Below are 129,068 nucleotides of genomic sequence, written 5' to 3'. Positions count from 1 at the left end.
CTGTCCCAATATAGGGCTGATGTAACAGCGTTGCAAGAGATGCGATGGACAGGGACCGGTTTCCTGGAGAAGAGCCACTACACCATATATTATAGCGGCCATCCAGTAAACCATGTGCTCGGAGTAGGTTTCTTAGTCAACCAAAAAATGAAACCTGCTGTTATCGGCTTTGAAAGTATAAGCGAACGGCTATGCACTCTGCGCTTGCGAGGCAAGTTTAGAAATATAAGCCTCATAAACGTTCACGCCCCTACAGAGGAGACTGCAGAGTCGGAGAAGGATACCTTCTACGAGGCAGTAGAAAGAACCCTCGAAGCCTGTCCCAGATATGATATCAAAATCATACTTGGGGATTTTAACAGCCAAGTAGGGAAGGAGCCCGTATTCAGGCGATACGTTGGCTCCCATAGCTAAAACGAAAAAACAAATGATAACGGACTGCGGACTATCCAATTAGCAGGGTCACACGAAATGGTTGTTGGAAGTACCTGGTTTGCGCGGAAAGCGGTCCACAAACATACGTGGGCCTCTCCAGATGGGACCACTTTCAACCAAATTGACCACGTGTTGATCGAACGCCGCCACCTCTCAGCCTTGATGAATGTCAGAACATATAGGGGGGCCAATATAGACTCGGATCACTATCTCGTTGGCATGGTGCTCCGAGCTCGAATAACAATACCACCTAGAATCCCCTCTGACAATCAGGTGAGAGTGAACACTGAAGCCATCCACAACACAACCCTCCGCGACACCTATAAAAGGGAAATGGATGCCGCAATAACCGCAGTCAATAGAGGACCTGGAGATGAAGCATCAACTAATGATTTTCACAACCACCTGAAGAACGTTATCATGGATACGGCCACAAATATACTTGGCCCCAGCCGCAAAAGGAGTCGGAACGACTGGTTTGACGATGAATGTAAGCTAGCAACGGAACGGAAGAATGCTGCATACCGAGTAATGTTGCATTCTCAAAGAACGCGGGCACGCGCAGAGACTTATCACGAACTCCGTCGAGCGGAGAAGCGACTTCACAGACGGAAAAAGGAAGCCTGGGAGAACCAACAAGTCCGTGAACTAGAAAAGTACAGGGAGCAACCGCACCAGGCGCGGAAGTTTTACCAACAAGTCAGCAGGATGAAGCCTTATACACCTCGATGCTCATCCTGCCGAGACAAAGAGGGAAATCTGATTTCCGACAGAATGGGCATATTAGAGCGATGGGTTGAGTACTTTGATGAGCTAATGAACAACCAGAACATCGGCGAGTTGGAGGTCCCGCCAACTGAAGACGACGGACAAATACTGCCACCACCAAGTTTAGGAGAAACAGTCCGTGCAATTCATCGGCTAAAAAATCATAAGTCGCCAGGAGCCGATGGAATTACAGCCGAATTGGTTAAATATGGAGGCGACCAGTTACACCAAGTGGTTCATCAACTTGTGCTCAAGGTATGGGACAGCGAATCAATGCCTGACGATTGGCAGCGAGGCATAATCTGTCTCATACATAAAAAGGGAGATATCACACAGTGCAGCAATTATAGAGGTATCACGTTGCTGAGTACCATCTATAAGATATTCTCCACTATCTTGCTAGGCCGGATAGCCCCATACGCCCAGAACATCATTGGCCCATACCAAAGAGGCTTCACTCCAGGCAAATCAGCGACAGATCAGATTTTCTCTCTGCGGCAGGCGATGGAAAAACTGTTGGAATATGGACAACAGTTGCACCATCTGTTCATCGACTTTAAAGCCGCCTATGATAGCATAGCCAGGGTAAAACTGTACACGGCCATGAGAGAATTCGGTATCCCGACGAAATTAATAAGACTGACTAGGCTGACCCTGACCAATGTGCGAGGCCAGATAAAAGCAGCAGGATCACTCTCAAGACCATTCGACATCAACAACGGTCTACGACAAGGGGATGCGCTATCATCCTCCTCTTTAACCTGGCCCTCGAGAAGGTGATCCGTGATGCTGAGGTGAATGCAAGAGGTACGATCCTCTTCAAGTCCACCCAACTACTAGCCTATGCTGACGATATCGACATCATGGGAAGAACCACCCGAGACGTTCAAACTGCCTTCATCCAGATCGAGCAGGCGGCGCGAGATCTTGGGCTGCACATCAATGAAGGCAAGACAAAATACATGGTGGCAACGTCAGCACCGAAGACGAATCAACCAACAACATCAAACCGCACTGGTCAAACACAAGCACGAACAAGAATAAGGATAGGGGAATACAACTTTGAGACCGTTGACAATTTCTCCTATCTAGGGTCGAAAATCACAACCGATAACAACTACGATGATGAAATCCGCGCACGGTTGTTGTCAGCCAACAGAGCCTACTTCAGCTTACAAAGACTGTTCCGCTCGAAACGTCTCACCATAGGGTCAAAGCTCTTACTGTACAAGACTATGATCTTGCCAGTCCTCATGTATTCCTCGGAAACTTGGGTTCTTAGCAAGAAAAATTGCGAACTCTTGGTCGCGTTCGAGAGAAGAATCCTCCGAAGAATTTTTGGCCCCCTATATGAGGATGGACGATTCCGTAGCCTACACAATGACGAAATCTATGAGCGATACCATGACCGTCCGGTTGTGGATAAAATCCGGCTCAATAGGTTACGGTGGGCGGGTCACTTAATCCGTATGGATGAAGATGATCCCACCCGGAAAGTCTATAAGGGCAATATCTATGGTAGGAAAAGAAGACGAGGCAGACCCTGCCTAAGATGGAGCAATGGCGTGGGCCAGGACGCCAGACAGCTTTTAGGGATATCGAATTGGTGGACCTCGGCGCAAAACCGGGATGTCTGGAGTTCCTTATTAAGGCAGGCCTAGACCGGATACCGGTTGTTGCGCCATTGATGATGATGATGATTTGCTAATAATATTAAACTCAGAGTGTGAAGCGTATGAGGTTGACCATTATCAATACAGGGCTTTCCATCAAATGATTTATTTAAATCGCTTTCTAGAAAAAAGAGGGCAATGGAATTTTTAGCTATATTACACGGAGCTGTCGTGCACTCGTCGCTCCTCACATCTTTTTCTTTTTCTTCAGCCTTCAGTTCACAAGCGGGGTCGGCTCGTCGTGATCGGTTTCGTCATTTTATTTTATCAAATGCCTGATCAGGATGTAATCGCGAGACCTTTAAATCCCCATCCAGCGTATCAAGCCACCATTGTTTTGGCCGGCTTTTTGGTTTCTTACCATTGCTTTCGATGTTCTGACCAATATTGGTTGTTGAATTCTCGTTAGCGTGAATTACGTGACCAGACCATCGAAAACGCCTCTCTTGCAGTTTTTCCACGATCGGTGCAAAACCCATATCGATCGCAGATATTCTCATTTCAGACGTAATCAAAACGTGTCACTCCACATGTGCAATGCAGGAGGAATGCCACTTCATCCAGGTTGCATTAATGCGTGAAACAATTTCATTACGCAGTTCTCCATTGGCTGATAGCATTGACTCGAGATATTTAAATCGCTGAGTTCTGGCAATGGCAGTAACGTGCCCTTCGAGATATTGAAATCGCTCAGTTCTGGCAATGGCAGTAACCTGCCCAGAACTGAGCGATTTCAATATCTCGGGTCAATGCTATAAGCCAATAGAGAACTACGTTATGCTCCTCACATAGGGAAACACAAAACCTTTTATATCTGAAACGTCAAGCTTCCGGTTTCCCGACTTGTTTTCGTTTTTTTTCCGGATTTGGTCGAGTAGTTTCTAAGAATGGGTCCGCTGAAAAAATAATCACTTTCGACAACCCGCACTCCCTGCCTTTCTAGCAAATCTCAAAACTAAGATCAGCATCGAAAAGTACTAATCGAGACCTTTCATTTGGATGTATGAAGACCCCCCCCCCCCCTTGAGTTCAACGGAGAGAGATGTAGGACACTTTGTTCTGGCTTGACATTTGTAAGATTGCTGTAAAAGTATCGGCGGACGGGAGATCTTGGGTGAAAAAACAGGTCGGGGCAGCCTAGAAAACCTTCCTCAAGGGAAGATCAAATGATTCATCGATTGCCGCGTCGAGTTTATATTATGTAAGAAGCCGATTCTTCTTCTTGCCAATAATTAAAAGGATTTAGCTGAAAGCCATTCAGGAACTTTGACATCGATACTTCACCCTTGAAACAAAATGCCTGAAGACATTAAATAACTCCGTACCAAGGCAATGCAGAACACTTACCAGCATTTAATTACTAATTGTTTTGTACTAATTGCTACAACTAAAATTAATTCTCTTAAGAAAACAGCTTTACCAGAGATTAGTGTAGCCACGCCTGTTCATCAATTTTTTTTCTCGTCCTGTTCCCAGTGCATATTAAATAAAACTTCTGTCCCTCATTTTCAAGTGTGTGGGAGCTCTTGAAACAAAATTCTCCTCCCCCCCTAAAAACGAATGTCTAAATACCTTAGTGGTTAGAGCGCCATGTTATCACAGCCAGCGGAAGGTGGTTCCAGTCGGATTGGTGGCAGAGGGTTTTTCTACCGTGACTGGATGTCAGATACCAGTCCACTCATAAGTACCTGAGTCAAATCAAAGTAATAATCATGCGCAATGTTTGCCACATTGCTTCCTAGTCTTGTAGTGCACCAGTACGGTCTTGAATGATGCGCTCTCACACGATTGAATTATTATTATTATATAAGAACGAATATCGAAATAGCTTGTTCACTACGAAGAAAATGTGTCTAAAGTCGCAAAGATTCAATTAATTTTGAATTTAAATTAATGGCTGGAGCCATGATTGTAAAGAGAAAATCCGGGAACGGGGTGAAAATTATGAGGAAAAACAGGGCCCGGAGTAGAAATTATACGGACCTTAGGTAAACATTTTGCGGGCCTCCTATTATCCTTTTTTTCATTGTAATTTATATTACGGGTCCCCACAAAATTGCAGGTCAGGGGGGGATTCCTCCATTCCACCCCCTCTCGTCTGTATACAGAAACTGAAATTCATCTAGAATTTACTCAAAACGAGATCAGCAAGTTTTCCACCTACACTGCAACTGAATGATGCAGTATCTAATTATTTATTTATTTATTTTTTTTATTTGTATGCCTCCTCGAAAAAGTTTCCCGCCAGCCCTTTCACTCACTTCTCCACCTACTTCTTTACTTCTTCATTCACTGAAAACTTTTTTTTGGGAAAAGATGATAATCTAAAGGCATTAAACCATCCCATCCAAACGAGTCCAGGAGCTGCCACGTTTTTTTTATGTCAACATTCTCCTTTTATTCTGAATAGCCATTTTAAAGGGGAGAAGTCAGTATACACAGGAATGTTGGAAACATTTCGGGAAAGTCGTAGTATACATTCTTTTCGGAAGTGAAAAAGAGGAAAAAAACTGAGCGCCCGAGTCACAATCCCTGGGAGACACATCAAATCCATTGCTGGGATTGAGAAGACAACCCAGATGAGCATTGCGCATGAGAGCATGAAAGAAGCTTAAGAAGAAAGCTGTCCACTCAAGACTACAAAGAAAGGCAAAACACCATGGTGGAACTCGGATTTGGCAAAACAGAGGAGAACGACAAGGATGCGCCTTAATCGTGCTCTGAAGTGTGACTCAGCCGCTGGCTGGAATCGCTATAAAGGGGTACAGAAAGCTCTACAGAAGACCATAAGATCATCATGGAGACTAACTCTTTTGAGGCAACCTCAAAGCTAAAGCGGATCCTTGTTAAAGAACGTAGCCAGAAGCTGGGTTATTTACGTTTTCAGAGTGGGAGGTACATAGAAAGTGATCAAGGAATGGTAAACCATTGCTTCAAGTGCACTTCCCAGGCAGCATCCAAAATCGCACCTCGGGGCCGACAGATGCATACAGCCCTCAACGGAGAGACTGGACTCTAACATCCAAAGTAGTATAACTGGAGCGAGTAAAATAGGCATTTAACTCGTTCCATAGATACAAGTCTGCAGGTCCAGATGGCATCATTCCTGCGCTAGTAATAAAGCGAATGGATGCCCTGGGTCTACATATTCGGAGTATATATCGTGCATGCGCATGGGCGTATATTCCAATTAACTGGCGTGACGTGAAGGTGATATTTATTCGTAAACAAAGGAAGCCCACCTACACGGACGCAAAAAGTTTCCGATCGATCATTCTAACATCCTTTCTACTAAAAGGACTAGAAAGACCAACAGATCGGTTCATAAGAAATTCACACATTCCTAAGCGGCTACTACACACGCCTACCAGAAAGGCAAATCCACGGAAACAGCAACTCACGGCAAAAATTGAAAAGGCGATATCCGAAAAAGAAAACGCCTTAGATGCATTCATGGACATCGGGGGTGCCTTCAGCATGGAATCGAACCGCTGCTAATGAGTTGGATTCTTCACATACTAGAGTGAAGAAAAAACCACATATTCGTCGGCCAGAAGTCTATTGAGGCAGGTTGTCTTAGGGGCTGCCCACAGAGAGGGGTTTTCTCCTCGCTGTTATGGCTCCTGGTCATGGATACCTTGCTACGGCTCCTGAAAGATAAAAAAGTCTTCGCGCAAGCATTGGCAACCAATCTAGCCGTAATAATTATTGGCAAGTTTGCGGAGACATTATGTGATCGTTTGAATGCAACTCTACATGAAATTCACAGTTGATGCTTTGGTGCTACGGTGAACACGAGGAACATAATTAATGTTCACTAGGAACGTCAGGTGGGGCCGTTATACGCTATCCACCTTAACAGGGGCGGAAATCCAACTGGCACAAACAGTCGAGTATGTGGGAGTACATTTCGATTCCAAGTTAACGTGGAAGCACCATATCCAGAGACAATATCAGAAATCCTACAGATTGCTTCGGTCCTATAGGACTACGATAGGTAAGACCTAGGGACTTTCACCAAAACGGATACATTGGATGTATGCCTCTATAATAAAACCCATATGTATGCAACGTCTGGTGGCCGAGACTGAACTTTGCTAAGAACAGAAAGCTGCTTACGCAGATTCAGAAGCTCGGTTGCCTAAGTATTACTGGAGCAATGAGTACTAGGCCAACTAAGGCACTTTTTTTTTTTTATGGATGGAGGTGGAAATCTTAGAAAGACGCTGCTGCGCCAGGTTGCAGCAGTGTGTGGGATTCACACCCACTAAAACCACCCCCACTCTTCCGCCCCTCCCCGCGGGACCACCGTGAAGTATTACTTCGCGGGGGAGGCTCTGGTTCGCTATACCAGCTCGTCCATGTTACGTCTCCGTCGCGCCGCCTTCCGAGCTCGATCCAACTCCAGGAGTTTTGTCTGCACCACGGCTACTGCCTCATTTACCGCCATCCAGTTTTCCTCCGACTTCAACATCTCTTCCACCAGGTTGCAGGGCTCGATGTCCGCCCCTAAGATGCTGTTCAACCTCCTTTTCTGCTGCAGAAATCTGGGACAATAGAACATAACGTGCTCCGGGTCCTCGAGTGTAGCACCGCATTCAGGACAGTTGGGAGACTCGTCCAACTCGAAGCGATGCAAGTACTTCCTATAGCCACCGTGTCCCGTAAGGAACTGTGTCAGGTGGTAATTCAATTCTCCGTGCTTTCGGTTGACCCATTTCTCGATGCACGGGATCAATGTATGGGTCCACCTGCCCTTGTCGGAGTTATCCCATCGTTGTTGCCATTTGCCACACAACTCTCTCCTGATGGCTTTTCGGAAATCCGCATTCACCTCTGCTGGATTTGCCTTCCGTTTTTCGTAGAGCCAGTGTGCCTCGCTCGCTAGAAGATCTACAGGGATCATTCCTGCGATAACACACACTGCCTCCGTCGACGCCGTCCTAAATGCGCTGCACACCCTTAGCGCAATTGGCCGGTATGCCGAACATATCTTCCTCCGGTTGACAGCGTGATTCAACGCTCCCGCCCAGACAGGGGCCGCGTATAGCAGGATCGACCTCACCACTCCCGCGATGAGTAGCCTGCGACTATACTTCGGCCCTCCCACGTTAGGCATCATCCTTGCAAGGGATGAGCTGGCATTTGCTGCCTTTTCTCGCGCATAATCCAAGTGTCCCTTGAAACTCAGCTTGGCATCGATCATCACCCCCAGGTATTTGACAACCGATTTTGAGACGACCTCACGATTACCAACCCGGATGGTAACCGTGTTGTTCTTCCTACGGTTGGTAATGAGGACCGCCTCCGTCTTTTCGTCCGCCAGGTCCAGCTTGACCATTCGTAACCATGACTTGATGGTATGAATGGCTTCATTTGCATAAAGCTCCACGTCCTCGGGATGCTTTGCAATTGCAACTACCGCCAAGTCGTCCGCAAAACCAATCAGCGTTGTCTCCTCCGGCACGCGAAGGCCAAGCACTCCGTCGTACATTATGTTCCACAGCAGCGGTCCCAATACAGAACCTTGAGGCACACCTGCTGTCACAATGTACTCCTTCGGCCCGTCGTCCGTCTCGTACCAGAGAAGTCTATCCGGAAAGTAACTTTCGATGAGCCGAGCCAAGTAGCTAGGAACACCCAGTTTGGCCAAAACGCCCTTAATCCAGCCCCAGTTGGCTGAGTTAAAAGCATTTTTGACGTCCAGCGTCACCAGAGCACAGCATTTGCCCATGGCCATCGCATTTCGAGCCAATTCCACGACCTTTGCTACTGCATCGACCGTAGAACGGGCTCGCCGAAACCCATATTGCCGCTCTGAAAGACCACCCGCAAGCTCGATGAACGGGAGCAGCCTGTTGTATATCACCCTCTCCAACATCTTCCCCATGGTGTCTAAGAGACAAATAGGGCGATATGAAGAGGGCACGCCGGGTGGTTTTCGAGGCTTCGGTAGCAAGACCAGTTTCTGCCTCTTCCACTGGGCGGGAAACACTCCTTCCGCCATGCACGATTCGAATGTGCTTGCGAACCACCTTGGTCTGGCCTTGACCGCCACCTTCAGAGCCCTGTTCGGAATTCCGTCCAATCCCGGAGCCTTGCTGTCCCCAATACGTCTGCAGATTTCCCAAAGTTCCTCTTCGGTAACATCAGGGATCGAGAAGACGTCCTGCTGAGCTGCCAGTTGGGGTTCTCTTTCGTCCTGCTCCTGCTGCGGGAAAAGAGTTGCAATTATTTGCAACAAGAGCCGTGGGCATGTCACCTGAGGTGATTTTCGCCCGCGGATCTTCTTCATTACAACTTGGTAGGCTGTACCCCACGGATTCGTATTAGCCTCCATGCAGAGCTTCTGGTAGCATTCCCGCTTGCTTCTCCGAATGACCTTCTTAAGGTTGCTTCGCATATCCCTGTATTCCTCCTCACGCTCCTGGTGCTCTGGCCTTCCTCTTGTCCTGTGGGAAAGTCTCCTCGCTCGGAGTCAAGAGGATCTCAGGGCAGCGATCTCCGTGTTCCACCTGTAGTTTGGCCTCTTGCCGTGGTGCAAACGTCGTCGTGGCATCGTAGCGTCGCATGCTTCGGTTACACGCTGAGACAGCTGTGTGACCCTTTCCACCGCTGTTCCATCCGGATCATGGGCTCCCTCCAATGCGGCCAGGAATGTCTCCTCGTCGAAAGCTCCGATAGACCAGCCAACCGCCTTAGCCTTTCCACCTCCAGAGCGGCGTTGACTGCTTCCCCGGTTCCCAATGTGGAGGAAGATGGCCTGGTGGTCACTGTGGGTGTAGTGCTCACTCACTTGCCAAGCCATCCCCCTCACCAGTGAAGTGCTAACAAATGTCAGGTCAATGATCGAACCCGACCCTCTTCCTCGAAAGGTGGGCACGCATCCAACGTTGGCCAGCACGATGTCCAGCTCCGCAAATGACTACAACAGAATTTGACCTCTGGTGTTCGTCGATCGGCTTCCCCACTCCAGGGCCCACGCGTTGAAATCGCCCGCAATGATTTTAGGGCTGCGGTCTCTAGCATCCAACACCAGACTGTCTAACATCTCCTCATATTGTGCTAAGGTTGCACTAGGAGGAGCGTAGCAGCTGTAAATATGGACACCGTTGACCTTCGTCCTTATAAAACCGGCTGCCGGGGGGCCATGACTTCCTGAATGGCCTGTCTTCCGCACGCCCAGATTGCCGCGTTACCAGACGCATCCACCGCCCAAGTCGCACCGCCATAGTTTCTGTACGGCTCGCAAATAACCGCGACATCGACATTCGACTCTCAAATGGTTTGCGAGAGCAGGTCCTGAGCTGCCTCACAGTGATTGAGATTGATTTGTATCAATCTCATTTTCCTGTGCGGTTCAGCTCCCTCCTATATACCGGACATCTGCTGCTTCCCGCAATATGCCGGCCGTCCACGCCCTCTTTCCCACTACATAACATACACCGTGGATCTCGGGTGCAATCTTTGATGAGATGGCCCTCTTCCCCACACTTCCTGCAACTCCTCGACCTATCATGCTGGCTAGTGCATGCCGCCGCAAAATGGCCAAAATCGAGGCATCTGAAGCATCTCTTTAGAGAGATTTGTTCCCTGAGCCTGCACACGACCCAACCTACTCTTACCTTGCCCGCGGTAATCAACTTAATAGCTGATTCCGCCGGCAAACCAATAATAGTGGTCTGTGTGCCACCATATGCCTTCTTCATCCTTTTTATGGCACTCTGGTCTATATCGCCAAGGTTGAACTGCTGCTTTAGCGCAGCACAGATGTCCTCCCGTGAGGTGACTTCATCTAGGTCCTTGCACTCAACCACTATCTCCTGTTTCCGAGCTCTTACCTCAGCTTCCTCTCCAAGTACACTTTCCACCTTCCCGCGGAAGTTATCGGCCGACTTGTCGGCGGATTTATTTAACTCCAGCATCAGATCCCCTTTCTGTGTTCGCCTAATACGGCTCACATTATCCCCCAAATCCTTCAATTGCGGGTCTGACTTCACCTTTCGGAGGATGTCGGCATAGGACATATTTTCCTTCTTGGAAATAATTATTATTTCCGGGCGGAGCTTCTTTTTGTCCCTTTGCCTCTTATTGCTCACCTTAGTCCATTGTTCGGGCCTCCGGGCGTTGGTTTTTTCCACTTTTGTAGGTGTTGTGGCTGCAATCCTGAGATTACCGACTTTCGCGGGTACTCTCGCCGGCTCCGCCTTCTTTGGTGAAGAGGCTTTTTTCTTCTTCGGGACTTGCTGTGGTCCAAGAGGCTCGCTGGTACCGTCTCTAGCCCGTTTTCCTGTCTTCCCGCCTGCTTTATCACGGGGAGGCGTCACCTGCGTTTCCCTTGTGACCTTGCCAACTGACGCTTGGGAATTCTTTTCTTCGAGTACCCTGATATAAGACAATTTAATGCCTCTTATCAAGGCTCGAATATTTTGGTGGATATTCCGCCTCTCCTTGATGAACTCGCACAGTTCATTTATTCTTTCCCCGAGTGTAACGAACGCCATTCCGGTATGTTCCCGTTTGCTTTCGCGCCTTGCGCCACAAGGAATGATCTCGATTAAGGGACTATTCGTATTTCTTTCAGAGTCCCGCGACGAATCTCGACTACCAAAAAGAACCATTGTTCTCGGTGGTGATCTCCCAAGCTTCGAACTCCTCCTAAAGGGATCCGGTGTGGACCTAATTTCCACTCCACCATTATCTCTTGTAGCATTAGATGCCACAGTAGCCAAGTTTCCCACTACTGAGGCATTGCGGTCGTTGGATATCGACGGCCGGGAGCCCGCTTGCTCACTCCCAAAAACCGCCGGCACTGGGTTTCCGAAGCCCTGCACCGTAAAAAACTACTTTTCTCCTCTTCCATATTTGGTTTAATTTCTGGGTGTCCTTCCCAACTATGGCACTTGAAACTCTCCTAAATCTACCTCCATTCACTTGGAGGTGAAATGAAAAGCAGCCAACGACGCATATAGACTCGATATCATTGGAGCGTGGAAAGCCGGCCAATCATACGGTCATGCATCTATCTGGAAATTGCTCGAGAAACAGATTCGTCGTTGAAAACACAGACACTGTTGTAATTACCAAAAGAGAAGAATGGTAGAATGGGTGATGCTCTCACTTGAGGCCAATGTCAACGTATATCTTGTTTCGTATGTTCAGAAGACAACTCCTAAATCTGTTGCACGCTGCAGTTCAGTTGAAACCCTATAGCCCTTATAGCAGACTCTCTGCTCAAACAATGTGCCGCCAATAACGAGGCGGTGCATTAGGTCACTCAGATAATCCTTTTTCTCCTCTACATCAGAAGATCCCGTTGGTGTTTAATACTGTTCTATTGGGATGTTCCTCATTCTAGACCAGTCAATATTCTGTCTTTTACTGGTTCCTATGACATAAGGGCGCGCTTAACGGGTGGGTTAAATATTAATCCGACACCGATTTCACGTTTACTTCTAGGGCTTGCCAGAGTACAATAGCACTTTGATCATTCGCACAGCTACTCGTGATTTGACCTGAACAGCATATTTACTTGAGGGAAGATGGTATCCTAATTGCTCCACGAAGATTTAACCATTTCAGCCATTGTATTGCCTAGCGCGATATGATAATGATTTGCACATTTTCTCATGGAAAGTGAAGCTCTCTATACAAAGAAGGAGCTGCCAAGCTAGTCGGTACCCTGTCCCAATATAGGGTTGATTTAACAGCGTTGGGCAGGGACTGGTTTTCTGGAGAAGAGCCACTACACCATATATTATAGTGGCCATCCAGTAAACCATGTGCTCGAAATAGGTTTCTAATTCAGCCAAAAAATGAAACCTGCTGTTATCGGCTTTGAAAATATAAGTGAACGACTATGCACTCTGCACTTGCAAGGCAAATTTAGAAATATAAACCTCATTAACGTTCACACCTCTACAAAGGAGAGTACAGAGTCGTAGAAGGAGACCTTCTAATAGGCAGTAGAAGGAACCTTCGAAGCTTGTCCCAAGTATGATATCTAAATCACTTCGGGATTTTAACAACCAAGTAGGGACGGAGTCCATACTGCGGATTATTCAATTAGCGGAAAGCGGTCCACAAACAAACGTGGACCTCTCCAGGCGGGACCCCTTCCAACCAAATTGACCAGGACACGATCGAACGCCGCCACATCTCAACCTTGATGAATGTCAGAAATATGGGGGGCCAATATAGATCCGTTCACTATCTCGTTCGCCACCTGACCACTCAAGTCATCAACAACAAAGCCCTCCATAATACCTATAAGTGGGAAATGGATGCCGCAATAACCACAGCCAACACTGGAGATATTCCCGGCCCCAAAGCGTGGAATCCATTCTCGATAGAGAGCCTCGGCGTAGTATTATGCAGTAATATCTTTCAGAAATATTGTCTAGGGCCACCACGTAAACTTATCGATGATTGTGAAACAATGCCTGAAACGGTCCGAGTCCCACAAAAGGCCAATGATGTCGAGACGGATTGTATGAAAACGCTTGGTGAACCGAGGGAATACTCTTACTTCTTTCCTCATATGCTTTGTAATTTGTTGTCCGGATGCCTGGGTGCGCCAGATCATGAATAGCATAAGATACTTCCTTTCGAAAATCAGCCGGAATCTACGACTAGGTCTCTTGCCTGAGGTCTCGCAATATATACTGGGTGTTGAGTCGAAGATAGGAAACTCCCTGTGTATTTGGAGTTGGTCTTCAAGCTTTGAAGAACTGTGTCGTTTTTCTGCGCCTCGGACATTGCCAGAAAATCAACGGCGGGGATCTTGACCTCTGCAATACGCGACGAAGCGTCAGCAACCACATTATCTTTTCCAGGTACGTGTTGAATGTCGGAAGTGAACTGGCTGATAAAGCTCAAGTGCCGAAGTTGGAGAAGAGACGCTTTGTCAAGCTTTCGTTTCAAAGCAAAAGTGAATGGTATATGATCCGTGAACAATGTAATCGGTCTGCCTTCAAAGAAATACCGGAAGTATTTAATTGCGAGGTACAGGTGCTGTACTTCCGTTGAGCAGGATTGAGCTATTTGAAGAAGAAACTCAGCGGCTGCCAGATTTGATTCACGTTGGAAACCACACAGTCAGACGGGAGTCTTTGGTTTTCGGCCCGGACAAGAAGACGTTAAGATCGATTGATGGTGGGCGACCTTGGGCAAGAAACGATGATAGAAGTTTAACATGCCCAAGTACCTTCTCAGATCGAATTGGCTTGCACGTTGACTATCCGGTTGGATGCTTTCAGAGGTAATCAGGTGGCCAAGAAATCTCACCTGCGATTGTAGAAATTTGCACTTTTCAACGTTAAGTACTAAACCGGCCTGAAGGGGATGTTGAAAAATGCACTCGAGGTGCTCTATATGCTCGAATTCAGAGGAAGACGCGACCAGAACATCATCCACATATACGAAACAGAAGTTAAGTTTTCGCAGCACAGAGTGGATGAAGAAGTGCGCGAGTACGTGCGTCGGCAACGTCTTCAAAAACGATGGAAAGAGAGTTGGACGAGCAGGATGAGATTTTTCCTGATGACCTAAGGGAAGTTGTGTGGTCAGGGACCTATTATGAATATCCACTAGCAAATCATAGGGGCACAGGAAATCCGCGCCTAAGATGGGTATATTGATGTCTGCGATTATGAAGCGCCAAGAAAACGTTCGTCGATATCCTAAACTCAAGTATTCCTGCCTTTAGCCATACCTGCGAATCGACGAAGAATTCATACCGCTAGTTTTAACGATCTGCAACCACAAAGGTGCCGACTGTGTCACCGTCCAACAGCTTCATTTCAAGCAGCAGTTGGCTTGGCGCACGGTCACCTAGCGTTAGCTCTGTCAGTATGCGGTTAAGTTTAGCCGTCTCACTCACTGACAGGCGTTTTATCAGCTTTAACAGCAGTCCTCGAAGACGTCGGAAACAAGGTCAATTGCCTCCTCGACCAGCCTGACCAGCGCGTAATTAAAACGAACGACATCCACTGTGGGCCGGCCAAAATGAATTGTTCCTCGAGTTGGAGGAACCATGCTGCCGGGCTCCTACGCCAAAACGGCGGCACTCAGATGGCCACGGTAGTTAATAAAGACATTGTTGGCGGAAGCGAACAACCCAAGAGAGAAACTGCGCAAGTGGAATTAGCGGAGTTCGAGAACCAAAGCAGTGCAAGAGCGGAGGAGAAGAAAACGGTCCTGCGCCGCCACTTGTGGCGTTCTATTTTTCTGTGATAAGATAAAGAGACAGTGCCTGACGTTTTTTACTTTACAAAAAGAATAATAATTTAACCTATTCAATATCACAACGGGGAAAAAAATGTAGGATGTTGCTGTTTGGCTTGAGGTTGCGCCGTGGTAGCTGGTGCTGCACTTCCAAATGCGAAAGACATTGTCGTGGTCGCTATCGGCACCGAATTTCCTGTCTTGATCTTAATAGTCCTTATGGCAACGTTGGTCCCGGTTGAAGTTATTCCAATTCAGAATGTTGTGCAAGTTTCGGTAGTACCCAATGAACTGGAACTAATTACCGTTGCGGCATTATTAAAGATTTTCAAATTATCCTAGTCTTCTAACTTCACAATTAAATGGTGTTATCGTACTGGAGAAGAAGCATCGACAAATGATCTTCACAAGCACCTGAAGAACGTTATCATTGATTCGGCAACAAAAAAAAATGGCTCCAGTCACAAAAAAAAGTCGGAACGGTTGGTTCGACGATGAATGTAAGCTAGCAACGGAATGAAAAAACGTCGCATACCGATTAATATAGTATTCTCAAAGAACGCGGGCATGCGTGGATACTTATCACGAACTCCGGCGAGCGGAGAAACCACTTCACAGACGGAAAAAGGTGTGTGAACTCGAAAAGTACAGGGAGCAACCACATCAGACGCGCAAGTTTTACCAACAAGTCAGCAGGATGAAGCCTTACACACCTCGATGTTCATCGTGCCGAGGCAAAGAGGAAAATCTGATTTCCGACAGAATGGGCTTATTGGAGCGATGGGTTGAGTACTCTGATGAACTACTGAACAACCAGAACTTTGGCGAATTGGAGGTCCTGCCAACTGAAGACGACGGACAAATACTGCCACCACCGCATGTAGAAGAAACAGTCCATGCACGACGGCTTAAAAATTATAAGTCGCCAGGAGCCGATGGAATTACAACCGAATTGGTTAAATATGAAGACGGCCAATTACACCAAGTTGTTCATCAACTGATGCTCACGGTGTGGGACAGTGAATCAATGCCTGACGACTCCCATACATAAAATGGGGGATATCACGCGTTGCAGCAATTATAGGGGTATCACATTACTAAGTACTAGCTATAAGGTATTTTACACTATCTTGTCAGGTCGGATAACCCCATACGCCAGAACATCATTGGCCCATACCAAAGAGGCTTCAATCCAGGCAAATCAGCAATTGATCAAATTTTCCCTTTAGTTGCACCATCTTTCATCGACTTTAAGGCCGTCTATGATAGCGTAGTCAGGGTAAAACTGTACACAGCCATGATAGGATCCGGTATTCCGATGAAATTGATAAAACTGACTAGGCTGACCCTGACGAATGTGCGAGGCCAGATAAAAGCAGCAGGATCATTCTCCAGACCATTCGACATCGACATCATAGGAAGAACGAACCGCGACGAATAAATTGCCTCTACCCAGATCGAACAGGCGGTGCGAGATCTTGGCCTGCACATCAATGAAGGCAAGAACGAAATATATGGTGACAATGTCAACAGCAAAAACCAATCAACAAACAACATCATATAGCGGTGGTCAAACGAGAACAATATAGATAGGAGACTACAACTTTGAGACCGTTGATAATTTCTCTTATCTGGGGCGAAAATCACAACCGGTAACAGTTGAGACGATGAAATCCGTGCACGGTTGTTGGCAGTCAACAGAGCCTATTTCAGCTTATAAAAACTATTTCGCTTGAAACGTCTCACCATAGGCTCTGACTGTACAAGACAATGATCTTGACAGTCCTCATGTAGGTATTCCTCGGAGAGTTAGGTTCTTAACAAGAAAAATTGCGAACTCTTGGCCGCGTTCGAGAAAAGAATCTTCCGAAGAATTCTTGGCCCCCTACATGAGGATGGACGATTCCGCAGCCTACATAACGACGAAAACCATTAGCGATACCATGACCGTCAAGTTGTGGATTAAATCCGACTCAACTGGTTGTGGTGGACGGGTCACCTAATCCGTATGGATGAGGATGATCCAGCCCGGAAAGTCTATAAGGGCAATATCTATAGTACAAAAAAAACGAGACAGACCCTTCTTGAGATGGAGGGCTGGCATAGGCCAGGACGCCAGACAGCTTTTAGGGATATCAAATTGGTGGACCTCGGCGCAAAACTAGGGTAATCGGAGTTCCTTACAAAGGCAGGCGTAGACCAGATACCAGTTGTTGCGCCGTTGAAGATGATGATGATGATGATGATAGATCAAATTTGCCATCAATGTCTTCAAGATGAAAAGAAACATTTAAAATTACTTTTTACAGTGTTTCAAGAACCACTTGTTCCTTTTTCTCAGCGAAGAAGAAAACGACTTATTTCCAAAAAGCACTGCACCTATTCTTCAAAGAAAGGAAATCGCTCCTCCTGACTTACACCCCAACTTAGGGCCGGTTTTTATAACCTTTTTGAATTTCATAGTACATATATACATACATATGTAAATGTGAATTTTTTCTAAAATCTAAATGAGATTCGAAGTATGTACATAACCAAAAATTACAAATGCTGAATGAATGAAAATCGATTGCAAGTATTTTCTTCGATATTGAAAAAGGTAGGATCATGTTTTGTAATTTTCTTATGAAGCAGAGCAGAATATGAAGCTTTATTTTCCGTGCCGTTATTTGGCAATCAAGTGAAGTTAGTTGCGATTTTGCCGTATCAAACCACCACCAGTTGGCGCTGTTGGTGTCGGATAATGAAGTATAAATACTCCTACATTTAATCAAGCAATCATTTCAGTTTTGACCATCGTTGTGATAACAGTGAATAAAAAGGAAAAAAAAGATGGAAAAGAGCCAAGAACGTATACTTTTTCTTTATGAGTTCAAACTCAATCATAAAGCAGCGGAGTCGACCAGGAACATTAACAGCGCATTTGGAGCTGATACGGTAAGCGAACGTACCACACGGCCGTGGTTCGAAAAATTCCGGTCAGGCGACGTAAACCTTCAAAGTGGGCCACGTGGACATCCAGGACCATCGATTGACAATGACGAGCTGCGTTTGCTAGTCGATCCGACACACGTCAGTCTGTGAGAGGCATTGCAGAGAAACTGAGCGTACACTATTCGACAGTTCCCCGACACTTTCAACAACTTGTAAAGATGAAAAAGCTCGACAAATGGGTTCCGCATACCCTTTCGGAGTAAAACATGGCGCTTCGAATGGAAATTTGCAGTTCTTTGCTCACCCCCAACAGAAGCGATCCCTTTTTGCACAGAATAGTGGCATGTGATGAAAAGTGAATATTATACGACAATTGTCGCCGATCTGCACAATGGCTAGATGCTGATGAGCCACCGAAGCATATGACCTCCATCCGAAGAAGGTAATGGTGACTGTTTGGTGGTCTACAGCTGGCGTTATCCACTATTCTTTTTTGGCACCTGGAGAAACGATAAATACACAGAAATGCTGTGCCCAACTCAAGGAAATGCACCAAAAATTGAGTATTCAACGGCCGAGGTTGGTTAAAAGAGATGGTGTGATACTCCTTCACGACAATGCATGACCTCATGTATTCAGCACAACGGTTCAAAAATTGAACGAATTGCAGGTGAGACTCTGCGTCATCCACCATATTCTCCGGACCTTTCGCCAACCGACTACTACTTTTTTAAGCATTTGGATCATTTTTTGGCGGAAAAACAATTTAGGAACGAAGAGGCTGTCAAAATTGCCTTCGACGAATTTATCAACACCCAATCAGTTGGACTCCTACGATACTGGCATACATGGTCTTGAATCTCGCTGGGAGAAGTGTTTTGAATCGACTGACACCTATTTTGATCGAATAAATAAATATTTGTAAGCTTTACAGTCGTTTCAAAATTTAGTACCAAAGCAGCTATTTCATTTGCAACAACCTAATAGCTTTGTTTATCCGAAAAAAAATCCGCTATTTTCTCTGTTACTAGCTTCATTTCAACGGAAAGAAAACCGGTAATGTTCAAAACGAAGTCACATAATGACATAAGGCTACGTAAGGTAATAGTACATAGTTAACGTTTCTGTGAGATTCATCCATTTAAAATTTGTAAACTTGTTTCATATTGTCAAAAAAAGTTCTCTGGTTCTATTGTAATCGATTTTAATTGAAATTCAATCGAGTTTTCCCCAAAACGTAATGAAATTCAAAAATTTGTGTCGAATATGTCTGAAACGCGGAAAAATGATGAGCTCTCTTAATGAACCTATAATTGACGGAAAAGAAAACCTTAGAGCAATGGAGTTTCTGAGTAATATCGCTAACGTAAAGGTAAGTGTAAAAGAAAAATTTTATTCTTAATTTAAACATGTTGTCCCATGATTGGATTTGGATCTCAACCGCTATTGTCACCACTAATACTTATCAATTAATAATAATTCTAATGAAAGAAATAATATTTATAATTGTTTAATGCATTCGTGAAAAATTTGTCTCTTAACCAATTTTTTCTCACTCCGCTAATGGCGATTTTACAGGTAGCTTTTGAGGAAGAAATGCCAGACCAGATATGCTACGGTTGCCTAAAGCAAATCCGGCGAATACATGCGTTCATCGCGAAATGTCAAAAAACTGATGTTGTACTGACTCGATTTAAGGAAACCCGAGACGATTTAACAAAGCTAAAGGAACTCGAAATATTCTCAATACATTCCGACTCATACCAGGATGGTACAGAAATTAAGGAAGTAGTCATTGATCAGCATCCAGTACTCGGCACAACCCCAAATGGGAAGTATATTGACGAAAGTCTTTCAGAATACCCTGAAACGATCCTTGTTACACCAGACTTCTACCCAGAACAACTGCCGGATGCTGTCATTAAAGGCGAAGGATTCATTTCCGAAATCACTTCCGTTGCAAGTCTGAACCATTCTCAATTAGATACATTCACCACATTGAAGAGGAAGAGGTCTGATATAGAGGAGCCGCTAATCTGTTCGATCTGCTCAGAAACTTTTAATTTCAAAAAACACCTAAAACAGCACATGAAAACCGCACATAGTACAATTGACCAAACAGTTGAATGTGATATTTGCCACAAAGTTTACAAAAATAAAATGTGCCTAAGGAAGCATAAACTGCTCCTACACACGGATGAGTTCATCGCTCGTTCTATTGATACGGCTGTACAGTGCCCGATCTGTTTCAAATTTTTCGACAATTTCACTTCCTTTACTTCCCACTACCAATCGCACAGGGAATTTGTATGTGAATATTGTTCAAAAACGTTTCGACGAGCCTCAGAGCTAGTCACTCATCAAGAGTCATCTCAGCGGGGGGAATTTAAGTGTGAACTTTGTTCGAAGGTATTGGAAAGGGAGTCCTGCCTGGAGGCCCATATGCAGAGCCACGAGGAAAAAGAGGAAGCAGAATGCAAAGTGTGCTTTAAGGGATGCGAAAACAAACTAGCCTTACAGATCCATATGCAGGTAATTCATGGAATAGATCCGTATCGATGTAAAATCTGCTTAAAGAAGTTTCGCACTAAAATGATGTTAACAGAACATATCCGTTGTATGCATTCTGAAAATGTTTATTATGTGGATGCCTTCGATTCACTATTCAACATTAATGCCAACCAACAATACTTAGATATGACCAGACTCGTTTTTTGAGTGTATTATTAAAGTGTTCAGTTATGTAAAGAATATTGTGACTAGAAAACTATTTTAGGATAAGAAAAAATTGTTGATAACTAAATATATTTAATATGAATTTTCCAAACAGGGAATTTTGTTTTTATCACACAAAAAGATAAGAACAAATATCGAAGCCGTTTGTTCATTGCGGAGAATGTGTTCCAAGTCGTGATCTAGATCTCTCAACTCCGTGGTGAAAGCTTTACTTTCTTAACTCATTCGCTAAACTGAAACTCCCCTGTATCAGCTGACAGAGGTACTACGGGATGCACTGTGCGCGTTTTTGGATATCGAAGGAACATTCGACAACACATCGCACACAGAGATACAGGGTGCCCTGAGCCGCAAAGGAGTGGCAAACACCCTGGCATTCTGGATGGGCAAAATGCTAGAAAGCAGGCAAATAGAAGTACCTGTGGTGCGCCAGAAATAAATTTCGAATGTCGCGAATACCAGCGGACAGATGACGTCACCGGCGCTCTCCACTCAGTTCAGACCTCGCTACAAGAGTGAAGAACAGAGTAGGTGACGAGAAACGTCAGATGAAAAAATGATAATATGATAATAAGAAAAAAGACAGGCAGTCATTGTGAAAAGAACGAGTTTTGTGCAGAAAGAAAATAGTTACAGACGGAAATCAGTTTAATTTCTAATATCTCGGAGTTATAATAAGAGTACTTTCTTGAAATTGTGTATTAAACTTTGTAAAATACGAAAAACATGTCAGAAACCTATTTCGAAGAATAGAAGCTCTTAAATTTGTCAAAAGGAAAAGAATACAAGCTCCTAAATACCGACAGGTACAAATTCTATTGTCATGAATACTCCTCAAAGTTGTCCACAGGGTGGGGTCCTATCGTCGCTTATGCAGAGTATGGTAGTGGACGAATTCCTGGACGTGCTAACAAACACGACATTGTTTTAATCTGTAGGGGGCAAATATGAGGATACTCTATATGATAGAATCCAAACTAGACTAAACGTTACTAGTGTCTGTTGCAGGAAGGCAGAGCTGAGCATTAATCCAGCCACCGTAGTACCATTCATTAGGAGATGTAAACTTGATCACTTGAGAGCCATAAGATTACATGACATGGAGATGAAACGAGAAACAGAGGTCAAATATTTGGGAATTACCCTAGACCAAAAATTACTCTGGAAGACACATGTTGGAAACACTTGTCGGAAAGCCACGAAGGCCCTGATGACTTGCAGATCCATAGCAGGAAAAAAATGGGGTTACAGCCCGAAGATACTACTTTGGATATTACTGCAATAGTAAGGCCAATGATTACCTATGGAGCGGTAATCTGGGCAGAAAGAACCGAACTCAGCACACAAGCCAGGGAATTACATAAGCTCCAAAGACTGGCTTCTGTGTGTATCAATGGGGCAATGATGACATGTCCAACGGCATCCCTGGAGGTCCTTCTGCGATTAACTCCTCTCTATCTGCACATACACATGCAGGCAAGGAGGGCAATACTCAGGATGGCCGGTAGTATGAGTGAGGCGGGGAGCTGCCTAAACCGAAGGAAGATTGATATTCTTTCTAGGCGGTATCCAGAATTACTGATACCAAGGGATAACATAACAACGAGGTTTCACTTCGATAAGAAGTTTGAAACACGTGGAGTAACAAGGCAAACTGTCAGAGCGTGGCTGCGACATACGGCTTAAACCAGCAACTGATTACTTGGTACACTGACGGATCCCTCACAGCAGAGGGAACGGGTGCCGGTGTCATTGGTCCAAGGAAAATGTACTTTGAGCCAAAGGGCAGGTACACTAGGATATTCCAGGCGGAAATATACGCCATAGACAAATGTGCCTCCTTTAATCTTCAAAGGAACTATAGGGGGCAGAACATCGCTATTCTCACCGATAGCCAAGCAGCGATAAAGGCATTTAGGTCTAACCAGGTGAACTCTAAACTGGTATGGGAATGCCTTGAGAGACTGAATACACTCGACTCGTCCAACAAGGTCTTTGGGTTCCAGGCCATGCTGGGTTGGAAGACAACGAGGCAGCGGACGAACTAGCCAAGAAGGGAGCAGGGACGCCTTTACACGGGCCAGAACCCTTTTGTGGAATCGCAAACGGTTTCATGGCTATGAATCTAAGAAATGAAGAGAAACGGTTGAGGGAACTATACTGGGCGGGCCTACCAGGGATGGAGCAGTCCAGGGTGCTTATTGGGGAATACGAACCCATACGCACAAAGGATTACTTAAACCTCACCAAAAGGAATCTCCGAATTATAGTGGGAATTCTCACTGGTGATTGTCGGCCAAACTAACTATAACTATACTACTAGGGAAGCTAGAGATATCTACGGACACTGCCTACAGGTTTTGTGAGGAGTATGACGAAACATCTATACACGTCCTGGGACAGTGTCCGGCACTTGTGCAAAGTAGGTCGAGGCATCTGGGAGAACACTTAATACCAGATGCAAAGCTGAAAGATCTGGAAGTAGGGAACATACTAAAGTTCCGAACGGTTATAGGCCTGCTTGAGATACTATGATCAATAGGTACACTATAACCAGTAAAAGGGGCACAATAGTGCTTCAAGGACGCGGTGCAACTTTCCCTCAACAGAATAATAATAACTCATTTAAATCATTTAAAATTTCAATAAAAAAATAGTTCGATATTTGAGGGTCGGAGAATTCGGTAATGGACTTGCAAAAAAAATCATTTTATTCATATCCGACTTCCTCAATGACGGATCGAATAAAATTGCGTTGAACTTTTTTAATCGCAGCGACGGAAAGTGAACCAGACCTTCTTTTGTTTCAGCCTTTGTCCCGTTCACAAGCGGGGTCGACTCGTCGTGATCGATCTCGCGATTTTGTTTTATCAAAAGCCTCATCTGGATGCAATCACGACGCTTGGAAATTTCCATCCAATGTATCAAGCCACCGTTGTTTCGGCCGGCCTTTTGGTCGCTCACCATCGACTTCGATGTTCAGACCATTCTTGTCAAGTGAATTCTCGTTAGCGCGAATTACGTGACCATACCATCGAAGACGCCTTTCTCGCAATTTTCCCTCGATCGCATTAACGCAAGACACCGTTCATTGTCTTTTATAGTCGGCAAACACGCGGAACCATAGAGGGCGACTGGGCGGACGACATTACGGTAAATTTTAGATTTGAGATGTTCGTTGATACGTCGATCACAAACAACGTCAGCTGTGGAACACCCTTCATCCAGGTTGCGCTAATGTGTGAACCAATTTTATAATGCAGTTCTCCATTAGCTGATAGCATTGACCCAAGATATTTCAATCGTTCAGTTCTGGGCAGGTTACTGCCGTTGACAGTGATTGTGTCTGTTTCATGGGGATCGAGTGTCAAAAATTCATTTTTATTCAGATTCAATTTGAGACCATGTTGCATGAGGCGATCATTCCATTTTTGGACAAGTTGCTTGAAATTAATTTTGCTATTCGACGCTAGGAAAACATCATCTGGTTAAAGCAACGTATAGGGTATTGGACGTTGGAGGTTTCGTGTAACAGTGTCCATAAAAAGAGCAAAAAGGAGTGGTGAGAGGGCGGTTATTTCATTACCACCAACAGAGAGACGGAGTGATTTTAATATACCCACCACACTTCCAACTTTTCTTTTCGGATCGTAGTAGAGCAGTTGGACCCAGCGGACGAGTTCTTCTGGCACTAAGTGTTGTCGTAAAGCTTACAAGATGAGTTCGTGTGGCACATGGTCAAACGCTTTCTCTAGATCCAGAAATCCAATATAAAGAGGGCGATGCTTCTCACTGTGTTTCTCCGTGAATAACTCCACAGCGTGTATTGCGTCAGTAGTTGCCCAGTTCTTGACAAATTCAGCTTGATTCACGGTTATTTGAACGATTTCACGAATACGATTGTCAAAAATGCGTTCAAAAATCTTCATGGTATAGGGAAGTAACCGGATCGGATTGTAATTGGAACATTCTCCAAATGCCTGAAATGCTTGTGAAAGTGAAAGATGAACAAGTTCTTCAGTTGAAATCTACTGGAAATAGTCTCGCCATCTATCCGTCGCGGCTCGACGATTGGTAAGCAAAGTGACAAGAACGATAGTCATTAACGCAACAGAAGTGTTCGATATTCTGTGTGCGTTGGTATCTGCTTTTGTCCAAGTCGATACAGATCTCTCTCGCCATCTTGAGTGTACAGTTTATCGTAAAGAACTTTGAAATGGACCGCTCGGGTGCCAGCGATCCCTTTCTTTGCTTCCCGGTTGGCATTCTTATAAATTTGCCAATTGGTGAGCGTTTATGATCGAGAAATTTGTGGTGAAGGCGTTTCTTTTCACGAAGCTTAATTTCAACATCGTCATTCCAAAGCCAAGTATCTCTGTTGATGAACCGCTTACCTGGCTTGGTGCCCCGAGGATTGCAGAGGGCGCGTTGTGAATCGTGTCTTTAATTTGGTTCCACGATTCTTCCACATTCGTAATGGTTGGTAATCGCGTAAGTAAGATCATTTCTTCTTTCTTCTTACGAAATGGCCACCATTGAATGCGCGGCGGGTTAGTGCGTTCCTCGCGCTCTTTTATCGGTAACTTGACATAAGGAACGGCTTTACAATCAGTGACGGTGGTAAAATGTCGGCATCTTATAAGAATATAGTTGATTTGCGTTTTGCTATTCCCACTAGAAAATGTAGGAATATGAGAGATGAACCATGCATTCATATGTACAAGGTCATAGGTGTCCGCAAAATCGACTATACGCTCTTCACACTTATTGCGCGTTCCAAACCCCTTTTCCCCATGACAACAGTTTAGGAGGGTTGGATAAAGTCAAAGTCAGAAAAGATGCGCAATATGAAGCCAGAGATTCCGGGAGCACGATTCGTGACGATAATGCAGAGTCTGTCTAAGCGGAGCTTATCGCCAAAAGTTATGCCCAAATCTGCCGGTTTTGGTGGTCGCAAAAAGATTATTAAATCAGAGTGGGAGTGGGCAACAGCAGTGTCTCCACGATCTCTGATTAATTATTAATTAATCATTATCTTGGTTGATCAGGTACTGAAGAAGGGCACAACTTGTGCCCGAAATGCGTTTATACTAATAAATAAGTTATCCCGTTTCAGGAAGAAAATCAATTTTATTTTATTTAGATTCTCTTAGGAAGCGTGGCTAGAAGCGACAAAATCGAAATTGATGGTAAGAGTCCGAGTCTATGTCGACATTTAATCAACTCTTGAAATACAAAAACAAAAAAAGGGAAGGTCTGAGTGAAGGCATTCGGTTCCTTCGCTTATGTTTGAGATACAAACTCATACCTCAATCGTATTGGGTAAATGTACATTTAGGGGTATTAAACTCGAAAAAGCAAAAATCTTCGATAATCAAATTTTTAGTGAAAAATTCCATCAAACATCTCCATGGGCAATTAGCTAAGATGAGTTTCAGGGCATACATTTTACATTTAAAACTCGCGGGTGAGATCAAGGGAAGAAAAGGATACTGTGGACAAGCTACAGGGCCTTCCAATGCGAAAAGGCATGGAAAAGACAATCTTAGGAAAAAAGCTAAACCATTTGATACAAGTGTGGAGCGAAAAGGTTAATCTGAATGAAACAGCGAACCGTACTTCGTGGTGAATAAATCCAAACAAATCTTCAACAAGACAAAGAGGAACTTTTGAATATGGGCTTATACTTTGCATTCCAACAACCAAGTCTTCCGAAGGAACAGATCGTCATCGACATTGAGGCAGGCATTCAATTTGAAAATAACGAATTAAAAGAAGCAACCGGTAATAATGTAGCTAGCACCCTTTCCTCACATAATAAACCTGCCCTCAAGGAACTACAGATAACGCAAAGACAAAGAAAAAAATTTATTTAAAAGCGGACAAAGGAAATGCGGTCGTAATAGTGGAGAAGATGGACTACGACGCGACTATGTTCGAAAACCTTTGCACGGGAGGATACTTTGAACTGAAGAAAGACCCTTTACCGGATTCCCTCAAACGGACAGAAATTAATACTTATTAAAGGAATGCTGCCACATTATTGAGAATCCAGCCCAACTTCGGATGCCCAATCCCGTACTGCCAAGAATAAAAACCTGGGAACGAATTCCGTGAAATCATAACAGCCATAAACTCGCCCACACAAAATATCGCCAAGTGGCTGTTTAATAGGTTTAAGGAACTAGGCGGACTGCCCGCTAGAATAGCCATCATGAATAGAGAAAACCTCATCAGGAAACTTAAAGTTGTGGAATTTACGACACCGGATGTAGAACTAGTGTCATACGACGTGTTTCCAAGCTTCCCAGTGAAGGAGCCGCTTTTATATCTGGAGGAATGACTACTGAGTAAAAATCCCACATCCTTGGCCTGGAAAAAATAGGCAGGGAGGCTCATGAAACTTGCGGGGGTATATATGTCGGATAGGTACCTGACGTTTAGAGGGAAGTTCTACAAAGGAACTAGAAGGATGGCAATGGAGGACCCCCATTCACCGTTTTTGAGTGACATATTCATGGGCTAGATTGAGAATGATGTACACTCCATAGACCTGCTCCCAAAGATCTGGTCGAAGTATGCAGATGACATTTTCACCATTGTCCATGAAGACAAAGTGGAGAAGATGCTGGAGGTCCAGAATAAGCTATATCGGAACCTTAGATTAACAATGGAAGTAGAAGTTAATGGAGAAATCCCGTTTCTTGATTTAAGGAGCATGAGAAAGAAAAAGAAGATCTCTTTTGACATCTGCAGGAAGTCTACGAACACACATCGAACGATACCACATAATTCGAACCACTCCCATTCACATAAATGGCCCATCGATTGTTCACCATCGATTGTTCACCGTGTCCCTCAGTGCTGAAAGATTTATGAAAGATCAACATCGGAGTGAAGAACGGTTTCTAACGGTCGATTATTGAAAGACTCATGTGGAAAAGGCAAAACGACAAGAAATAAGGACAATGACATCCCTCCCTGATAAAAACAATCAAAGGGCTAAACATCAACATGTTGTCATTGAGTAGAATTTACTAGCTCAAAAGCAGACTGAGATCCCCCAATCCCCAATCCCTGAATCTAGTGGGATATATAAAGTGCATATCCAGATTGTGAAAAGTGCTACACAGGATAAATTAAAAGACTAGTTTCAGTACGTCGGGGAGAGCACGAGAGAGAAGTGGAAATGGCCAGGAAAAAGAATAAGAACACAACGGTGAAATCGATCATAGCACGACACATAGCATTATATGGGACAACGTAGAAGTCATCAAGGAATGCACGAGCAGGAGGAAGTTGGACGTGCAAAAAAGCTTGGCGATCCTAATGGAACCAGAAGGGAGCAGATTGAACCACGACACGGGCAACATGCAATCGAAGCTTCTGAGAGAGGTGGCAAAGGTGACACCGGGCAACAGTAGTGTCTCCATGATCTCTGATTAAGGAATTAGGTAGTAATTATATGATCCCAATGTTAAATTTTAATATTTCTAGGGCATAATAGGAATCGTTAATTTAGTTTATCAGGTACTGAAGAAGAGAGGAATAAATACCATAATTTATCCCTTTCAAGGAGAAACCAATTGTATTTTATTTTATTTAGTTCAAATAAATGAAATTATTATTATTCCACAATGTGAATTATTTTGTATTAAGTTGAATATCAAGGCATAATGTCCACATCCCTTAAATAAAGTTTCTACTTATTGCAAAAACTTACTTGATATTGAAGAAAACGACTGAACGAACACGAAAAGCCCACTCTTCATCACGCATCTTTATCACACTATTTACTTAATAAAATTATAAATCTGATTTCCACATTTCTCACATTTTAACCATATTAGAAACGAACTGGAACTAATATTCCCAGGAAAAAACTGTTCAGTCTAATCATTCCAGGAGCATTCCCGCCAAATTGTATGCGTTCACATTTCTTCCAAATAACATCAGCGCCTCCGTTGAGAAATTTTTAGTGACAAACTTGATTACGAACTGTCAAAACCAACAGGTCATAATTTTGTAAACAAAGTTTCGTATCCGAGCGTATTCGCTTTTGGTTAGGCAATTTAACAATATTTTGACGGAGTTACGCTGCAATGGATCTGGCTGATGTTTGTAGGACATGTTTCAGCCCGGATAATCTTGAATATACTATATTCGATGTAATTCCACTGGAGAATCAACCATCGGAAATAATGGTTATTGACCTGCTGGGGCTCATTCCGAGGATAAGTGTAAGTTTCCCACGTTTAATTATTTACGACTGTAGAGTGCATATGATGGGTGCGATGGCGAATTTGCATAAATAACCATGTCAAACTTTAGTGCCGATGGAAACTGACACCTGAAGAGCAAAAAATCGCGACCTACGTTCATTTGGAGAATTGTAAAAAGTCTTACCTAATTTTCGCTTGGCGATACCCGAGTACAATCTGCCAGTAAATGTGCACCAATATGGAATGTTCCAAATTTATCCTGATCTGATTGTAGCCAAATGACTGGATTTTTTCCGTCGGCTATTTCCTGGGTGGCGTTCGAACCCCATAATTATTTTTCGCTGAGGAAGTTGAACAGCTCTCAGTAATCAACGAAGCGAATCTGATGAACAAAGTGCCACAATCAATTCATGATAGTAAATTACATGAATTGCAGGTTTTTTGCGGGTAATCATTCACTGTACAAAGATTAGAATTAAAATAAGTAAATTTCTCAGAAGAGCAGTCGCCTTTTATTTACGGTGGTTGTTTTTTGGATCGTTTATTTTCCGAGCGGTGAACATTAGACCCCCGGTCTCTGATGCATCTCCAGCCACCTCGGCCTAACGACCGGGTCGTCCAAATCGAAGGCCTTGAAGTGAGCTGGTTTCAATGTCAATCACATCTTTGCGTCATTTCCATGGCTTTCCTTGTGGTAGATTTCTTTGAATTTGCCTCGCAGTTTCACGGATTACAAATTGTTTTGTTTTTTCATTGTATGAAAAGCCACTACAGAAATTCATTCCATTGTAGGCGGCATTTCGTTTGTTTGCTTCCATATAGCATTTATCATTCCTTCCATCTTTCCCTTCCCCAATTTCTCAGTCCGAGCGACCATTGGACTGTAGCACTGTAATAAAAATTAATCTTACCCGAAACCTACCAACCTTGAGTACCCTCTTCTTTCTAAACTCCAATAATCCCTTTTTTCTAATAGCTAAAAACACAACATCATGTGCATAACCCTGACGTTGTGCAATTAGGTGCATTGTGACCATTGTGATGTAAGCAATCATTTGCTTATGTACTGGGACGAAACAACTGAAAATACGCTGTAGCCTGAGATTACTGTTATTGCAAACTGAACCCAAAGTTTTCAGTCTTCGTCCGAGAAGAAAAATATTGTTTCTTTGTAGCCTGGAAAGAGGTGTAGCGGGCTCTTAGGTTGAGGCGATGGTAGATCTTATGAGGAATTTTGCGATGCAAGTTGGGTGAAAAATAATAAAGAATAAGCCATGAAAAGCCTAAAACTGTTAAGAGTCAGTTATTTCTTCGCCGGCCCGTGTATTTTTTGTCACTTAATCGAAAAGAAACTGAAGAAAAAAATTTGGGAGGGTCGTAGGAAATCTACAAGGTTCGTACTACTTTTCTTATATCTTTCCGAACAGTAGCAACAATAAGGAGGATGCGAAACGCTAAAGTTGGCTAAACAAGGTCAAGCGCAGGAAGTTTCATCTACGTCGCCGCTAATGTTCGGCGTTACATTTTACACAAGCCTGTCGTTCTGTTAGTTGAGACGAGTTTCCCGGCGTATATTATTGATGTTGCTATCTATCAAAATAGCAAAATTGAGTGGAAATATGGGAAGAAGAAGATCAAATATGACCCATTGGGTCGGAAAATCAAAGAAAAAAAAATACTCGAATATAACGAACAAGTTGAGATTCAATATAAATGGACAACTACCAAGAGGGACTCCATTAGATCTTGACATGAATTTTGAAAAATTTGATCGTCGCTATGAATATCAATGCGAAAATTGATTACTAAATAATATAAGCACTGCCGTGAAGATTTGCGAAAAGTAATGTGAAAGTATTAGCTTAAGCGGTGTCAATATAATTCGCACAGATTTAATTCTTTCCCGAGAGATACGTTTTCAGCTTTACACGTCAAGGGGTTTGGACAGCAGAGCATCTTTCAGATCACCAACTCGAACAGGAGTTCCTCGCAGAATGACAGGGCACTTGTAGAAGTCTTCCTCGGTAATAGCTTGGATGTGGGGGGTCATCAATGCGGTACCGGATATGCGACTCGACTTTAGCTGATGGCTTGGATTTCACACTTATCCAAACCGAATTCCATCCGAATATTACGACTAAACATGTCTACTATTCGCAACAGACTTCTAAGGTGGTCGTCAGCACCAGCATACTTCTTGATGTCATCTAAGTACATCAAGTGTTTTAGCTCAGAATGAGCAGTAGCACATCAACATCATCAGGTGTGCGGAACGCTATCAAAAGCCTCGGCGTAATCGATATAGCAAGCAATTAAAGACAATTATTTGGCCTCTAGTTGCCTATCCTACAACATCTTAATCCAACTCGGCAGACTTCTTGCTCCTCGGAAAATACGTTCTTATTTCAAGAAGCACTTGATCATCATCATAAACGGCGCAACAACCGGTATGTGGTCTAAGCCTGCCTTAATAAAGAACTCCAAACATCTTGGTTTTGCGCCGAGGTCCACCAATTCGATATCCTAAAAAGCTGTCTGGCGTCCTGAGCTACGCCATCGCTCCATCTCAGGCAGGGTCTGCCTCGTCTTCTTTTTCTACCATAGATATTGCCCTTATAGACTTTCCGGGCTGGATCAACCTCATCCATACGGAGTAAGTGACCCACCTACCACAACCTATTGAGCCGGATTTTATCCATAACCTGACGGTGATGGTATCGCTCATAGATTTCGTCGTTATGTAGGCTACGGAATCGTCCATGCTTATGTAGGGGACCAAAAATTCATCGGAGGATTCTTCTCTCGAACGCGGCCAAGAGTTCGCAATTTTTCTTGCTAAGAACCCAAGTCTCCGAGGAATACATGAGGACTGGGAAGATCATTGTCTTGTACAGTAAGAGCTTTAACCCTATGGTAAGACGCTTCGAGCGGAATAGTTTTTGTAAGCTGAAATAGGCTGACCTAGATAGGAGAAATTATGAACGGTCTCAAAGTTGTAGTCTCCTATCTTTATTCTTCCCGTTTAACCAGTGCGGTTTGATGTTGGTTGGTTGATTTTCGGTGTTGACGTTGCCATCATGTATTTTGTCTTGCCTTTACTGTGCAGCCCAAGATCTCGCGCCGCCTGCTCGATCTGGATGAAGGCAGTTTGTACGTCTCGGGTCGTTCTTCCCATGATGTCGATATCGTCAGCATAGGCTAGTAGTTGGGTGGACTTAAAAAGGATCGTACCCCTTGCATTTACCTCAGCATCACGGATCACTTTCTCCAAGGACCAGGTTAAAGAAGACACATGATAGGGCATCCCCTTGCTGTAGACCGTTGTTGATGTCGAATGGTCTTGATTGTGATCCTGCTGCTTTTATCTGGCCTCGCACATTGGTCAGGGTCAGCCTAGTCAGTCTTATCAATTTCGTTGGAATACCGATTTCTCTCATGGCCGTATACAGTTTTACCCTGGCTATGCCATCATAGGCGGCTTTAAAGTCGATGAAAAGATGGTGCAACTGATGTCCGCATTCCAACATTTTCTCCATCGCTTGCCGCAGAAAGAAAATCTGATCTGTTGCTGATTTGCCTGGAATGAAGCCTCTTTGGTATGGGCCAATGATGTTTTGGGCGTATGAGGCTATCCGGCCTAGCAAGATAGCGGAGAATATCTTATAGATGGTACTCAGCAACGTGATATCTCTATAATTGCTGCACTGTGTGATTCTTCCCTTTTTACGTTTGAGAGAGATAATGCCTCTTTGCCAGTCGTCAGGCATGGATTCACTGCCACACAAGTTGATGAACCACTGGGTAATTGGTCGCCTCCTTATTGAACCGATTCAGCTGTAATTCCATCGGCTCCTAGCGACTTATAATTTTTAAGCCGATGAATTGCACGGACTGTTTCTTCTATACTTGATGGTGGCAGCATTTGTTCGTCGTCTTCAGTTGGTGGGACCTCCAACTCGCCGATGTTCTGGTTGTTTAGTAGTTCATCAAAATACTCAATCCATCGCTCCAATATGCCCTGTACTTTTCTAGTTCAGGTTGGTTCTCCCAGGCTTCCTTTTCCCGTCTGTGAAGTCACTTCTCCGCTCGACGGAGTTCTTGATAAGTCTCTGCGCGTGCCCGCGTTCTTTGAGAATGCAACATTACTCGGTATGCAGCATTCTTCCGTTCCGTTGCTAGCTTACATTCATCGTCAAACCAGCCGTTTTGACTTTTCTTGCGGCTAGAGTCAAGTATCTTTGTAGCCATATCAATGATAATGTTCTTCAGGTGATTGTGAAGGTCATTTGTTGATGCTTCATCTCAAGGATCTCTGTTGACTGCAGTTATTGCGGCATCCATTTCGACCTAATAGGTGTTGCGGAGGGCTGTGTTGTGAATGGCTTCAGTATTCACTCTCAACTAATTGTCAGAGGGGATTGTAGGTGGTGTCGTAATTCGAGCTCGGAGTACTATGCTAACGAGATAGTGGTCCGAGTCTATATTGGCCCCCTATATGTTCTGACATTCATCAAGGCTTAGAGGTGGCGACGTTCAATCAGCTGGTGGTCAATTTGGTTGAAAGTGGTCCCACCTGGAGAGGCCCATGTATGTTTGTGGACCGCAGGTACTTCCAACAACCATTCCGTGTCATACTTCTAACTGAATGGTTCGCAGTCCGTTATCATTGGTATCCCTATGTAAGCTATGGGAGCCGACATATCACCTGCTCCGTCCCTACTTTACTGTTGAAATCTCAAAGTATGATTGTGATATCATACTTGGGACAGGCTTCGAGGGTCCGCTCAACTGCCTCGTAGAAGGTATCCTTCTCCAACTCTGCAGTCTCCTATGTAGGAGCGTGAACGTCTATGAGGCTTATATTTCTAAACTTGCCTCGCAAAAGCAGAGTGCATAGCCTTTCGCTTATATTTTCAAAGCCGATAACAGCAGGTTTCATTTTTGGGCTGACTAAGAAACCTACTCCGAGCACATGGTTTACTGGATGGCCGCTATAATATACGGTGTAGTGGATCTTCTCCAGTCCCTGTCCATCGCATCTCTTGCAACGTTGTTAGATAACCCTTATAATTGGACAGGGTATCGGCTAGCTGCTCAGCAGCATTCTGTCTGTACAGGGAGCGCACGCTCCATGTGAAAATGCGCAAATCATTAATCCGTTGTCGTTGCCAGGTTCGTCGTTGTAAAATCCATCCTGTCCGAGGCTCCTTCCGTGTTTTCGTAACATCGGTTTTCCATGTAGGGTTGTCAGCCCTACCCAACCCCCAACCTGGAGGACCAGTTGGTACATTTTGTCCCGTTTTTAGGTGCGGGAGACTCGTCTTCATGAGGTGGAGATAGGGTTTGGTAGTAGAGGTGTTGTATTATTAAGTGTAAATTAGTTGGATTTTTTTCTTTTCCTTCTACTGGTATATTCCTAATCACAAAAATCAAATCATGCTAACTTTTCCTTTTTACTTTGCAGATAACGGACATATCTCCCCCATTACGAATATGCACGAAATGTATGGAATTTATGAAACTCATATATACCTTTATTTCCCAATGCGAAAAATCTGAAACATACATTAGGCAATTGCAAACGCAGATATTTAACGACCAAAGCAACCAAAATGTAGAGCAATCTTCAATGAGTTCTGCTCTGAGTCCAACTATTAACAATGGAACTAGTGGCGGTATTTCAATAAAACTTGAAAGAAGTCTGAGTACGGACCAATTTCTGGAAGAAAAACCACTAAATACTCAAGACGATTTTAAGGATTCCACTGAATATAAATTTCTGTCGTCAAAAGAAACAATACCCCCGGTTGCAATAAAACAAGAACCTGAACTTGAACTGTGGGAAGATATTGAACTTGTTCCTGAAGAAGAATCATATCAGCTACCGGCTATGGATCAAGTCAGTTCCTCTTCAAATCTGAATTCGAGCGATGAAAATGTACAAAAGGGTTTTCAATGTTCGTGTGGAGAACGGTTTTCTAGAAAATTAAGTTATAGCCGGCACGTGAAAAACTGTTTGCCCCTTTACGAGTGTGATATTTGCTCGATGGCATTTCAAGACAAAACCAGCGCATTTTCGCACTTTAAAACATCCCATCCTGGTGAAAAGCCAGCAATTACCGAAAACAATCAACGTAACTCTAAAAGCAACCGACTTACTAATAAAAATACGAGCATCTTACCTGAACGAGTTCAAGTGTTTGTTACCGAAGAAGCAACGAAATATTTCCCGTGCAAGTACTGTTCAAAACAACTAAAAACCGAAAAATCCCGTGCCATGCACATGCGGGTGCATAATTCAAAGCACAAGTGTGAAGAGTGTAACAAACATTTCAGAACCGGCACCCACCTTCGAGCTCATGAGATGCGTGTTCATCCCGGCAAATGGAATGCTATTCAATGTGGTATTTGTGAAAGATACTTTGCATGCAAATCAGACTATTTTCGACACCAACTGACGCACACAAAAGAAACACCGTTTGAATGTAACATGTGCCCACAAAAATATCGCTACAAGAAATTCCTTGAGAACCACATGAGGCAATCCCATGATATCAATGAGGAGGAATTACAGGAATTCTTGAAGGAAAAATACGGCAGAAAATCATGGCTCAGCGGCACCTTTACGTGTGATATATGCTCAATGGAAATGGTGAGGGCGGACGTTGCAGCACATCTAGAAAATCATATGCTGAATAGAGATGTAGAAAATAAGAAGAATAAGAGCGCATCTAACAATAAAAATCATTGAAATAAGCCCCGATTAAGTTTTTTTCAACAGGACATGTTCTTAGGAGGGCTAAGTAAGTGGTTGGAATTTAGAACAGAAAAGAGCTTTTCGATATGTTGTAAATGAGTAAATTTTCAATTCTATTTCATTTGCATTTATCTTAGATCTGTCTGTGCTTAAATTGAATGCTAAAACTGGAAGTGTATGTTTGATGTGTTTTTACTTAGAAATAAATGTTTGGCTGACATATTTTTTTAAAGAAATTAAAACTCTAAAAGTAGATATTTTGCATGAAAGGCTTGATGCAACTGTGTTACAAAATAGATTGGTTTGGTCATAATCCCGATTAATGTCAAATGTGTTTATCCTTTCTAGTGACAATATGACACTTTCGATTGTTATTTTGAAAGAAAGTAATGCATGGCCTTTCGACTTTCCTCTAATACTGACTAGCTAGGAAATATTCGTAAGAAAATTCTCTTTCCGTAACCCTCATCAGTTACCCTCGTTATAATTATGTTATTCCTTAATTTCTGCAGGTCTTATCTACCACTATCTACTTCAAATATGAATTCTTCAGGCTTAGCTTAATTGACTCCATTTCGATTTTTGTCTATTTATATTTATGTGGTGTACCCGATCTCCCTATTCTATTTTAGTTTTTTATAATTCCTTTGTACATCGAACATGCCTTCAGCCCCTTAACAATTTCCCAAGATTGCCCTCAGACTATAAGCAGACAAAAGTATGAAAGTAATTACAATGCTTATAGTTACCTGGGACTAATTTATAAACCAAATCTAACTTTCATTAATATTTACAATAACACATTACAATTTTTTGCGTTTAGCATATGTGCATCACTACCGAGCAAAGAGTGCCGAAAAAACAAGGGATACAAGTTTTTAAGTTAGAGTTGAGTTTGGAAAATGTGGGCAATGGGAGTTGTTTGGGGATTGTTCTCCGTTCTTTTGAAGAATCTTCCATGATGTTTACGTTAGTGCATTTTTAGTTCTCCAATTATCATAGGATTCTGCGTTCAAACGCCCCGGATGTTGCCATAGTTTTGGGTCTGGTCTGGGTGAAGTCAAGAGGCTCTTACATCACCATCTAACGAATTAAGCCATCGCTATTTCGGTCGGCTTTTGAGTTGTTTTCCATTGACTTGTAAGTTCATACATGTTAACACATATCGCATGGCCGTATTATCGAACATGCCTCTCGAAAATATCCTCATTTCAGGCATCATCATAGCCACTGATCTAACATAACATCTTTGTCTCTATTATTGCTAAGCGCTGTACATTATCTTTGATAGCCGGCCAGCACTCGGAACTGCAAGGAGCGACATGGCAAATGACTATGCGGTATATTTTCGAATTTAAGCAATTAAAACGAATGCCATTTGTTAAAACCACTTCATTCAATTTGCGCTGATTCGTGAACTTCACTGACACCGGGACCGATCGTCAAACGCTCTGTTCTATTGAGATAGTATCCATGGCAAATGATGGGTCTTATTAGAGCCTTTTTTGCTTGCATACGTCATTGATGACGAATTGAATGCGCAAGTTTAACTTTCGAAATTCATGCACCTTTATTCCTCAGTATCTAATCTAATCTAAAACCTGCCCACTGTAGTCTTTCCGACTTTGATTTGTAAGCATTTACCTTTCCTAAATCATCTAGAAGCCAGGGATATAATATCTTCCAAAAAGTATTGAGTTGGGTTCTAGTCACCCGCCCTCTTAGGGTGGCGGCTCGATGAAAATTAAGCACATCGTCGGGACATTGTATAAGTCAGGTACCGATCTCAGGCGACAAAATGTTTACTGTGAAGCTGTTGCAAAGCGTTAAACTTTAAATGGACTCCTGCAATTGTTTCGATGCTACTGAACGCATAAAGCATCACTCAAGGTAGTAATATACTATTATCACTATCCAGGAGGACAACTAACAGAAGTGGGAGGGACAGAATTGGCGATTTCAACACGAAAGTGTTATAAGGATGATTAGAACACTGCGAGAGCGGTAGCTACCAATGAAAAAGCGAGAGCTGCTATAATGTCCTTGCACCTTTTGATAAAAAGTTAAGGTAGTCTGCATGCAAGGGAAGAACTTCAGACTCAAGCGATAAACGTATGCGGTTAATGTGGTAGCTGTTGGTCGAAATTTCGAAACGCTGTTGTTTTGATTGACAGTTAGTGCCTCAGACATGGCCCTTTAGTTAATCCAAATAAAACTTGTGATTTTATATACAAAAAGGGGGAAACTGAATGGCTTTTACCCTTCAGAGCTGAGAGGCATAATCCTCCAAATCTCCGAAGAAGTGAAACATCTAGGAGTTATAATAATCGTAGGCGCAACTATCCAATTGAATCAGGGACTTGAAGTGTGTTGGAGCAGATGGTGTGGTCAGGATTGCGCTCGCTCGAGATTATTACCCTCATTTGACTCAGATACTCATTCACAGCGAGTCGGCTGGTATCCGACATCAACTCACGATACAAATCCCGCTGCCACCAGTGAGATTTGAACCGCGACCGAGGCAAAGAGTTTGTTTGGAACAAACATGCTGAGGTAAAGATGAAACGACCTCCGATACAACTCCAAATTCATTACTCAAGCTGTAACCCTTGAATTTGTATAGGTTGATTCGTGTCCAACTATCACGTCACTTTTATTCAGTATTCTTTGGCAAATCGTCGTGGGAAGACTAGCGCCGCGACAACGTCAACAAATTGTTCCACTAAACTATGAAAATCAGTGCTCAGTTAAAAGCGTTTCTTCTGTACTTAGAGGTATTTATGGTGCACATCATCGATGTATTTCTGATTCAAGCAATACGTTAGTGAAGAAAATTGCCTTATTTGAACTGAACCTGCAAAGTATCAAGAGGTACCATTACATCCACATAAAACAACGGTTGGATGTAGTTTATAAACCGGTGGAAACTTCAGTCCACATTCCTTCACAAATCAGGCTGCGCAGAATGTAATTGTCAATGGTGACTACTATGGACTCATGATAACGGATTGCTTACTATCTTGAATTGTAGCCCGTGATCTTAATAAGTTTTAATTTCAACAAGATGGCATTACTTGCCATACAGCGTGAGAAACGATAAACTTTTTAGGAAATCATTTAAGTAGGTGTTTGATTTCACAGTTTGGCTCGGTTCGGCTTCAATCGACGCGTTGGAAGTCAGCATTACCCGCGGATTATGTGAGGTACCAAATGCTATGTTGGATAGACCATTTAAGACAATAACAGCCATCACTTTGGTTTGTTCTCTCCAATTGTAATAAAATTTTCATCGTAAAGTTCGATTTCATGGCTTTCATTTGAATTTTAAAAAAGTCTAAACGAACATGAGAGCACTGCGATGATAGCCCCTCATAGACTAATATGTTTAGATCTATGGGGTATCAACGAGGGAGAGGGGACAGAGCATTGGGAGAAGAGAATGAATCCAGTCCAATGGTACTGTTTTTTATCTCAACAGAACAGAGTCCGGAAACAGAAGTCTACCTTTCGAATAGAAACGAGAAATGGGCTGTTTCTTCGGGAGAATATGCAACAGTCAGGCTAAAGTGTATGTCTTAAGGGGAGCAACCTGGGTCATTAAAAAATCATTAAAGGGCAGGCGCATCGCAATCTGCAGCGAAATCAAGCTGCATTGAGGGCATTGAGAAGATTGATCTCTATATCTAGATTTAATACCGTGGGTAGCTGGTCACTGTGGTGACTGTGGTAGAAAAAAATGAAGGCTCGGATGCCTCAGCAAAAGAGGATTCAATTTCTTTCCTTCCGAAACCCGAACCAGCAATTGCAGTGTCAGTAGCATTGGCTAATGCTGCTATTAATAACTGCAAGATTCCCAATAATGGCAGGTGGTAGGACCTTGCTGCTTGCTGTACACCAAAATTTTTTCCTGCCAGAACTACAATTTCAAAATAACATATGTATGTCTATCCTGGAACGAGTCAACGCATATGGAAGCTTCAGACATTAGATTGTTGGTGTTGATGTGCTCCAGTTGCAGCCGGTTGCATCCCATCCACTAGCGGGAATTTTACAATACATAATTGAATCCGGGATATTCCATTATACATGGGAATTGAGCACAATGGACCACTGGGGTCTAAGTACTCAGAGGTTTTGGTTCTCTCCGACCCCATACACGCTTAATGTGTTATTGTGAGCTTCATTTAAGCAAATATCGGAATAAAAAGAATTTTGGAGTCTGGAAGTCATACACAACACTGGCTCAGTAAGTTCTTCAATCGCGTTGTCGAGGAGGATAGCACACCAACTGAATGACGACAAAGCATAACCGTTTCAATTAGAATACAGAAAGCAGTTCGGTAGAATGTTCAAATTACCAACGGATTCGGTTGTTAGCTCTTAACATGAGGATTCTGGAGCACAATGATGGCAATTGCATTCGAAACATCGTTCAAATTACAGTGCACCAGGCCGAGGAGTCGAGAACTGCGAAGCTGTTGAGGCAATATACACTGCGAAATATCGTGAGAAGTTCCTATCTTTCGACATTACATTCTTGAACCTAGAGAGAGCATTACTTGCGCCACACACTCATGTGATATGTACTGCGACAACACCTACTATCAGAAGAGTTTATACGCTATGTTAAATTGCTCTACCGTGACCCGAAGAATCAAATTCGAAGTGTGGCAAGTATACTGAAATCACTCCGTGTCTCTGGCGGAGAAGGGGGAATCGCTCCCTCGCCACTCATCTTTGTTCTTGTCATAGACACTACCACCTCGGACATACAACATTCAGCACCCTGAACACTGCTCTGTGTAGATGAAGCTTTTCTAGCATCTCGCAACAAAGTTGGTCTCGAGCAACTTGCCCAAAGGTGGAATGATCGCCTCGTGTAATACAATGAAGTTTAGTTACTTATTATTGTTGATCATCCTTTTCCAATGTCCTACTAGCCCTACTGTATTTGGTTGGCATATGGATGTAATTTAGCTCGAATAATTTTCAGCAGGTTCTTGTAAAACGTGCCCAACAATAAATTGCCTCTGTAGTTTTCAACTGATGGAGAAAAATGAGAAGATAATTTCCGGGTCCCTATTAAATTTTTTTGTCATTTTGTCATGGCGCTGAATTGATTTAACCTCTTCAATCGAAGGAAAATGGATTAGTGTATCACTATTCAATACGTCCGAACTCATCGAAGTTTTCGTAAGGATTACTTAAGACGTTGCCTTGATCGTCCTTACGAAGACTTATAGTTTGTCCCAAATCTTTCATTGCTGTACCATATATTTCTCACTTTTTCTACACTTTTTCCTTGCTATTTTCCTAAGCTCGCCGAAAGTTTCTTGGACCTCCTTGTTTGTTGTTCGGTGTATTCCTGATACTCTTCGTTTTGTTAATAACATTCTTTGTATTCTTTCGTCGTAACAGGGATTACGAGGGCTTGAAACACAATTTCCGTATCTAACATACTGTTTTTCTCTTCGTTCGTAAGTATACTTGGTAATGATAATCCAATAATGTTGTGTGGAAATATGTTAACATTATTTCTCCACACCCAAAACTCGAAAAACTCTTGGAATGTCTTCAATAATTGAAATCCAAATGCACGAAAACGGTAGACCCTCCACAATGTAAGTCTCAAATCCTAATCCTCAATTTTGTACCATCGCTTATTATCATTACTATGGATGGTTACAAAAACGTTGTAGCTTTTTAATGTGACGCATCGTCAACACGGAAATGCATCCCTGACCGACTACGTTCTCTGCCTGCAATTCTGTGTCTTTGGATTGGATAGCTTCCTTGATTTTGACCATCTTAAGCAACGGTGGCGAACGCCCGAAGAAATCTTAATTAGCACTTGCACACATTCTAGTTTGGATGTATATTGCAAAATGGGCGATTAAGGGGTGAAAATGTGCAAACTTAAAGTGAGATAGAGCTTGTTTTCAGAAACAACCTAACCCAAAAGTCTGAAAAAATTCAGAGTAATGCGCTTGCATGAAATCTAGGTCTCAAAATAATCCCATTTCAATATCTATTCAAATGAACTTAAAAATAACATATTATACATTAATATTGGAAGAACACCATTGGGCAAATTTAAGTTTTCTGAAAGATTACGATAAATTAAGTGTCGGTGGTTGGAGGGGTGTGTTACGTTTCAACGCCTTAAACTTCGCGTCACTTTCAGCAGATGAGATCCATTATACTTGACAAGCTTTTGAAGGACATTACGTGGCTAAATACCAAGTTCCGACGATCAAACATTCAGGTGGATCTATGATGGTAGTTAAATACTGCAATTTATTGTCGGAAGTTATGCTGCCCTTATGCACACGACAAAATGACCAACGGATGCTTATGCATGATAATAATCTGGTCATTCACATCGAATCACGAATAGTTGGCTGGCGAACCGCCGTCTTCAACGTCTGCCAATGACATGTACAAAATCCTGGCATCTCTGAGGGAATCATTGACTAAAACATCACAGAACGTAATTTCATAAGAACAATCGACCTGTACGCCGCCCTTGAGAAACAGTGAGCCAGGCTTCGAATAAATCTAATTGTTTGGCTTGTCAACTCCATGCTCCACCCCAGCTGTGCGAGACTATCAAATCGGTAATTACCGAGGATTGCATAATGCCAGTCATGCTACAGAAACAACAGAAAAGGGTTGTGCCGTGGCTTATCGAAATTTACCGGAGCTGTATCTTTTTGGGATACGTACCACAGTGTTGGAGAAAGCGGACAGGTGCGGCCATGGGTCCGTGAAGGACTTTCGACCAACCAACCTCACCTCTTTCGAACTGAAGACCCTAGAGCACGTCCTGGCCATCCACTTAAGGGCGATTATGGAGAAAACGTCTTTCTCTAAGTCCCAGCATGCCTACCTCAAAGGTAAACCACAGAAACCACTCTCCTCGAGGTAATTGGCACGATTGAGCGATCACTGCAGTACAAGCAGTATACTCTAGCTGCCTTCTTGGATATAAAGGGAGCATTGACCAATATTGGATTGGCGGGGTATCTTACGCATTGGACAATATCCATGCTAACAACCAGGAATATCCAGTCGGCTCTGGGAGGCAACCATTTGACCAGAGCTGTGAACAGAGGCGCGCCCCAGGCTAGTACCATCCCTCCGGTGCTCTGGTTAATAATGATGAAATGATGGTGAAATTTTGCGAATATTGGACAGTAGCAGGGGGGAAGAGGTAGCGTATGCCAACGACTTGGTGATATTAGTGTCAGGGATGTTTCGCTCCATTATGACTAACATCATGGGAGGAGCGCCTGTGGACCGCAAGATGCGGATTCGGCATAAAAACAACTAAAACGGAACTGATGCTATTTACCATGAAGACAAGGGTACCTGAATTCCACCTGCCGCTGTTGAATGAACAAAGATTGGTTCTTTCCTCCAATGTAAAGTAAAGGTGTAATGCTGGATGCAAAGCTGGAGATTGAATATATTGAGAGTTAAGAAGACCTGTAAGAGACCCCTGCAAAGAAATGGGGTCTCCGGCCGACAAGGTTCTCTGGATGCACACAGCTGTGGTGCGCCCCATCCTAACGTGGCAAGCTTTAAGCGAAAAATACAATAGAACGAAGCTTAATAGGATTCAACCGCGTGTGTAGATGCTACCGGGGCTCTGCAGTCTTGCTCTTCAGATGCTCTCAATGAACTCCTACATCTCCTCCCCCTAGAACTCCACAATTAAATACGTTGTAGCGTGCAGTGCCGTTAGACTACGTGAGTCCGGATGCAGGACAGCGAAGCCTTACGGCCATTGTAACATGCTAGATGAAGTACCTTGGGAAATTTGGGCATTCCCCGGCACGGACTATGCCACACGCAAGCTAAACTTTACGAAAAATTTTGCTGTGGACTTTCCAACCAGGGCAGGGTGGAACACCGGCGAAGGCAAATGGACGGGCTGGCGGACCGGGTGGGGCTCTGCTCAGTCCTTCGGCGGGTGTCGGCGTTCCGCTGGCGACTATCAAGGGCAGAATCTATTCGCACTCGCGGACCTCAGATTGCGAAGGCTCACCACATATGCCAAGTCAAGCAGGATTTGGCCCGCATATAACAAAACCTGTTCACGAGAGCTCCTGTGCCAGACGCGTGCAAATGCATACAAGATTACGGCGGTCTGCATAGGGCACTGGCCCATGGAGGACCATCTGCCATGCTCGGCATACCCTGCAATTCGCATTGCCGAAGCTGCGGAGAAGATTGCTCAGCTCTAGCTAGAGTCAGGCTATGGACACTAGGTAAAGCATTCTTTGGGGACCTCAGAGAGATATTAGCTGCAAGGTGAGAGAACTGATTTCCTTCGTGAATGCTACGGGCTAATTCTGAAGATCTGAACCAGTTGGGACTCTGCCTCCTTGACGTCATAACAGCAGTCAGGGTCTTAGGAGTTTGTAGCATCAAAACGGCGCATCAACTCGCTAATTGGGCTCCTCAGAGTGCCCACTGATACCTACCTACCTACCTAACTCCATGCCACAAAACGGGTATGCAGTTATTGCCGCGAAAGAATATGCGACAAAATATTCAAGTTTCAATTCATTTACAAGCATTTTGTCTAAAGTCTTCGTTGAAAAAATCATATTTTAAACGAGTAACCACATTTTTTTTCACCAAAAAAAAAACAGAAAAAAATGAAAATGGTTACCTTGAGACAACTACTTTTCTTCAAAAAATTAAGCATCTTATTCTGTGTAAAAAGTGGTACATTGCATGAACGGAAGCCGTGTAATTTTCCAAATGTTACCACTTTTAGCACTCTAAACTGGAAATCTTGCCTTTCTTTAAACTGTTATACCAAAGCGACCATGCCTTTTATCGAGATCAGATTTTTACGAATAGGTTTCGGCATTAAAACTAATTTAAACCCAAGGAAAAAATAATAAAATATAATTGTCCTAGTTCAAAAGATTAAAAAAGTCTTTGAACATATTTTCAAATCAATATGCAACTAATTGTCTTTTAAGGCGAAGGATTTTTTCATTTTCCATAATTCACATAAAGTCGGTATGTTTCTTTCCAAAAAGTGAAAGCTACAAAAAGTATTGGCTTTGGTTGTTTCTGACAGTTGACATGTTGAGTTGAGGTATAAATACTCATAATAAAGAATAAATCCTCATAATTAATTTCAGGTCCTCTTGGGGCTTAGTATCGAGTGAAAATCGAAGGATTTATGAGGTATTCAACGTTTTCGATAGAAAACAGCGCCATCTATTACTCATCTTTATCTAACATTTCGACTGATCCTATAATTCAGAACGAACCCAATTCAATGTTTCGCAAACAAACTCATACTCATAGCCAACTTCATTCAAGTTTCTCCCTCTTTTAACCTTCCATCAAAATGGTAAGTTGTCGTTCGTCAACCGTGCTCTTGAAATCTTGAAATAACTTTGTCATCGGTAAGATTCCCTAAACCAAGTCTCAATTTAATTGTGGCATCTAACGAAATTAATCAAGTGCAGCAATTATTTCTTGCAATATTTGCTGATTATCCGTAAAACCGATGTAAACATTTTGCCGACCCAGCTGTCAAATTCAACTTTCGAGTCGCGATGTTCAATAATCATAATTCATGCTTTGAATAAGTGAAAATGTAACTAAAACGTGTTTCTTAAACGCATTCCAGTCGAATCAAAAAAGGAAGAAGACCAGGAAGTTGCGTGGTCATGTCAGTCATGGACATGGTCGTATCGGTAAGTTGGAACTTGTGAGACATTGTCTCGTGTTTATACTTATCATGGAACGTTACTTTCAGGCAAGCACCGCAAGCATCCTGGCGGTCGTGGTAACGCTGGTGGTATGCATCACCACAGAATCAACTTCGACAAATACCATCCTGGATACTTCGGTAAAGTTGGTATGAGGAACTTCCACTTGCGCCGCCAGCACAAGTTCTGCCCAACCATCAACTTGGACAAGTTGTGGTCGCTCGTCGGGGACAAGGTCCGCGATGAATGCGAGAAGGACCAAAAGAGTGGAAAAGCTCCAGTTGTCGATCTAGTGAAATTCGTAAGTATCCTGCCGACGAGCTCTCAGTCGATTTGTTCCGTTTTCAATGATGATACCCCTTAAGGCGTCGGGCGGTCTGAAAGCAACCGTACAATTGCATTTCCAGTGTTGCGAAAGCCTTTCTGATTCCGTTACTTATATGCCCCGCGTGGATTCAAGTGAGGACAGAAATTAATGAGGTTTCCATTTCCAGGGTTACTACAAATTGCTCGGACGAGGTCATCTGCCGAAATTGCCCATTATCGTGAGAGCCAAGTACTTCTCCAAGAAGGCCGAAAACAAAATCAAGAAGGCTGGCGGAGCTTGTCTGTTGAGGGCTTAAGATAATCTTAGGTAAGTCGGAGCGTAACTCGGCAGGACAGTTGGAAGTAAGCATTGGGGCAGGGGGGGGGGGGGGGGAAGTACATTCCAAGATGATTTGTGCAACAAGCGTCAGACTTCACGCTGAATGATTCTGCTTACTACCATAACTGAACTGAGAAGATGTATTTACTGCTTCCTACTCCTGCATTGCGGGTGAAGGTTAGTTCGCGACTAATCCAGTTTCTTTCCTTGCAGGTAATTACATATAAGGCGATGCAGTCCATCGATGCAAGGATGTACAATTTCCAACCATGTACTTGAGAAAAGATCTTTTTACAATAAAAGCTTTTACGTTAAAGTATGTTTCGTTTTTCTTTTTGGCTTAACTTCCTGAAAATGGAAATTTGTTTGATATACATAGTTCGCTTGTCACCCCTTTCTTATACACTATCATGTGTTCTATAGCCAGTGTGAGATTTTCGAGGTGCTTTGGTAGTGGGTAACAAACTGCACATTTTAAGTGGAAGTAAACACGTTGCATGATTTTTATGTATAAGCTTTTAGTCAGGATTTAATCTATCGAACAGTTTTTGCGGGTCGTCAACATGCGGTCCTGACTACAATTCTCGACCGGAGTTTTTGAGAAATTTATATTCGATCGGCTTTCATCGCGTAGTAATATTTCGAATCATCAATCGTCGATTTTGCTAGGAATTTGATATAATTCCAATGGTGTCTTACACCTGAGTATGGCCACTTATATTTGGCTTAGCTAGGGTAGTTACTTAAACTGTTTGGCATACCCGGCGTTCTCTGTGATTTGAAAGCAAAGATATACAGTGCCCGACAAAAAAATGTACGCACTGCGAGTGTGAGAGAAAATCCTGCTGGAGAATAAAGTTCTGCTTCATGTGATTGAATGTGAAGTTCTTATTATGTACACCAGTGGAAGTTCTATTCAAAGATTATGGTGGAAAGGTAAGTTGAAGTTTTTAGGAAAATGGTACGTTCATCGAAGATTTGTGTGTTAATAGTAGAGTAAAACAAGTCGGAATACCGGAAGCTCGCGCTTCGGGTATAAAGGTTTTGTGTTCATCTTATGTAAGAGACGCACATTTCTCTGTCCGTATATAGCTACAAATCCAACATAATCCTTCATATTTTTCCAAACTACGAGACATACGTACATATTAGAGCCATAGATATCACGCTCACCCTAAACAAACAAACTGCCTATTACCTGCTGTACACATATATGCACGTATCTAAATTTATCGTACCCATATTTCCGATTTACGTCTTATATCTATCTGAATTAGGCACTAGCCGCAAAGTTCATTAGCACGCATATATTATATACCTACATATACACATGTCTGGTTGACAAATAACTAAAAAACTAAAATAAAATAATTGTCTGCGACCCAATTCATAAGAATTCATTTCGTTGTGGAATTGACGAATTGATATGTGATGATGACGTCATGCGGGTTGTAAAGTGCACGAAATTCACAAAAAATTGTAAAGTTTCACCCCCTATAACTTTGTTAATAATAGTTGGATTTTCTTCAAACTTGACCAAACTGTGCATTATATTCTTCGTTACACTCATGCCAAATTTTGTATTTCTGGGATGAACATAAGGGGGGGTGCCGGGTAAATTTCTAAAATGTGGAAATATACTATTATTAACTTTATTTGTGCAGATATCGGAACCGGATATATTTTGAGGCCTAGATTTCGTAGAGATGCACCACTGTGATTTTTTCCAGATTTTTCGGTTGGATAGGTTCTGAGAACGAGACCTGTTACACTTTTTGTGGGTCATATTTTCAACCCTTACTCCCCTCTGTTTCATCTAATATCAAATATTGAACCAGATTCGAAAAGTACTAGTTGAGACCTTTCATTTGATACCCTACTTGGCTACATTCTGAGAAAAAAAAATTTGCACCCTCCATTCACATGTACGGAGAGCCCCCCTTAAACTTAACGTAAGATGGCGCCACTTACTGCATGTAAAGGGATCACCAGATTACATACTCTCACCAATTTTCGTGACAATCGGTCTAGTCGTTTCCGAATAAATCGGGTGTGACAGACAGACAGACAGACAGACAGACGGACAGACAGACACCGTCACCATTCTAATAAGGTTTTGTTTCACACAAAACCTTAAAAAAATAACGTCGAAAATAAACATATATACAAACAATTTTCTAAACGATTTTTTTTAATGAAAGTATCTATAAATGTCAAATTAGAAGAAGTTAATTTTCGCTTTTTTTTATTTTCGGCTTTTAGTATTTCGTATGACTGCCTTCCGCCCTACTCACCTCTGCAACTCGTGCGGGCATCGATTGGTATAAATTTTCAATAAAATCGTCCGGAATTTCATTAAGATATATCTTCTAAAGTTTTTTTCTAGATTCGCTTTGTTCCTTATCGATCTTTGTTGCAGTCGATGCTTCATGAACGCCCAACTGGGCTCTTTGCTGGCCATGGCAGCGACTATATGTCAAGCTACTCTTTCCAAGATGCTAATTGTAAATAAGAACCGTATCAAGGGTAAAACAGATAAAAAATTTCGTTTACTTTCAGTACGAGCTCCATGACACGGAGCCGAAACATTACTCATCAAAGTGCTCATGCAGTGCTTCTACCGTCTGAACAACGCAATCTTCGATAACTTTTTGTACTTCTTTGACAGCATCGCTTAAAAACGAAAAACTACCAATTTCTTTGGATGTTATGCATCCCCGCCTCATTATTGAGGGAGAATGACGCGCAGTTCGTACAACGCTGGGGATTAAATTCTCTCCTTTTCTTCTTCACACTAGGGCAAATTGAATTTAGACTCAGCAGCGAATACAACTCGCCTCCAATCGTCCACAGTCTAGTCACGTCGTTCTTATACCCAATTCAGCTTTTTCCGAACATAACCTTCGTTAAAATCGGCTTTTTGCTGGTCTTCGAGCTCTGAGTCCTAATTCATTCAACCGTCGCTGTACCGTTTTCACACTAATTGACACATTTTCCCTTTCCAGCAATTCAGTACGTAATTGAGGAGCAGTTGCAAATCCATCTCGCAAGGATGCTCGCTATATTGACCGCCTCGCCCAGGGAGTAATCACCTGCCTCCTCTCGCTCCCTTGTTTTCGTCCCAGACTGCCATCTATAGCATACTTTTTTAAAGAAAATTCTAATACTTGCCTCAGAGCTATTGATTTCTTTCCCTGTTTCCTTATTACTATCACCACGTCCTCGCAAAACCCCAATACGGGCCTTTTCCTTAACACTTAACCAGTCGAACGATAGCTTGAATTTGGCATGTCTGTGTTGCTCATGAGGATCTCAGCCATCAAACGGTATGACGCGCCGATACCGCTTACTATGGCACCTGAACAGGACGATACGCCGATTTTAGAGCTCGGCGCCTGGTTACCCCAGACTGCCACCAAGAAAACGCAATAAGTAAGTAAAAGTTTAATTTCAGCTTCTTGTATCTCCCGGAGCGTTCCTCCGAAAGTGACAAGGCCACTCTAGCGAAAAGTGTGCCCAAGAAACGGAAGTTCTTACACCATTTATGTTAATCTTTAAGTTTTGGGCATGTTTTCACCCAAAGCGGTCGCAATCCGCTGTGTTACACCGATTTTGGTCAAGTACGATCTGCTATGAGGGACTTCTACGTGGGGGCTTGAAACCAAGACTTAAGGAGTAATTTCCGAGGGAAAAACCGCAAAAGGCTTAACTGAGATGGTGATCGTATACTTTATGCGAGCTCATTTCATCAGGCGCACGGCCACAAGATAGAACACTTTTGATAGGATCCTTACTGATGAGGACATTTATGACATGAAGAGAGTCTGTGATGATTATATCTTATCAATAATTTTCCTCGGCTACACACCACCAAATGACGAGAAATTCTATTGATAGAACGGAAATATTTTTCAACATTGTGTTAAGATCAGTCTGACTCGAGAAAAGCGCATATACTTCTCCAGCTACAGCTTATGAGCCTCCTTACAGATTTCAGCAAGATCTGCCTTTTTGTAGGAATCCACATTTCCATAAGGTTTTCTTACTGAAAACTTTAAGATGATTTGTGAGAAGAACTTCCGTTAGACTATTCTGTGAAGATGATGCTGAATAGGTATTAGTGGGGAGGGTTGTTTGCTTTGCAGCAGGAGGGCAGGATGCTCATTAGTGAGTGCAAAGACAAGCTGATTAAGCACCTTCTCAGTACTCTACATATTTTTTTCTTAAGATACTTTGACGCAGCCATTGAAGACGATGCATAGTCGAGGAAAGTTTCAGTTTCTCTGGGGTGCATCCTGTGCTCTGAGGTAGCTTTGTAGATGGTCGAGCTGAAGAAATTATAATAGAACAACTTTTCGTAAAATCGTATTTCAATTTTCCAGGCTCAGTGGCAACTTTAGTCTTTCACATCTCCGTACGAACAAACATCGACAATTAATTAGCTATACTGTGAATGTTCCCTATTATCACCAGGAGCTAGAACGAGAAAGTTGCCTGCATATTGAAAGATTTCTATTTGTTGAGATTTTGCTTTGTAGGAATGATCTTTAAACGTTAACAAGTATTGAACTCAGTAAATATCCTTGTGGCAATTCCTCCTCCACAACAAAGTGGTCCTCATCATTTAAAATCACCTTGGGCTTTGTATTTCTTAAGAATAGGAACCAATTTTCTTTTTGACTACTTCTCAGGTGATCGTAGATGTAGCTAAATGCTTTTTAGCAATTCTAGAAGCATGTTTTTGCCCGTGGGATTTAACCGCCACCACCAATATCATCTGATTTGGGGGCAGCCTGTTTCTGTCTAAACAGAATACTAAGGCATTGTTTTATCAACATGGATTGAACGACGAACGGTGCATTGGAATATGTTTCACACCCATAGGTCGTTTTGCTCTTTTATGCATTGTAGAAAGAGTAGATGTTTCTTGTCGTCCCATTCTTCAACATGTTAGGTTTGCTGTGAAATTGCTTACATAATTGATTTGAACCCGGGTTGCCCCATGGTATTAGTTACGCCCATGCATTATCTCATGTCGCTTTTCGCGCACATTTGCCCGCTATGTTCCAATCTTCGCTGTCCCTGACAAAAGCTATGTAAGTATCACAAAAGAAAGTCGTCCTGAATATAAGCCGACCGTTTAGAAAAGCGATTTCAGATCCGTCGTCTACCATGATTTTTTACCCGCGTCTTTGGCATTGAATTTAAAGGTCGAAAGCGCTATTTGTTCACTTATTATAGGAGACGTTTGAATGTTTAATTTTGGATCTACTCTTTTGTTACCTTGCTGTTCTGCAATAAAATAGGGAGTTGGTGGCTATTGGAGATATAATATTAATAATCATAGTCTCTGGCACGACAATCTCATTGAATCTGGGCCTTGGATTGTGTTAGAGCACTTCATTCAAGCCCGTGACTGTACACCACGGGAGAGGTACAGTGTAGGAGGCATTGTGGTCAGCAATGCGCTCACTCGTGGTCTCACTGATTTGACTCTGATAGTGGCGGCAACATCCTGAGATTTGGACCGATGCTCCTACGGCAGCCTAGCGCTCTAATCACTGAACTATCCGGCTATTGGAGAAATCTTCCTCTACTGGTGTTCCATTTCTAGTTGAGGAGATTAGAGTTACAAAGAATAAGCCTGGCACGGAATCAGTGGGATTGGCGCCTGACAGGGACTTGAAAAAAGTGAGTATTTCATTATTTAGCAATTGAAAACTGTAATTTCCAGTTCTCTGATGCTGGAATCATTGAGGAAGAATGCACGAGCATTCTACATAGATTGGCTGTAACGGTCAGATGTTGCTTATTTTTAAGTAAATCAATTAACTTGATTAAGGGGGTTTACGAAATTTCAGAAACTACTACTACTATTAACTTTTTCATTCCTATAAACCCGCCCTACACGATCAGCATTTTATCAGTTTACTGTCAGTCAGAATAACAAAATTATGACAAACTGATCGTGGCGCAGTTGCCATTGTGTTCTTAATCGAAACATGACTTCCGAATGGTTCATGTCTTTAAATGCATGCAACAAAAATTGTTTTTTCGTCATCTTTTTTATACTAAACACGTCAGACCATCAGCAAAAATTCGGCTTGAATTAACAAAAATTCGCTGCGGGAAAAAATAAAAAAAATAGCACAATATTAGTCACTTTTTTGACTCAAGGAACGTCATCTCTAGAAAATTGGTTCCTCAATGGTAATCCCTTGAGTGAATATTTCATTCTAACAAGTGCTTGATCGCTTTGGCAAGATAACTGCGCATGTTACACCGGAGCTGTGGAAATATCGTTCCTTTTCTCTCTTGCAGCGTATACTACGACGACCAAAACTCAATTTTTCTCCCGAAAAAACCCTCACCTGGCTAGATTCCCCCTAAATTAAGACTTGAATGGGGACTATCTTGGGTCAAAAAGTCTTCAGAATGAAGATGCATGAAAGGCATGATCAGTTTGAAAATCATGTCAATATGTGTTTTACTTCTAACGGGCGGCAAAGACTAATTGGGTAAAGCTAAGGCATCACTAATATCCTTACCCCATTTCGTTTGCAGTCTTTATGCCGTTCACAAGCGAGGTCGGCTCGTCGTAATCGGTTTCGCCATTTGGTTCTATCATTAATACCGATGAATTCGATTAAAGATTAGTGAAAACCAACAGATTGGAATTGCAAACAATTTTATATAGATCCTACTTATAATTTACAATTTTCACTTCAAATATTGAAATTTTTCTTAAAAATATAAATTGTTTTCACTTTCAAACATTAAACTAAGTCATAGATGAAAATAAATTGATTTTACCGTAAAATTATATCAGTCAACATGCGTTTTATCCACGCTACTAGCAGTCTCTCCTTCAGGCGGATTTCGTTCTTTTCGATGAATAAGCGTGTTGGCCTCGTCTTGATTATTTAGATCCGTTTTTCTTAAAAATTCAGAAATCATTTGTATCCGCTCTTGAGAATCACTTGTACTGATATCACTATCTCCCTGCCCACTTGTATTCGGATTGTTCGACAATCCTAACCACCCAAAATTGTCCAACTGTTCACCGTTGTTATCCTCATCGCAAGAAGTATTTAAATCATGTTCAAACTCATCTAATTGTGCATCGTTCGGATCCGCGCCAGGCATTTCTTCAGTATGAATTGAAATAGGAGCTTCGGGCGCACCAGTTACGTCCAACAAACGAGCTCGAAGCCTTTCGGTTATCTCTTCGAGTTCTGTGAATTTGCGTTTTATTGCCCGACTCAACATGGAGTTATTCATGTCGAGAGCAGCAGACGGTTGCGCGGATTTGATCATGTTTTCAGAAATGTTCATCGGTTCAGCTGTTGGGGGTTTGGCTAGTGAGGGCGGCGGATCCTTAAATTTCAATATGTCCTCCAGCGGTCGAACGTTCACTTTTATTTGCCCATTTATTCGTCCGTTGAAGTCGACTATATTGAACCACCCGGCTATGCAAGGCATGCCAGCTAGGAGTACATTCAAATCAACAGCCGCAAATCCAATTATTGCGTCCTCCATAGGCGTCGGTAGAAGTCTACATTGTGCTAAATCAGTTACTCTTTTCCGCCAGATTTTCAGAATGAAACGTTTCTCGTCCTGAAATAAAGAACTTGATCACCCATCACCCATCGAACATTTTAAATTCAAAACTTACATTTTTCATTAGATCCGCGGGCACATAAATTTCAAAACGTCGATTCCAAATTGGGCTGCAACTCTTTTCCACAACATTCGTTGAATAAACCATGCCTTCGTGTGATTTTATCATTTGACCCGATCCTTCTTCCGCTTGAAAAGTTACATACGCACTAGGCTCCTCATCTACCGGCAAGCGAGACTGTTTACATTTGCCTGCATTATTGTTACGTTTAAAAACCTTTTTATTTCCAAACTTAGCTGGATTTCGAGGTAGATGCAAGGCATTCTCAATTTCTAAGAGAATTTTTACAAACTTCGGTTTTAAGTAATTCGAGTGCAGTAAGGAAGGCTGCGGTTTCAGTGTACTGGCGTTTGATGCTCCGTCGAAATTTGTTGGAGGAGTTACTAGAGCCTTTTGAAGAACATCTAACAATTCAGATGTTCTTCGTACTTGAGATCCTTGGGTTGATGAATTGGATTTGTCCTGATGGTCAAGGATAGGTGTTTCCATTGTTGGCGCCGCTTGGTTCGCTGGTAGCTTTTGCGCCAAGCTATCAATGAAGTTGCCTAACAAATCAGACAGACGCTCACGTCTCGCCGGGGTTCCTACATCTTCATGATTGTTGTCCGCAAAATTTGTTTGACTTTCTGCATCACAACTAGACGTTGATCGTTCAGTAGATTTTTGCGTAGGCACTATTTGTGGAACGGGAATTTTATTTTGTGATGTTTCTAATGTTTTATCACAAACACGATTGAGACACAGTCCACGACTAATTTTTAAGTACTCCAGTTGCTCTTCGGTGCCAATGGCTAGTAGAGCTTGCATTTGTCCGCAAGACTCAGCCGAAAGGGGGCTTGTAATTGTTACCCATCCATCAATAGATATTACAGGCAACTAGAGAAAATCGTTCTTAACACATGAAAATAAAAGAGGAAACAGCCGTACTTACCTTCGCCTGGCACAAATGATTAGTTATTACATTGTCACGGAAAGCAATAAAGAACTGATGTAGAGGTAATTTGACAACGCCCACTAATTGTTCATGTGCATCGGTAAATTTCTGCCATAATTCTAAATCGAGATGGTTATTCCGAGTCCGCTCTAGAAACGCATCATTGTTTATGACTGGGAACGTCTAAAAAATGGGACATTATTGATACAGCTAAATTCCTTAAAACCATCGGAAATACCTCCAAAAAGTTGAAATTGTAATTCTGACAAAAATCGGTCGACGTTGCGTCCTCCTTCCAGAAGGCTCGACATACTAAAAAGTAACCGCCGTTTTGCAATTCTCGAACATTGCGAATAGAACCTACATACAATAATCCTTGTAGAAGTCGATGATTGTTTGCACTATTGATGCTATCAGTTTTTACACTTTGTCGATTATCCTTCTCGCCAGTTGGCTTTGTGATGTTTGCGGAATTGTCATTCTCCGTTTGGTTGTTTTTAGAATGTGAGGATGTTTCCCTCGCACTATATGATCTTTCGGTTGTGTTAGAGCCCCGGGATGAGTTGGGAGTGCTAGGAATTTTATTAGTTTCATTATTGTTACACTTTTTACACGAAGATTCGAATTTGCCTAGGATTTCGGTTATGCTGTCTTTACGCAGTTTGCAATTTCTTGATCGTGAAGTGGGAAAATCTTCGTTGAAATTAGTGTCCTCCATAATTGCTAGAAAAAAGTGGAAAAGATAAGAATTGTTTAGCAAAATTTATTTGTTACTGAAAATATATAATATACGAAATAGAGGAAGTGGTAACCTTTCCTTGCAACTGATAAATATTATTTCCTGCTTGAATAGATTGAAGCAAAGAATCAAAACGAAATTGAATTTAATTGGGTGTTGGATAGCGTACAAATTCGAATATACTTGCTTTATTGTCGTTGGCATATTCTTGTCGTGTTCTCATTTGGTCTTTGGGGAGGTGGCTACCAGAATTTTGGATTTTATTTTAAAGATAAAATATAATAAAAATAAGAGAAATGTGCTCTTTAGAGCTAAACTAGGCAAGCGCTGATAATCCATTTTAAAAATTGAACAACTACAATCGTAAGTATAACAAATCTTCCGGTGTTATTTATTTGAGACCTTTCCCGCTGCACAATAAAAACGAAAGATAATTACAGGACAATTTTGCTTACAGTTAAAAGCATTTCAACAATTAGGAATGATCTTTTACTGATATTAGTATACCTATAAACTATAGTGTTCTTTAAATCTCTAACCGACAGAAACTTTATTAGGCTCCCTACTTCCAAGTGGTTCAACCTGGCATCTGATACTGCGGTCTAACAACTTAAGCCATCCAGACACTCCAAAGAAAATATTACAATCTATTCCGTGTCCGAACCTAAATTCTAGCAACATAACTGTGGTCAAACTGGAGCAGGCGGGAGTGGAGAACGTGTATATCTCCTTGGTTTACATGATTCACGACTAATCAGCTCCACCAGAGGAACTACATCTGACTTCCATCAGGACCTTCAGGAGGAAATTTGGTTAAATTATCAAGAACAAACTTTCCGGCACTCACAATGGTAAGACATACGGACTAGAGTCAAAGGTTGAGGCTCTGGAAAAGGCGTCTCACGTCCTGCAAAATACAACAAAAAGTCACATGGCTACCGTGTTAGAATGGAGATCTGCCCAATCTCAGGAAGCTGACCAGACAGTGTTTCGACATCTGTTACAGGCAGAAATAACGGCAATCAAGACTGTCGGGAAGTGGTCCTGGCTGGAGTATTGTCAGAACATTGAAAGCACCAGCACGTCTGCGAGACTCAGTAAGATCTTGGCCAAGCAACCTAGGAATCAATCCCTTCTTAAAAAATTGGAAGCATTTAATGAAACCTCATGCGTACTCCCCGCTAACGAAGAGAACTGTAAATGACTGAGGCGTAAAGCAAGCTCTAAGCATAACATAATCATTCTGACCAAGAGTCGATTGGACATTAAACTTTGCACTCACTGGTCACATCTTCTAGGCAATGGTGGGATGCGCTGACCAGACTTGGCAACTCGTTCAAATCGACTCTCCTTTTCCCAGTCAAAGGAATATAGGGGCGAATGAGCGGGCCGACGGACTCGCCAGGAGGGACTGTGCTCTTGACAGTCCCCACTGGACGACTCTCAAGGGTGGAATCTACTCATACTACTTAATAGCAGCTGAATTCAGGTGGCGAAGGATCATTGCCTGCACCAAGTCGAGAAGAATTTGGACCTCCTGTAGGAAGGCCCGATCGCGAGAATTTTTGGGTCATGGCGGTTTACATTGGCGCTAGTTTAAAGGGGACCATGCCGACGGCCACCCTTCAATTCGCATTGCAGAAGTTTCGGAGAGGAAGTGGAGCTCTGCGGCACTAGATAAACCATTCTTTGGGGACTCTAATTGCAGGATGAGGGAAATGCTATCTTCCCTAAATGCTAGAGACTGGCTCTGAAGATCTGAGTCGCCTTGATTCTGCTCCAATTGCATTTCACACAACAGACATGACCTAAGAAATTTGTGGCATCAAAACAATGCACCATAATGCCAATTAAGTTCCTCGTAGCGGGGACTGATACTTATCCTACCTAAAACAGCTGCGGCATTTAAATAAACGCTGAATCATAATAAGCACTTCACTCTAAAACATTAAAAATAAAATACGTTATGCTATTTGACGTCCCCATCTGAAGTCAATGATTGTTACGTAGTGCGTGTAGATTCCACCCTTCACAGCCGCCAGCGGAATGCCGACTTCGCCTATCGAGCAAAGCCCTGCATGATAAGTCTGTCGGGCTACTGATTGTTACTATGACAGGGAACCCAGAAGAGGGTGACTAACTGTCTGTTTAGCGGGTCATGCACTGCTTAACGAGCCTAAAGCGCTTGCCCGCTTAGTTGTCGGTCAGAATGACTATGCTACATCCACTCCTGCGCTAGCCATCGACAAACTTTTAGTATCACCAGGAACCTTGGAATGCACTGGCGAATCCCAGAAGACAGTAAGACTCGGCTACACTGTCCACCGAGTAAATTCCTGCACCGACACCAAAGATCATCTTGGATCAGCCGGTGAAGAACACTGCCATAACATTGCAACAAGTCGCCGGGCTTCCACTCTGTCCTATTCGGAAAGCCCACAATAAAATTCCTTTTGAAACTCGGTTTGCTTATGGTGTAATCGGTTGGCAATCCCCGGATTCCTCGAAGTACTTTCTCTAGGATGTTACTATAGCCGTGGGATTTCGTTGCCCAACATCCGGATTCATGTAGTCTGACAGCATTGCATGATATATAGTGTGTTTAATGTGTAGGTCTAGAAATACAGTGAAGGCATCTGTCGAGCAAGCGAGAAGTAATGTTCGCTTTTTGGATTAGGTAGATGATATGCCAGCCATCGTTGAAGCTAAACGGGACATTAGAAGAAATAAGCGGAATTTACAAAATCATAGCATTCACTATGGAAGCCGAACAAATGGGAGAAATGCCATCCAAATTCCTTTGGACGACAAAATCATCAAAAACGTAAAACGCCTAGAAATCGATATCAACAGGGAATCTACAGACGCACAAAGAACCATCCCCAGTAGTTTATTCCATTCGTACCATGGAGAATTCACAGAATAAATAAATCTAGATATAATAGAGAAATAGTATATATGAAAGACAGGACAAGAAAGAACAGATATAAACCGACATAATCTTTCAACAATTAGAAACAAGTCGGAAAACCGGAGACTAGACGCTTCGAAAATAAAAGGTTTTGTGCTTCCCTATGTGAAGACTGATGAGTGATAGACAGTTCCGTGAGTAAATAGTTAAAAATTCAATTCTATTTTTTTACCCAAATAATTTGATCTAGAAAGTTCTGTATTGACAGTAGTCAACCTCATACGCTTCACACTAGGAGTTCAATATTATTAACAAATGTGAAGAAGACAACCTACAAAAGATACAAACAAGTCGGGCTTTTGCACCCTATTACTAAAAATTATAGTAATATACTATTATTAAATTTATTTGAATAGATGTCGGTATGGAGGATATTCAGAGCCTAGGCACCATATAGTGGCATCCTCTTGATTTTTTTCATATTTTTGGGTTGGGTAGTTTTGAGAATGGGTCCGTTAAAGAAATGATCACTTTTTCCAAAGAAGCTCTGCAGCAAACTACAGCGTCTGAAGGAAGCGCATAAGATAAAGCCTTACAGATCGGGGAAAAGTTATGGCGAGCATGTCACGTCTCCATGACGAGGTGTGTTGTATCCCAGGAGCAAGTTCTGAACTTTTGGTGGAATTCTGAAATCGGAAAATGCCTCAAGGCCTGCCAAAAGGCGCAATAAGCAAAATAGAAACCGATCTAGATAGGAGCAGTTACATAAAGAATGTAAAAACGATTGTCTGTAATAAAAATTAAGAGTGAAAATTTTAAGTGACTGTGTAAGGGAGCTGCATATAAGGCAATAATATCGAAAGTCAAAGGCAAACACTCCTCACTAATTTTTTGCCCTACTTTGCTTAATGGAATAGTAACGGATCTTTTCCCACAGAATGTGAGTACCGCTTACTTTCCTACTGTCGAGATAGATACCAGCGAAGTTCCCATGGTAAATGAAAAGGAGGTCCCTGAAGTTGCGGAAAAAATAATTGGAAATAAAGCACCTGGCTTGGATAACACCGCCAATAAAGATCACAAGGCAGCAGTGAAAATCGCTCCAAATGTTTGTCGAGGCGTTCACCAGATGCCTTAAAGAAGGAATGGAAGAAGTAGAAATTAATATTAGTCCCCAATCCAAACAAACCTTTGGATGAAGCTTTATCCCACAGGCCGATGTGCCTTCCAAATAATATTGGCAAACTATTCGAATGAGTACTTTATAACAGATTACTACCAACTGCAGAAAATGACAGGCGGTCTCTCTGAGAATCAGTTCGGTTTTCGAAAAGAGAGGTCCGCAACGGATGCAGTTATCCTGGTGGCAACCATAGCTAACACCGCACTTGATGAGGAGAACGCCTTCAATTGCGCTAGATGGAGCAACTTAGACGAAATTATACCAAACGACATACGGAGTTCCACAGGGGTCCTTCCTAGCACCACTCTTTTAAATTATTATGTATAACGGAGTTCTCACGCTTGACCTTCCTACCGGTGTGCCCTCCATTGGTTTCGCGGACGATATTGGTGTCACGGTTGCTGCACGGAAGCTCGAAGAAGTTGGGCTTTATGCAAATGAAGCAGTCTATGAGATTAAATCCTGGTTAGAGAATGCTGGTCTAGAGCTCGCAGAATATAAGACGGAAGTAGTACTTATTACCAAGCGGAGAAAGTGCACGTCCATGGAAATCAAAGTTGGAACACAAACAATTCATTCTAAGCCCGCTTTTAAATACTTAGATGAAGTGATTGATCAGAGGCTAAACTTCAGATTGCATGTGGAGGGTGCAGCAACCAAGGCATATAACATCGGAGCGCTGATTGCGAGAATGGTAGGTGGCCCAAGGCCGAGCCGTCGACTAATTATTTCGAAGGTGGTCAGTTCGATCCTACCGTATGCAGTCCCAGTATGGCCAGATGCATTGAGAAATACGGCAAATAATAAATAAATAAACAAAACAATCTCCTGAACGTCGGCGACAGTTCACACGAACTGAAACAATCGCGGAATGGCAGGAGAAGTGCCAGAAGTCAGAAAAAGGCCGCTGGGCTCACAGAATCATATGGGATATCCTGAAATGGATCGGGCGACCTCACGGCGAAGTAGATTTCGACCTAACTCAATTCTTGAGCGGACACGGAGTCTATCGAGGATATCTGTATCGATTTGGGCATAATGTTTCGCCATATTGCTCAAAGTTCCCAAATATTGCAGAGGACGCAGAACACTTTTTTTCTTTGCCCGAGATTCGCAGTCCAAAGGGCTGCACTGGAAGCTACAACCGGGAGCACTTTACACCCCGAAAATTTACTGGAACATATGATGAAAGCAAAGGAAATACGGATCGAAGTCGAAAAGGTGATTTCAGCCAACGCTAAGAAGTTTAGGCAGGAAGAAATCAGCAGGAAGAATGAACGTCAGAGAAACACGAATGTTAACACGAGCGCAGAATAAATTCTGAACCAACACCGCGACCTAATACCAAATGGGAGTCCTGGGGGAGAGTGGAAGGAGAAGAAGGTGGCTTTCGTGGGTAAGAGCCCCACATAACCATGTGACAGGAGCCAGCGGTAGAAAGAAGAAGCTTTCCACCTTTCATCGCCAAAAAAAGACAGACACACAGACAGCCTTTTTTTCAAATTTTTGCATTGGGTAGTTTTCTGTCTCAATTAATTAATTTGCATTTCCCCTTTGCATGTAAGTGGAGCTCCCCTTTAAACTCTACGTAAAATTATGTCACCCAAGGTATGCGTGGGTTTTCATAGTCCCCATCTGCCTACCAAGTTCCGTTCGGATCGGTTTAGTCGTTTTGGAGAGAAGTGCCTATGACAGAGTCCGAGAGACAGACAGTGGTGAATCGATTTTAATAATAATGTTTTATTCAAAATCTTAAAAAGGTCATGAATGAGCGGAAATTACTGGATAATAAATAACGATCAAACCACAAGTAGATTTAATATTTTCTGCATCAACATGGGAGAACGAATAGGAATGCGGTAGACAAATTCAAAATAGAGACGGTACCAACAAGTAGACATGTGTACCTGAAAACTAATCTGAAAAATTCTAATGTTGGATTGACCAAATAAAGCGTTTATTCAAGATGTTGTTTAAAGAGCACATTAAGAAGAGAGGTAGATATAAAAACCCCAATAAGGCACATTAAATCATTAGTCACAAAACATAATCGAAGTGCTATTAAATTACTAATTGGGACAATAAAATCTCATAAATTAGATCTTACAGAAATCTGGAAATATTCAAATAAATTGATGTGACAGATGCGTTTATTTGAGATAATTAGACATGTGTTGAAAACCATGAAATTCCGAAATCAAATATTCGGGAAAAGCTCAGGCTTGTCCACAACTAGAATTCATTACTATGAATTGTAACAAACTGGTATTGTCAGTCACCTACCTGCTGTATTGACTAATAAATAAATACACAGCTTTGCTTTTCATGAAGTGTTTTCAAGCCCCAGCTGTTGGCTCAGTAGCGGTTAACATTTTTAATTAAACAATATTCATTTGCATATTTTTTGTCAATGCCGGTTCAGTAAAACTATTGTAAATATTTATGTACTTTTGAAGAACACAATATCATTTTTTTGGGGGGTTTCTTTCTTAAAAACTTGATTATGGTGAATCACCAACTTTTTACACATTGAAAGATTCGTGATTTGTATAAAAATCAGTTGCTCGTATAATTCTACTCAGTGCCTACTTTCAGACAAATTAAAAAACATCGAGTGTAAATCAGGGCCACTTTTCGATCATGCATTTTGGGATATTTCTGTTCTGGTTTGTAGGTTTAATTTTTTTCGCCAGCGCGCAAAATGAGGGATGTCCATCGGTATGTCCAGCAGTTTATAGACCAGTTTGTGGTAGAGTGGCTGGAACTCTTAGGACTTTTTCAAATCAATGTGAGATGAATAAATTCAATTGTGTGGCCAGACCAGGTAATATTAGCTAAAATATAGATTTTATATACGTTTAATAACTCACTTCTGTATTTTTTAGGTGCAACTTTTGTCCGTAGAGGTGCCTGCTGAGGACGCTCTTAATGTATAATGATGCCCAAGTTTTGTTGAAAATTATTGTGTGTATTAATAAAGGTGTGAGAGAAATCATTAAGGACTATCTGAACAAACTTCTAACTTAAACCGATGTTAAGTAGCAAATGATGTGTAGGATCTTTTAAATATGAGTTCTTTTTTAAATGATTCTATACTGTTTCATCATATATAATATTCAGGATGATTGGATTTATTCTGAATGTTAAAGCTTTGTGTGAACTAGAAAAGAGTTACAGTGTAAACTCGCATCGGCATTCTACTCTGGGTTTACAAAAAATCTATGCACTCGAAAGTTAGTGAAGAACAAAATTTTGGATTTGATTCTAATCGAGGAAATGGTTCCAGCATCGGAAACCTAATAGAAAAATTAAAATAACAATATAAAAAACTGTGTCCTATACTCCCCAACAGAATACATTTGTATATATTGTCCCCATTTCGTCTGCAACACTCATATCATATAACTTCATTTTTTCGAAGGCATAAGAGCGAGTTTAAAATGGTTTTCAAAGTTTCATGGATTATCGAAACCAAACAATGCTTGTTGCCAGCCAACAGCGACTATTCAATGCAACAGAAACTGTTTCGCCCGAAATGTTTCCTCGTAGAGTCAAATTCCTACTGTAGGAGACAACAACCTTGCCAGTTCTTTTGTATTTCATGGAGACTTAGGGTTTTAGCAAGACAAATTGGCGATGTTTCAGCCCCGATTGTTTTTGCGGTGAATGGAACATTTCATATGGATGGAGATGATCCTGCCCACAAAGTCTATAGGAACAATATCTACGGTAGAAAAATAATACGTCGTAAACTTTACCACAGAAGCATGAATTACAAGGGGACGCCAAGAAGCTGAATTGGAAAATCGCAGATGTTTACAGTTGCTTATTAAGCCAGCTCTCGACCGGACAAACAGTTCTGAAATTGAGCACAAAAATGCAAAATAAAAACAGCATGCTCGCTCCGGGAAAATGACATATTCAAAAGCAAATAGAGTCTCAATATCGAGCGACTAAAAGTTCACAATTTGTGCTTACAACATATTGTTGTATCATCCGTCCAGTCCGAGGCTCCTGTTATGGCTTCGTAACAAGTTGTTTTCCATGTAGGGTTGTCAGCCCTACCCAACCCCCAACCTGGAGGACCAGTTGATATAATTGGTCCCGTTTTTATGCGCGATTCCGTAGTCTATATAACGACGAAATCTATGAGCGATACCATGACCGTCCGGTTGTGGATAAAAAACGGCTCAATAGGTTATGATGGGCGGGTCACTTAATCCGTATGGATGAGGATGATCCAGCCCGGAAAGTCTATAAGAGCAATATCTATGGTAGAAAAAGAAGACGAGGCAGACCCTGCCTGAGATGGAGCGATTGCGTAGATCAGGACGCGAGACAGTTTTTAGGGATATCGAATTGATGGACCTCGGCGCAAAACCGGGATGTCTGGAGTTCCTTATTAAGGCAGGCCTAGACCGGATACCGGTTGTTGCACCGTTGATGATGATGAACATATTGTTAGGGAGCGTCTGTACCGATTTATTTGTAGTGGACAGATATGCCAGTCAGTCGGTTAGATACTATTGAAAGTAGATTAGTAGGTAAGCCTCCTACTAAGTAATGACAAAAATTTTACTGCTAGTCGGGCTATTTGTTGAACGGAGAATCTATACATCTCTTAGAAAAGTCAGTATAATTAAGCAAAAGAGGAGTTGTAGACATGTTTTCTTAAGATGAATAGAATAATAAATTGATATTATTAATATAGGGTATAGCGGAAGAACTCGAAGAAAGTTTGCTGTTCCCTACAAATGTACGATGGCGCGAAGGCGTGGTTGCTGCGCTATGCCATAGCAAGGGGAGAATGGCAACCTTATTACAAAGTTGAGTAAATAGTCATTGAGCTCTTTCTTACAATTTCAAAGTCATTCTAGCTTATTCTCCAAGATCTCTGTTTGCTTTGTGAACAATAAAATGCCAATTCGTAGTTGTGTGAATGATCCTAATACTCGGCAATAATGGTTTATATGGCCCCTGTTTACCCCTCCTTGCAGTTATTTATTTTTTATTTTGAGTTTCAATGAGACTGTGCTTCAGTTTTACTATCATCACGTCTAAATGCAACAAGCGATTAACGGGACAGCACAAAAACAAACACAATGACCACAATTTGGATGGTATTTTGAAGCCCAAACACCATATAGTAGAATGTCAAAATTAAGACCGGTTTCGGAGAGTACTAGTCGAGACTTTTCATTCGATACACCACATGACTAAAATAAACACCCTCATTTTTTCACCAAATTTGATGTCAATCGCTATAACCGCCTCTGAGAAAAGTGCGTGTGACAGACAGACGGACAAATAGACGGTAAACCGATTTTAATAAAGTTTTGTTTTACATAAAACCTTAAAAATAAGCGCCTAGGTGTGGGCATAAGTTTTTTCGGTTCACCGGTTTTGGAAACCACGAATTGTTAGCGGTATTGGAGAAGGAGGAGTGTAAATTAGTTATTGTTGAACTACCAGATACGCCCTGAATAACTGCGTTTCACACCTGATTATACAAAATCGGAAGGTTTCCCTTCCTATTTAGTCATTGGAGATGAGAAATGGATAGGGTAGGTATCAATGGTTACTCCGAGTAGCCCAATTAGCGGTATGGTCCGCCATTCTGATGCCACAGCCGGCTCAGATCTTCAGGGCCAGCCGGTAGTATTCACGAATAATAGGAGCTCTTCCAGCCTGCAAATAGCTTGACTCTAAATACAGCTGGGCAATCGCACCTACCTAAATCTTTTCCGAACTATGGCGTACGGCACTCGCGTTGAAACGTAACACCACGTTTGAAGGCCGAAGGTCTCTGTTCGCTTGAACGTAACCACAACGCTGATGAAACTTCTACAAAGAGGCCAACCGGGGCAACCGAGCTGAACGCACATGAAACAGGAATTCTCTTGAAACATGTGAATTCAGGGGCTATCTCGGTTCTCATGGTATCAGTATACCTTTGGTAACGTTTCGTGATCTATTGCTACTTCAGATGAGTCCCCACGCAGACTTGGGTCTGATCGCCCTAATAGACCTTTGAGGCATTCGCCTACTGTATCACGGCCAGCAAACCAAAGTGAATACAGCGTTTCCCATTACCACCTTTATGGAGGTTCTCCTTGGCCACTTGGTTTTGATTTGGCCGGTAGGATTGCTGCCCCGTCTTCTCATCGCCACCTCTGAGCACCCGCACGACTCCACAGACCATTTTTGATCCGTCGGTGAAGAAGAGAAATGGGTGCTTCACAAATACACCGAAAACCGTGAGCACCACGTTCTTTTTCCACTGAAGATTACATGATTTTTTGGTCTCTGCTCATTTCTAGCATGCACACCAATTATGTGACTGATGTTTAGATTACGTGTCATACTTGGGTGGGTGGAAGTTGCCCAGTACATCTTCGTTAAGCACAATTGAACACCAACTCTTTTCAGTTTGGGAAAAATATCAGTAGTATCTGTGGTATTGTGCTAAACAAGTCGGGAAACCAGAAGCTAGATGATTCAGGTACGAAAGGTTTTGCTTGTTTCTTCTATAAGTATATTTGAGTGCAGAAATATCCCATTTATACGTAACCCGTAATGTATATCTATATATTCAGTATGTCAAACTACTCACTTTAGTGTGATATTGATATTTAATATTTCGGGTTGCAGTACATTTACACGGAAAAGACAATTTGAGCTACTGTAACTTTATTAACAATGGTACGATTTGGGTGACCCTCACAGATATCATGCTTCCCACTATAGTCTATGTTACTGCAAATTTTTGTAGCTCTAGGATAAACGTAAGGGGAGTCTCTAGTCAATTTCCTTGAAACCAGTAATATACTATTATTAACTTAATCTGAATAGATATCGATATGGAGAGTATTTTGACGCCTGTGCACCGTATAGAAGCAGCTTCATGATATTTTTTGAAATTTTTTGTTTGAGCAGTTTCTGAGAATCGGTCTGTTAAAGATCCTCCGCCTTTCCAACAAATGTGAAAACTAAGACTGGTTAATCCCTCGCCCTCCCCACCCCTTAAACTCAACGTAGAAAAATGTAGCTTGCTCACTTCCGACAAAAGTACGTGCGACAGACAGACAGACTAGAACCGATTTTAATAATTTTAATTTTGTTTTGCAAATAAAACTACAAAAACAAACAAAGCCTGGAGCGTCACACGGTGGAAAATCGAGGAACTTTTTGATCAAGGTGATATTCCCCTATGTTTTCTACTTTTTTTCCTTTAATTAGCTAATGCAATCGCGTTATAATTTCCAAATCGATGCGAGGCAAAGCCCTAAAAGAAAACACAAAAAAGATCGCGGGACACACCGAAAGTCCAAGGGCTCAACGTGGTCTTCAGGTTGATAGCAATTTTCCGCTCTGATGTGAAATCCCAATTTTAGGCATAAGTTAAAGAAAATATATTTTTTATAAACTTTATTTAAGTTTTCATATATATAGAGAATTCTGAAGACCCTGCTTCAATGTGAGATCTCAGAAATGCAATGAAGCACTTTTTAGCAAAAAAAAAACCTTGTTTCGATTTACATTTAAAAGATTGTCTGACAAACAGCGTCCACGCATAACGATGAAATTCAATTTCTTCTTCTATTCTTGTCAAATAGAAGAAAGCAAAATTGCGCTGGGAGTGAATCAATTGGCGTGTTTTAAAATGGAAATTATTGGGAAAATTTGGCAAAATGTTGGAAGGAGAATTGTAAAAAAATAATTGATCCTATTCGGATTTATCTAGTCTCAATAAATTCATCCTACTTGTACTTTGTATTAATTCTATAGTAGTATATGTGGACGTCAAAACTCAGGAGCGAGATTTTTCTTTCTAGAAGAGTCCTTAAAAAATCTTAAGTTTATAAATGCAATCTGCTGTTTACAATCTATATACACGCATTTGAATTGCAGATTTCTCAAGCTAATAAATCAAAAGAAAAAGAAAATTGCTAAGTCTTCGGAGAAACAATTTAATGTGACATAGAGGGCACAACCTTCCTCTAAAATAAAACAATTACCATGGTAAATACGGCGACATCAAGCTACAGTTGAACCAGTTATGAAAATTACGTAATAAAGTTTGATTAGAACAAGTTTTCTACTTCAACCAACCAAGAACTCATAATACACACAGACTGGGTATTTTTCTACTTAGTCAAGATGTTCTCATCGATCAGCAGAACTCTACAATTGTCATTAAGAATAAATAAATAAACAAACGAAATCTGTATCGGTAAACCCACAACAACTTTAAAAGGTGAGCAGATAATTTCGCGTATTCACCAGAGTGAAGAATTCTTGAGAAAGTAAAATTAATTTACATAATTGCTTAATTTATCCAATGTGAGTGTTGGAAACGCTTTAAGGGGGTTTTTAGGAACGTGATAAAAAAAGTATGAATTGAGGTATTCATGATCAGTATAAAAATCGTATGTTCTTGAAACTACGAGTCAGTGTTAATTTTAATTGTTCAATAGTAGGATCGTTTACGAACTGAAACTTAAAAATGCGTTTCCAGATACTCTTACTTTGCTTCGTTGCAATTGTTGGTTACGCCAGTGCGCAGAGAGGATGTAGCAATATTTGTCCAGCCGTTTATCAACCAGTGTGTGCTCGAGTTGGGAGGACCCTAAGGACTTTTTCAAACAATTGTGCATTAAGTGCATATAATTGTTCAAATAGGCCAGGTATGATTGGTTACTAAAAGACGCGGATCAGTTTCTGAACACGCTTTTCTTTTGCTTATAGGCGCAGTTTTTGTTAGAAATGGGGCTTGCTGATGAGATGTCAAGTCAATGATCGCTCAGGAAATGTGTGCTCACCATACAATTGTCTTCAACTCAAAAGGTGTCTATAAAAATTCAAAATCCAATAAAAATTGTTATTTGCATTTGAATTTGATTGTAATGCTTTTATTTGAAACCAAGATATACCATACCGAGTGAATATGGTCAGTGACTGGCTCTATAAATTCTGTCAAGTGTTCTGAATTCATATGAATCTAATTCTGATTTGCAATAGCCTTGGGGACTTTCGACAGCGCCAATATCCCAACTGGTAACGCTAATATAATTGTAAAACGCAAACCCCATTATAAAAGTAATTTCAGGAAGAACCATCGTGGGGATTTACATCAAGATAGGTAACTTGTTTTAATCAGAAATTCAGATTTGGCCCGAAGAGTCGAGCCAAAAGAGACATTCTTACTGTCGACTTAACCCTGATGCTCTAAGGTGGCATGGAGAAAAACGGGACAGCAACTCCGTCGGCCGAATCAAATCCAAGGGGCCGAGGAGAACCTTCACCTGGTGGCACCGGGAAACGTTGTACTCACTTTAACTTGCTGGTCGTGATGCGAATGCCCAAAGGTCTAATTAAGGCGATCAGACCCGAGTCTGCACGTGGACTCATCTGAAGTCGCTGTGGCTAGGAAACTTTACCAGTCATGCACTCAGTATAGACTGGTACCGTTGCAGCTTGTCACAGCGGGGCTATGATTGTGGTCGTTTCTTCTTTCCACCCGGTAGAGCTGTTAAATTGGCCGCACAGCCACTGATATGATATCAAGCGTATGGTTGGTGTCAATTACAGGGTAGGCCATTTACGGTAGGCCCATCGGGCAACCCTATAACTTTTGGCAGGAATATCAGACTGACTAATGACATACCGCGTTTGAAGCGTCAATGCAAGGCAATTTATAGCATGGAGCAGTACACTCCAAAAGAAAGCGCTGAAATAATTCAGCTTTACATTCAAAATAAGCTCTCAATTGTGTTAACTCAATGTGCATTTCGTAAAAAAAGTAAAGTGCAAAGTGCTCCATCTAAAAGCACTTTACAGCGTTTATACGTAAAATTTATTAACCACGATAGTGTCAGCAATACCACGCATCCAGACAACGTACAAGACGTTCCGATGAAAATGTTGAAGCTGTACGAGCTTGTATTGAAGAGACTCCGAGAACATCGAGTTATCGCCGTTCCTAGGAGGTAGGCATTGCAAGAATCACACTCAGGCGCATAATTCGTATCGATTTAAAAATGTTTCCGTACAAAATTCAATTGGCACAAAAATTAAACCAAGCTGATTATCCCAAACGCCTTGATTATGCCAAATGGGCCATCGAAATTGTTCGCAATGAACCAGACTTTTTTGCGAAAAATCATTATGTGAGCAAAACTGTCGCTTCTACGCTACCGAAAATCCTCAATTAATTAAAGAAAGGCCTCTCTTCGATCAAAAAGTGACTGTGCGGTGTTTGTGCGGAAAAGGTCATCAGACTGTTCTTTTTCGAAAATGACGAAGCAGCCTCTGTTACCAGCAATGGCGAGCATTATGGGGCCATGATTCGTGATTTTGTCATGCCAATCATCGTAGAAAATGACATGGAAGGCTTCTGGTTTGAGCAGGACGGAGCAACTTGCCGCACTTCCCGCGCTACAATTGATTTTTTTGAACCCATTGTTTCCCGAAAGGTTGATATCCAAAAATGGTGATTTTCCATGGCCACCGAGATCACCAGATTTGACGCCACCAAACAAGGTATATATCAACAATCCAAGGACTCTAGCTCAACTTAAAAACAACATTCGACGCGAAATAGCCGGCATATCGCCCGAAACATTGACCAAAACGATGGAAAACGCTCAAAAAAGAGCACATTTGGCCATCAAGGCAACATTTGAAAGATATCGATTGGTTTGAAGAAGGCTATAGTTTATGCCACAACGTCAGGGTTAAATAAATTAAATTAACATTACGTTTGGAAGCTTCAATCCAGTTCAATTATAAACATAGACATAACATTAACCGAAGGCCAAGCACCCTAGTTGTTACTGCCAGATATAGAAAGTTATTTTTCAGGAACAGTATTATGTTTTGCATATTAATACGTCTGTATATTAGTTACTATAAATAAAAAGTCCAAAACCGTCTTCGTTAACTTTACAAGAAAGTTATTTTTGCAAATATGCATTTTTCGGCGACTACTCATCGACTTGAACGAAAACCTTTAGATTGATTTGCCCCATCTTAGAGTTAGTATCTTTTGGCGACCGATCCTGTATTTTCTGGGCAACGCTATGGCCATGGCTTTTGCGGGGTTGATCAGTGAAAACTTTATTTTCATGCATGATAACGCCAAACGGCGCACCGCTTCTATTGTACGCTAATATTTGGAGCGTTGAAGCTCAGACCTTAATCCAATCGAGTATTTATCGGTAAAAATGTTAAAAAACGTTCAACGAACGTACATAATTTGGAAGAATTGAAGAAATCATTGCGGACATAAAAGCAGGGATCAAATCTGTCCAATAGTAAGAAAGAGAATGCATCTGGAATGACTTCCTACACGAAGGGAAAGCTCACCCCAAGTTCCAAAATAACCATACGAGGCTAATTGACGAATTTGCACAAACTGTTCAGAATGTTCAAACCGACGAAGAAGAAGTAATGAATAATCAAATACGATATACAAATCACGAAAAAGTCGAAATAAGGCAAGCTGTTTGAAATAAGAAAAGATCTTCTCCTGAAATCCATGAAAAGAGCCAAAGACGTCTGCATAAAACAATTATTGGAAAAATCCTCGATCTAAGGATTCGCATTTCTACTCCGGTTAGAATGAAATGACTCTCCAAAATACATAAAGGCAATGAATTTAAGGAAATCACAGTAGCACCAACCCAAAAGATTGTGACATGAATACTAAACGAAGTTAAAAGGCTTGGCCAAAAAAAGGGGAAGATCCGTCAAATCAACAACCAAAAGACCAGATTCCAGACTTAGTCCAGGATTCAGCACGGATTTAGTGTGATAATAAAATTGCTATTTCACACGTGAACAAATGCAGGAACATTTCACAACAAAATACTATTTCATTCGCAGAAGCATGGCTGATAAAACCAATCATGTTCCGACGTATATGAATTCTGGAAAATGTCAAACGAAATCGAATGGAAGGTATTACAAACAGGAAAGATCGTAACAATCACCAATGGCTAAATGATCATTCCGAGAAGGAATTGTACCCATACTCCATATTTTTTTTAAGAGGTTTTTCTCATTTCGGTCATTCTCGTATTATTTTGTTTTTCGTTTCTGCTCGTACGATAGTAATGTACGAAGTTTTTTAAAACAAACTTTTCTTTCCTTTCCGATATTGTTATTATATAGTAATATAACTATTATGAGCAACAAATGCCACTGACAACAGTATCGAAGTAAACTCATCAGGAAAATTAAATCCAGTGTAGAGTACGATAGGGATGCATTCTATTGCCGGCGATGCCCTTCATTCTGCCCTGGGCGGTGTTCATAGATGGGAAACTCCTTGACTGTGCTAATTCATCTGTTTGTTTTCTGGCCAAGTTATTGACTTTGCCAAAGAGTTCTGAATTTTGAAATCTGTTGGAAAAGGTCCTAAGCCCATTTGAAAGAATAAGAGGAGAGACTCACTAAGTAAGATGATGGGACTTTGAAATCCACTTCTCTTCCTCTTGTGATACAGGATTATTGTACTGCAGTGAAACCGATATCAAAAAGCATATTGATTATGAGATTCCGGTCCAGCAAAAATTACGACATTGGACTTGTGATAGGTAAACGGAAGAAATATTAATAGTTTGCTGCAGCATAAAGCCTACCACAAATCGGTTGGATTCAGATCGAACACAACTAGGTAAGCATTAGATTTAGGAGCTGTTTTGAGGATGTGTCTCAACTAACTCACAAGGATGGAGGCTAACAGCAACAACATGGTCCACTTTCGTGATTCGGCTATCGCTCTGCAGTGAAAGAGCTACCTTTTTGACTGAACGACAGACATCTTGAATAGCTCACCAAACAATACTGATCACCACTGGCACCGCCATTAAATGTACTCTTTCACTGGCGCAAGTCAAATTGTCAGCCATTTCTTAAAGAGTCGTCATGAGAGCTGCAGAAGTTGCAAATATAGTTTTTTCGGTACTATTCTCCGCCGAAAGAATATGTAGGCCTGCTGAAGTTGACGAGCAGCTTAAGAGGTGGCAGGGCTCTTTAATTCCATCTGATGCATACGAAATGGTTAATCACCGTAACAAACAAACATAAATGAAATTATTCCGACAATCAATGCACTCAAGCGGAAGAAAACCACTATATTTGAAGGTCCCCCTGTGAAACTGTTCCTTGCAATCTCCGCAGAAGTGCTGCTTCCAATTATCGAAAATTCTTGGGTTCCATGATTCTGAGCTAACAGGTATGGTGGTCGTAATTGTAGAGGGTCAGCCTATCGATCGTGTTACACGGGGCCCGACTTACATTATACAAAAACTGTTCCGCTCGAAACGTCTCACCATAGGGTGAAAGCTCTTACTGTACAAGACAATGATCTTGCCAGTTCTCATGTATTTCTCGGAGACTTGGGTTCTTAGCAAGAAGAATTGCGAAGTCTTGGCCGCGTTCGAGAGAAGCATCCTCCGAAGAATTTTTGGCCCCCTACATGAGGATGGACGATTCCGTAGCCTACATAACGACGAAATCTATAAGCGATAGCATGACCGTCCGGTTGTGGATCAAATCCGGCTCAATAGGTTACGGTGGGCGGGTCACTTAATCCGTATGGATGAGGATGATCCAACCCGGAAAGTCTATAAGGGCAATATCTATGGTAGAAAAAGAAGACGAGGCAGACCCTGGCTAAGATGGAGCGATGGCGTAGGCCAGGATGCCAAACAGCTTTTAGGGATATCGAATTGGAAACCGCGCAAAACCGGGATGTCTGGAGTTCCTTATTAAGGCAGGCCTAGACCGGATAACCGATTGCTGCGCCGTTGATGATGATGATGACATCTTTCCTCAAACACTACACTGATGACATTTGCTTACTACCTTGGCCAAATGGCTCAGAATTTGCAAATGCAGGCAAGTCGAGTTGGACTAAAGATAAATACGAACAAACCAAGGTTCTCTGTCTGACTGATAATCGCATTCTCCCTGTCTACATTAACGGGCAGAATATCGAGCGTGTCGATCATTGTGCCCTGGTAGCATTGTTTCTGCCGATGATGGCATCGACCTTGACGTTATCCAACGCATTAACATTACATTGTCTAAAATTTAGAAATGCAGATATCTCAACACTAATATCGAGTTAAGGATGTACCACGCCAATTTCCTCTCTGCGTTGTTATATGAGACCAGCATATGGAAATCGACTACCGCTGACACGGCCGTTAGTTCAATTCATTTTAGGTTTAGTTTCGATTGCTGACGACAAGTGTGAAACGGTGCTTCATAGAATCGAATGCTCCCACGACACGAATAGAATAGAACACACGCACGATTAAGTTTAGGTTTTGACCTCAAAGTGAGTAGACTTTAATGATAAATTCTTAAAAGTTGTCGGGTTTTATTTGGGAGAAATGAGCAGTTTATCGTATAGGAGTCGTACATGTATGAAAGTGGTTCATTCAGTTCGATTAGTGTTTAGATGTGACCGAAAACGTTCCGATGCGAATGAAACCGTATACGTTTGAAACGAAGCTCCAAGTCCTCGCTGACACCTGAATTCGCCGTGTCACCGGTGTACCCTGACCTGAGAAGATTTCGAACGATGACCTGACTCGGCTTACAACCTAGTTACTGATTGATATGTTGATTAGAGGATGAAAATGGCAGTGGATAAGTCATATTTTAAGAAGAGGCGAGGTGGGCACTGCTGGCTATGCTATCCACCGGCTGTCCCGAAATGGGCAACGAATGGGATGCCCGATGGTAGTGTGTAGGCTTCTCTGGAAGACCTGGAGAGAGTACCGGGAACAGTAGCATGTAGATGTGGCGGACGCGCTTTGCTCCATTTAGGGGATGTTGGTCACTATAGAAAGTTACGTCAGGAAAGTTGATTTGTGTCGAACTCGAAGCAACCGGGACAAATTTTTAACAGTAGTCAGGATTTTAAAAAGCTAATCCCATCGTACACCCCAAACGATGAGAAACAATGAACGATTACCTTCTTCGAACTGCTGGTGTTTGGCCTAAAAGAAATGGTCACCTTTTTATGAATTTATGCCAAGAAGACTACATACAGGAGATAAATTTTTCGGCGCATTGCTTGAATTTGTATAACGGAAAAAACATTGTACATGTTCGACTTTCTCCAATCACAACAACGAGTTGACGTTTTTCAGCAGTGTTTGAAGCTCTTACTCTTTCAATGGACTCCTGCCGTGGGCTACTCATATGATTCAAATTTCCTCTTACTTTTCAAGAAGGAATCCGTACCTTTGCGATATTATAAGAAAGCCATATTATCAGACCTCCCCGGGCGTAGTGTTATAGACCTAATTCATGAGGCCTGACTGCTGTGACCTGCGTTATTCCGCTTCGTACTAAGCCAACTGCGTTGAAAGGTTAAGGGATAATACACGAAGAACTTTCATTTCTTCTACCTTTAAACATTGGCTAAAAAGTCACTCCACACCTCAACTACGATTATTTTTATTGAAAATAGAAATGTAATGATTCATTGAGGTACTCACTCATAAAATCTTCTCCAAAATGTACTCCTTTCGTACCAATAGTAACCTTAACTGTTGCATATCCTACACAGGTTTTATCTGTGCATGATTTTATTGTCAACTTTTTTGTGTGTTCCAAGCCGCCAGTTTCCAGCAAACTCGCAAATTGATACATTGCAGTGCCGAAACAGCGTGAATACTTTGAGCCAAACGGACGGGTCCAAATTGTGAAGCGGATATAGGCATTGTCCACGTATTCTGAGATTCGGATCGAGCGGATGGCATCGCGATTGAAGAATACTTCTGGGAACAGAGGAAAGTAGTGGTAAGAGCTGAGGTAAATGCTTTAGGAATGACTTACTTTTTTCCTTTTCGTCAACATGATCTGAGTAAAAGCGCATCACGTCGTAATCGTACTTTGCTCGCACATTGCCAAGTAAGTTCGGTGAAATGTGGCTTTCTATGGTGAAAGACGTATCCTCAATATGGGGACTTTCGAGCTCACGAACACCAGCCGACGAAATCGCTATCCACTTGATTGACAGACGCAGGGAGTCAATTCGAGTGTAAACATCACGAGCAGGGATCATGAGGCGAGTAGTTAACTCCGTTACCAGACTTTCAAGAGGAGATGAGCTTTGGATTTCCTCCAGAGCCTTATTCTGCTCCTCCTGCGTCATTTTTCGACCTGTTAGATAGTCAAGAGCGCGAGTGCTCAGCGAATTGGAGCTGGTAGCTGTGCTCGGGCGGTTGTACTTTTGTCTGAGCGACGAGATGCAGTGATTGACATCTGATTTTATACTCTTGCAACTTCGACTTGATTCTAGGCTCGAGAAGAGCAGCTCGTTCTCCTTCCCGGGACACACCGCTTTTAATTCAGGGACACTTGACAGAGTTTGGGCACTGTCCGGACGAACCTCGAACAACATATTGTACTTTAGTCTGATTTCTCCAAGCGCAACATTCCTCGGACTGAAAATTTTCACAATTTGCGTTTCTTCTGCGCTTCCTTTAGAACAGTTTTCGACTAAATTTCTCGGGATCTTCATGAAAGCGGTTCCAACTTGCAGATTCGATTTTTTCGACGTTAATTTTACTTCAACTGGCTCACAATTGGTTAAGTAGTTTTGGAACAGGATGGCCGACGTTTTGATTGAATATTCGACGCAGGGATTTTCCGCCTGGGACTTATTGGGTTTCTGTGCGGGACTATAGATCACAGTGGCACTGTTTTCATGACTTTGCCCCCACCACGTAAACTTCACTGAAACTCCACCACTTCCCACGGCATTGATCGGATTTCGTCCTTTTATGCTGCTACTCGCACTAGAGCTCGTCCCACTTGTAACGCTTGACGGCGAGCTTGGGATTATGTCCAGAATTGTTAACTTCAATGTTCCGCGAGTTTTTCCGCGCACATTCGGGGGAAGATCACACTTAGTATTCTCAGTGGTTGAGGACATTTTGCAACAACATTTTGGCGAATTTGTTTTGTTTGCGATGTAGGAGTGCCGCCGGAAAAACACGAAATTCAATCACTTGTCGCGATATCTCAGTGGACCCGAAACGACGGCGACCTGCCTTTGGCAGCTACTTGACGTTTATCTTTCTTCCTGCTCTAACGACCTTTCCAGGCAGCATTGCCGTACGATGTACCCTAAATATATCTCTAGTTTGGTAATTATAAGGATATACGGAAATCTACAAACAAACTTTCAAGTTTATAAGCGATCAATTTACAATTTTAAAAATTTTATAACTACGAAATATATAATGTGATCACTAGTGAAAAAATTGTGTTGAATTAAATCGCGGGGTATACATGGCCACCGCTGCAAACAATCGCTTCCATTTCCATTCCATAGGAAAATGACGTAAACATCAACTTCCAATTGTCAACGAACTTCTAGGTAAGATTTGCGAAAATTGTGTGGAGGCGAGTACTTTCGCTCGTCCAATTTTATATTTCTTTTAAATTTATCTCGAGTTGAGGTGTGTCTAAATTAGCAAATTTTAATCTGCAAAATCGGCAACGACAAAATCAATTCTCCACAATGTAGACTGTGTCGATATTCGCGAAGAAAAGTGAACACTCGAATTACCGCCGTCCTCTCGTCGCTATTTTCGTAGAAGTTTTTTGTGTGTCACGCAAAAGTGACGATGGTGCCTTTGCAAGCAGTTAACCATCATCACACAAGATAAGATTGGGACGTTTGAAAAGAGGCACTTTGCGGAAGTCAGTCGTCGGACGGCTCAGAGTGAAAGAAAGTGCGCGACAAGTTGATTGTTATACTGAAGTGCAATTATTGGAGTTTGTGTAAAACATTTTCATGCCCGCGTCTACGTTCGAGTCAGAAGTGATAAATTGGGCCAGTCTGTGCAATAGACGCGGAGCAAGAACGCCTCCGCTATTTTTAGTGCAAATCTGAAATCATGCATTCAGAATCTACTGAATTTGTGTTTCCTTCCCTACAAAGTGTCGGGTAAGCGTTCCAGAATTAATGTGAACCTTTTGAGTGCGTGTAGTGTGCGGGGAATGAAATTTGAGATCTGCGGAAAGTACACGCCGAGATGAGTTGGCTTCGCACGAGTCCCTTGAGGCAGAGCCTTACCCGCAGTGCGGGTTCCAGCGGTTCAGTGAATGGTACTCGACAGCGACCCATCGATGCTGCAACGGACTGTGATCCCAGGGCATGCTACGATAGCTTCTGCAAACATTGGCAACAAGCATATGAGATAATTCAGAGAGCAGAGGTGAGTCAAATATCAGTGCATGCACAACAATTTTATTTTCGTTAGTCTTCTTGATAAGACCTTGACTTTTCCTCCATTCGTGATTGAGTTCCCTCTCTGCTTGCAACGCTATTTATTCTTGCATGAGACGTGGCCGAAATTTCTGTACATGAACCATAACAAAATTCATAATTAGATCTCTGTAATCTGTTTTCGCCAATGACATTCATTCGTAAACGGGCGGAGCGTTTTTTTGTTTGTTATCGGCGACAAACAGAACAACAAATTATTAAACGTTCTTATCGTTCACTTAACTGCGTTTCCATCGCGAAGCCAAGAAGTCGAGTCTGAAATGCGGGGGGAGAACGGTCCCGCGAGCAATTCGCTAACAAGCCTACACGTTTTACTGCAAGTACTTAAAATTCACGTCAGGCCAAGAAAATCAAAATACTTAGCGCGAAGGCGACTGGCTTCGGGTTATTTACATATTTTGCAACAAACACTGCAAGGTATGCTTATTTGAAAGTAATTGCTTTACTAACCAGTGAACGAAAGAAAATCTTCATTACTATGCGGTGGAAATTTAACGGTACTCCACTATGAATGAATTGTTTTTGTCGCTGCGCTGTGAAGAGATGAATTCATTCAAGATAGAACGGAAGGTTTACGATTTCCCGGCAGACCGTCAGCAGTCTATGTAAAGCTCGGTTTACATCACACGATGGTGCGGCTGATGGGTAATTATTATATTCTGAAGGAAATTGAAATAAAGTTGGTTTATAGCTTGAGGCAGTTGTAAAGTTGGCTTGTGCGATTCTATGCTTTAATATCAATGCGACTCAGATAGGGATGATCAGTCAGTCATATAGGTCGGCCTTTGTGAATTGATTATCTTGAAAATGCAGAAATATAACGAATTTTATGTTCTGCTAGTACTTAGACTTCCATGGCCTTTTATTTATGGCTCGCACCGCCTTAACTTGGTAAGAAAGAGTGTTCCACTAAAGCACGACTGAACGAATAAAGCAATCCTATCGAATACTACTTTCGGAGCTCGCTTTAGCAAGCATCTATTGTATAATTTCGCGAAAATGGTCGAAAGGAATTTACGTCCATGGTGTTTAACGTAGGTACCTGTCGTGAGACTTAATCCTACGGTCCTCTTCAAACACGGATTGATTTTGTGACCACAATCAGAGCCCCGCTGAGACAAGCAACGACGATACCAGTCTATACCAAGTGCATCGCGTAGCATTCTTACTGGTGGATGCAAAACATACCTAAATCTCTACCGAACTAAGGGGTACGACACCCGTGTTGAACGCAACACCACGCCGAGGCCCAAAGGTCTCTTCTCGCTTGAGCATAATCACAACCCCCATGAAACTCCCACTAGGGGACCTACCGCAAATAAGCGAACTGTACTCACATACAACGGGAGTTCATGAGAGTCCAGGGGCTATCCCGGTTCCCATGGTACCAGTATACCCCTGATAAGGTTTCGTGGCCAATTATCACTTCAGATGAGTCCCCGTGCGGACACGGGTCTGATCGCCCTAATTAGGCCTTTGGAGCATTCCCCTACTGAATCATGGCCGGCAAACCAAAGTGAGTACACCGTCTCCCGGTGCCACCACTATGGAGGTTCTCCTCGGCCACTTGGTTTTGGTTTAGCCGATAGGGTTGCCGCCCCATCTTCGTCACCGCCACCTCTGAGCACCTGGTCGAAAGGAATGCAATTTTTCCAAAATAGAATCATTTCGCCTTCTGCGCTGAAGTCCAAAGTGGTATTTTTTAAGGTTGTATTGTGCCAATGATTTATTTATTTAGTTAACATTGTCGTTAATCCCGGTTCCACCAGATAGCTTCGAAGTTATGTGTCCTGCCTTTCCAGAGCTATCTGTGGTATGACACAGCTAGTAGCGAAGCTATCGTACGTCCTTGCGTACGACTTTTCACTGTCGTTCCAACTTGTTCTATAGTACCCCCATAACACGGAGAAGACAGCTGAGATGAGTCCTGGGTCCCTTTTTTTCAATAACAGTGGCATCTAACACCATTGACAAGAAAGTACTGCAGTTTGAAGTTGGTGTGAGGCATTTCCAGATTTTAATCAAAATGGTAAAGGCGGATCTAGCGTTGTTAAGTCGCCGGGTGGCATTGATTTTTGACAGGAAAGACGATAATTAGATTTGCAAATTGTGTTGCATTTTCAGTTATTCAGATAGAAGGTTGCGATGACCCGCTAGACTAAGAGCCTCCGATTTGTTGATATTTATCTCCAGTCTGACAATCTTTGTTTCCTAAAAATCCATTTAGTAAAAGTCCACAATTTGAAGAGAAAACATGCAAGTTTCATTCGTGTACTGGCCCGAAGAATGATGTTGTGGTTCATTGAGCACTCTAGAAACATTTATTCTTGGAGCTATCAAAAGCTTTGTAGTAGTTGAGAAAAAAGGCAGGTGCAGTTGAGATTTCAATTCTTTCTCGACGTTTTCCAAATGGTATTGACCTGTATAGCATATAGGAATCTTCTTCTTTTTCTTCAGTCTTTGTCCCGTTTACTAGCGGGGTCGACTCGTCGTAATCGGTTACCTCACTTTGTTCTATCAAATGCCTGGTGTCCATGCAATCCGGAGGCTTTCAAATCCCAATCCAGTGTATAAAGCCACCGTTGTTTCTGTCAGCCTTCTGGTCGCTTATCATCTACTTGGATGTTCAGACAAATTTGACGAGTGAATTCTCGTTAGCGCGAATTACATGCCCATCGAAGGCGCCTCTTTAGCAATTTTTCCACGATCCGTTCTATCGATCAGGGATATCCTCATTAGGAATGTGATCAAAGCTGGTCACGCACTAGTCCCACACAACATCTTCGTCTACTTAACCGCAAAACGTCGTTGATTGTCTTTTATAGTCGGCCAACACGCAGAACTATAGAGAGCGACAGGACGGACGACATTGCGGTAAATTTTAGATTTGAGACGTTCGTTGATATGTCAATCACAACGAACACCAGTTGTGGAACGCAACTTCATTCAGGTTACGTTAATGCGTAAAAAAATTTCATAACGCAGTTCTCCATTGGCTGATAGCATTGACGCGAGGTATTTAAATCGCTCAGTTCTGGGCAGATCACTGCCGCTAACATAATTGTGCCTGTTTCATGGGGATCAGTCGTCAAAAACTCAGTTTTATTCAGATTCAATCTGAGACCGTGTTTCATGGGGCGATCATTTCATTTTTGGACAAGTTGCTCGAGATCGAGAAGCAGTGTATAGGGCGCTGGACGTTGGATGTCCGGCGCTTCCGTGCTGAACACCAACAGAGACACGAAGCGGTCAAAAACTTTCTCTAGATCCAAAAATGCAATGTAAAGAGGGTGATGCTTCTCACGGTGTTTCGCCATGAGTAACCGCGCAGCATGTATTGTGTCAGTAGTTAGTAGGACAGACCCAACCTTGATTCGTTGTTATTGGAAATATTTCGAGAATACGGTTGCCAAGAATGCGTTTAAAAATCTTCATAATATGAAAAACTAACCGGATCAGACGATAATTTGAACATTCTGCTGGACTACCTTTCTTTTTCCATATTGGAACTGCGGTACTTGCCAGTCAAATGGTGTTATACCTTCCTTCCTAATCCGATTGAACATTCAGTGACTCATAGTGTTCTTCCCCAGCTTTTCGCTTTCCAAAACTCAGATGCGATGTCATCAGGTTCCTGTTTCTTTTTGCGATTTCATTCGTTTTATTGCCTCGACTTCAGTTGCACTGACAGTTACAATTGCTTCAAATGTCGGCAATGCTTGTGGAAGTGGAGGATGAATAAATTTTTCCGCTGAATTCTGTTCGCAATATTTACACTATCTACGGTCGGTAAGCAAAGTATCGTTCTTGTCATTAACGCAATTAACGTATAATTAACGTGCCCGATATCCTGTATGCTTTGGTATCGGCTTTTAGCAAGTCGATACAAATCTCTCTCTCGCCATGCCGAGTGTCCAGCTAATTGTAAAGATCTTTGTAATGTGCCGCTCGGGTGACCGCGATCGCTTTCTTTGCTTCCCGGTTGGCATTCTTGTCAACTTGCCAATTGGCCAGAATTTTATGGTAGAGACGTCTTTTTTCACGGACCTTCGTTTGAACATCCTCATTCCAAAGCTAATTATCTCGGTTGATGAACCACTTATCTGGCTCGGTGACCCCAAGGGTTGCATAGACCGCTCTTTCGGCGTCGATGTTAGTGGTTCTATTGGGCGGTGCGGTTATTTCGATTGGTTGTACACTATCGGTCAATTGATTAAATAAAATGTTCAGGGTGTAATCGTGATTTTTGCCACAAAGATCTTGAACTTTCCGAATAGCAGGCTTTTCTTAGTGAAGATGTCATCAATGAAATAACGAGTGCACTTTGTGAGGACCTCCTCTAAGTTGGCATGCTCTTTAGAATAGACTTTGTGGTGTGTTTAAAACTGTTCATCAATGGCCAGACCAACAAGGTGAATGAATGTTAAATTTTAGAAAATGATGAAGCTTTTAACGTGCTACTACTGTTGAATTTCTTATGGTGGTATTATTTATATTAGTGTTAGATGGTACAAGTGACCTAGGCATGGTGTCCAAATTTAGGTATGAACATTCAAACCATAAACATCGACGTGAACTCTTCATCCCAATTATAACTATTAGCAACTAATAAGCACCGTTATAATTTTGAACAATTCCTGACTAATGGCCTAATTCCTCTCTAGAAGTTAATTATTAAGATCATTGCTGAAAACACAATAGGTCTTTTTGAATTGCGTTTTTAAAGTTTAAAATACTGACAAGAGGAGACGGAAAAGGAGCCAGCCATAAAAAAAAACCAAAAATAATAAATAAAATGTAATTCCTCTAAAACAAATGAAACATAACCCTATAGGAAGGAACAACCACGTTGAGCAACTTCTGGAAAACAACTATGGTAACTCTAAAAATGATAAGAAAAAACCAATTCCAAAATTCTGAATCTAATACAGTAGAATCCCGATAATTCGTGACGTCAAGGGACTGACGATTTGAAACGAAATATCAGGATCACAAATTATCAGCAGTCCAAAATAAAGAAAATTAACCCTGGGAACCGGCAAATTTGAACGAATTAGCCGGAAATATGATTTATCGATGTACGAATTATTGGGATTTCACTGTACTTTATAAGTGTCCCTTGTACCTTAAGGACGGCTTGAAGATAACGTCGCACGGATATAACTTACTAATGGGTTTTTTAGGGCTTCTAATTGAATAGAGGCTAGAGTTTTCCTTCTCAACTTAGAAAAAAAAACTGTGTGTTTGCTGGGAGATAAAGAATCTTTTGAAGTGCACATTCCACACCCTGGATTCTAAGTGAGGGCGCAATATGTCTACGTTACTCTTGGTTGTCTTGGTGATGAAGTGATGGTGGAGCGCTGTTCAGTTCTTTAACAATATTTCCCTTCAATTTAAAATCGGTTACCGGATTTGCTGATTAGACTTTATCTTTGCGGTACTTGGAAAAAAATTCCATGGAGTGGGAATTTCTTGATCATGGCGGTTTGAAAATGTCCTTGATGCATCTTATCAATGTGTTCAAGAAAAATTCGGAAAACAGAGGGTGGCGGTTAGTTATTGAAGCCATGTGTTTGAAGTGAAGGAACATTTTTCTTTTATTTTTGGAAGAAAATAATCAATCATACCCTGATTATGACAGGTTCTCGATCTTATTGTCTCCGATTTGAATCCTGGCTTGCCAGATGTTTCGGTTGTCAACGCACGTTATTCATTCCACAACGAAACTCTCTTCCGGCGTCTCTACCCAACGATTTTATTACAATTCCAAGTTTAAGCGCTAACTCCTCAGCCTATTGACACTCTTTACCTATGATCGGCCCCATCCCTTCGTACTTTTTGGCTAGGATTGACTCTTGCAAGCGATCATACGATGCCAGTTTACAGTTTTTCTTTTCTGAAGTCCAAAAACAATACTTTGCACAAAATATGATTCAATAAGTCAGTTCCAGTTCTCATTCCGTAGGATTGCTATAGCTTTTAACACAATTTTTCACTTTGCAATCCTTCGCTTCACCAATTGTTGATTTCTTATCAGCACTGTCGCGTATTACTTCTTCAGTTCTTCACACTGTGCTGTCTTGAAAAGTATCCAATCATTTTTGGAATAAGAAGGCTGAATGAAACAGCTCATACAGTTGGTTTACTTCCTATTCTTAGCTCTGTACTTGAGAGCCATGTTGACAAAAATTTTAGTTTTCAACCCTTTAAATTTCCCTACTTTTGCTTTCTGATTATTTTCATTTAATCCAGAAAGAGTTGTTGCATACATATGCTTAGTATAAGTCACATGAAAATAATGTCAATTCGTCTCCATTGAACTCTAGGCAATTAATGAAGCCAGGTCTTATCCAACATATGAAGCTTGAAAAAAATAGCAATGATCTCACTAAGTATACGCTAAATTCCCCACGTCTATCGAGGCTAATTTCGATCTTCGTTCTAGACTCTCCTTAAATTTGTTCGAGCTATTTTGAAAGAAGAAAATAAAAGAAAGAGTACGATTCCCATGGAGCGCTTATACCAAAGGTAGCAATGGTCCTTCGCATCCTAAAAAAACAAATTTTTAGCCCTCCCTATTCTTATTGAGATTAATGAGATAGATTGGCAACTAATATTTGCCTTTCCGCAACACATGCATAAAAATCGAGGAGTAGTGGTTATCAGACCCCTAATAGTTTCAACGTAAAGCAATTAACTTTCCCATGCCCACAAGCGATTAAATAGATTGCGACAACAAAGCTCAGCGTGGAAAACAAGTTGTATCAACACATAGTAAAGTTTTTATATGCAATGAATGTAAGATTTAATATGAAAGCTGGTGACAAAAGTCTGACATATACACAGGTAAGGGACTGCTCATCGTAATGAATTGTAATCAGCTCAGGATGATTTCCGCATGACTGACAGCAAGAAAAGCTTGTTTTTATCGAATGGAATTTTATGCAAATGATACACATTGATTTGTAAATCATGATTACATGCAATAGTATGTATATTAGTCAACCTAATTTGCTCGTTGATGTACATGGTAGTGGCCATCTTTTCCAAGGTTTATTGAGAGGAACTTGCGGCCTTTCTTATATGTGGGTTACTCTCTCAAGATCTAAATCGTCCTTAAACTAGGCAATCACAAAAACTGGGTGTTCCAAAAAATGAAGCGTTTTTGTTGGTGAGGTTTTTGGACTTTTGGTCTGTTAAAATTTTATTTTTGAGCTCAAGCAGGGCAACATTATTTTCATCTTATTGTTGTTATTGATTTGCCGAATGCTAGTAATAGTTTAGTGTTCCGTATGCCCTTTTTTAAGGTTTTGTGTAAAACAAAACCTTATTAAAATCGGTTTACTGTCTGTCTGTCTGTCTGTCCGTCACACGCATTTTTCTCGGAGACGGTTATAGCGATTGACACCAAATTTGGTAGAAAGGTGGGAACTGTGAACGCTCACGCATACATTGAATTACATCCTTTTACGTCGAATTTAAGGGGGGTCCCCATACATGCAAAAGGGGGGTGTAAAATGTTTTTTCATTAAATATAGTCATGTGGGGTATCAAATTAAAGGTCTCGATTAGTACTTTTCAAAGCCGATCTTAGTTTTGACATTCGTTGGAAGGGTGGGGAGCGCGGGGGGTTGAAAGTGATCACTTCTTTAAGGGGGCCATTCTCAGAAACTACCAAACCGAAAAATCTGAAAAAAATTAGGAGGCTGCCACTATATGGTGCCTGGGTTCCGAAATACCTTCCATGCCGATATCTGTTTAAATAAAGTTAATAATATCATAGTATATTACTACAATTTTTTGTAATTGGTTAGAAACCCTCCTTAAGTTCATCCTAGTACCATGAAATTTTGCAGTGATATAGGCTATAATATAGAGCATGATCTTACCAAGTTTGGTGGAAATCGCACTATTACTAACAAAGTTATAATACCTCAAATTAGTTGCTTCTTTGAAAATTGAAGACTATGAATGTCAATATCACCCGAAAGTGGATACTCTCACATAATATATAGATATATTACGTGCTACGAACTAAGAAATACACAAAACCTTTCGTACCTGAAGCGTCCAGCTTCCGGTTTCCCGACTTGTTTGAATATTTCTGTAATACAGCTGAATTTGTCTATAATATTATACTAATATTCAGTAGAGTAAAATTACTCATTCACATTTTAACATTCCATTGCATATGTAAACGTACCGTAACCGTGAATATTTTCACAAAAGATGAGTTACACAAGTGAACTAGCTTCGTTATTAAATATAATATCAAAAAAAAAATTTAGAGCGGCATATTCAGTTTCCGACCATATGCTTACTTATTTTAGCTGCGTCTGTGGACTTTACAATTAATTCTAACAGCACTGAACCAACTACTTAAGCTCAGACAGAAGTGCCTTTTACTGGATGTTTTATTATTATTGAAATCACTTTCAAAGCGTTGCTGAGATTGTCAAATTGGATGAAAACTGTACCTCAAACTGCGACCAAGCTAGGAATTAATACCATTGTAAGCCGATATTTTAAAAACAATACTCGTGTGAAGCCCGCCATCCACGTTCAGATCGGGCTGTCAGTTACGCTGGAAGAGTCCGCAATGCACCTGGCCGCCAGTTGAACTGAAAGCACCATCCACGTACTGGCAAATCGCAATATCATTAGTTCAATTCTGGATGTGGAAGGCTTAAGAAAAGAAATTGAGATTTTTTTGTTGCGTGAACATTTCTCAAAAATGTTCACCAATAATAAAGATGCTCATAAAATTCTGGCTCATAGTTTAAACAAACATGCAATCCTCGCTCAGCCTAAACAAATATGTCTGGCCGGTTGACCGAATAATTTTTCATTCGACCACCGACCGCCTGAGCAGTCAAAACTGAGACCCACTGCATCCCATCCACGTTACCCCCTCCGATCAAAATGCGTATTCTTCAGGCCGAACTGAACGTGGAGCAGGTTTAAAACATCCAAAGTGTGATCAATTGCTGAAATATGTAGGAAAGCATAAAATGGACGATGCTTTCCGCAATTTCTAAGGCTTAAGGGAAGAAACAAAATTAAGAGCAAGAGTCAGCATGCCAGTCGAAGAACAAGGACACAACGGGCAAATTACGGTGTATGAAAATGCAGTGTGGAACAATTATGTATTTTTTCGCAAAATTATGCTAGAATTCACACTGCTAGGTACAAAAGTAATTTTTGTTCACGATTCCTCAATTTTTGAGATCTTCATGGGTTTAGATTTACAAAAATTATTCAAAAGTTTACCGAATATAAACAGGACCCAAAAAATCGCGTTTGTGAGCACTACTAGAGCTATGCGATCTTGTCAAATGGTTGCTCTCGACGTATTTCTATAATACTTCAACTCGAAAATGAGAATACTTGAATGGCATTTTCAACGCTATACGTAGACTGGGCTTCAGAAAAAACTTCGCTAACCAAGTCGGAATGGAATACCGGCGATATGTTGCATTGTTAAGGCGGATTAAAAATGGACCGTGGATTTCAAACGGGAGTTTTCTCGGAAGTATACAACATATCTGAATCGTACAGTCTTCAAGGGTATCCTAACGCCTTCTAGGCAGAGATACAACGATACCGAAGGTTTGTCGGCAGATGAGGAGTGATTCGACTTCAAAGCGAAATATAGCTATTCTGATGGATAGTTAAGGTTGTGAGTCAGTGCAGGGACGAACTAGATAGTTTGAGTGGTTAGCCCAAAGTCTTTTTCCTCTGGGTTCTCGGATGCAGGAATATAGAGGAGATTGACGAGCTGGCCAGAAAGAGTCCCGCGGTTCACCCTGCTAGCTGCGATACGTCCGTTACTAAATATAAATGGTATTCGCTGAATATCTTTGTTAAATTGAGGCAGATTTCACCCATTCTTACAAAATCCGAACACAGGGGTTTGCTTAGAGAATAATAAAGAATTACACTGACTATGCCACCAGTTTCGGCATACTCATAATACGCACTGCCAAAGTTGCAATGAGGAAAGCGAGACTTTCCTGTACTTCCTCTGCATTTGCCCAGCTTCAGTAAAAGCCAGGCAACAGACACTAGGGAAATCCTGAGCAACATCGACCACGTTTCCAAAATATTGTACTTCTTTTGGTGTAATTGTGCAAAAGTTCCAAAATATTGAAGAGTCTTAAGGAGTTTGGGGAAAAATAGCTATAACTGATAATATTATGGGGACCATAATCTCCCTCTCGAAATGCGATTTTTTTTTATATCCGGAGCCAGTGGTTCATAACCTTCTTCTCTGCGAATTTTCACTCAATGTTGCTATTATGAGGGATAGCACTGTCAATAATATATGAAAAGTGACCCGTCTTATCAGCTAATAGAATATAAGGTTTATTGAGTGGAATATGGCGATCAGTTAAAATTTGCCGCTCTGAATATATTGCCTAAGCAGAATTATCGAGTATTACTTCCGGTCGATATGGTTAAACCAAACAGGTTCTGCTGAATCACCTTCTAAGTATATGTGAACATTGTTACTGTTCATTGAATCGATTCTATCCAACCAGAAATGAAGTGTTTCGCCGGTTCTATTTGATATTAAATGGAGATGGATAAACATTTGTACCACCGTACTCTGGTCGTCTGTCAGTAAGTGACACCCTCAAACATTCAACACTAATTCATATTTTCTTTATTATAATCGTTGAAAAGGCCAATGTCGTTCAGCCCTTCAAACATTTTGTCAGGTTATTATGAAGCTCGTTCTTTTAAGTTTTACCAACTATCTCATGATTTATACAAAGTCAGTTTTGCTTCCATTCCATGCTTCGACCAACATGTAACACCGATTTTTTAAATCAATTTTTTGTACATAAAAAAAATAGTTTCTTCGCTATTTTTATGATCTAAAAGCAGACACTGCTTTCGCTGTAGTTTTTCCAATGTTTGGATAACGCTCTGGTGCATAGATTGAAGTGAAGGAATTACATTACTTTCTTCCAACACATAAAATTTTCTATTTAATCGTTTAATGAAATCATTGCTCGTTTGCTTTTTGTCGACATGTGTAAATTTTACTTACAACATGTGATCAGTAACTAATTCAATGTACATTTTATAACGAATAATTTTAAACTGAGAATTGACTGGTAACGGATCTTGTGAATACAAAGGAGTTCAGTAGAGGAATCTAATGTATAAATTACATAGACATAGTTCTTAGTGATAGTTCTTAGTAAATAAATATTGGTTAATTGAAAGTTCACGCAATTGACGCTCTACTGTACTTCAAATCATTAGCTTGTTCTCAGTGTAACGTGTAAAAACGAAAGCCGATAAAATTAAACACATTAGACGATATGAAATTGCCTTTGAAATCACTAGAGTTTTTGGGGGGTATAAACGAAAAGTTTTATAGAAGGTAATTACTTTTTTTGGGATAGAATTGCGAAATGCATTAACGCACAGAGTACCGAACTATGTCTACCTGTAGCTTTCAGATTACTAACCTGGAACGGTTTGGCACATTATCACGGATCAGGTCTATTCAGTTTAAGTGGGTATTTCAGGGAACCACAGCTATCTTGTCCCTACCAATCTTCATCTTTTTCTTCCTAAGGAAAATATTTAAAAATGGTAGATCTATAGATGTTTCCTAGGAGTGCCTTTTCGGGAATAAGTTGCCAAAAAAGGACTGGGGGAAAGTAGTTTCTCCAAATATGGGACTTAGATATTTTACTGGAATGTCGATTAGTTTCATTAATTATGATGTGATCATCTTGTTTGTATGGCTAAAGATGCAGTAAATTTGCACGAAATTGACAAGCTGGAGCGGCTATAACTTCGATAATATTGACCAAATTACCATGAAATTTTCCACTATTATGCAGGATACTATTCTGTATGCGGCTGCAATTTGTTACTCCAGGGATGATGGATTTCTCGGTCAACTTAAAAAAATTGGTAATATACTATTATTTAGTTAATTTGAGTGGAATGTATTTTGAAGCTTGGAATTCTTATAAGCTTATCAGGCTGAATTTTTTCAGATATTTGGGTTGGATGCTTTCCGAAAAAGAATCCTGTCTTACTTTAAGTGGGCACATTTTGATTCCTCACTCCACAATTTTTCAATTACCGCGGCAACGCATTTGAAAGTACTAATCGAGACCTTTCATATGATACCCCACACGAGCACATCAGGTGAAAAAAATGTACATCCCCCCGTAAATTTATGTCACTCATTGTTCATGCATGCATGGGATATCATAGTTCTCCTATGCTGAGCAAATTTTGTTTGAATTGGCGTAGCTGTTTTGGAGAAAAGTGCATGTGACAGGCAGACAGCAAACCGATTTTAATAATCTGTTGTTTTACAGAAAACCTTAAAAATGGTGGTGGTTTTAACAAACTAAATGTTTACTTTTGCGTAGTTTTAAATTTTCATTTCTTTTACCTTAAAAATAAAATTTAAAGAATTGGAAATTCCACAATACCGTTCAACTACTATTTTCATAATGAATAAGAGCCATAAATTTGGTGGGATGCATGGTTGAATTTGTAGTTTTTTAGTAATTCTGCCTACCGCGCTTTCAAAACAAATTGGGGAATCGGAAGCTGAACCCTTCAGGTATGAAAGGTCTTTGTGTACTTCTTATATAGGAATATTTGAGTGGGCATTTATTCTATTTGTATCTAGTTCGTAATTTTTATGCATTTAATTTTAAAATGTAGTAAATTTACACAAAAGAGACAATTTTGACCTACTATAACTTTGTCAGTAATAGTGCGATTTCCACCAAAAATGGTAGTATCATGCTCTATAGTATAGCGTATCCACATGGCCAGATTCTGTGGAAAAAATTTACACCCTGGTGAATATTTTCGTGAGCCTTTCTATTATTTCGTTGATAAGGCTATAGAGAGGAGGGTCTAGGTGACATTGTGTTGGCCCCCCTATTATCACTGGGCCGCTGAGAAAACTCCAAGTCGTTACTGTATTCTTATCATCGTACATCGATTACCACTTTGAAATCAATGATGAATTTATAAATTTGTAAAAGAAGTATATGGGGCCTATACGTCATATAATTTTAGATTATCTTTCAATATAATAACAAAATGAAAATGTTACTCATTAGAGGTTTCTCGAAAGTGTTAATGTTTTATTACTACAATAATAACATTTCACTAGAAAAGGCAACTCAGAGCCCGTCTGACCTGTTTGGAACAGTCACAGACCAATTATAATAAACAATCAAAGGAAATACTAAACCTGTTCTCTTTGGCATTATTTGATTAAAAATGGAACCATTTTTTCTAAGAAATTTCTTTATTCTTCCTGATGACAGCGTGGACATTTCCATATTTTCGCATAAATTTTCTGCCCTGAGAATTTTATGAAGTATAACCGACCAATATGTATCTCAAATATGGAAATATTTTATATAGTGAACCGATATGTAATCTTTCTCCATGCAGATCTATGTAAATATCATAAAAACCGTTACTGTCTCAAACTTAAAAAATTTCCAACAGCCAGCAGCTGCTAACCAGACTTTTTAGCGAAAAAATGAATAGTTGTAGACTAAATAGATGGATTGTGGCAATGACTAACTTTTAGATAACAGGTTTATATGTTCGCTTTTTACGACTTTGTATATTTTCTGTTTTTGTGTTTATAGTCCATTGACACTTTCTTTGAATTTGAAAGATATCACTCTTAACAGGTGGCGTATAATAGTCGTGATGGTAGCGTTTGACTCAAAGCAGCAAATCACACAATGTCGATGTTGAGTACGTGCAAAAGCTGTTATATGCATACAGCATAAACTTCTTAGTCATGGTTACGTTTGTACCTTTCACCCGGTCATCTATCTATTATAGCTAAAGGAGATTGTCTTTATAGGATCGTCATTTGACAATGTATTGTATTCAAAATGAAAATTCACATGAATTGCGCTTTTTACTATTTTTGGTGAGATACATCGTTAAAAATATTTTTGAATTCATTGTTTATTTTATTTTTCCTGTCTAAAAGTTGTTTAAGTGATGAGGCAAGAGGCTCACAAAATATCACCTTGTCTTACCATGAACACTGTCATACACGTAATAAAGTCTACTATTGCCTCTGAATTGAAAACTTATGTCACATATAAATTGCAAAACTCTTAAAATTAACTCAACTATGTGATTTATACTTTCTTCCGTATATCTTGTTATCCAATTCATTTTTATACAATGGTGGATTAGGTCGTGTAGGTGGGGACGAAATCCGAGTAGTGATGTACGAACTTCATCGATAGGATTAACCCAACCATTCTTGGGCTTTCCCAATGGGCTTCATTTCTCAATTTTACCAAGTACTCGATCTTTGTTCATTTATTGTATGTGTCCTAACCAACCAGGACACCGAGAAGCTTGCACAATACATAGTTGTAGCTCGTTCTTGCTTTGCTTCAACAATTCGCCCAAGGACCTGCCTTTCGAAGGCATTCAAGTCTGTAAAAACTAAAGACTATTATAAATGACGACAAGTATAGTTTCTTTACCATTTATATTTTCGACACGATCTTGCCTTACTGTTGTTGTCCCCCGTCTCCTCCTCTTTCGCAAAATATGTACTATCATATGTATAGTATGGAGGATTTCTCTTCATCAGCTGTAGGGTAGGAGCACTTCCAAATGTTAAATTGCCGAAAAATAGTGTGTGTTGAAATGAAAATAGTAGAGTTCGCACTAAATACTTCTTATAATTTACGTTTTATGCAGATGCAAAGCATATTTTTGGAAAGGACTAAGCGAATTTTTAGCTGATTCCTAGATAAAAAAATAAATATCGCCATTACTTTGGAGTATATGGAAATGATTTGTATTTCGACAACCACAAGTGAGTGAATGAAAGACGTGTATTTTGACCACTAGATTTTGTATGAAAGTATCCTGATGATCTTTAGATTTATAGCTCAAACAGTCCCTTAGAACGAGGTCTGTACTTTTTGTACTTGATAATCAGGACCTATCGCATGACTACGCGTGAAGAAAACATGTTTTTATACTCAATCAGAGAAAGAGAATGAATGGCACTAACTCGATTGATTAATATCTGTTCTCTTACTATATTTCTCGTCTTATGTGTTACTTATAAATACATGCATAATAACAACAACAGGTGTGTAGACGCGGGGAAAGTGTAAATTGCGATATTTCAGTCTCCCACGCTTATTTGAAATGGTGTTTATTTTCATTAATTCACTGTTTGAACTTTATGAGTGTTAAAATCGATTAATTTCGGATTAACTTCAATTTATTAAATGAATGCAAAGTGGAATTGTTGATTGTTTGAATTTCGATGAGTTTAATGTTTACAAAGAAAGCTGATATGCTTTGGGTAATTGAAAATAACTGAAGTTTTATTTAGAGTTTTTTTATAAGCTATAAGCTACAAGGCATAATCTTGGATGCACTATATACTGGTCGGTTAGTTTGCCTGGCTTGGTCTTTACGCGTTTGGGTGTTCTTCATCGACTTCATCGTCGTATTTACAGTTATTATGAAAATGCACTCCAAATGAGGCTATCTGTTTAGTTTCCTCTCTCTTTATTACTTTGTCTTCGGACATGACGGTTTTTCCTTTCGGTAATGGTTACCAGATAAATGGTACTTGAGTGTGAATCCACAATCGAAACGCACCTGTTAATGTACTTGTTTGAATTTGTTGATAAATTTTCTCAACCGCCGCAGTTTTTGATGTTGCGTCCTTATGCTTGCTTTTCAACGTTGGCTTTAAGGAGGGCAACCTACCCTTAAAGCGCTCAGGGGAGTGTTTTTTTAATAATCATTAAAAAACGACAAAATATATCAATTTGAAGTTTTGATTGCTTATCTATTAAAGTTTAAAGTTGAGATTTTAATGGTCAAACCAAGAGGAGGAGATTCAACTCCCAGCGCATACTTCGAATTTTTATGGTGAAGAAGAATCATTGCGCATCTTCGACCGTCAACAGCAATTGTAGGCGAAAAATTCCGCATCTAAGGGTTGACGTTAGTGCTGTGTATGTGATGCAGTGCATTGGCGTGTGCTTATGTGGCTGCAAGCACATGGCTGCGAGCATGTTGCATTATATAGCTGTTTATGGCTTGCCACATGGAACGAGGAAGCTCACGCAAGAAAACTATCCAGACGACATAGACAAGCCAATACATTACCCAAATGGGTCACGGCCAGTAAGCTTCCTCGTTCCTACACGAAAGATACACGATGACATTCCATGCTCTTTTGCTGCCGGATTTGTTTTTCTTGTATAAGACCGTTAAATATAATAAAAAAAAAACAAAATGGTGGCCGCAGTCCTTCAGCGCTGTAGCACTACTCGTGGAAAAATAAAATATGCGCCTCGCATAAATTTGCAGATTTTTTAATGGAAAAAGTGTGCCCTAATTTTAAAAAAAGCATAGAAAAAAGCAAGCCTCAATTATTTCAAATACGGGAGTTAGATTATAAGCCAAAAGCGTAGCAGTAAGCATTCAAGATTACCGGCAAATTTTCAGAGCAAGAGATTTTAGTTACTGCGCGAAATACCTCTAAAAAGCCTCTTGCATTGTATTGTAGTATAAAAAACAGAATAGAAACCATTTACATGCAAAAGGGAGGTGTACAATTTTTATACACCGAATATAGTCATGTTGGGTATCAATTGAAAGGTCTTGATTAGTACTTTTCGAAGTCGGTCTTAGTTTTGCAATTTGTTACAAAGGCGGGGAGTGGGAGGGATGGAAAGCGATGATTTCTCTAACAGACCCATTCTCAGAAACTACCCAGCCGGAAAGTCTGAAAAAAATCACGAAGCTGCCTTTATATATATCGATATCCGCTCAAATTAAGTTAATAATTGTATATTTCCATGTTTTTTGGGCAAATTGAATAAAACCCCTCCTTAGGTTTATCCCAGAGTTATGAAAGTGGGTATAGAATATAATATGAAGCATATTATCTCCAAGTTTGATCCAAATCATACTATAACTAACAAAGTTATAGTAACTTTAACTTTACCATGTAAATTTACTGCAACTAAATATCAATATCACACTAAAGTGAGTAGTCTGACATGACTACGTACAAATGGGATAGTTCTGCACTCAGATATACTCACAAAAGAAGCAAACAAAACCTTTCATACCTGAAGCGCCGAGCTTCCGATTTACCAACTTGTTTGAAAACATTTTTGATGCGCGGAGTAGCATAGAGAAAAATTGAATGAACCGATTTCATCTATTTACAATCTTATGATATAACCTAAAATTAGACCAAAATATTAAATTTTGGTAATTTGGGAGCACGAAATCGCTCTGCCTTTAGAAGTCGCTCTTTCGGCAGACATATTTTGATTATAAGTTTCAATAATTTGAACACTATTGAGTCATATACTTCTTAATGATTAATTTTTAACGAATAAGTATCGTCACAGGTAATGGTTGTGTCAACACAATTATAGCAACAATGAACTTTCAAGGTTCACTCGTGCCAATAGTGGAAAAAGGAACTTCTTTCTCCTTTTTACCTAGAAGAAATATTGCCATATCTATTACCCATATTGATTTATTCATATTGCCTTTTACTTTCACTTTTCAGTTCATTCAATAAAGCTAGAAGTTTACACACATCGTGTTATTCATTTCTATAATTAGACAACAAAGTTGTCATTCTTTGAGTTTCGGTGTTCATTCCAATTATCTTTATTGATTGAAATCTATTTTATATCAAAGAAAGAATGGTCGTTACGATTTTGTCAAGAACTGGTTTACTGTAACTTGTAAAAATATTTTTCTTTTAGTATATTTGTTATATGGATAGGAGTTACGAAGTTTTCGGCATTATCGTCATCATTCCGTCGATATTATTGTGAAACCACTGAATGTAGTTTGTTAAGTTTTCAATCGTTTCATATTACAAAAATCTATAATATCGTCGTGATATCAATCGTGATGTTAACAAAATATTATATTTATATTCGCATATACTTATATGAAATGGAAAAAAATGGGGAATATTTCTTAGCAAGTTGCTTTTCTCAAGAATTTTGTATTATCTATCTTCTCGATAATTATATGTGTTAACGAAGAGTTTTAAAGATGTCTTCCATCTTCTAGCTTGATGACGTTTTTTAGTTTTTTTTATTTAATTCAAGTTCATAATTCATTTTGAAAAGTTCTTATATGTATCTATTATACATACGTTAACATTTTAAAGATAATATCTATGTTACTGTCGAAGGATTTAACTCACAATTCGGTGAACTAGTTCATTACTTAATTGGTTTAACATTTATCATTCTCCTTTGTTTATGCCATACAGCAATATATTTTCGTTTGAAACTAGTTTCTCCTCTATTGATTTTGTAATATTTTTGTGCTTATTGGATTCCATTCAGGCCGTTTAGCTTCATGGAAGTAAGTAGGTAAGCGAGACGTTTAGCGCCAAGAGTAATTATCTGTAACCAGAGACATACAAAGCGTTTCGTTTCGTTTACAGCTTACGTACTTAACGTAATTAGTCCTTTAAAACAATTTTATGGTTTTCTCTTTCTGCACGAATATTTTCAGGCTCTATTGAAAGTAAAATTGACTGGTCAATTTATTGTTGCGTGGAGTGAAGTGTTGCTTAGGATTCATTAATCGAATCAGAAGTTAAGAGTAAAGAATTGAGAAAGATATAATCCGGAACTATTAGAATTAATAAGATCAGATTATTGATTGAACTATTGAGCTATAATTTTTTCACTCTTAGGAAGTAAGAAAACTTGGATTCGATTTTCATTTATTGAATTCGATGCCTGGATGTATCTAGGAGAATATGTATAATACCATAGTTCATCTCAGTGAAATTGTGGAATTGCGTCATTATTCCCATCATCATTAACTGATTTTCAATTAATTGTCTCCTTTTTCTGGCGAGTTTCTCTTCTGCTGTTTTTCAGCGACTGTAAATTTTCAGCCATCCAATTTTGTGTCGCCATCGCTTTGTGTGAAGGAGCAGAGTCTTGTTGAAAGATGCATGGCCTGTCACCGCGAACACTATCAATCCAGGGTTTCACTACTGTCTCTAGAACCTCGATGTATGCAGCAGAACCTCGATGTATGCAGTCCTTGAGGGAAGAAGTGAGGTGGCATGACATGTCCTTTGTTGCTCACAACACCCAAAACCATAACAATAGCTGGAAACTTCGTGCGCATGGCAACAGGAACCTCTGTAGGATCGTAACAGAGCCATCTGTCATTTCTGCGGTTGACCTTTTGGTCTTGGTTAAAAAAATTTTCATCGGAAAAAAACCATGAAATCTCAGGCGCTTCAGGGAGTTTAATTTTGGTTAGAAGGCGTTTTGATCGGATGACTCGCTGTTCCCTTGTTTGCTTCGATATAAACTGCCGTCTGCGCAAAACGTAGGATTTATACCGAAGATCTTCTTGGACATTGGTTTTGAAGGGTCCTCGTCAATGATCATTTGCACTTTTTGAATAAATTCTGCAGATCGGACAGTGTCAGAAAGTCGCACCTGTTTTTTGCGTTTTGCAATTGATTCTGTATCCCCCCGCGATTCTTCCAATTCACGGCGAACCTTATGAACGGATTAACGAGCGCACTTGAGAAAGTTAGAGATTTCTAAATCGGCGTGATTTGCACATATAGCGACGATAATCGCATGTTTCTTCATTTCCTGAGTTAAGTTGTAGTCCTCCATGTCTTATCTGAAAAAGAAAGAAAAATAATGATTTCGGGAAATTATAGCGACATATATGCATGTCCTCAAATACCGTACGCACTCTGTACGTATTTCTTGTAGTTTGAAAAAAAATATGAATTAATATTTTAGGATTTTAGCCATATACGAATGGAAAGATGTGCGTAGAAAGTTTTTCACATAAGATGAACACAAAACCTTTATACCTGAAGCGCCCAGCTTCCGATTTGTTTGCTTCATGTTCTATTGCTTTTATTCCAGATGTTTTCGTTTATTTCTTTATGGACAAGAAAACATGTGTTGCCATCGGTGCCGGTCGATGAAATGAAGCAATATCGCATATTTTACTATTCACTAAGTTGTTATTTAAAGTTATTTACAAATACCGATGTCTCGAGGACAACTTTTCCTCTTCTTCAATGCTGGGTGCCGTACGAGGACGAGGTGAAAAGTTGCCCATTTGATTAAGAAATGGCACCAGGAGGTCTATTGGTTTTCTATCCCTGACTAGGTCAGTTGCTCTGTTACTACACATTTGAGAGCTTATTGAAAACAACGTCATAGTTGTGTGTGAAAATGGAGAAAGCAAAGAAACGTATCATCACTAAATACTTATATTTGAAAGGTCAAACATCAATTCTAATCAAAGAAAAATAAATTCAAAATTGAAAGACTGTGGTTTACTGATGATGGATCAAGTTCAGGACCTCCTGTTGGGGTCACAACTGTCGAAATCAGTTGTAGTAAAGGATCGCATTTGTTAACTTTAGGCCAGAAGTTGGGCCGGAAAACTGTTTCGATCGCGAATTTGGCAAAACCAAACAACGTCAAAACAATGGATTGGACAGGTCAACCAACGCCAAAGAAAATAAAAACAATTTTTTTGGTGACTAAGGTTATGACGATTGTTTTTTGAGACGTAGAAGAAAGTATTTTGATTGATTACCTACAGAAGGATAAAAACATCATTGGGAAATATTGCACAAGATTATTGCACCGTTTGAAGGATAAACCGCAAAAAAACGACAGCATCTGGCCAAGAAAAAAACTCTGGTGTCTTCATCACAACGCCCCCGTCCATACGTAGATTGTTGCAATGGCTAAATCAACGAGCTGAAGTTCGAATTGTTCTCTCATTTAGCATATTCGCTAGATTTATCCCCAGCGACTATCATTTGTTTCCTAATCTCGAAAAATGGTAAGGAGGTAGAAAAAATTGTAAATGCGTATTTTGGGGGTCTGATTCACACTATAACAGACGGTATCACCAAATATGAGCCCGTAATGGAAAGTGCATAAGTCCTCATTGAGATCAAATTGAAAAATAAAATAGAAAAAAAACCACAAAAAAAAACGATTTTTCTTTATCAAACCGGAAATTTTTCACCCGGTTATCGTACAGCACTGAATAAGAGGAAATCTGTAAACGAAAGTTTATAATAATTTCGCATCGTACAGGCGCTTCAGCATTTTTATGCTCTCCAAACTGATAGCATTTAATTTCTGAGTAAAAGGATGACACGCTTATCGTTTGTAGATTTTTAGCTCTAGGTGATCATGAATAATGCGCAAGGCTATTCTCAGTTCTAAATTTGAATCGGAAAAGTCGATTTTCTGCATGCGGCAAGGGTTGTGATTTATTCAGGAGCTAATCGTATATGCCACCTCATTTCTCCTGGCACTATGTGGTTCTTAAGTCGTTTAGTGCACTAAACATTCGTTAATTTATAATCGGCCTAAGAATGTTAAAAGTCTTCACTCTTTCACGCGCTTTCATTAATCCAACAATAGCAACACGCACAGGGTATTTGTTACACTATATCGTTAAAGTGGTTACTGAATTAACCAGCGAACACTGATAGTGAGTTCATATGACATATTATTGTCACTTTTGGTAGTTTAAATTTTCTTGCTTCAAAACATACAATGGAGAGAATACAAATAGGAAAGGCGAGTAAAAAAAAGATAAAAATAATGCTGTAAATAGGTAAATCCTAATATTGAGCGACTCCTCTATGAATACAGTATCAGGCAGTTAGTAAAAATCGTGCATGTTGATCAAATTTTGAGAAAAATGTTTAGGAGAAAACTTGTTACCAAAGTAGGGTTGCAGTACCCGCAGGTTACGAAAGCAAGAAAAGCAAGAACAAATGGATTAAACATTTTATTGAATGCATGCCATCCAGCTGTGAAATATGTATACCAACCAACCACCAGATAAATTCCGGAAGTAAGATCTAGGCTCCCAGATAGCAAAATGTTACACAGTATATGAACAGTACGACCTTTACGTTTTCTAAAAAAAAAATATCGTTTTAAAACTGCTAAGGGAAGCAATCTTTCTTATGTGCAAATCTTCAAATACACGGCTAAATTTTAAAAGATCATCCATTATGATTTTCTGAACGGGACAACTTACGCTCAAGGCGTGGGACAGCGAATCAAAGTCTGATGACTGGCAAAGCGGCATTATCTGTCCCGTATATAAAAAGGGAGATATCACGCAGTTTAGCAATTATAGGGGTATCACGTTGCTGAGTATCATCTATAAGATATTTTCCTCTATCTTGCTAGGCCGAATAGCCCCATGCGTCCAGAACATCATTGGCCCATACCAAAGAAGCTTCACTCCAGGCCAATCAGCAACAGATCAGATTTTCTCTCGGTGGCAAGCGATTAAAAAGCCATCAGTTGCACCACCTTTTCATTGACTTCAAGGCAACCTATGATAGCATAGCCAGAGTAAAACTGTGCACGATTATGAGAGAATTCGGTATCCCAAAGAAATTTATAAGACTGACTAGGCTAACCCTGCAACATGCAAGGCCAGATAAAAGCAGCAGGATCACTCTCGAGACCATTCGACATCAACAACGGTCTAAGACAAGGAGATGTCCTATCATACATTCTGTTCAGTGTGGCCCTGGAAAAAGTGGTCTGTGATGCTGAGGTATATGAGAGAGGCACCATCTTCTTTAAGGTCTATGCTGACGATATTGATATCCCCGATTGGCGCGAGATCTTGGGCTGCACATTAAGGGAGACAAGACGAAATATATGGTGGTAGCGGCACAAACCAACGTGGCAACAATATTAAGTGGTACTGGTCAAATGGGAAACTAATAATAGGAGACTACAATTTTGATACCGTTGATAATTTCTCCTATCTGGGCTAGAAAATCACAATCGATAATAGCTACGACAACGAAACTCGCGCACGGTCATTGGGTACCAACAGCGCCTATTTCAGCTTAAAAAACTGTTCCGCTTGAAACGTCTCACCGTAGGATTAAAGCTTTTACTGCACAAGACTATGATCTTGCCAGTTCTCATGTATTCCGCGGAGACTTGGGCTCTTAGCAAGACAAATTGGGCTCATTTTCGACCAATTCTTGACTATACCGACATAATTTTTGGCAACAAAAACATTGGTCCTTGATAAAGAACATAGGCAAGTCTGTTTTTTATTGTTCAGAAATCACATTCACAGTCTCTTCAAATTTAACATAAAACTTAATGCCATAATGTTGCTTGATATTTCGTTATCTTAATAGGATTGTTGTACAATCATATATTTTAAAAGACAAATCCACAAAACCTTTCATACTTGAAGTGCCAAGCTAGCACCCTGCGCGCCGAAATCCAGTTTCCGTCTCATTTTCATTTTCGGATAAAATAAACTTTGCCATAAGCGAGATTTAGTATGTAGATATGTGATACGATTTCTTCCGTCGTTGATAATTAGTTGACATCTGTGTTAGCAACTTTCGTTAGTACTTAGTGACTGGGATGGGCGGTCCCGAGAAACATTAATGGCAGCTTCGCAAAATGCTTTTCGGGACGTTGGGATATATTTCTACCTTCCTTACACCATAATCATTTTACCGCTGTAGGCAGGATCACTCATCTTTAAAAATAGCCTGTCTTTTTTGACACTACAGTCTCTCTCATGCCATTAACCAACATTCGCGTGTCACCGGACCAGAATGTGAAATATCAAATTAGGGAAAACGGTGAGAAACTTCCAAAAATGCCATGTGGAATTAAGTTTGCAAATGAAACAATATCGAGCGAATCGCGCGGTTGAAACTAAAGTGCCGCTATTAATACGGAAAACCTATGACGGATCATATTCTTAACCAATGTCTCTCCGGTCTTAGACTTTGATGATGCGAGGCTTTTGGGGTCCCCTACTTTAACATCCTCGCCCCTTTGGAAGGAAAATTTGTGATACGGAGAGTTTTCATGTGATATTAATTCATTACTATTCACTCATCCCGGATATGTCCGGATAGCTGAGTGGTTAGAGCACAAGGCTGTCGTACGGAAGGTCGCGGTTCAAAGCTCGCTGACGGCAGTGGGATTTGTATCGTGATTTAACGTTGGATACCAGTCGACTCAGCTGCGAATGAGTACCTGAGTCAAATCAAGGTAATAATCTCGGGCGAGCGTAATGCCTCCTACAGTGTACTGTAGTGTACCGTTACGGTCTTGAATGAAGTGCTCTAACACACTTCAAGGCCATGATCCAATATAGATTGTTGTGCCAACGATTATCATTATTATTATTCACTCATCTCAAAAGTACGTTCTTTTTCGTTTTTTTTTTTTTTTTTGGTTTTAATTCTAAGCTTGTCTTGACTTTGGTTTTGGGTGACTTTCAAATCACTTTTGGTCACTTGGTAAATACTAATGTCCCATCGCCTTTCTCCAGTTCCCTCGCCGGATTATTCTGACTTTCCTGAGTTTGACTCTCCGGCACAATATTCCTATTGATTCTAGCTCAACCTTGAGAATTCAATTTAATCAAACCTCAAATTTCATAGCGGCTTTTCCTATTCTGCTCCCTTTTTTGCAAATTGTGAACATACAAAGATTTGTATGCGTGATCCCGGGCCCTAAGTTATAGTATTGTACTAAATTGAGGACAGTTGGAAGAGTAATCTAAGATAAAGTGACGTAAAATTGTCCTATACCTACCGTACCCTCTGATGACATTAGATAGTTCATATTTAATTTCTACTTCTTTTCATTCAATTTACTTCTCAATGTACAGTCTATGAGTCCAGCGTCCGTTTTTTAGGTATCCCCCAAAAGATTTCTAGAAACATTTCTGAATTCATCGGCTTAAAAATCATAAGTCGCCGATGGAACTGCAGCCGAATTGGTTAAATATGGAGGCGGTATATTACACCAAGTGGTTCATCAACGTGCTCAAGGTGTGGGACAGCGAATCAATGCCTAACGACTGGCAAAGAGGCATTATCTGTCTTATACATAAAAAGGGAGATATCACACAGTGCAGCAATTATAGAGGTATTACGTTGCTGAGAACCATCTACAAGATATTCTCCGCTATCTTGCTAGGCCGGATAGCCCCATACGCCCAGAACATCATTGGCCCATACCAAAGAGGCTCCACTCAAGGCAAATCAGCAACAGATCAGATTTTCTTTGCGGGAATCGATAGAAAAACTGTTGGAATAAGGACATCAGTTGCACAATTTTTTCATCGAATTTAAAGCCGCCTATGATAGTATAGCCAAGCTAAAACTGTATATGATCATGAGAGAATTTGGTATCCCGACGAAATTGATAATACTGACTAGGCTGACCCTGACCAATGTGCGAGGCCAGATAAAAGCAGCAGGATCACTATCAAGACCATTCGACATCAGAAATGGTCTACGATAAGGGGGTGCCCTATTATGCGTCCTCTTTAACCTGGGCGCGGAAAAAGTGATCTGTGATGCTGATGTAAATGCGAGGGGTATGATCCTGCAAACTGATCGCCCCGGCGGCGAGAGATCTCGGGCTGCACATCAATGAAGGCAAGACAAAATATATGGTGGCAAAGTCAGCACCAAAAACCAACCAACCAACAACATCAAACCGCATTGGTCAAACGGGAAGAATAAAGACAAGAAACTACAACTTTGAGACCGGGTCGAGGGTCGAAAATCACAACCGATAACAGCTATGACGATGAACTTCGCGCACGGTTGTTGGCAGCCAATAGAGCCCATTTCAGCTTACAAAAACTGTTCCGCTCGAAGCATCTCACCATAGGGTCAAAGGTTTGCCAGTCCTCATGTTCTCCTCGGATTCTTGGGTTCTTAGGAAGAAAAATTTCGAACTCTTGGCCGCGTTCGGGAGAAGAATCGTCCGAAAAATTTTTGGTCGCATACATGAGGATGGACGATTTTGTAGCCTACATAACGACGAAATCTATGAGCGATACCAAGACCGTCAGGTTGTGGATAAAATCCGGCTCAACAGGATACGGTGGGCGGGTCACTTAATCCGTATGGAATGAGGATGATCCAGCCCGGAAAGTCTATAAGGGCAATATCTATGGTAGAGAAAGAAGACGAGACAGATCCAATCGGTGAACCTCGACACAAAACCGGGATGTCTGGAGTTGCTTATTAAGGCTGGCCTAGACCGGATACCGGTTGTTGCGCCGTTGATGATAATGATTCTCGCTATGACACATTCCCATGGTCGTAAGAAGGAAATTATAGGCCCCCTTCCTCACGATTGATTGTATCATTTTAATTTTTGCAAAGTTTCTATTTCGGTATTCTGAGAATACGTTGGGCCCTTTTCCTCCCTCCCTTTTGACGACCGGAATCAGAGAAAAATACGATATTTTTTATTTCTGATAATAAGAGATGCGATAATTAGAAAATTTCATAAAGTATTGTGTTTCCCGAGATTTTAATTTTATCAAAGCTTATAATAAGTGTGGTGTTATGTTATGCTTTACTTATGCGAATATGCACATGGACCGATACGAAGTTGGTATCCTCTTAATGTTGTTGATGCATGACTTTTGCATGAATTGATCACGAACACGAAATGTTGTTTACGTTAGAATTCGAGCTAAGAAAGTGTCGAAATATTTGATCATATTAACTTCAAGGCTTTTTTACTACTCGTATACCAAAGGATGCCCATTCTCCAGTTAGTGATAGACGTTATGCCAAAAGTGAGGTAATGTTATTGAAATGAAACATTAATGACTTTATTTTGCATGAAGAATGCACAATATTGCAGCGCACGAACGTGATTTAACCTAATGAAATAGCAATTTGTCTAGTGCCTTTAGTATCTGCTTCACAGACATGTGAATATGTAGCTATTTTATCAAGTATTTTATCTTCGAGATAAAGCTTTTGTACACACAATGCGTAATAACTTTTCGTATATGTATGCAAAGTTAATGAAATAATAAGGATAAATGAAATCATACTTTCATTTCAAGCAAGGATTGATTTTCTTCTGCAAAGAATAATCAAAATCAATTCTACAAAGAATAATCAATGCAATTATAATCGGGTTATCGGTCAATTTCGTACCTAAACATGTTCGGTATGTATACACTTGTTTCAAGAGCGATAGTCAGATTGCGCTTATCAGCATCTACTTGGAATTTTAAACATGTTTGTCCCAATATTTATCAACGGCAGCCGTCCACCATAGCGCTGAATTCATTATTAAAGGAACGTTCTTATGATCTCTTAGCTCTAACATACTTAAAATGCTCACTGCAATTTGCGCAGTTTATGAACGTGACAATAGCATGGCATGCACTAATCGTTGACTTATCTTTCATCGCGTCGAATGGCAAGAATAGTTTTATTTATATGCAATCGGGTACACTGAGTACTAGCAGGGTCGTGCAATAAAGGGGACCGAAAATCGAAACAGATAAAAAGTAATATTTTAAAATAATTTGAAATTATAGAGGATAATCGAATTTACTTTTTAATTTGAATTTTAATTTTATCTAATCTACTTTTACTTTTCCACAACAGTTTAGAATTATAATACGTCAAAAATGATATGAATTAACAAGCAATCTTAGTATACCATATATGTCTCTCCCTGCAATCTCCCATAAAAAGCTATTGCATGAAATAAAGTTATATTTCTGTCTTTCTAATTTCAGCCTCAGAAACCATCAGCGCATGACGATGTGTTCGGAGTTGTTTCTCATCTCGACTTCATGGTAACATTGCTTCTGGTGGAATTACATCATTGCAGTAAAGTCACGTTACCGAATTCAAACCAAACACCGCCAGCACCATGTTTGGAATATCTACTAAGTGAAAATCTATTGGATAAATTATATGAATGGGGAATATCGACAGGACGTTATGCCAATGCTGTTCGTTTGGAACAACTTAAATTATATGAGCTTCTAGTGAGTCATTCAAGACACCAACTTCTTGTCCATGAACCATTTCTAAGACCGCTTCTGAAGATATTAGCATCGAGCCAAGGCGAGATCTTTCCGCCTGATATTGAAAAGCGACTTGTGATACTGTTGAATCAATTATGTGTTATTTTAATGCAAAATGTACATTTACTTGATTTATTTTTCTTTTCGTCAAGTCAACAGCATGGCCAAGGAAGTACAAAGTAAGTGTTATATAGTTGAATAGGATTACGTATGAATGCTCTCATTTGAAAAACCGCAACGTAGAGTGACTCTGTAATAAATAGATTTACATGTATAAATGATCAAGTTCTCTTACTCAAAAGATGCGTTTAAAGCGGCCTGATTGCCTTCGGACAAAATTTAGTAGCATGCTATCATAATTACATGTCGAAATTCTCTAATAAAAGTTTTAAATTAACTTTGAGCAATCTTCTGCAGACAGTGTTATATTTGATAAAAGAATTTTCATGTTATGCTACAAGCTTGCTTAAGTATTAGCACCAGCTCCAAGATAGGTCGTCCACTCTCTCATGCGTTTTCCTCAACTAAAACTAGTATTTGACTCAAAAGACATTATCTATCCAACTCAAATTCAAAATAGGGTTGATATATTGATATATATCGCTAACTCAGAGACGCATTTAACCAAGTTTAAAATCTTCAAGATAATTGGATACTATTTCAGCAGTACTTAATATAACTGTTGAAGCGCTCTTTCATAACTAGATTGAAATAAAGCAATAAGTTGAATGCAGTCACATCATTTTGAAGCGATGATCCCTTACTAATCGCTGTGACATACCATTAAGGATGAAAAAGCCAAAGATGACTAACATTCAAGAACCATGATGAAGTCGGAGGGAAAATCGTAAAAATTTACAATAACTCAATTGGTTTTAATCCCACCTCTAAAAATGTAAATGATAATTGATATCAAAAATAAGGTGATTAAGAAGGTCTCAAATATATTGACGGAAAATTGACAATGTAGATGGCTCCACCTATATATTTAAGGGAGAAAATTCGGATCAATCAATAGGTAAACATTTTTCACACCATTCCAATTTGAGAAGGCAATATACAAATGTAAAACAGAAATTCAAATTTTGAAAGGAAAACAGCTTCAGGTCGCCATCTTGGATGTCAATGGAAAAAAAATTATTCTATGTATCAGCTCAAAACCGATAAACGATCGATAGTCATAATCGAGGTAATAGAGCCGAAAGTGAATATCGACGAAGTCGAAGATGCTCTAATTAGAATTAGAAGAATTAGAAATTCAACATTAGAAATATAATATGATAGTACACCACAAACACCACAAAGAAAAATCTCAATAAGAATCAAAATCCCAATATCGATCTTCGCTAGCGCCTATATCGCAGAGTAACAGTTAAAGAACAGTACAGTACAATGCCTTAATTACAAAGGCGTTGGGATTATAAGAAGCTATTGCACATTGTCTAGTGTATGTGTTGCTTGCGGAGATCTTCATCGCATGTCGCGTGCCAAAGACAAAAGTGACCCTCAAACTAAAAAATGCAGCAATTGTGCATCAGAAAAAACATCATAACGCAGTGTGAAACTAAATTGTGTACCAATCATCAATGAACGGAACGAACTATAATTTAGCAGAAACATATCATACTCGTCTGTATTGAAATCGGAGTAAAACTCATCAGCTGAATTCAGCAACATAAATACCTTAGGGAGAAAAACAGGTTGAATCATCAATCTCCAATCAGCAACCTCAAAACATTAAAGTATCATATCAGCTCATACACTTAAAGGATTGCATGACTCAATTCATTACGCTAATACCAGGTATGTTACAAGACCTGATTCGTAACCAAAAGCAAGTGATAAAAATTTTTCTACCTCACAAATCAACGAGATTAAAATTGGTCACTAAAATGCGAACATAAATTAGAAATTTAACACTTCTTAGCTAACAATATAATCGATATCATGCTAACAGGAATTCATTTGAGAGCGGAATTCTGATCAAGCAGCACATGAAACACTACGTCCTACATTAGTTTGGCTGGAAATTTGCGAAGAAACCCTCACCATATCTGTAATCTATTATCCACTAAGGTTCCTTTCAGACAAATTTTTGAAATTCTTCAGATTATAGTGCCAAGCGCGAGGATTACGTATCGAGACTATCAACACCAAATAGCAAGTAATTATGAACGGCTCTAACCAAAGGTAACAGTTACGCTTAATGTCTACGGAGCATTGCATAATCACAGACTTTACAGAGTTCGGGATTATCGAAATTTTGAACCACGATAAAATAAAAGCGCAACCGTCATTCGAATCATCATCAGATAATTCTTTAGTAATAGTCTGTATAAACAAGCCCCTGCAATATGGACAGGATCACCGCAATCTCACATCGGAAAAAGACCAACTGAATGCAATACCGCAAATATGTCAGCTCTCATATATCAACCTAACCCAATACTTTTAACAAAAAGGACAATTCGCGCGAGACCTACATTTCAATTTAATGCTCAATCAACATCAAAGCTGTTAAGAATTTCGACCCAAATCGAACGTCCAGTGAATGAAAAGAAGGAAGTTTCGACGCGAATGGCAGAAATACCGATGTCCATCTGCTAAGCCGAAATTGCACTTAATGAAATTCTACTACACAAAATAGATGATGTCATGAGAGAACTTCGCAAACCTGTGTTGATCCGAATGGTGACTATGGAAAGCCACTAAAAAATACGCCCCTAGATAATACAATCTCATATTCAACTGCAAAATGGAGATTGAGTAAGAAGAGATGTAGACATAGTCCTTGCTCATCACCAGCAAAGTGTCTTCCACCCCAATTCTGCTGATACGCAAATTTCTTAAATTCAAAACCAAACGCTTCGCTAGTGTCATAAGAAACCATATCAACCACTGAAAACCGCGTGGCTATGAAAAAATCACCACGATAGTGATCAAAGAATGGTTTAATGGGATACTTCGACTAAATTACTTTCCCAATTCTCGGAAGATATTTATAATTACAATGATTCCCCAGCCTGGTAAAGACAGTTTGGATTCCATGAAAAACACGGGTCAATTGAGACAACTTGGCATAAATGATAAAAAAGTTCTTCCGACTAAGTTCCATGGGCTATTATCATCATGCTTATCTACCCTTTTTAAAAAAAAATCGGATTGAACATATCAAGTATTATTAAGATTTTCTTCCAAGGAAGCTTTATTAGTTAACGGTATAACAAACATGTTTATTTTGAAAGTGGAAGTCACGTGATTCTGAAAATCAATTGCCGGGGTTAGCGGAAAAGGCGTAGAATCAATGTTTTGTGAAGTGAAGTATGGTTATAAATTATTTTCAGTATGATTTATGATCAGTGAACAAACACACCTTTAAAGGGAAAGAATAGTGCAGTTTAGCAGTTTATATTATATCATCATCATCATCATCATCATGATATCAATTTACTTTACTTTTATATGATGTGATGAGACAGTGGATCAGGCAAAGTATATTTATTTTAGTTATGGGATTAAATGACTTTCAATACATATTAGTATTTTTGAGAAACATTCCCCAGAGTGGTCTTATCAGATGAAGGAAGTACTTTTATGGGGTCATTAGAAAACGAAATTCGCCATATACGTAAAACATAATGCAGGAACGAAAGCAATTGCCGTCAAAACTTTAGTAAGGATAAAATAAATAGTGGCAAAAATATGTAGCAACAAATTATAAACTTATTTCTCCCCAAAAAAATGCAGTTGGAGTTAAAAAATGTGGAGATAAAATAAGTTCTTTTAATCGACAACTAATCTTCTTTTAAAAGCTATAGTTAAGCGAAAAAAACCCCGAAACTAGAAAACTAAGAAATCGTTTAACATATGAAATTGATTATTTAATATATGAAAATGCAAGTGTATTAGCTTGTGAGAAATCCTTCTTAATTTCAGCCCATTCACCCTTATTCAATGATATTGACTTTAGTCTAATAGAAATGGTGTTAATTGGCTAAAAATTCAATGGATAAGCTTCTACCATGCTATCCCCTGCAGAATATGTTATAGACTAACTTAAGATGAAAAAGATAAAGTTCTAACTTTGTACTTGTCAACAAAAAGAGGACGACCTAAGTGTTATTCACATTCGCGATGGTTCGCGTCCTGTTACTTCAGCAAAATATAAAAACATGGTGGCCTTGCTTCAGTATTCACCTCCAATAATTACACATTTGAAACAAAATATGAGTTCTTAGGATTGAATCTCTCTTATTCATAACTTTTATATTGATTACATTATAATTATCCATTAATAAGTGGTGTTTCAACATTTACTAGTTATTTTTGATTTTTACTAATATTAACATAAATAAACCTGTATGTGAAATACATGATATAAATTACTATTATTGTATCTCTAATTTACTCACGAACTCCAATTTAAATCACTGCGCTTCCGAAACATCATCTCAGTAAAATAAAATAACATTAATATAATCAATAATTTTTGTAAACTGTTTATTTCGAAAGTGTCAGTCACTTCACATAATGAAAAAATAGTGATTTTCCAACTGCTACACAAAATTATTTATATTGGGGAAAAATATGAGATAACAAGTCTCAGTAAATCTTTTCAAAATTTGCCATCAATATTTTTAAACATATTAAAACGCAAACTCCTAAATATCTCAATTTAGAAATAAAGTGAGTTATGCCACTTTTAAAATAAATGGCTCAATTCAGGGAAACCTGCATTTGCAAAACTTCTGGAGCAAGTAAGGAGATGCCTTAAAGACTAGAAAATAAAAGCGAATGAACTTCATTACATCATTTTTACATTGAAACAAGTCGGGAAACCGGAAGCTCAGCGCTTCAGGTATGAAAGGTTTTGTGTATTTCCTTTATAAAGAGATTTGAGTATGTCTCATTAGCATGTAGCACGTAAAATATGCATATATTATATGAAAATTTACACTTTTAAGTGATATTGACATTCATAGTCTTGAATTTGCAGGGAAGCGACAGTTTTGACCTAGTATAACTTTGTTATTAATAGTGTGATTTTCACCAAATCATGCTCTATACTGTAGTCTACATTGCTGCAAAATTTCGTGATTCTAGAGTGAACTTAAGGGGGGTTTTCTTGTCAATTACTAAAAAATCTAGTAATGTACTATTATTAACTTTATTTTAACAGGTATCGGTATGGAGGGTATTTCGGAGCCTAGGCACCATATAGTGGCAGCCCCCCGATTTTTTTCAGATTTTTTGGTTGGGTAGTTTCTGAGAATGGGTTCGTTAAAGAAATGACCACTTTCAACTCCCCGCACTCCCCACCTTTTCAACAAATGTCAAAACTAAGACCGGCTTCGAAAAGTACTAACCGAGACCTTTAATTAGATACCCCACATGACTATATTTGATGAAAAAAAAATTTTTCACCCCCCTTTTGCATGTATGGGGACCCCACTTAAATTCGATGTAAACGGATGTAACTCACTATATGCGTGAGCGTTCACAGTTTCCACCTTTCTACCAAATTTGGTGCCAATTGCTGTAACCGTCTTCGAGAAAAATGCGTGTGACGGACAGACAGACATACATACGGACATACAGACGGACAGACAGACAGACAGTAAACCGATTTTAATAAGGTTTTGTGTTTACACAAAACCTTAAAAAGACATGTCTGTAGATTAAATTAAATAGAGTGCATCAGCCTGAAAGTAAGGAAATTAGAAATTTAGATGGTCACCTCGATAGACACCTAGCCTGGAAATGGAATATTGAAGCCAAAGCGGATCGAGATGAGGATGAAGATTAGAAACTTTCATTAATAAACCAGATGTCAAAATTTAGTCTGGAGTGCAAGGTTTTCCTTTGTAAAGCGATAAATTAACCTGTTTGGATATACGGCATTCAAATTCAAATGAATTTCTGCAACGAGCACAATCGAAGATACTAAGAAATTAGCAAAGAAATAGATAAACATTTGAAAAAGCATGATATCCTGTGATCTAGGAGTTTTGTAAATATATGTATGGTTACAAACCTTTGTAACTTAATGTTAGGCCTATGACTAAAGTAGTATGTAATTTTTGTTGTTACTAAAATCCAAAATAACTGTTGATGTTAGAAGATTTATCTTATCAGTTGTTGTCTCTTGGGTAATCACCTTGTATGTTTGCAACACTAAGTCCTTTCTGGAAACGATTTACTTTTGAAAAAAAAAAAACAAATTCCCTTACCTTCTATGCGCGAAGAAAAAATTTATCATTATATCCAATAAAATATAACGAGAGCATTCAAACGTATTCAACCATATCTCGCATTTCAGTAGAATATTCATTACTTATTTTTTCCCTTTCAAATTCCTTTTCAGTTTCATTATATTCTCGCTGCTTATACCGTACGTTCACCGCGAAGGTACATTGGGTCACCAAGCTCGCGATGCTCTGCTATTATGTATGTCACTATCGCAGAAAAACTCTAACGTCGGAACATATATTGCACAATACTCATCGATGTGTCCACTATTAGTGACCGGACTTGGTGGCTTATATTCACGTCTTCCGAACACGTTAGAAATTAATTCAGTCGATTGGAATCGGATAACACCGGATGATGTTACAGAAATACCGGAACTAACATTATTCATGAATTCCTTGGAATTTTGCAATGCAGTCGTACAAGTGGCACATGATTTAATAAAACAACAACTACTGGATTTCATGTATCAAGGATTTATAGTTCCAGTGATGGGACCAGCCTTACTTCAGGTATTATATTTTTTAATATATCTGTGCAATTGAATTTTTCTGTTGGTGTGGGCTAATTCTTTTTCGTTTTGTTTTTTCTTATTTCATTTTGTTAACAATTTTTTTTGTCTTTTATGTTTTTGTTGAGTTTTTGCTCTATTTTCTTAATGAGCTTCGGATTTGTAATCCTAGACGGAACTCCATTCATAAAAATCAAGTTATATATGTGGTAATGTCTGCAGTATCGTCGCTGACGTTTTTGTTTACAATATGATGCTAACGCTTTGCGCACAAAGTGCTATCTGTGCATATGTTAAATATACTTATGCATTCCATTTTATTTCCATGCCCCACATAATAGTATTTTGACGAGTTGGATTGAATTACTCCCAAGACAGTTTATTTACCTAGAGCAACAAAAATATTATGGTAAACAATATCATAAATAACATCAACAGAGAGGAACTGAAGAATCTGCTATTACCTTTATTGCTATATGTGATAGCGTTTATTTCGAATGTTACTAAATCTGCGATGTGATCAGAGTACGTCATGAAATGTATACTTTTATTAGCAATACTTACAGTGCTTCAATTATGGTATAAATACACCATTGATGCGCATCATTGTTATCATCCAATCGATTATTCACTGGTTTCAGTTATTTCACATTTGGTCGCCAAGAGAAACAGAATTTTTTCGCCTTCTCATTAAAAGATTAATTTCTTTCACAGCTAATTAGACTGAACTAATTCAATCGCAATATTACAGAGTTAAATAAAATTATTACACAATGTCATTGAAACTTATTTGCATGATCAGACTTTGGTCGCTCTCCAAAACAGTTGACAGTTTCTCGTTGTTGTTTTCTCCACAATTGATTATTCCGAAAGGGTCTAAATTCATGGCCCTTGTAAAAAGGCTAATCAATACACTCGAATTCCACAATTAAAAAAAATAGCAATGTCTGAAAATGTCAGGATAAGTTAGATGAAAACACATTGCAATTGTGGCTATTTTTCTAAATATAACAAATTCTTAAATAGGAAATTTGTGAGATTTTAACTTTAAAAGAAATTTTAAAAGCTTTTCGAAGGCCAAAATTACAGACCCGGAATCAATTTCATAACTAGTTGCACAAGTTCTTGACACGATTTTTTCCTAGAATCGATAGGTGAAAGGTCCTTTGGATACGACAAACTCTTAACATGGAAAGTTTTTGAATTAACTTTTTCCAAATATGGGTCCTGCGTTGCGTGGTGGTAGATAAGGTTGCTCTTTTTTAGTTGCACTAAACTAAGGGACTAATTAAATCTATGAATATCGAGTTGTGTACAAATCTAATATTCATTCAGTGTGTTATCGTTGACCAGAAATTCTGTAGAAAAGTGCAAGTATGGGAAAAAATGAGTTTCAAGCAAGGGAAAATTCTTGAAATAAGTTTGGGATTGGTGTGATCTGCCAATTAAGGCTTTCGTCCAGGAAACTTGGTTTACAAGCGGCATCATCTTTCCAAGCAGGATCAAAATTCGTCGAAGGACAATCTAGACTGGGGCATCTGCCATAAAGAGAAAGGTTGAAAACCTAATATTGGAAGATCTCCATTTGAAGAAGAAATAGCTTGCAAAAATGAAGAATGTATTACATATAACAATTCTATCTTGGTATATCTAAGGTCTACGCAAGATGGATAACAAAAATACTCATCCCGCATCAGAAACAGGCTAGTTGAGTGTTGTCGCCAATTTTTGAGCGTCTGTAGGAAGAACAGAGAAGACTTTTTGCATCGCGTTGTTACTGGAGCTGAAACCTGGGTCTAAACAAAACACCATGCAATGGCAACGGATCCTCTTTCAATATTGGTTCACCCGCTATATAGTCCAGATTTAGCTTCGAGCGCGTATGTTCCGTGAGAATTCCTGGGGGATATATTGTCGGCCCGCCTCGCTTCCACTGGTATGAATGCTAAGCCTACACTGAATATAAAATATAATAGTACCACTGTGGCAGTCATGGTGGGGCTCTGACGTGGTCTCGAAATTAATCTGTGCCTCTTCGGACACATCGTGGGATTATGCATGCATGGCAGGTACTCAACTTAAACTCTCAGGACCTTCATGCCCTCGTAAATGAAGAAAGAATTTCGGGAAAGAAATTTTCGAGCGACGATGAATTGAGAGCGTAATTTCTGTTTATTTTAGAGACAAAAAAAAAATATTTTTTTCCGAAGGAATAAATATCTATACTTATTGAAAGATATTCCGAATGAAGAATAAGCCAATCCGGGATAAAGTAACGCTGACAAGGGAAATGGTACTTTTGCATGTTACTTCAGGCCTTCTCCGCATTTCAATTATAGTCTTAATTATCGCCCATCATCGCAAAGGATCCACTCGATTGCGGCTAATAAAAGAAGTATCAAGTCTTCAGCTTATTGGATTCGGTACCCATCTGTCAATTTTTTTCGCTTTTTCTATTTCCCCGAAGTGTCGACCCCATTGTACGGCTGTATCCACTACAATGCTGACCACACACCGGTACGTGCAGTCGAAGCAGCCGACACTGTGAAACCAGAGTTGTCCTTTAAATTAGAAAGCGAATATTAGTTCCTGTGTGAATTGATAATGGGTATTTACCTTCTTTGATTTGTTTTGATTCAACGTTAAATAGAAGTTCTAGCAAAGCGACTGTTCTGAATCTGTGTGGAAGCTAACCTGTTGTGGGGAGATTACTTACAAAATGGCGGAATTTTTCGTGAAAAATAAAATGGTTAAATAAATGGTCACCAAAAATTTTAAAAGAGAGAAAAAAATCTGAGACCTGAAATTCATTCATATTTTAACGAAATTCAAATGGTTTTTTCTTTCAAATAATTTTCAACTGAGATATAGTGAATACGGCAAATCGTCTTTTTCTAAAGGCGCTCTGGGTAAGGCTCTGTCGCTGGCTTCTTTGAAAATATTTTTGCATCAAAATTTTACAGAATATTCTTAAAAGCATTCGTAAAATAGTGCATTTTTGCACGCTGAGAACCCTACCCTTTCCTTAAGGAAAGAGGTAAGATTGTCCTATGTAGTTCAAATCTGAAGAAGATAGCTGACATGAACGTTGAGCAGAAAGTGAGATTCGATGGCAAATTATTTCAGAGTGCGAGGGCGCCCGCCGATCGTTTCCAAGTCAAATTTTGGGTTTCGCATATCGCTCCGTCAGGAGATTTGCTTTTTTATCATTTGAGTTAATGGTTGCCTCATTCAGCTACTTTAGAATTTAATCAATGAGTCTTTGAGAGTTTGAAACCATTCTTGCTGGAATGGAAGATGCAGGAGAGAGGTTTTTGTTTTAAAATCCTTGGATACAAACTGTGTTTTTTCACATTCGATACATCTTTTCTTGATAACTGTAAGAACTTACAGTATGACCGACCCTGCGGCATCTCAAGCAATGACAGATTGCCATCGTCTTCGGGTCAACAAAACGAACATACCATCTTTGTCAATTTTTGCCGCTTACTGCGCGCCACGTGTTTCTCTCATTGGCAAACTTACGAAATTAGATTCTATTCCATGGCATGACTAGGAAGGGAATGGTCATCCTTCCTTAATATATGTAGCTTGTCCAGTGCCACTTCCGCCTTTTGATCCACACATTTGCATATATCTGATGCATATGCCAAAGTGATTCTTTGATTGAGATTATGTTAGACAAGAGTGCCCCATAACACGACAGAGGCGGATTTTAACGAAGATTTGGAACTTCCGAGTAACATTCAGAGTTTTGTTTGCAACAAAGAGAGCATTGGCGCGAAATATCCTTAGCTTAAAGTTGGCGTTGATGTATATTGTCTTGGTTTCCCATGGCATTCTAGTTTAGATTAAATTGCTATAATACAACACTTGCAGGTCTTTTTAAACTAAGAAGTTTGAAAACAGGAGAAATGATAGTTTTGTGTCAATTGAGATTTCAAATATGAATTTGCACTTACACTTTATTGCTTATGTCCTCATGGTGTTGGTGGTGTTGTCTTTCATCAAAGAATAAACTTAATCTGAACCTTCAGTCCTTGTAATCTCTGTCTGTTTATTAAAGAACAGGTTTAACTAAGCGTTAAGCTTGTATAAGACCTGTGCCCATGTTTTCTTACTGTTTGATCGCACATTTTCAGTTTAGTGCTGTCCTATGTCGTTTTGGAGTTTTTAAAATAATTAACCTTTCATCAAATTTGAATGGAAACAAATATTTGCTTTCGGCAGAAAGTACATAAGTAAGGAGTATAGTACTTTGTTGGAGAAAATCGTTCATCGCCAAGCTTTTTAAAGCCTTTAAAGAACAATATATAAAAAAATAGAAAATCAATCACATTCATGCGATATGATAAAAACCTATCAACTGAGTTATTAATTGATCTTCAACCTAGTAAGACTTACGTCCACAAGTACATATCTTATATAAACACAGCAACTTAGAAGCCCATCGAGTTTGCAAAAAGTCCACTAATCAAAATTTATCAATAACTCATCACGTTACTAATCGGTACCGGTCAAGTTTATCTCTACTACCACAAATGAATCACCAGTACAACTCTTCGCTTATCTCTTCTTTCTTTTATTTTTTTTTTATACTAACCACACCCGGAAAAATCAAACGAAATTTTTGCAGATTTTCAAAGGCAAACATTTGCAGACAAACATCGAATCGCAAATTTCAGCGATGGCTTATTTGGATTTAATAATGCGTTCTGTAACGGAGCCAGGATTGCTTAAAGTTTTCATAAAATTTCTATTTGATGAAGAGAAATTTGATGGACAACGAATTATAGATGTTCTCATCGATAGGGTGAATAGTTCAGATCCAAATGTAAGTATTTTCTTTATTTTTATTGCAGAATCAATAGTTTAAGTAATAAAAGATCACCAAATTGCTCGTTTGAATTTTATTGGTAGGAAGCTGAAATGAAGATCAATATTGCGAGGAATCGTACTGTATTGGTAATGGAAGCTCAGACAGTTTATTCTATTGCTTAAATCATGCTAGGGTAAACTATATGACTGCAGAGTAAATAAATTCTTCGAATTTAAACCAAACTTTCAAATTGAAATTGAAGCTGATTGTAGAACGACTTTTTTCTTTGAGTTTCAGGCTCGATATAACATTTCAAATTCTACATTTTTCGAAGGCTTGAAAAATTTGTCCCCTTTCCGTTTGATATCATGCCTAAAATATGATTCACGCGACAATTTTGATATTTTCTGCAAGCCCAATTAGTCTCGATAGCTATCAATTCAGCCATACATCAAATATGTTGGTGGTTGAATTTTAATTTGTCCTACAACACTTTTCACGCCTGTTTTTGAAGGGTCTGGCTAAGACGGTGCTAGTTGGCTATATGATACGTCAATTGAAAAAAAAATTTGAATAGGAATTGTGAGGACTGGTAAATGATGTGTAAGATTTTTTTGGCAAAAATCAAAGGGAGTAAAAATAGTGCCACTTAGGATCTCCAGCATAATTTTCTGTAGTTTAAGTTAGTACAAATGGAACGAATCCCTCTCCGATTGTTACGGCATATTGATTTTATCTCTTGCGCGTGCTCTTAAGTTTTTCTGTTCTGTTCAGTTCTGAATGGCGTCTATATTGATGTTTAACTTCCCTTGTCATTATTGGCACGAGTCTACATTCACATTTTTATAAGTTAACTCGTTGACCGTAATGTGTCATTTCGGGACCTCTTGAACATTTTCTGGGTTTGAATTTTTTTCATAACCATTCTCATAACCAATACAATCAATATGATGCCCCGAAAGCAAGTTTACCTTATCTAAGTGTAACCTTGCGGTGTTTCTAACTATTAAATTGTTTGAAATAATAATGAAGACTTGTTTTTGCTTTTCGCCAGCCTTCTTCTTTTTCTTCAGCTTTTGTCCCGTTCACAAGCGAGGTCGGCTCGTCGTGATCGGATTCGCCATTTTATTTTATCAAATGCCTGATTTGGATGCAATCTCGAGGCTTTTAAACCCCCATCCAGCATATCAAGCCACCGTTGCTTCGGATGGCCTTTTGGTCGTTTATCATCGGATTTGATGTTCAGACCAATTTACGCTTTTCGCCAGCATTATTTATTATACTTGTATATACCGATATTTCGAGAATTACTTGTTCCCATCATCAGTGCTAGAAGTCCCTCCTTTCCCCGGACTTGTAGCACCGAAATATTGATATATGCGAGTATAATAAATAATACTGGCGAAAAGCAAAAACAAGTCTTAATTATTTCAAATAGTTTAGTTTCAAATTGTACTTGAATAGATGATTTACGATTTTGTCCAGGACAGAGGCAACTCATCAGACGCCTCTGTCGGGAGAGAGCGTGACCCAAGTTACTACAAACTGGTATTTACTCCTTTACATTTGTAAATCCAAAAAACGACGTAAGTATAAATTATATTGAAGGCAAAATCATCTAGTAAGTTAGGCCTAAGCCGTTCGATGCTAATCTAAGTAAACGATTGAAGATTAGAAAGGTCTTAAGTTCGACATTTGGCTGGATGGCAGATCGAACAAGCTAAGAAGAAAATTTTCTTCACTGCTTCTGGATAACGGACCCCCCTGTTTTTGGTTAGCACCCAATTTGCAAAAATATAAATGTCAGCTTATAGCCACTTCGGTCACGCTTCTTCCAAGGCAGAGGTGAGTCAGGGTTTGAAGAGTTGCCTAGTTGGCTATTTTTGTAAATTGGATTTTAACTCAAGAAGCCGGGGTAAGTGGACCACAAGCAATGGAAGAGAATTTACTGTCCGGTTCACCATCACTCAGAACTCTCTTAATCGTTAAATAAAATCTTCTTAAAGTTAGAAATTAAAGAAAAAAATATTGGATTCTAACAAATACATTGCTTCCCTAGAGACTAATGACCGCCCAGTGCTCTCATCTCTTATGAAAGAATTCCAAGCTGAAAAAAGTGAAAAGCTAACTCTGGTTGCGCATGTCAACGCTTTCTTTTTTGAATATACAATTTAAATGGAGAGAGGAAAGTTAATTTTTGTCATTTTATTATAAAGGGGTTGAGGTGGTGGGGGGATTGCGTTATATAATATGAAAATAATAGGGAGTGTGCTTTCCTCCATTTTTTCCTTATGCAGTCCGACATTTTCGCAGAAGCTAGGCCACACACATACTGTATTTGTTGAACCATTTGATGTCTATTGTTGAGTTTGGACTATGTAAAAACTCTCTCCTTCAATCCAGCCTACACAATTTCATCGGACTGCAACAGAAACACAGCAGGAATCTCAATCCATAGATTTTACGTTTTGTGGTCGAAGTTGTTGCCTGCCGTGGAATTACCCTTGACTTCTTCGGTTTTTATATTGTTCAAATGCTCCCATTTCTCGTCTCGTCACAAGTCACAATGCGAAGAAGCAACGACTTCCTATGAAACTTTTCCGTCACGATTTCAGATATTATTCTTCGTTGCTCCTGGTTTCCCTCTGACAATTTATGAGGCAACCATATCCCTTCCTTCTGGATCTTTTCAATAACATGCAAACCAAAAGAAATTGCTTATTAAGTAAACATATGACTTACCGCTAACTGCTTTTGGTTTGAACATCCTAGGTAAAAGATTTTATGTTTATCTTATGTGAGCAACTCTCTATGCACGATTTTCCATTCGTATATAGCTCAGAATACAAAAAATTTCGCAATATTTTTCTAAACTCTAAGATACACATACATATCAACGATATAAATATTGTGTTCATTCTAAATAAACAAACAAATCTAACGCATCTTCACGCATTTCCACTTTACTCCGTGCACAAAAGCACGTACGTAAATTGAAACCGTTGGTAACCAGGTACATATATGTCTATTATATTGGTTATCAGCCGCAAAAGTCTCCCTGGAGTAATTGACACTGATATGCAAATAACAAAAAAAAAACCAAAGAAGGAAAAATCAGAACTTCAGAATTATGTCTTATATTATCGCCTATGCTGCTGCCAAATTTTGTATTTCTGAGATGAACTTAAGGGGGCGGGGGGGGGGGGGGTTTCCGGTAAACTTTTAAAGCATGGTGATATACTATTATTAACTTTGTTTGTGCATATATCGGAACGGAATGTATTTTGAGGCCTAGATTTCATATAAATACATCAATGTGATTGCTTTTTCAGATTTTTCGGTTGGATAGGTTCTGAGAAGGTGACTTTTCACTTTTTGGAGTACATATTTTGAGCTCTATCTCCTCTATGTTTTACAACATATCAAAAATAAGACCAGTATTTGAGCTCTTTCATTTGATACCCCATATGACCACATTCTGCGAAAAAAATGTCCACCCTCCTTTCGCATGTATGGGGAGCCTCCCTTCAAACTTAATACAACATGGCGTTACTCGCTGCATGTAAAGGGGCACACAGGCCACATATTCTCACTATATTTCGTGATAATCGGAAACGGAAACGGCTGATCCCAAATCGGGTGTGACAAACTGATAGACGGACAGACATACATTGAAGAGATATTAATAAATTAGACCTTTGGCCAAAAAGAAGCTTGGAGAGATTTTTGTTAGCTAATCCGACTGTAGTGCAAATTTACATAGTTGCTATATTCGAAATTTATACAGGATATGTGTCATAAGTAATGGGACCAGCTTTCCTTTGAAGTAAGGAATAAACAGCACACTGAAACCTAATGGGTGTTATCTTCAAAATGTATCTAGTCTCTGTCGGCACTCCAGCCACGGCAGCTTAGGACGTGTGATCTTCATTACCATGAACCGACTATAAAAGGCAATGAATGGCGTCTTGCGGTAATGGAGACGAAGATGTTGCGTGGCTTGACACGTTTTGATCACATCCGAAATGAGGACATCCGAGATCGTTATGAGATTGCACCGATCGTGGAAAAATTGCGAGAGAGGCGTCTTCAATGGTATGGTCATGCAATTCGCGCTAACGAGAATTCACTTGCCAAGATTGGTCTGAACATCGAAATCGATGATAAACGACCAAAAGGCAGTCCGAAACAACGGTGGCTTGATTGGCTGGATGGGGATTTAAAAGCCTTTGAGATTGCATCCAGATCAGGCATTTGATATAGCCAAATGGCGAAACCGATCACGACGAGGCGACCCCGCTTGTGAACGGGACAAAGGCTGAAGAAAAAGAAAATGAACCAGTCATTAACGTCCATCAACCTCTTGAGTCGATGTAAGTGTTGTAATTGTTTGAATTCTGTTCTAAAGTTCGATCCTGAGGCCGCTACTTTATGGCGCATTAATTTTAAGGAGAGGCTTAACATGTTGCCGGCGAGCGCCGTATATTCTACGGCGCTGAAAGTCTTTTTTCAGATCTCACGCGTTAGGAACTTGGAAAGTTGCGAAAAAGCTATTCATATTAAAGTAATAAATATTTGATTATACATTCATATCAAATTAAAATAAAGCCGCCACAAGGAAGGGTTACACTTATCCGCGCCCGCAGCCAACGTGTTAATCCTTCCTTCTAGCGCACGGAGCACACATTTTCCGACGAATATCCAACTTTTCAAAAAAAAAAAGTTGACGATTTCGTTCTTCAGGGTAGAGACAAACTCATCAGGGAGTGCCTCACTTTTACCTCGCGGAACAGTGTGGCCGAAAGGAAGGAGGTGTAAGTCGCGCCTCAAAATTAATGCACTCTATCCGTCAACAAAAAAAGTTGTAGTGTAGGCTTAGACCAGCCAAATTTTCAAATCAACGGCTTTGTTTCATTATAATTAATACCCCTGTGGGGTTTTCAGGGCAACATATTCGAAGCTGACATCACCTCTAACCGCTTTCGGTCACGTTGCTCCGCAGGGCAGACATGATCAAATGCTCAGCAAACAACTTTTTTGAACTGATCTAAGCTGATCGAGTGCTAATCGAAGAACGAAAGAACATGCGAACGTTCAAGTGCGAAAAGCTCATGAAATATGTAAAAAGTCATGAATTTTGAAATAGGGTCCATAGACAAAAAAGCAGAGTTCACAATGATTCTCCTTAGAGTCGTTTCGCCGGGAAAAACGCATGAAGAAGTCCAGAATCAAAACCATGCTCATTGTTTTGTTTTGAATGGGACTGAGATTATTGTGAAAACAGTTTTCTACTTAGAGATCGAGAAAGAATTTAGCACAGCTTTCCCATGCTGTCAGAACGACATCGAGAACGAATACTAAAACACACTAGGCCACAGCGTCTTCATTGCAATTATTTCCTACCCAGGATCCTTATCTCATTGGTTTTGCAGCCTCCCTATAGTCATGATGACCTGGCGTCCCCTTTGCTTTGTTTTTAAACTTAAAACGAGCTATGAAAAGTAACCATTGGATCACGATTGGAAATATCTAGGTTTATATAAAATCAATTCTTAAGGACATGCCCAAGAAAGCGTTTCAGTTTTGGGAACATTGCCTATATCAATATATCAATAATTGAAATTTTATGAATTTTGTTGCATTATTTACCGGACGTAAACGAAAAATATACAATTATGCCTTTAATTATTTTCTGGAAGTAATTATTTTTTATCTTTCCAGCTGTGTATGGTGTCCCTGTCACTATTTGATACATTACTAAGCCTGCATTGTGAAGATATCATGTTAGAATTACTGTTAAAATATTTGTTACCTGGAAAACATATTCCAATTTCACATCGACATAAAATCAACAAAATTGATCCATATATAGATGCGGTAGATTTTTTCATGGATCTAACTCCCGATGTAATGAAACATGCAGCCAATATAAATAAATCCCGACTTTCTACGGATTCACCATCGAAATCTACAAGTGTACAAATGCCGTCCGTGAGCAAAACAATAGGAGCTAATTGGAATCATTATGGTCTACTTTCCGGGGATAGCCTCTATTCAAATTATTATGCATATCTATTTGAAGCACATCACAGAATAGCCCAATGCTATTCAGCTTGTTCGCAATGGACAAGTCGATATCGATATCAAAAGTGGCCGCCAAAACGTTCAAACGGCTCGAATGGACAATCATTTGAGAAATTAACTGAGATGGTTAGAAACTTCTTTGCCGAATTCACATTATCGCCGAATGCCAATGAGAATGCACAAAGTTATGATTGTGATAAAAATAAGTATGATAGCTTGCAATCGATAGGGGAATCAAGTGGTTATGAATCGTTCAAGTGGCGACCAGATGACGACACAGACCCTTTAGGTGTCTCTTTTATCACACCTCTATCGAACACCAGCTGTGATTTGGATGATAGTCAACGAAAACATTCACAGGAACCTAGTTGGAAAATATCGAGTCGGAAAAATGAATCGCTTGTCGATTTAGATTTCTCCGAGGACTTGTTCACGCAAGGGACAGTCAGTTTAGGTAAGCACTTATTGTTATTTTTCACTTGTTTCTATTGCATTCAGAGATGTTTTCTGCAGGTCCTTTCTTAAATTCTATTTGGGGAAAACTACAAACATTCACGAGCAACAGTTTGTACGTAAACCTTCACCTTACCGGCCTCATAACACGAATTGCATGGTATCCTTTGCCATTAATTCATTCAATTCTATTACGACCGGATATCGCAACAACTTCCGACACACCGTCGTTCCACCAAGTTCTCCGTATTTTGAAGCAACAAATCGATGCCGAATTGCCAGTAACTGAAGATTCGTTGGAAATCATTGATGTTGCTCGCTCATTTTTAGTCGATCGTGAATTCCGTTTACTGAACGCTCGTAAGAATGCAGTTGAGTCATCGAAAAATCCAGGGAAAAATGGTTCTTCCTACAATCAGACAACATATGCAAATATATCCGCCACTACGCCCCCACAATTAACACCATCGTCCTCATACGATCCGTTCAGAAGAAGCGATCCAAAACGAAAAAGCTTCTCACAATCACTGGCCAATGTTTTTCGGCGACAAAATGGTAAGAATATTGCACCCGTATTATTTGCATAAAAGGTGATTCCATGAACTTGCCGTGTCTATTGACTTTAAAATAGGATTGACAGAATTTATTCAGTATGTTTGTGTTACTTTCACATGATCTTCATACCTCGAATAGTTAACATTACACTTACAGATACGTTTTATCCTACATAACTACATTGATGTTTTCTGCACAATATTACACCTGATTTATTTGTTCATTTTTTTGTATCATTACGACATGCACATAAAAGCTTTCGATATTTTCATAGGGTAAAAGGCGACTATCGATAATTCGGTCAATCTTATTTTTCGAGAAGTTTTCATGAAGAATAGTGTCGATTATTTGGGAACAGAATATCTTTGATTTGCTGAAATCATGGAAGTTTGGTTTCAAAGTGCAGTCTCACTGAATTTTCTTGATGAAATTCAGAATTAAGCTAGACAATAAACAAATAATCGATAACAAAATATACTTCAGTGCTCTAAAAATTCATTTTCTTCATTAAACAAAAAAACAACAATATTTCCTATGGACTTCCTTTTTATAAAAATTCTCCAGTCCATTTCTCTACCTGAACTCTTCCAGTAACTCGACTTAACTTTTTCTTAATCATTGAAAAAAGTATTTTTGACATCTTTCTCTCTTTTTTATTAGCTTCATCAGGTTTATCGCAAATAAAAGCATTCTTCACCGGTAAATATTTTTGTTAAAAAACATAACACAGAAAAGAGTAGTTAATAAATTTTATGTTTTTAACGATTTTGATTCCCGTAGGCAAATAATACAGTAGATATGAAAATTTAACTTTAACATCCTGCATGCTGGCTTATTTGCTTTATTTAATTGTAATTTCAAATCTATATTAATCTTTGTCGTATTCTCTCTAGTATTGTGATTTTAGTTCGTTTCCTAGGTACTTTCGCTCCTTATTTAGTTGGATAAGAGAAATCAGTTAGGGACAATTTTACTAAGTGAAAGTGATTGTGCAAGTTAGTCGCTTTTAAAGAATTTCTGGAATAGTCTCGTTTTATTCTCAAGTTAACATTTTTCGCATATTTTTTATTTTCGTTCCTAGGGTTTTGCTGAAATATTTGAATTACCTTATCATTCTATCATCATTTAATCAGAAAATGTGATCTTCAATTATTCATATTATGTTGTGCATTAAAATGGCCGAAATGCCACTTTATCGTGCTATTTGAGTATTATTGCCTTTTGCAGGCCGTTTTCAATTTTATATTTGCTTCTTCTCTATTTTGAGCTTACATGCCAGGAAAAGTAGTGCTTGTACTGGATTTCCCGTATATAACTAACATAAGAACTACTAACTATCGATATGTGTTGCATCTATGTCATCCCATTACAAATATGTAAATGTTTTGAAGCATGTCCATGCTCATGCGTATGCCATTCCACATTTTATTTTTCACCAGAACTCACCTAACAAATTTCCTTTGACGTTTTTCTATTACAGGTTCTGTTCAACCGACTGCACAAGCTCCACAGGGTGTCTCCTTAACAAACAGCCCTGTGAATGTGAATCAAGGGGGCATACCACTACGAGATACAAGTGCATACTCCACTGCATCGAATTCCCTTAACATGAGTAGCGTAGGCGCCACAAGCTCAGAACCGAACTCTCTTGATTCACTATCTTCGATGACATCGACCATTGGTGCAATAGCTAATACTAGCGGAACAGAACGTACGCGCGATTTAGCACTGTGTGCTGTTTTATTAGACGAATGGCTAAAAGAATTAGCAGCAATATCACACGAACAGTCGATCGTTATGTTGGCCGAAACATTTTAACGAATTAGGATAGTAATTTTCTTTTTTTGTAGATTCATTTGTAAATGACTTTGCCCAGTACGTAGATAAGATTTTTAAAGTGAAATTTATTTTATGAAGAGCAGAGTGGAATGTGCATGTGTGAAGAACTTTAATTGAGTTGACTAAATCTATCTTCATGATGGCGATTTAAGACACAGTTTTATCATAAATCGAAAGTACTCATAATTTACATCTAAACAGACGGGTCCGATGTTGCTTATCAGTTTCCGAAGTATTTCGTATGTGATCAAAATTATACTGGGATGCAATAGCATTCAATATGTTCGTCCGCCGTTACGAAGGCATGAGTTAAGTATGAAACAAATCCCTTAGTGACTAGATAGCCTCAGCCCTGTCAATTGTTGTAATAAATGGATACAGTTGGTAGAGGCAATGATAATTGAAGCATCCACAAACCCAGTGATAAATTTTATTTCTGCATATTATTGAATTCTAAAAAGTTATTTATTGAGCGAACAAACATTGGCTGATTATTATTTGCTTTTTACGCATGAAGTTCAAATCGAGGTACCGTACCACATTTATACAAAGTAAACAAAGTATGTCGCCAATAATACGTTTTGTGTGAGTGATAAAAGGGTTAAAATTAGCAGTGACATTATAACATATACAGATAAAGAAACCTAATATTTATAGACATTGTACGTATTTTTTATGTTTATCGAAGGATAAATAAAGTTATTTTGACAGTTTTTACTTTATTGGATTTCATTTGGGAGACCATATTGGATTCTAATTTGAACTAGTTGGGAACATATCGAAGAATTCCTGTCAAGAGTATAATTCCCCATCGCCTATTTCACTCTTTATTATGAATTCATAATTTGATTTTAGCATGCATCTTACGTCACATTACCTAGCCATTCCATGGCTCAAGCTTCACCTCAAGATTGTTCCTCTACTTCCGTACTCTAGATAAAATTATGAAAAGGATTAATAAGCATGTTCGCGACTTTCCTTTAAGTAAACAGATATACCAACCATAATTTGGTATTTGCTTCATATTGAATTTGGAAGATGCCAACCTAGTTTGCTGTTCTTCTCTATGTATTAAACCGTTCATGTTGTCATTGCATATTGTATAATCAACGTCATTCATTTCTCAAAATGTGTAGTGGCCGCGGGTTAGCGACATTGACAGTATTTTCTTAGTCTTGTTCAGGGACAAGGTAGAACACATTTAATAATATGCAATATTCCTTCGTTTTCTCGTCTTTCTCTCGTCGTTTCGTCCTAACATTCCCTAGCTTGCTTTTTTTATTCACTGGTGTTATTTATTGGTCTCGCAAATATAGATTTCCGGGAACCATTTGTTGCCTTTATCAGTGCTAACAAGCCAACCAACCAACAAATAACACTAGCGATTATAAAAAGCAAGTTTTTATTATTCCAAACACTTCAGATTGTTGAACGGGAACTTGAACGATTTTTCTGATGTTTCTGTCGGGAGTGAGCATTGCCACGGAGGTCTCCTGTTGGTGGTCCAAGATCGGGTTCGCTGCGATATCGTATGCCATTGGGTAAGCAGGATTGAGCCGATGAATGGGTGTTGTAATGATACGTACGGCCACTTCAACTTTAAAGAACTTATCCGTTCTACTGATTACCCGATATGGACCCTGGTATGGATGTTGAAGTATTTTCTTTAGACCATCGTTACGGATGAAGACATGGATTGTTGTTGCTAGGTCTTTGAATATGAAGATTCTTTTGCTGCCTTGTTGACACCCATTGACGTAACATTTGAAAACGTTTCATTTTCCCCTCCTGACTGGCACCTAACCGTTTTATAAATTCGTCATGTAAGCGGTGATATGAGCTATCTATCATGGACTGTGTAATTATGCTGCGGACTTCGGTGACATATCCCGGCTGCAGCACCGCTATGACTTGCAAATATTGCCGTTGTAGGTCTTTTATGTTATAGTTCACAAAGCTTGTCTCCACCAATTTAAGCTACATCTCAGATTCGTGGGAGTTGCAGTCTGGAAAACTTGGTACCTAGTTTACCGCGGTGGGAGTCATAATCTTGTCTGGAACCATTCTCGTTGTCACTGCTTTTATGTTTACCTTGAACCCGGCAATTTTCCTTTTTTGAATTCGGGGTCACCACTTTGAGAAGCGCCAGGTTAGGTAGACAGCAGAATGAAAGCTGTGTTTATGTGATATGTTTATTTAAATTCAATATCGATCCTGCTTCTTATTGTGGTGCCCATCCTCTTTCTCATTGTGATGAGAGCTGTGAGTAGACTGATACGAACTTTCAAGCAATATATCACTTCAGTAGAAAAGAAAGATAATTGAAATTTCTAATTCCAGAGAAGTGTCTGGAAGTAATTGGCACCGTCACAATTTGTTTGATAGATGTGTATAAAAGGTGGAGCACTTTCTAATTGCAGTTTGTAATTGAATAAAATATTAAAGGGTTGTGGGTGTTTTCGTGTTTGCGCACTTGGGTTCAAGACGCCTCCCTTCCTAGTCTCTTACATGAAAGTTGATTGTTGACTCACGATATGCATCGCGTTTTAGTCGTTGTCATGCATTTTTTGGTATAATTTATGTCGAATTTAACAATCTTTTTACATAATCAATGTCTTCATTTCGTTTAATCCTTGTTCATCTGAAAACCCCCTATTTGAGTGAATCAAGGGATCTAAATTTTTTG

At 40.1% G+C, this 129,068-nt stretch overlaps 6 protein-coding genes across 9 annotated transcripts; 5 read left to right on the top strand and 1 right to left on the bottom strand.

The window, feature by feature from the left end:
* Positions 1-18,481: 18,481 nt before the first annotated feature.
* Positions 18,482-20,862, top strand: LOC119647490 (zinc finger protein Gfi-1b-like). Its single transcript, XM_038048449.1, has 2 exons — positions 18,482-19,407; positions 19,614-20,862. Exons 1-2 carry the CDS (start codon positions 19,276-19,278, stop codon positions 20,751-20,753), a joined length of 1,272 nt encoding a protein of 423 aa, XP_037904377.1. The 5' UTR covers positions 18,482-19,275; the 3' UTR covers positions 20,754-20,862.
* A 7,892-nt stretch (positions 20,863-28,754) lies between these two features.
* LOC119647489 (zinc finger protein 345-like) lies at positions 28,755-35,978 on the top strand. Its single transcript, XM_038048448.1, has 2 exons — positions 28,755-29,011; positions 34,458-35,978. The coding sequence occupies exons 1-2, from the start codon at positions 28,874-28,876 to the stop codon at positions 35,742-35,744; spliced, it is 1,425 nt and encodes a 474-aa protein (XP_037904376.1). The 5' UTR covers positions 28,755-28,873; the 3' UTR covers positions 35,745-35,978.
* Positions 35,979-45,040: 9,062 nt separating this feature from the next.
* On the top strand, positions 45,041-46,458 carry LOC119647910 (60S ribosomal protein L27a). The gene is made up of 5 exons (XM_038049229.1): positions 45,041-45,129; positions 45,412-45,478; positions 45,541-45,794; positions 45,988-46,127; positions 46,353-46,458. The coding sequence occupies exons 1-4, from the start codon at positions 45,127-45,129 to the stop codon at positions 46,114-46,116; spliced, it is 453 nt and encodes a 150-aa protein (XP_037905157.1). The 5' UTR covers positions 45,041-45,126; the 3' UTR covers positions 46,117-46,127; positions 46,353-46,458.
* A 6,352-nt stretch (positions 46,459-52,810) lies between these two features.
* LOC119647909 lies at positions 52,811-76,706 on the bottom strand. 2 transcript variants are annotated; one of them, XM_038049227.1, is made up of 6 exons: positions 75,449-76,706; positions 75,109-75,390; positions 54,993-55,477; positions 54,752-54,937; positions 53,815-54,696; positions 52,811-53,756 (listed from the first exon to the last, which is right to left on the bottom strand). In XM_038049227.1, the coding sequence occupies exons 1-6, from the start codon at positions 76,548-76,550 to the stop codon at positions 52,965-52,967; spliced, it is 3,729 nt and encodes a 1,242-aa protein (XP_037905155.1). In that variant the 5' UTR covers positions 76,551-76,706; the 3' UTR covers positions 52,811-52,964. The 2 variants fall into 2 exon arrangements, with proteins under 2 accessions (XP_037905155.1, XP_037905156.1); XM_038049228.1 differs by having other exon boundaries at positions 75,109-75,387.
* LOC119647911 (vasotab-like) lies at positions 62,150-62,582 on the top strand. The gene is made up of 2 exons (XM_038049231.1): positions 62,150-62,411; positions 62,473-62,582. The coding sequence occupies exons 1-2, from the start codon at positions 62,228-62,230 to the stop codon at positions 62,502-62,504; spliced, it is 216 nt and encodes a 71-aa protein (XP_037905159.1). The 5' UTR covers positions 62,150-62,227; the 3' UTR covers positions 62,505-62,582.
* Positions 76,707-76,992: 286 nt separating the features above from the next.
* Positions 76,993-127,099, top strand: LOC119647637 (UPF0518 protein GJ17503). Of its 3 annotated transcripts, none has more exons than XM_038048698.1 (8): positions 76,993-77,841; positions 105,579-106,051; positions 112,237-112,633; positions 117,293-117,466; positions 123,173-123,989; positions 124,049-124,543; positions 125,204-125,242; positions 126,024-127,099. In XM_038048698.1, the coding sequence occupies exons 1-8, from the start codon at positions 77,659-77,661 to the stop codon at positions 126,359-126,361; spliced, it is 2,916 nt and encodes a 971-aa protein (XP_037904626.1). In that variant the 5' UTR covers positions 76,993-77,658; the 3' UTR covers positions 126,362-127,099. The 3 variants fall into 3 exon arrangements, with proteins under 3 accessions (XP_037904626.1, XP_037904625.1, XP_037904627.1); XM_038048697.1 differs by having other exon boundaries at positions 117,269-117,466; XM_038048699.1 differs by lacking the exon at positions 125,204-125,242 and having other exon boundaries at positions 117,269-117,466.
* Positions 127,100-129,068: the final 1,969 nt, after the last annotated feature.

This window comes from Hermetia illucens, chromosome 2 (genome assembly GCF_905115235.1).
Source record: "Hermetia illucens chromosome 2, iHerIll2.2.curated.20191125, whole genome shotgun sequence".
Classification (NCBI taxonomy): domain Eukaryota; kingdom Metazoa; phylum Arthropoda; class Insecta; order Diptera; family Stratiomyidae; genus Hermetia; species Hermetia illucens.
The sequence above is the reverse complement of the archived record's forward strand: the minus strand, read 5'-3'. Positions and strand labels throughout refer to the sequence as shown.

Bases quoted from the DNA above. Each gene is read 5' to 3' on its own strand.
- LOC119647637 (XM_038048697.1), top strand. From the start codon at position 77,659: ATGAGTTGGCTTCGCACGAGTCCCTTGAGGCAGAGCCTTACCCGCAGT. The intron at 77,842-105,578 runs GTGAGTCAAATA...TTCTAATTTCAG, and splicing joins AGATAATTCAGAGAGCAGAG to CCTCAGAAACCATCAGCGCA. The intron at 124,544-125,203 runs GTAAGAATATTG...CTTTTTTATTAG, and splicing joins TGTTTTTCGGCGACAAAATG to CTTCATCAGGTTTATCGCAA.
- LOC119647490 (XM_038048449.1), top strand. From the start codon at position 19,276: ATGAAATTCAAAAATTTGTGTCGAATATGTCTGAAACGCGGAAAAATG. The intron at 19,408-19,613 runs GTAAGTGTAAAA...GCGATTTTACAG, and splicing joins GTAATATCGCTAACGTAAAG to GTAGCTTTTGAGGAAGAAAT.
- LOC119647910 (XM_038049229.1), top strand. The intron at 45,479-45,540 runs GTAAGTTGGAAC...CGTTACTTTCAG, and splicing joins TCATGGACATGGTCGTATCG to GCAAGCACCGCAAGCATCCT. The intron at 45,795-45,987 runs GTAAGTATCCTG...TTCCATTTCCAG, and splicing joins TTGTCGATCTAGTGAAATTC to GGTTACTACAAATTGCTCGG.
- LOC119647909 (XM_038049227.1), bottom strand. From the start codon at position 76,550: ATGTCCTCAACCACTGAGAATACTAAGTGTGATCTTCCCCCGAATGTG. The intron at 54,697-54,751 runs GTAAGTACGGCT...GATTTTCTCTAG, and splicing joins ATCATTTGTGCCAGGCGAAG to TTGCCTGTAATATCTATTGA. The intron at 53,757-53,814 runs GTAAGTTTTGAA...TCTTTATTTCAG, and splicing joins CCGCGGATCTAATGAAAAAT to GACGAGAAACGTTTCATTCT.
- LOC119647489 (XM_038048448.1), top strand. From the start codon at position 28,874: ATGGATCTGGCTGATGTTTGTAGGACATGTTTCAGCCCGGATAATCTT. The intron at 29,012-34,457 runs GTAAGTTTCCCA...TTTACTTTGCAG, and splicing joins GGCTCATTCCGAGGATAAGT to ATAACGGACATATCTCCCCC.
- LOC119647911 (XM_038049231.1), top strand. From the start codon at position 62,228: ATGCATTTTGGGATATTTCTGTTCTGGTTTGTAGGTTTAATTTTTTTC. The intron at 62,412-62,472 runs GTAATATTAGCT...TGTATTTTTTAG, and splicing joins CAATTGTGTGGCCAGACCAG to GTGCAACTTTTGTCCGTAGA.